Here is a 144179-nt window from a genome sequence, read left to right on the forward strand (position 1 = left end):
TTTACACAAAAATTACACGTTTTATACGTGACATAATACAATATAAAATTTCATTAAAATGTGATAAAGAATACAAGTATTATTTTCAGAGCAATTTGTATAAAAACAAGTCAACAGAGTAGAGATAAACCATTGGGAGCCACCCAGCTAGTGATTGTTCACACGTAGGGAGCCGAACACACAAGTGCCCAAACAGGAGTGCCCAGTGACACAGAGCACCTCAGAAACACCCTGAAAGCATGGAGTGCTGGAGGGGAACAGGTGTTTCAAACCAGAGAACAGAGCTAGTTAAGCAAAGAGCATGCTATAAGTGTATAAATAAATGCATTGTGACAGTTAAACAGTCTCTTCCTCCCATGCAGAGAAGGGCCCCACCTGATCCCAGATTTCTGTCTCTATTTTTATTTTCTTAACCTTCCCCCACCCCCAAAGGGAACGTACCTCTCACGGACACTGACTATAAGGAATCAACAGAGGAATTAAAGAGTAAACTTTCACAAACACATAAATGATAAATAATTCATTTAAAAGAAAGAGATCATCAGTTTGGATTTTAAAAATTTAATATTTACCTTTGTATCAACGAACTATCCACAAAGCAAGTACTTATTACAAAAGGCAGAAAGCTTAAAAGTAAAAAATGCATGAATTCCAAACAATAAATATTATTCAGAAGCAGCTACACTGATTTCAAAGAAACTGGACTTCAAGACATGGCACATGTGGAGAGACAATGGAGAAAAATAAGAACTTTCTTAAATTAACCAGGAAAACCAAATCATCAAACATTCACATTCTCTATTCTCATCAAAAAGAGTTTAACATGAAGAAAGTGTTAAATAATCAGAACTTCTCAACAAATGATTCTGTAAATGCACACTGAGATATTAACACTCATTTTCAGAAACTGATTGAACAACTTAGTCACATAGGTGGAAGTTGCATCACAGAAGGTATGCCATCTAAGGAGCTACTGGGTCCCTTGCTGTCACTTACTGTCTGTTTTATGTCTCTCTGCAACCAAGTGGTGAGCAGGCCTTCTCCAATACACTCACTTGCAGTGGCATACTATGTTACAATAGGGCTAAAGAAATTAGGCCAGACAATCATGGGCTGCTACATTGAAAGCCTGATAAACCTTTCCTCTGATTATCTCAGCTATTTTGTCACAGTTTTAGATCACTAACAAAGAAGATTAGTGCTAATAAATTGGGATTATTGCTGTGACTATACCTATTATGATGTGAAAAAATATTTGCAATCACTTGCAAAAGGAATTTGGAAAACTAATGATACAGGTAAGGGACAAACTAATGATACGGTAAGGGCCAAGATTAGGATGAGAGATATGGACATTAAAAGCTATGCTCATGAGATTTTAATGAGATACAGGATTCCACTAAAAGTTGAACTAGAAGCCAACATTATGACAAATAATATAATATGTTATGTCACTGCTTTGAAACTTTTAATGGAGGCTGAATTTAATGTTACTGCACTATTTTATTGAATGGAAGATTTTTCAGAGCAGTACAATGTATATCTAGCAACATGTATGCTTCTGGCTCTTTTGGCCAGATTTAATGTGAAAATTAACAAAGTAGAAAAAAATTGAAAAAAAATTGCAATTCGGTCAAGAAAAACAACCATAATTTAAAGCACTTCTAACAAAGGTGGAGTTGCTAAATAGGTAGGCACTGTTAAAAAGAAATCATTTCACTAGGACAATCAAAAAGATGCCTTGAGAGCATGACAGGAATCATCAATATCCCATGAATCAAAGGCTCAAAGGTTATATTAGTCTGCTTTTCATCACTGTGGCAAAAATATGTAAGACAATTAAATAATGAGAAAAATTTTATTCTGGCTCATCATTTTAGGAGACTCAGGCCAGGTTATTTAGTACCATTGCTTTCAGACTGTAGGGGCACATTGTGTCTGTGTGGAATCTGTGACAATGTAAGCTGCTTATTTCATAAAGGCTGGAAACCTAAGGATGAAACTGGGTTCCACTTGCCCAGCTGAAGGATGATTTCCAATGACCTTATTTCCTCCCACTTGGCCTTCCCTTCTAAATGTTTTAGAACATCCAGATAACACCACAGGCTGGGTACAAAGCTTCTCACATACTATATTTTGCGGACATTTAAAATTCAAACAGTAACAAAAGAGAACAGGTATAAACTCATCCTAAATATTTTCAGTTTAGAAGAGAACTCCAGCATACCCTGTTACCACTGGACTGCCTTGTGAATTGTCCCTCTAGAATTTCTTTCCCCATGGTCAGCCATCATGGTATTTAGAGTTCAGTGGAGCCCAGGCTGAAGCATCCTCTGTATAGCTCTTGCCAGGGGGCAACCTTGGAATCAACAATATGATGCCATAGGAAGCATATGGAATGTAAAAGTTTTAGGGTCATAGACCTTGAATTTGCCTGAAAGGGAAAATAGTGATAGTGTGTCACACTACAATTAAGGCTAATGTGATGAAATCTAAATCAGAGAATGCTGAGTGTATTCAATGCACTGATCAAATAATATTTCTGGTTAATTTAAAACACATCAGAAAAAGATCTTACTGTTTTACTCCTGACAATTTGGGCATCTTCTTATTTAATCTAATGCCTATCAGTAATTTCAGATTGATATTTGGACAAAAGGAAAAATTTCAGAGTAAGAATGGACTGGATTCTCTAGCCTCTTAACTGTGCAAACTTGTATAAGTTATTTTATGGGTTGTATTTTTAAATTTGTCAATTAAAAACATACTAAAAGTTTTAATATAGTCTTGACAGTAAGAGTATATTAGAGAGGTTAAAATATAATAACACTTATGAATTCCAGGCAGGACCTCAATAATCATATTACGCTGTAAATCCCTTTTAATCATATGATATTTGTTTATTACTTGATCTCAAGGCAAAAGTAAGTCACTTACAAAATGATCTAGGAGTTATAATTATTTTTGAATCTTCAGAAAAATCATGAGTATAGTTTAGGAAACTCATATATGGATATAATATAAATTTAATTGATTATTTTAGCTGCTATTGATTTTATATTTTGAGATATAGATTTTATAAATGAAAATAATCTACTTTTGATGTCTTTTCTCAATTTTCCCCCATGATTTCTATTTCACACTCCCTCACAAACATGTGTTTATAAAAATAGGTATTGATAAGAAATATAATTAATTTATTCTTTGAATGTGACAAAATTCTAATACTTTGATCCTATTTTGTCGTATCTATGCAACACTGAAGAAATTCAATGTGACTAATGAATGTTTTTCCGATGTGATTTTTCTGATCATTTTGTCTTCTTACCAATGCACTTTTTTTGTAACACTTTTCACTTTTTAAAAAATCATTCATCCTTATAAATCAATAGCATTCCTATATATTAACAACAAAATCACAGAGAGGGAAATAAGAGAAACCACACTTTTCACACTAGCAAGCAAAAGAATGAAATATTTAGGAATTAGTCTAATGAAACAAGTGAAAGACCTATATAGGGAAAATTATAATACACTGAAAAAAGAAATTGAAGATGATCTCAGAAAATGGAAACATCCCCTGTTCTTGGATAGGAAGAACAAACATTGAGAAAATGGCCATTCTCCCAAAACTGTTATACAGATTCAGTGCAATCCCAATAAAAATATCATCAACATACCTTATAAATCTAGAAAAATCACTCCTAAAATTTATTTGGAACCAGAAGAGACCTAGAATAGCAAAAGCAATTCTAAGCAGCAAAGGCAAGGCAGGAGGCATCACAATCCCTGACTTGAAGTTATACTACAAAGCAACGGTAGTAAAATCAACATGGTACTGGAATCAAAAGAGAGCCAAAGATCAATGGAATAGATTAGAAGATACAACCACAACTGCAAACTTACTCAGCCACCTTATCTTTGATAAAAGGGCCAAATAGGTTCACTGGAATAAGGACAGTCTGTTTAATAAATGGTGTTGGAAAAACTGGCTCTCCATATGCTGAAAACTAAAACTAGACCCATGCCTATCACCATGTACTAAATTAAAATCTGAAGGATAAAAGATCTGAATATTAAAACAGAGACACTAAATCTACCTGAAGACAAATTGGGTTAAAAAAAAAAAAAAAAAAAAAAACAAAAAAACAAAAAAAAAAACTTTGAAGACATAGGGGTAGGTAGAGAATTCATGAACAGGAATCAAACATCACAGGAACTACTTCCCAGAATTCGTGTCTTATTAAAAAGCTTCTGCACATCAAAAGAAATCTCTAGGATAATGAAAAGAACACCTACAAACTGGGAAACAATCTTAGTGAATTGCCCCTCAGACAAAGGGCTTCTGTCTAAAACATATAAATAATTTTAAAAAAATCAAACCCCAAAATTCAAAGATTCAATCCAAAAATGGGCATCTGAGATGAAAACACAATTCTCAGATGAAGAATTACAAATGGCAAATAAATACATAAAAAAATGTTCATCATCAATAGTTATTAGAGAAATACAAATTAAAACAACACTGATATTCCTTCTCACTCCTTAAAAAATGTCCAGGATCAAGAAAAGTACCAACAACAAATTCTGGAGAGGCTGTGGGGAAAAAGGAACTCTCCTGCACTTTGGTGGGAGTGTAGACTGGTACAACTATTGTGGAGGTCAGTCTGGAGATTTCTCAGAAAGCTGGGATTGGAAGTCCCATTTGTTCTAGCTATTCCACTTCTAGGCATATTCCTAGAAGAACTGAAAACATATCACAGTGATGTATGTGCACCCATGTTTATAGGAGCACAATTTGTAATAGCCAGATCTTGGAAACAACCTAAGTGTCCATAAACTAAGGAATGGATAAAAACGTTGTGATATTTTTATACAATGGAGTACTAATCATCCATGGAATTTAGGATCAGATCTGATTGTTATGTTGATTTTCTGTCAGGTTGTAGGTTACCTATTTAAATTATCTAAGTCTCATGTACCTCATTTGTAAAAAGTTTTAAAAAATAGCACCTTCGTAAGAAAAAGTGAATAAAATAAAACATTATTTGCAAAGACCTAGATTTTTCCTTTTTCCTCAAAAACTTGTGCTTTTAGATATACTCGGCATGAAGTATTGCAAAAATTGTTGATTCACTTTTCTTTTTCCTCATGTTGTCTTTAAGAAGTTGTTTTCTTTTTTACCTTTATTGCTATAAAAATGTCGTCCATGGAATACATCAATGTATGTCCTTGAATAAACGGCATCTATGTGTATTCTGCTGGTCACTTGAAATTCCCAGTATTCTCCTAAGTTAAATTTTTTTTATCACATTTCATCATATCTGAGTTGTGAAACTTTCATGGGTCTAATTTTGAAAAAATGCATTGTGTTAAACACGTAGCTGGGCAGGAGGTGCTATGAAGTTGTACTCATGTCATGGAGTAGAGAGTTCTTCATTCTCCCCTTCTCTTGCAACTTAACTGCACATTTAGAACAAATGTGTTGTTCTAAATGTGTTGTCCAGCTATATGTATTTTTGGAATTGCAGTTAACATCTCCCTGTCTTCTGAATGTGCTCCCTTTATATACCAAGTGCCTTGTACTACATTCAGTATTGCTTTTTAAAATCTTATCCTAATTCGTAGAGATCCATTGTAACTCATTTTCAGTTACACAAATTCACTGAACAGTCTGCTGCAGAGCCTTAAACAACTAAAGACCTTCAAACTCTTCTTTCATATGTAGGATGAGGCTAATAATGATGCGAATGTCATGCATCTTTGTAGATTAAAAATGCTAATTTGTGTAAAGTGTTTGTGATACTAGTTTAACTGGAAGAATTAAGTAACATAGAGCACAGAACAATGACTGATATATATTACCAGTTTACATATTATAAAGAAGGGTTAATGTTATGATCACCAGATTACACATATTTTCTCCTCAGATCTTTTATAGTTTTATCTATCTCTTATCTCAATCTTGTAAATCATATCTTAATAAGTATATCAAACTCCCTAAAGGAAGTATCCACAATTTTTTCCTTTTACTTCCTATTCCTCATAAAATGAAGCATGAGACACAGAAATTTATAAAAAATATCCCTAACTAGTGAATTAAATACTTCTGTAACAAAAAAGCAATGCATGTATTTACTATACTTAATACCATAAAAACAACAATTCCTTTAATTTATCATTCATACTTTTTCAAAAACAATACACAATTTGGAATTAAAACTATGGTTGCAGCCAAGCATACGGACATTAAAGAGAAATTAAATGATTAAGGTGGTTATATTCCTTATACACTTATACAATGTCTGCTATAATGAACTCAGTCTATACAGAAATGAAACCTTACAAACACTGCTTTTTCAATAGCAATATATATATATATATATATATATATATCTTTAATATATGAGTATTTATAGGATTTTTTCTTAACAGTTAAATTTGTTGTTTGTGAAACTTTATTTGAGACTAATTTTTTTAAAATTTTAATATTGTTTTTCTGTTTCTTACAGCCTAAGTAATCTTCAAAACTTCTTAAGATTTTTAGAGTTAATTCATGAAATTACAGCAAATTTATCAAACTGTCTACAGGATAAATACCTTTTCCAAATGCCTATAATGTAAATAAAAACCCTTGGTTTCTAAAAAGTCACTATTCAATCCAGCTATATGTTTTTTTGGAATTGCAGTTAATCTAGACTCTCTGTAGACTATCTTTAGGCTATCTATAAGATATATAGGTTGAAACTTCAGTACGTGTTCTTATAAACTGAAGCTAATACAACCATTCAGTCCTGATGGGAAAACAATGGACTAAGATACATGAAAATAGTACACCACACTTCCTACTGCATGGAAAGCACTAAATACTGGCAATTTAATATCTCTGCCCTCTCATTTAAAGTTCAGTATAAAATTTTAAAAAGTATAATCTTAATTAAAAAAAATGCTTCAATACACCAAAAGATAAAACAGAGATACAAAGAAAGAAAAAAAGAAAAGAAAAACAAAAATCAGAGAACAGACTGCAGACATTTAATATAAAAGAGGATTTAAAGCTGGATAGTGGATAAGGCTAAAAGAATTTTGAATTATCTGAGAAAAACATCCATATTACAAGAAATAGACTTTAAGGGTAATTCTAGTAAAGGTCAATAAGAAAAGAGGAAAACTATGTACAAAGTCTCAGTCATCTCACAGGATACCTGAGGGGTTTTGGACAGAATACTGTTTAAGCATGGATGGTAAAGCTATTCTAATGAAATCTCATACAGAAACAAAGAACTCTCCATTGAAACTTGGACACAAGGGGTCCATTTACTAAAGCTTTACAGAGCTTGAAAGAATTTTGCAGATGATAGTACTTAGAATCTATTAAATAGAATATTTGACAAAAGACATTTATCAACTAAATGTTAAACGTACAAGTTGATTTCTCTTTAATGCTTATGGTAAAATGTGAGACAAGAGAATGATTAATACATAATTTTTAAACATGTAGGAAATGGAAAACTTAAGTATTTAAAATCCTCAATTTATCTGTATTAAAATAATGAAAAAATGTTAAGGGTAGAGTATTTAAGATGTGGTTTCATATTATAAGACAACAGTCTTATAGGAAAATTATGAAGCCATCTAACAAATGATTGCAGAAGACTGACCACAGATATTTTAAAATCATCACCATCGCTCTTCACAGGCCAAGAAGTGTCAGATTCTGGAGGAACAGAGGCCTTTAAAAAAAGAGAAGCTGCGTGTCCTACTGTAGGGTTAGTGCTCATTTCCCTGTGCCTCTGCAACGCCATTATCTCTACATTTTGGCATACATTTCTTGATTGTCTGAGGTTTGGATTTAGTGGACTCATATATGGCCTAGGGCATGCTAGCTGTACCTGTGGAGGGCGTGACTGGTAAACTTTAACATTGTCACTATAATATCATGTCTGCCAGTGTGCAGAGTTCATGGGCCATTGAAGGTACGGCTACTTTTATCTGAATTCAACACTTAGGGTCTCCTGGGCCTTCTGGCATGACTCAGGTAGAGACCCATCGCAATAGTGAAAATGCTCCCTAGGGCAATATCTAGTCAGGGTAGCTATGAGGCTAAGTATTACTGCAAAATGACATCAGTAGATCACCAGCTTGGGAGAGATCCATACACATAGCACCGGTCTGTAACAACTGTGACATGAATTCTGCCAAGAACGTTACACAAGTGTCTTCCCTAAGACTTGTGGGCTCAGTCTTTGCTGCAGTACTATATATTTAAAAGGGGGAACATTGAGCCAAAGTTTGTTTTTGAGTCTTCAGATTTTATGTTGCTTTCTTTGTAAGTTTTAAGTTTACTCAGAATCTGTTAGGCCTTATTTCTTATCACTTCTTTTTAGAGTGTGAATGTTTATCCTCTACCGACTCACTGTTGTGTTTTAGAAGCACATAAGTTATTTGCTGGAGAGTCTCTGCCTTAAGATAAATTATATCCTGAATCTCACTTATACCTAGTTCATATTATATAAGTGAGATAAAGGACTTAGATTTTAAAAGTGATCTAAAATTAGCTAAGTTTTAGGAACAATTAGGATAGAATAAACCCATTTTACATATGGGATAAACAGGGAATTTGGACAGTGAGGGTTAGAATGCTAGGATAGGACTGTTTGTATTCTCCCTAAATTCATATGACAAAAACTACCTTCCACTCCCAAGTATAAGTAGCCACAGCCTTTTGGGAGGCAACTGTCTCATGAGGGGTATTAGTAACTTTATCAGTCAGTGTTTGCTTGAGAAACAGATTCAATGCAAAATATATAAATATATAAGGATTTACAGTATATGCTTGCAGTGGTGGCCCACAGTCAGGTGTGGAAGAGTGCAAAAGGCTTGTCTGAGTGCTGGTGATTGGAAGGATCAGGTCCAAGGTCTAAGCCTGGAACTCATTGTAGAGACCCATGAGAGTCTGTGTCAGGAGGTTGGAGGGTCGGAAATGCAAGGATGAAGAGTCTATGCTGGAAGCCAAAGTGAAGTTGAAGACTGGAGCTTCTCCAAGGAAACAGAAGCCAGCCTTCCTTCTCTGTTTCCCTCTTATTTCATTCAGGCCACAAGCCTAATCTTTGGTGCCACTCATATGAAGGATGGGTCTTCTGTTTGCAATAAATTCCTGCAGTCACACCCAGAACTATGGTAACCCAGTTTAGTTGCATGTATCTTCCTCAAGTTGACACACTCTGTTAACTGCTTCAGTACCCTTAAAAAAGAGACTCCAGAGAATCATGTCTCCTCTTCATCACATATAGACACAGCAAAATGATGGGCAGTGTATGACTCAGATTTCTGGAATTGTAAGAAATGACTAAAATAATCAACTCAAAACAGGAATGATTTGCTTTGGCTCAGTGTTGGAACACTTTTGATCCATGGTCAGTTGGCCCATTGTTTTGGGACTTGTGGTGGGTAAAGCATCATATCATGGTGGAAGCAGTATCATCCTGGAAAGAGAAGAGTGTCCAAGTCCAAGTACCTTCTTCATGGGAACTCCTTGATGACTTAATTTCCTTTCTCTACATCCTCCCTATTAAAACTTCCACCACCACCCCGATTAATCCTTTAATTGGTCAACAAGCCTCCATTACATGGACCTTTCAGGGACAATTATCCAAACCACAGCAGCTGTCTGCATGCAAGCCAGGAGGTGGGTTCAGACCAAGTACTCAATCTGGTAGTTCCTTGATCTCAGATGTCTTAATCTCTGAAGTTGTGAATAATAAATATCTGTTCCTTATAAACTACTTTGCCTAAGACATTTCGCTATGGCAACCTGAAAAGACTCAAGTAATAATAATTATTAGTTTTTATCATAGAATGCATGCTATCCTGCTGTCTAGCAGAAATAGTAGATCAGAAATCAGAAGAACTTGTTTCTATGCATAGGACAGACATTATTTTACAAAGTAAGTATATTGAATTACTATGTGGTCTTCAGTTTCATAATTTACAAAATGTATCTGGAGTTTCTAATCTTATAACATTCCTTTGTCTAATTGTTTATATTTGTCCAATTACATTAAGTGGGTATTTTAGGAAGGGACTAAATGTTTCAAAAGCTTGTTGAATGAGTTTTTTACTGGGATTCAGAACTAGTGGATTTTGGTCGTGGAATGTCTATCAGCTTCCTTAGCACACCTGCTTGATTCTTGTAAACCTAAGATTTTCTCACCTGCAACATTCAAGCATATGAAAACAAAGATTTTTGTCCTATATCTGCTACTCATTTTTCCACCTTGTATCATCTTATAAATTAAAATTTTTTGAAATTACATTATTTCTTTTTAAAAATCAATAATTGTGCATAAATTTTCTTCAATATAGAGCATTAAGAACATATTCTATATCTTAAACTTCAACACTTTATTATATTAAATAATAATAGTTTTCCTATGTTTACAGTAGCAAATATCTCATCAGTTCTTATTTTTATAGACTTTAACTTGTAGAGCAAATTTAGGTTCAGAATAAAATTGAGTAGACCATATGAAAAGTTTTTTATCCTCTGTCCCACACTTGCATACTCTAGCAACCTTCTTTATGAAGATTCATCTGATATAATGAAAGATCATCCACTGTCGCTTCATTATCACCTGAAATTCACAGTTAAGAGTCACATGACTCAGCATGGCTCAATTTTGATTGAGAAAAATATAGGGCAAGAGGAAATTAAAAATTCATAACAGATTCTTTGATTCACAGGGGCCATTTCTGAATGAGATGTTTCCTCCCTTCAATTCTCCCACCATTTCTCAAGCTAAATAATAATGATCTTCATTATAATCAAAGAAAAATTCAGACCAATTTAACAATTTTGGGTATAAGATAAGCATTTTAGAACTGGCATATCGGACCTTAGACAATTCAGAATGCAGCCTTATCACTAACTGTACATGTGTGCATGTTACTTATACATCCAAAACCAAAAAGTAGCATATAGAAGCGATCTGGTTGGAACAAGAACTGATGGGAGAGGTAAGAAATAAAAAGGACTCCAATATGTTATATATCTGTACCATCTTTCCACTCTATATGTATTCATTATGTACTACAAATATACATTAATAAAAAAAAAGAAACAATCTGGTTGGCTGGAGTCAGAGTTTTGCTTTATATAAAAATGGTTTATCCAGTTGGCAGCTTGTTACTGACTGAAGCTCAACTTCTGTGACTGAGACAGTGTTTCTGGATTATATAAGTAGACACTTTAAGTGGAGCTATAATTTATTTACGCATCCTGCTGTGGCACTATGCATTATGAACAAAGACTGTGGGTCAAACTTACTACCCACATGCAGAGCATGGATTGGAAAACACTTCAGCTGGTGTAACACTTCAGAATGGCAATGTAAAAGCATCTGTAAAACCGGCATATGCTCAATTTTGAACATTTACTAAAAATTTCAGGTTGGTTTACTTTACTTTCCAGATAGCAACAGTAAACTAGAAAACTGCTTGCCATATTCCAAAGATTAACGATATTTCCCTCCTAGAAATTTGAACCTCACAGATAAAATGCCCATTAAAATTTCTATAGTGTTATAAAAGTAAAATATACTTGCTCTACTCAAGCAATAATAGAGTTACTTAACTAATGTATTCTTAATTATCACATATGATTGATGAAAATGTTCATATATTTCATAGTAGCCCTCAATTTCCATTTCTTATAGCCCCAAATGCATACAACTGTGTTCGAAACATATTCCTGCAACACCTGGCTTAACACTAAACTGGGTAGAAGGGTTTTGTGTACAGGTTCTTGCTTTATTTTCCTTTAATGGAGAACCAATAGAAAGTAAAAATGTCTTAGGTTCAAGTATATAATAAAAAGTCCAAGGACATAAATTGCTATTGATCTCTATATTATAAAGAACTCAAAGAATTAGGAAAAACTAAAAGTTAAGTGTAGCAGAAGTCAAGAAGAGGTTGATGCCAGTTAAAAGGAGTTATGTCCTGCCAGATCTCTCTCTCTCTCTCTCCCTCTCTCTCTCTCTCTCTCTCTCTCTCTCTCTCTCTCTCTCTCTCCCTCCCTCTTTCTGGTTCTCTCACTCTGTTTCTCTCTCTTTCTCTATGTCTGTCTGTCATTAGCAAATTTGAGTGTTTATTTCAATACATATGAGAAGCAACTTGAGTTTTCTAACTGTTGGGAAAAGCAAAGCACTGACTGTTTAAATCTCAGTAGCAAATATAAAGAAAACCACACTGGGGACATTTCAAGTCAGCAGCCCCAAGAAATTCTGCATTAAGCCTGCAAACTGGCCAGGCCCAAGCTTTAAATATCCATTTTAGAAAGTAACAATAGAATAAAAACAATGAATTAAAACCAGTTATTTCTTTGCATGACTGTTTATGGTGTTTGTAAAAGAAATTTATGAGAGACCCTTTTCCAGTAAAATTTGCTGATTGCTTTACTTTTTGACAAAAGATTTGAACAGAACATTTTGCCGTTGCCTGAAAACGATGCTGGATTTATGGTTTGGTCAGAGTATAAGAATAATTTAACTACCCGGAACACATCAAAGTGACATAGTCAGCAAAACCTCTTTCTAAAGCACAAACAGACCAACAAATGCTGTCTAACTACAGATATCATTGTAAATGATACAGACACTTGCATGCAAAGAAGACGTAAAGCAGTAGAAATTTGTAGATGTAGATGGGCAAAGGAATGGAGTGGGAATTCTGAAATGTGATACCTATATTATACTTGTTAATTGAAAGAGCAAATTCAAGTATGCAATCAAGTTCCAAGCATAGAGTCAAGGTGAAAAGCTACTTACAAAATACCTTGTTATGAGCTGATTGTGTGTCTGCAAAATTCACAAGTTTTAAGGCTCAATACCTACTTTCACAGAATGGACTTGTTGGAAGATAAGGTCATTGTGGTTGTAATTAAGTTGTAATTAAGATCCAAGTGCATTGCAATATGACTGATGAATGCACGCGAAGAAGAATATGAGACACATAAATACAAGAAAGATTGCAATTAGAAACCACAGGATGAGAGAGTGATGTTCTAGGTCAGTCATGGCAAACTTATTGTACATGTGCCACAGGGAGCTGCTTGTATCATTGAAAACTTTAATAAAATGTTAGTCATCACTGCTCTAGGCTAAAAACTGCCAACAAACCACAAGCTGGGTGAAAGCCATGAAGAGATAGTGCTTTTTTTCCACCTCTCTGAAGGACCCAAGCCTGTAGACTCTTGAATTTCATTATCTTGCCTCCAGAAATTTGAGACAACATATTCCTTTTGTTTGAGTCATCTAGTTTGTGATATATTTAAAGAACCTCTATCAAACTGATACATGCCTAGACTCTCTACTCTGGAATACTTGAATGAAGAATACACCAATCAAAATTTTAAAAATAGCCACACCTTGTTTAATTTTAAATTTGACAAGAAAAGTCTATTCGTGAATCTAATATTAAGAATTGTTTGTATTAGGCAGCAGTGGTGGTTTATGTCTGGAGTCATAGTCCTCTGCAAGGCTAAGGCAGGAGGATTGTAAGTTTTAGGCTGGCTTAGAATGTAGCAAGAACCAACCTCACAAATAACAATAACAAAACTATTTTCTCTTATAACATTCTGAGAGCACTGATGTGTGAATTCCATCACATAACTCCATAGCTTTTGATTTTAAGTGCTGTATTGCATTATAGTTGGTTCTCTAATGTCTTGTCTTTCTAAATACACATGAGCCTCTTGAAAATAAAAGGTTTCTCCTTCTTGCATTAAGCAAAGGTCCAAATAGGAAAATATGATTAGTTTGTCAAAAAAAAAATCAAATAGTATATTATATTGTGCTCTGCAGTCAAATAGTATGAGATTAAAATTTTATTCTGGCAGATTCAACATGTAGTATTTGGTCTCAAGATTACTAGGAAGATAGCATGTATTACAGATAAAGTAGTTATTAGTGCCACCATTAAGCAGATATTCAATAAAGGTTAGCCAACTACCTAGTGACAAAATGTAGAGCAAGAGTAATATATTTATGCACAGTAAATACTTCAGTTTCAAATACTTCTGTTCCCAAAAAATTTTGGTCTCAAACAAAAATGTTCAAGAAAAGTTTGGTTTCATTCACAAACTTCTCATTGGGTTACAATCACAAACACAGCCATTGTCTCCACACAAACACAAATGTAGTTACCTTCCTCCAAATCATAAAACAAATGAGTTGATGAACCGAGGTACCTACGTACCAGGCACAGATTCATATTACATCATGCAATCTGATCCTGGAAAATTGCTTCACCACCATGAATCTTATTTCTTCATCTTGGTATGAAGGGTGCTAGTGTGTAATTTGCTTTTTATCTGGTAAGTTTTATAAACTCAACAGCTATACAAACTAATATGGATTACATCTTAGCTTTCTTGACACTGGGGCAAAACACCTGATACCCACAAGTTACAAAGGAGGAAAGGTTTATTTAGTTCACAGTTCCTAGAGGTTCCAGCCCACAGCCATCTGGCTGCAAGGCATAGTTTCGTGGTAGAGGAGAAACAATTTGTAGCGTGGTAAGCAGAAGGTGACCACAATGGCAGCCAGCCAGCCCGCCTTTCTTATATCTCTATACGTTCCATCTAGTCTACAAATCTACCGATTGGTGCCCTTCATACCCAGTGTGGGCCTTTCATTATGCTCACATTCGGAACTATGCTAAATCCATTTAGTTATCACATGCTCTTAATCCTAGTATCACACATCCTAATCCTGCATCACTCACACCCGTGATCCAACTACCTCCCAAAAGCCCCAACTATGAGTTTGTGAGGCTTTGGGAAAACATCTAGATATAAGCCATAACATGGTAGTTCCCCCTCTCTTGATACACAATAATTGGAAACTGCAGAGCTGTATATGACTTTCATACTATTTGCTTCTGACGAGTGCTTTTCTAAAGACTTCCTACCTCACTTCTCAAGTCTTCCTGGGTTTCTAACATAGTTCTGAGGGTAATAATATCTGTAAAGATCTTTTTTTCTTTTTTATTGGTACCGGGGATTAAACTCATGACTGCCAGCTTGCAAGGCAGGTGTTTAAGCCACTGAGCTAAATCCAAAGCCCCTAAAGATCATTTTTTTTTACTGAAGCCTTGAATCCACAAATAGCTAGCCCAAGAGAAAAAGCCTTTGGTATTAATATTTGGCCGTTTTTTGAATCATCAATACCCAGATTATATCATACATATAAATATATTATTTACTTGGCTATGTGGCCAGAACAATCATAGCTCTCAATAACAAAGCTGATGAAGTAAAATGTATTGTTTCTCTCACACTATGTCCTAGCTTAGTTACTTCTCAACAGACACAATTTAAAGGAAGAAAAGATAACCTTGGCCCACAAAATTAAGTTTATAAATTAATTGAGGGGCCTTTATTCAAGGACTGACATGCTCAAATACAGAAACAGCATGGTGCAAGGACCTGCTGTGGAAGAAAAGTGCACACTTTTGATGACCAAGAGTTAGAGAGAGAAATGAGGAAACAGGGAAGGAGAGGCACCTTCACAGAACCCGCTGACAGCGACCTGCTTCTCCTGAAGAATTCCCATCTTCACGCCCACAGTGCTGCTTAGTGGCACAGCACTAGTCTGGCAAGAAACAAAGATCCTGGGTTTGATTCCCAGTACCATAAATAAATAAGTAAAATCCCACTCAGTTCTGACTATAGCACTATCACGGTTCATTCACTTTCCCAAAGCCCTGCATACGATTGTATGAGTCTTGATCAGGGCAATAACAGCCTTATTTTCTGAAACCTACCAGTTTATTTTAAATCAAATATGTGGATGTGTAGACGTAGTTTGGCACACACATTTTTGTCTAAATGTAAATCAAAGTCAGAATTTACTGTACCACTAGGAAACCTTTTGAACTATTTTACTTCCCTTCTGTATGATTTTTATCCTGTACTGTACAGACTGAATTTTCTTTGTTTCATTTTACCCACCCTGTCCACACACAATGCCAAATTATGCTCACACAGAATTGTCAGATCACTTGAAAAGGGAAAAAAAGATCTCATGTAAATGCAGTTCTCAAATTACTAATGAGGTGATTCTAACTGACTGAGTCAGCTTGTAGTATTAGGGTCCTAATTCTATTCCATTTGGCAGAGGATGTATAGAGATTTTCTTGTAAAGAAAAGTTTCCAGTACCACTCAGCCTAGAATATATAAATAGAGTATGGCAGGGTTAAGAAAATTATAAAATAAGGTCTGGGAAGCCAGTCAATCAAAAAGATATCTGATATCCTTAGTGTCTATGTCAAGGACCGTGTCCTTAATATTAAGACAATTGTAGAAAGAGTTACTATGGCAACTCCTCTTTCTCATGAGTACAGTGATTGATTTGTCTCACTTTCCAGTCATCTTGCAACTTCCTTGTCTGTGCTCAGAGCTATGGCTCTCAAATTATGGCTGTTATCTGCTTGGTTGCTAGGTGTCCAAAAGACATCTGAATAGACTGTTGGCATATATTTCTCTATTAAAATTGGCTTCTGAATTTTTTGTTGGGAAGCTCTTATATGCTATTTGACTTGTTAAAATATGCTTTGGACCTCTACGACTCACAGCTGTTGTATTTATTTTCCTTTTAGTGTTGTCTCTCTCTGACATTTTGTGTCTATTTTTCCAATCACAGCATGTCTTACATTATAGTCTACCCTTTGAGATAGTGAAGAATCACTCACATTTTGACAGCTTCTTTTCCTCTGAGTGGCTTGTAGAAGGAGTTTTTTTCTTCCTTGACACAATCTATTGACATTCAAGAAGAAACTTGACTCTCCTATCTCCTGGAACACTCATAGGTTTCAAAGGCTTTCCCATTTGATGAACCAAACTCTTTGCATGCTGACTGAACAACATGAGCTGTTAATCTGCAAACTCAGCTCTGATGCCAGACGGAAAGACAAAGAGCTTTACTGGAGTAATAAATATTCCATACAGCCTTACACTAAATGGAGTTATATCTGCAAAGGATTTATATTTATAGTGAACATAAATTTACTTTCTACAGAAAATGAAAAAACATAGACATCTATGTAATTTACTAGGAGACCACCTTCCCTAGTTTGAAAGTACCGTGAGGTGATTACCAGGAGAGCCCTATTGACAGTAGTTTTGGATTCACAGGGAGGACACAATTACTTCCTACAGAAATGAGTGGATGTATAACAAATATGACCTCAGGAGAAAATACTGCATTGGAGCTATCATATGTTAGGTCATCACAACATAGCTTTACTGAAGTTTGGGAGGAAATTAATCCTTTGTTGTATTTTAGATGAAACTCAGATGTTGAGATATTCCTGTTGAGAAACATGCATTTTATGAGTTAATTGATCAGATGCTTCTGAAAAAATGATGACCTCTAGGAAACACTAATCTTATTGTTATTATCCTGGTCTAAAACCGAAGTATAGATAATTTTACTTGTTTGAGAATCAGAAGAGAATTTCATTAAATATTAAATGTTGCTCTAACGATATAATGTTAAAACTAGTATCAACATTATATATATTTTTGTTTTACCTTCTAATTCAGTAACTCAGAAGTGAAGTCTGCATTTTTAAAATTCTAGAGGCAAACCATGGCCTAATCAAAACTGAAATCTGGGTATCATGACTCTTATTAGAATATTCATTAATTTTCTCATTGTTTAAAGAAAAAAGTCATTAACAATGCTCAGTGAACTTCCTCACAAAAAGTGGTACTCAGTAAATGTTTGTGGGATGAATTTATGAATAACTGAATATTTATGGTCTTTAATAGAAAAGTCAAAGTTCACAAAGGCCCAATATATGATTCTCTCATTTGAGCATTCATAATTTGGTAGATCAATAGAAACCATCTCATTCTGAGCAGTTACTTTTTGTCAAATATTTCAGTCACAATGCATATAATCTATCCTTAGTTCTCAGAATATTCTTGTAATTTCCTACTTTTCAAATAAAAAAGCATCAAGTATGTAGTTCAGTGGCACAAGCACCTGCCTGGAATGTAGAAGGTCTTGAGTTCAATTCCCAGTACAAAAATAAATAAATAAATAAATAAATAAATAAATAAAATAAAAAGGTATATTGCCATAATTATGTAACATGGCAAAACTTCACTTGACACGTGTGTAAAATATTTTAGGATCCATCTCAAATAGCTAGAAGTGTTTTTTATTTTGTTTTGTGTTTTAATCCCGCCATGATTTGTCAAGACCTTTTGAGAAAATGAGGATGGTTTTACTAGAGTTCTAGCTGATCTTGCAATGGCAAACAAACACCAAAACAATACCCAGAATTTGGAGGCAGATTTATTTAACATGGATTTGATGGGGACTGACGAGGAATCAGTTGTTCATCCAAATGTCAGGCCCTAATCTGTGCTAGCCTAGGGACTGTTCAGAAGCAGAATGGCTTGTGAGTTGGGGGCTGATTTATAAAATGTGCATCATCATGATCAGCTATGCATCATAGTGACTGATGACAACAGTTTTAAAGAATAAATGAGTCAAGAAGACAAATTATCCTAAAAGTTGATTGGCTGTGTTCTGTTGTAATATAATCATTATGTTATAGGCCAGAACTTTTCAAATTAAAGATTGCTAAGTATATTCACCTTTCAGATAGAAGTGAGATGTGGTAGCACATATCTATAATCCCAGCACTTGGGCAGCCAAGGCAGGAGGATTACTGTGAGTTTGAGGACAGCATGGGTGACAAAGTGAGTTCAAGGACAGCCTGGATTACACAGTGATATCTTGTTTCAAAAAACCCAAGGTCCAAAGAGATTTTCAGTTAGATGTTACCAGAGAGATAACTTCTCATTTGGGTGATTCAAGAAAAGTTGTGTAGTGATAAAGTTTTATAATTTTACTTAAAAGACAGTAAATGTTCACCATCTACATGTATTGTTATTCTTGATTTTCCTCTGCGTTGGACAGTAAACATAATGACTAGATTTGGAATTGCCATGTTAATTGTGAGTTCAATTGTAAATGAAATTAAGTCATACAGTAAAAATAAATGTGAAAGAACCAGGTTCTATGATAATATTCCCCATATCTTTGGACTACCCATCTTTAGATTCTTACACAAAAAATACATATTTTCCCATTTAAAATATTTTAATAACATACCACTTATTGAAAAGTAAACTATAAAAATACTTTATATTTAGTAATATTTTGAAGTACTACAATGTAATTAAAATTTTAAATGTACCTATAATAAAAATCACTGTACCATGAGGCAGTTATGGTTTGAGTGATGATGGTCTGAATTTAAACCCATGCAGAGTAGTGGGACCATCACCAGGTACATGATACAGAATAGTCCCACAACATCCCAAAGTGTTTTGTGTCATCCCACAGAAATCAAATCATCCTTCCACTCCGAATCCCAGGCAGTCAACAATATCCTCTACACCCTTCCCAAGTTATTTTTTTCCAGATTTTAATATAATTGCGTTATAATAACATAAATTTTAAAGCTGCCTTTTCTCAGTTATTATACTACTTTTGAGATGCTTTTACATGTGTATCAAAAGTTCATTCTTTTTAAATGCTGGGTAGAATTTCATTATATCAAAAAAATTAGATACAGTTTTTCATAGGTATACCAATTATTCCAGAAATTCTTCTTAAGTCTATAATTTTTTTATCTTTTTTTCATTTTTATCGGTAGCAGGGATCGACTCACGATCCCACACTTGCAAAGAAGGCACTTATGCCACTAAGCTAAATCCCCAGCCCCTAGAATTTCTTTATTGAATTGATTTGCAAACATTTTAAAAAGATAATTGACCAGATATGTTTCTATTTCTGTACTGTCACCAAATCAGTTCCATTATTCCATGCATCTTTTCTCACACCATATCACACAGTTACTTTCAGTGAAGTTTTACCCTAGCTTTCAAATCAACAAGTGTGAGTTCAGTTTTGTTAATTTTCAAGATTATGATGACATTTCTATTTTACTTCTCTTTCTATATAAATTTATTTTTTTTCTTTCTTACAGAAATCTTTTGGAATATTTGATGAATAGTTGTTCAGAGCTACAGATTAGTTTGGGGAGAACTGGCTTTCTAATTGTATTTAGTATTCTTATTCAAGAAAAGTATTTTTCAGCTACTCAAACAAAAATAAGACTCCTTATAAATTCACCCTAAGTAGCATATAAAAACTATCCAAATCTTTACGTCACTTCAATCTGTCCACTTTGATTATATGAAATTATATGAATTTCTAGGTTTCTAAATTTCTCTTTTATTTTATTACATGTGAAGTTCTTTTTGCATATTTAAAACTGACTTATCAACCCAGCCATGGTGGTGAGTGACTATAATCTGAGCACTCAGGAGGCTGATGCAGGAAGAGGTCCATGAGTTCAAGGCCAGCCTGGGCTTCATGATGAGACCAAGGTCACCCTGAACTACATAATGAGACCCTGTTTAAAAAAAAAAGTTTTGATTTTCTTTCACTTGTGATTGTATCCCACTTTTATTTCTGAAATATGGTTTAGTCTGGTGGGGGAATTCTATAATTTAATTTTAATACTCCTCTCAAAATATTAAAAAATTACTCATATTTTATAGTGAGCTATATTAATTTTGTTTGGAAATCAATATTTCTTTTCTGTCTATGTAACAAATTATTTTCTTTGGCTGCTTTAAGATTTTTCTTTGTTTTTTGGTACAATGTGTCTACACATTATTCAATGAAATTCATTCTGGTTAAAGTCTGATGTGTTCTTTGAGTTTATAAGATGGTATGGTTCATCACACTTGGGAAAATTTTAGCCACTTTTATTCAAATATTTTGCAAGTGCCTCCCTTTTGTTTCCTTGCTATTTGTGTTTAATGACACAAATGATAGAGAATTCAGTGCATAAAACAGATTTTGGAAATTCTGTTGACTTTTATAAATTATATTTCTTTCTATTCAGAGTTTAGGATTTCTGTTTATATGTCTTCAGGTCCACTGCTCTTTTCCTATACCATCTCTGTTACTGACACTTTCATAATTTTCAAACTTCTATGAGCATTTTAAATGTAAAATTTCTGTTTCTTGAGATTCTATTCCTTTGTCAAATTTTCTGCTAAGCTTCTACTCACTTAAATAATGTTTATGTTCACTTCATGAAGCGTGACTCTAACAGACACTTTAAAGTTATTATGAGACTCTGGGTGCTACTAAATTCTCTTAGAAAACTATCTTACTTTACTTAAATAAATCAATAAAACTGACTTTATTTAGATCACAAATTTTGAATCACCATTTCTGAGCTACAGCTTCAATGACAGCTTAATTTAAAAAAAAAAACTTTAATCTGCGGTTCTAGCCTGTCTGGCATGTGAAATACCCAGGGTTCCCTCCGGACTTGCCAGTGATCTGAACGTTTTTCATTCTTCAAAAATTTATATTGTTAGTTATGAGCGTGATCGATTCAAGATTAGAGGCCCAGACCGAAATATTTTCCAAGTCTTTCTTTTTCCGTGTCCCTGTCCTTTCCATACTGTTGACTTCATTCTGGTTCCCATTCTGTTGTTCATAATAATATGTCGATATTTCAGCATTTCCAATTAATTTAGTTACTTTTATTTTTGCTGAGACAAATCGCCCAGAACCCAAAGTTAAAGGCGTAAAAGAAGATCTTAGCTCACACTTTGCAGAAGCTTCAGTCCATAGGCAGCTGGCTTAAAGTCAGGTTGGCATGGCAGAGAGACGTCTTCAAGGAGAAATAGTCCTTGGCAAGCAGAAGCAACCTACCTCTTCCTTTGATCTCCTCCAAGATACTTCTTTTCTGGGTGGTGCCACCCTCACCCATGCAGGGCCTTCCCATTATCCACACCCAAAACTATGCTATACCAATTAGTGGACTAATTTATTAATCATGCATCCTTAATACTAACATAACCACCTTAAATTCAGCATCACATATCACAAATCCAGCCACCTTCAAAGAGTACCACCTGTGACCTCATAGGCTTTGGGGGACATCTAAATACAAGTCATAACACTATTATATGCAGTGTCAGTGGTGGCATAAAATAACAAGAGAGAGGAACCAGTTCTAGCCATAAACCAGCAATTCCTAATATCATCATCTAAATATTCAGTTTGGTACTGGATTTTTATAGAAGATTTAAACATATATAGTCTTTTTCTAGAAAAAGAGTTTATTTTATTTTATTAGTTCATCTTTATAATATATAACATTTACATTTGGGGGGGGGGAGTTGGCACATGTGTATAATAAATCTTAGTTCCTTTTATCATTCCCTTTCCCTTCCTTTTCTCCCCTTCCATTAATCTCTTGGGCATGTTTGCAGCACATAATCTACATTTTTTGAAATTCTGGTAAATTAGAAGATATGCAAGGAAAAGAAAAAAACAGCCAACAATGGAATCACACAGCCAAACAAAGCAATAGCAACAAACAGAGCAAAAATACAAACAAGGAATTTACCACAAATGTCCTTTACTTTTATTACAGTTTTGATTTCTCTATTGCTTAGAAGTTTTTCACTGCTTAGAGATCCTCCAGCTATTTTATTTTTTTTCCAGAAGTTTTGATAGTAATCAGTGAACAAGATGAGGTGGAGATACATATTTTTTCCAAATGAAGGTGAAAACTTTCTGCATAAATCATTTTTTAAATTTCCCACTCTCCTTAGACTATTACAAATTATACAAAAGACAGGCCCTTAGGAGAAGTGAGACAGGAAAACACCGTTTTCCGCATTTTTGGAATGAATATTGTGCAATCCAATAATTAAGAATTCAAGAGAAAATGGAAACTCGTTTACTTTGAGATAGCACTTGAGCCACCCTTAATATTGAAAGGAAATAGAGAGAGAGAGAGAGAGAGAGGCAGAGAGAGAGAGAGACAGAGACACAGAGACAGAAAGAACGAGAGAAGAAACAGGACACAGAGACAGAGATGGAGACAGAAACAGATAGACAGATAAGGGGTGACAGATAGGGAGAGAGAGGGAGGGTTAGAAGCAAGAAGGGAGACAGAGAGAGAAAATTTTATGTGTGTGTTTGTAGGAGTTCGTCACAGATTGTTTTCAAAATTTTGTTTTCCCCGTTATGGTTTATGTTCGTGCATGCACACGCATGTGTGTGTGTATATCTACAACTATAGAAAAATAAATATGAATTAATTCATCTAAATCAGAAACAAGGAAAGACTCAGAATACAGGCAACAAAACAAAATAAACAAATACTTCAAAAATAAATCAGTTCATGCAAAAAATTTCAAAAAAACAAACCAAACACAAAAGAAATACTTTATGGTTATATTGAATTTCATGACCAACAGTTTCACAGTGAGTTGTATATTTTAATCACAGAGAAAGTCACTTGCACATTCACAAAATATTTCGATATCACTCAGAACTTGTTAGAAATAAACGATTTGGAGATAATATGGATATCTGAATTCTGTATGCAAAAACTGAATTTGAGGAATAAAACACAAAAGAATTAATTGAAATAATGGAATGTTTTCATGACCATCTTAACTCAGCAAACATCTAAATGACAGACAATTTCCACGTGGATGTAAAGATCAAAAAATTGAAAGTTTCAAAACTGGAAGGAAGAGAATACATTAGAAAGCTTGAAAATAATCTTATACCACTGATAATGAATGCGTATAAGTGGAGAAGTTTGTGAAAGACGTTTCTATGATTATGAAATTTGAATAAGATTTGACAAATATTTAGGCATCTTTAAAATGGATAAATGGTTCTTTATTCGAGGGAAGTCAGTGAATACAGAGAAGAAAGAGTTAAGGATGAAGTTAAGACAGTAGCGCGATTAAATGAGAAACTGTGAAACGTGAAAAGAGCAGCATTTTCAAAAGAAGAGACAGTAAATAAGTCAAAAATGTATGAAATAGAGATATTAGGTAAAAGTAAAGAAAATTTGGAAAACCTTAATTGATATTTCCAAATTTGTGCACCACAAATACGTAACTCTAGGAATAGTTTTAATTATGGAGCTAGATCTCTTTACATGAAAAATTGGAAGTATTGTAATGACTCAGGAGTTTAGAATGCAGAATAATTGTATTCTAGCAAAGTGAGTTACCAAAATAAGTCCATCAGATCATGGTGGCATCAACACCATCATTCACCTCGCTGGCTGGAGAAGTTAAGATGAGTAGGCTGGATGATTTTGATACAGGGGAATGAAATTCCCAACTTACTATGTCTGTGAGCTTGTGTTCTGTAAAACTGAAGAATGAATTTTAAGAACAACACAGGTGAAGAGTAGACTATACTAACTGAGAGAAAGAAAGCTTCTGTCTGAAGAGAGACAGAGGGGTTCCAAGGGAGTTACCGGGGACCCTGGTCTTTTCTAGGGAATTTATAGAGTAAAGCCATGGGTTCAAGATGGGATATAACTATAGTTAGCCAATGAGATCAATAGTTCAGGTAAAATTGATTACATTAGGAACAAATGGGGAAGCCAGTCATGCAGAAAGCTGGTATTGTTACAGAGTACTGACTGTTTCCTAGGGGGATGTGAACTACTTAGGGTATCAATTCTCAGGATATGGGTGCTTTTATATGGTCTTTTGTCTTGAGGTCTGGCCCACAGCAGGAGACATCAAGCCCCCCAGGTGTCTCCACTGGCTCCTTTCTCACTGCAAGTGCTAGGGAAATGATGGAGACAGAGTGGGTAGTATGATGATATTAATTATGGTATATTTTTTAATTTTGTTCACAGTGAAGAGAACATTTATCTAAAACAGTTTGAATTATTTCTGGAGATGTATTGTCAGTATTTTAGCACAAACAGCTAAGGGAATTTGCCATTAAAAAGAACCTGAAATACTTTGGTACATACTTTAAAATGCCCTTAAGTGAGGAAAGAAATTTTGTGTTAACCCATAATATGTGATAGGATTATTTCCAAAAGATATTATTTCCAAAAGATATGAAGTATAAAACAAAAGAGGCCTTTATTCTGAGAACACAGAGAGAGATAACGGACATCCACCCCGGCCACTGGAGACCAGTGATCTCTCCAGCAGACACGTTGCATGGGTGGTATATAAGTAGCCTAAGCTTAGGGTAGTACCCTAGGGCCATTAGAGATGCACAGGTATTTCATTGGCACATGTTTGGCGCCAGGGGCAGATTCCAGAGGGTGGGGGGAGATAGAGTTACAGGTAAATCTCTAGGGGCGGGGGAGATAGGAGCTCCTTGGTTCTGGTAGAGGCTTTTTCTGGCTACAGTGTCTGCTCTGGGCCAAAACCCTTTCAATATGGGTTTGACTTTACTTATAACAAGTTAGAAACAATTTCTACCATACTTTAAAATGCCCTTAAATGAGCAAAGAAATGTTGTGTTAACCCATAACATGGGTTTCACTTTATTTATAACAAGTTAGAAACAATTTTTACCATTTTTATAAAAAACTAAATTTGAGCTTGTATCTGAGCAAATAGCATATATACCATTAAAATTTGAAATATGAAGGCATAGTGCATCACCTCTCTACCAAAGATGCTCCTGTTCAATGGAATTTTAGATCTGTATGACATGTTAACTAAATTCCACTTAATCTAATGTAGATTTTCACCAAAAGAAATTTTTATTTCTGAATCAAAATTCTGCTCAATTTTGGAAACAAAATTGTATATAGAATAGAAAAGCATCTACAGATGATCCTATATTTGACATATTCTAATGAAATGATGAAAAGTCTTTCTACTTGAGCTAAAAATAGTGTATCACGCCAATTATTGCTGTTGGGAGACTCTGCCAGCAAAATAACTGAACAGGAATCAATGTGACCATCTCCACTTTAAACTTGAGGACATGATGAGTAATTTAGGGCCTGAGATTATATTATTATCTCTGAATTCCATGATTTTGCACTCTTGGTTTGAAGCACAGAGAGGAAATGTAGAAATAGGCATCAAGAGCTGGGCTTCAGGAGATTGATAATAACAAACTATTTTTAGAAAAAGTGATAAATAGTCCACTTAGAACCTTTTAGCTGAAATTAGGAAGTTAGCAATGTATTTTTAAACTTATATTAAATGCATTTCGCTCAACTGATAAAATGTAATATTATTTACAGTACCTAAATATAAAATCATTAGACATTGATATATGTAGGCAACTGATATTCAAAGATATAGCAATACGTGTTTTAACTGGCTGCATATACTAAAATTCAGGAGCTTGGTATTCAAGTCCTTAGAATATTATGTCACAAAAGTATACTGCAGCTGGTCATAGGACTGGTACTCAGTGGTATGACTAGTTATCTGTTTTTCAGTCTTGAGGATGGAATTCAGTGTCTTTGCACTGAAATACATTCTCCAGCCCTTCCTTCCCTCCCCTCCCTCTATCCCTCCATTCCTTCTTCTCTCCTTCCCTGACCCTCTTACTTTCTTTCTACTTTGAGATAGGGCCTTGCTTATTTGTAAAGTTGTCCAGGCAGGATTCAAATTGCAATCTCCCTGCCTTAGCTACCCAAGCGTTAGTGTGATGAGTATGCTCCATGTTAGCTAGAAGAAATTTCTTGAATACGTTCAACTTTATCAGGACTACATTGACAAAAAAATGTGTGTGAAGTCTTCCCTTAGCTACTTTTGTCCTTGGCCTTGACAAATAAATAGAGTTAAAATAAACACAAACAAATAAACAAAATTCCTTAGGATGGTCTTCTCAATGACAAACATACAAAAAATAGTGTTCTAGATGTTACCTTCATAGATATGTATAAGGTGACGTAGGGACAGAAAATGACTTTTGAAGTATAATAATAACTTCTGCATATGGCTGGCATATCATTTTTTTCACATCAACCAAGATTAGAATGGTGGTTAACAATTAATGCTGTGAATTCTTTTTCTGGAATAAAGTGTGAAACACAACAGAGCTAAAGCTTACGTGATGCAGGGGGAAAATGATGAAAAAAATAAAGAAAACCACTTAGTACGCTTTGGGAGATAGATGTCCTCTATCAGTATGCCTTCAAGTTTTTCAAATACTCACTATTTTGGATATGTTAAGAGATACGGAATAAAAAAGGAAGTGTCACGTCACTTTGAAGGAGCTGATTTTTGAAACTATCTGAAGCATTTTAAAACCTATTACTTGTCCCACACCTGCATCTGGACTTTTCACTTTTTTTGCATCTACTAAAATATGGAAATTACTGCACTATCACAGAAATAAGGAGGATGTGAGTGCACAGCTGGCTAGACATTGTACTTTATGATGCCAAAGTGACTGCAAGAAGGACAGAAAAAGTCCAGGATACGGAGCCGCATACACATTAACACTGACTAACATTTTGAAAATATTCCACTTGTGACCCACTCTTTTCCATTCATTGTTCTCTCATTCTCCTTCTAAAATTCCCAGTTACCTGTGTACAAATTAAAATGGGACTCTTTCTTTTACTGAATGAAATATATTTTCCTCTTTTAACTAATGCCCATTTCCATTTTTCTTTGAAAATCCCATGGTTATAGTTCATTCTGTTCTATCCTATTCTGAGTCTACCAAGGGAAAAATTGCATCAGACTTCTAATTATCCAGCAGTACATTTACCTCCTTCATGAAGGAGTCATTTCAGAATCTTACACCATTATGAAATATTTGAAGCATGGAAAAGTCTGGGCCTATAAAAGAGGACTTGTCTAGCCTAATTTCTATTGAAATGGTATCTTAGCAAATGAAAAGGAAAGAAAAAATGAGATTCCAAGCCTTATATCTTAACAAAAAGCTCAGATAAACTTTATCCAGTCCAAGTGTATTAAGAGAGAGAGTTAGAAAGAACTGATTGAGTCAAAACAGATAAGAATTGTTTTAGTTTTGATTGGAATTAGCCTCCAAAAGTCTCTGCCATTTGACAGGCAATTGGATCATGGAAAGCTATAACCGTAAGAGAATTTTTCTGTTGATGAGATCTACAACTGAATGTGTTTTTAGGCAGCTGGGACAGGTCAGAAAAGGAGGGTCACTAGGGATATGTTCTGAAAGGTTATATTTTTGACCATGGCTCTTTCTTTCTCTATTTTCTGGTTGTCATGGGACAAGTATCTGTTCTCCACCAAACCATTTGACATGTTTCTGATTTGTATCCAACAACAATGAAAAAATACTCTAAAAACCATACCCCTGAATAAACCCCTCATCTCTTAAATTGCTGGTGTAGGGCATTTTGTTCTGTTTATGAGGTCTCTGACCAATAAAGATAGTTGGTACCAGCAGTGAGGTCAATACTGTGACTGATACTGACCATGGGTTTAAGAGACAATGATTACTTTCTGGGAAGTGTTTGAAAAGCTTTAGATGTGCCCTCTAGAGAAGCCCTATAATGATGTAGGGAGTGGTAAATGAGAGACACTGGTCATAGTTTAGAGAAACAGAATGCTGATAGAAATGTGGATATTAAAGGTCAGGTTCATAATATTTCAGATGGGCATGTGGACTATATTATACATTGGAGTACAAGCTTTTCCTCTTTCATTCTGACAAAGAAACTGTCCAATTTTTCTGTAGTCTAAGACTGACTGAGGAGGCATTTAAATGTGGCTAATTGATTTGATTGAGGATATTACAAGGCAGCCCAATTGTTTGAGTTACTTTCCTCAATTCTGAGACAAAATGTCCAACACGTAAATTCAAAGGAGGAAAGGTTTATTTTGTCTCTCAGTTTATAGAAATTTCAGTCCATAATTGGCTGGTTCCAAGGCAGGGTGCACGGCAGAGTAGGAAGGAGGCAGGGGAAGAGAAGCAACAGCATGAAGTCACAGAAGCAGCCTCTTTCTGGCCCTACATTCCACCCAGGGTGTCAGCCCTTTTGGTGAGTAGCACCATCACCTAGGGTAGGGCTCCTTTAATCCCAGTGTCACATGCTTAATCACAGCATTACACCTTCCTCACAGCATCACACCCCCTAGATCCAGCCATCTCTGAGAAACCTCACCTAGACTGCATGAGGCTTTGGGAGGACATCTAAATACAAGCCTTAACACCAATGTTCAAGCTGTGACAAGGGTATGATTGCCTTCTTTTAGGTGGGTCTATAGTAAAAATTAGGGGATTGAATGATTTTTAATGTTTGCAGTTTCACTAGAATGAAAGTACCTATAAAGTAGGAGCCAGAGAGATCATGGTTGCAAAAAAAGATTAGCATAGAAAAAGCACTTTGCATTAGTACAATAGGAAAGATGGCTTGGAAGTATCTCAAAAATTGGCCAGATTTTACTTTTCTTAGCTCAAAAAGAGAACTCCTGTGAAGGACTTCACTTTGAGAAGAGAGCCTGTTATTTCAGGAGTGCCTGATGGAAAGCCTCCCTGAGTTCAGGCAGCCAGGTGCTCAGACACATGGTCCATTGGGCCAGGCTACTATTCAGGCTGGTGGCAGACCTCAATGTCATCTATGTTGTGCTTATTTTTCAGGGATGAAGAGGGCAAAAGTTACTATGCCATGAATGCTGTCTCCCTAATTTTAGAGGAAGGCCTGAGTGTACTGGAAAAATTGTTTGACAGGGTGACAGTCCCTGCAGGAGCCCATGAGAGGGCAATGCAGGAAGCTATGGCAGCAAAGCCAAAGATACAGGAGAGATCCCAGGAAGATGCCGATTCCAAGATTCACCAGGAAAGCCAGGTGAGGAAAACTGCAGGCAGCGAGCGGAGCCAGTCTAAGGCAGAGGTCATCTGGGCTACGGCATATTAAGCATAAGGTGATGGGGTTACACAAGCTTTGCAGGGCTCGCATCTCACAATGTGCCCCCAGAACATGCTGCTATCAGCTTTAATGTTTATTTGTCTGGGCTGTGGTCTTGCTTTGAGCTGATTTTTTTATTCTATCTTCTTGTCTCCTTTTCAGAATGAGAATATTTACTGTATGTTACTGTAGGTTGGACCTATGTAACTTTGTGCTTGATTTTCCAAGGACTTACAGTTTACATTGAATTTCAGAAGAGAATTCAAACTTGGAATTTCCTGAAATTCTAGTACAGTTAAAACTTCATTGAAGCTTAGACATATGCTAATTTCATTTTATTTAAGTATAAGGATGTGAGAATTGTTTGGAGTCCAGGTGCAGAATGATATAGTTTAGATATGAAATGCCATCTAAAAGTTTCAGGTCTTTTGAAGGAATTGGAACATAAAGGCACTGCACTCATCACAGAATTCACCCAGTGATGAGTTCAGTAGCTGAATGTGATGTTAGGACGCGCGGCCTGGTTGGAAGGGGCAGATTACCAGCAGGGCGAGCTATAAAGGAGAATTCTCACCTCTGTCTTGGCTACTGCTTTCTTTTCTGCTACCAGGCTGCTGTGCGGTGATCAGCTTTCCCACAAAATGACTTTGACTATGCCGTGTCTGCCTTGGAGTCACCAACAGTGGAATAAATCATCTAAAAACCAGAAGCCAAAATAAACCTCTCCTCTTCTGAGTGGCTAACATCTTTTATCATAAGGGAAACAAAACACATAAAAAATATGTGGAGAAACATGAAAGATAACAGTTGTGAACAACATTTTCATCTTCAAAGCACTGTGAATAAAGTATAACTCTTGAAAACATAAGTGACTATTGCTAGAATTACATTTCTATCATAGAGAAGATTTTCTCACTTATGTTTTCTGGGCCTGCCATCAAGCCTGTCAAGTATATGATAAATAAACAACTCCCTGTGCATTTTCAAGAAAAGTCATATCAATATTGTTTGCTTATATGGACAGAGGGGCTTATTATGCATTTTATGAAAATTTATATGACATTTATTTTAAGGTAAGGGAGTTGAAATCTCGGCAAACTCACTTATTTGCCTCAACTCATACAGAAACAGTGGGAACAATGGATTAAATAATTACAACTTCAAATCCAGTGATCTTTCTGTTTCTCTGAAATATTTTACTTAATGCACATCTGCTTAGAATCTGCTCTGTGCAAAGTCTTACACAATACAGTAGTGGCAGGAAACTTGTGCTAAAGTTTTGAGCTTCACAGATGGGGGTTAGATACAGCATCTGTGCTACAGAACAAGTTGGCAAAGGAAATGGTAGGGAAGAAAATTAAATCACATATTTCCAAGTTCTTTTAAGGATTCTACTGAAATATCAAATGGTATCAACATCATTTGTATGATTCTTAGATGCTGCAGGGCAGCAGCTCCATTTTGAGAAATACTTTGTTCTGCCTAATTTCTAAACAAAATGCTAACCTTACTTGAGAAATATGAGGTAAGCCATGTAAATTCATTCTTGGTCCATTGATGAAATTAAGGGAACCTGAAATGTATTTCCAATTCAAGAAATATCCAATAAGCATGGAAAGGAAATGCCTATGTGTTTTAGTTTTTCTGAACCCAAACTTCATCAAGGGAAATGCTGATTTATCTTGGCTGAAGATTAAACCTTTACCAAAACACAACCTTTGGAGTTTCAAAATGCTTTTCTCGAAGGTCACGTAATAAGTAGAGGTCTTCAAAAGTGTTTTAAAGCATTCCTCACTGTATAGAATTGATGTAGCTTCCCATGACCTGTCCCTCAGGACTAATTAAAAACTGAAAGCATTCTGCACAAACCACATCTACATGAAAGAATATTTTAAAGGCACACTCTTTAAAAAACCTAAGAAAACCTAAGAAAAGTTCCTCAATTTGTTTTCACATACAATAAACAAAACTAGATTTATGACTTTGTTCTTGTTTGTTTGTTTAATAAATACCTGTTTCTTTCCCCAGCAAAGCTAGCAGGAGCCCAAATAACTCAACAGCAAGAAATATTTCAAAGCTAACAATAAGAAAAAGCCATAAAGAGTCCACCTTAATTTTCTTCACAAATCTAATCTGACTGTTCTCATAATGCTTTCTTCCCTGGGTGCCTTCTTCAGACCTTCTGTGTCATGCAAGGAACAATTAACATAGACTTATCAGTGCAGGTTGTATGTTGGGTCTGAGAATTTCTTATTCTTTCAAGAGCTTGGAAAAAAATTATACATTGAAGTTATGGTTTTCAATAATAACCAGATATTATCACCTGTTATGAGCCAATTTGAAGGCTGATATTTTTCTCTTGAGGTTTTATCAATAAAAATTGAGCAAAGTTCATGACACTGAGGGGAAAACTGAAATGATTTATTTGCAAGTTGACATTCAGGAGTGGCTGAGATGACTGAATTAATTTTAAGGCAAAGAACAGCTTGATAGAAAATAGAGGAAGGAGATTAGATAGGTCTTTTTCAAGGTACTTAGAAATATTTGCTAATTGTGCATCTTGAAGAATGCTAAGCCCTTAAACTGTTGTTTATTTGAAAAACAATAGTGGACTATGTTGAGAAAAATGTTCATGTACCTAAAATGAAAATACTATTTGCAATTCTTTTCCTTTTAAGTAACTGACCATTATCAACTTTCAGGGGAAAAAAAGCATAAAAGTTGACAGTTCTTCAAAATTTAGTTGGTCCCAGAACTTATTTTTGCTAAGCACTTAATAGAGAAGAATTCTTCATTATCAACTCTGGATATGGACACCATTCTGTCCCCAGAATTTGTCATATCATGTAGATGACTCTTGATTGGCTGGTATTTTGCTGGTAAAGGAGAAAGATTGAGGCAAATTATTACAATAACAACTTATTTTTATTTTATTTTTTATTTAAAGAGAAAAAAGAAAGGACATAAAAAAACAAAGCAGTAAAAGGATACAAATAATACAGTATTTCAAGAAAAAAAATATACAGTAAGAAATCACCAGATAATAGGTTATATATTATCTTCCCATGAACAGTTGTCCAAATTACAAAATTAAAGCATATAAAGTGGACATTCATACAGTGAAATTGCAGACAGTTCCATTCAATGATCCAACAAAAGCTCAGTAATATGGTTTTCCATCCTATACACTTGAACGTACCTGTGGTTATATCCCTTAGTCCACCTTCCTTTCCTCTCTTTTTTACAATAACAATTAGACTTTTTGGGTTTTATTATTCCCACAGTTCTTATTGCTTTTTTTTTTTTTTTGAAGAGAATAAAACCAAATGTGATTAAGCAAAACAAAGTCAGTTAGAACAGAAGAGTGGGCATAGCACATGATGCAAAAATAGAATACCAGGTGATCACAAGTGGTTACCATTGTGCCTCTTGCTATTTTTAAACTGAGTTGTCTATATCCTCAGGTATAATAGAACTGAACAAAACAGTACAGAACAAGACCAATAAAACCTACACTGAAGACCTTGCAGGACTTTAAAAAAACAATAATAGTCAAACCATAATGGGCATCATAGTATATCTTATTGCCTTCAAAATGGTTGCCTATACCCTCAAACTTGATACTATCAAACAAAATAGAATACAGAATAATCAGACAGAACAAGATGGGGAGAGAAATACTGGGGTTCAAAACAGGTTAATAGGAGAACCAAGAGTTACTATAATATGTCCCGCTATTTTAATTGAATTTTCCCTTAATTAAAAAAATGAGAGAAAATAGATTAATTTAAAAAAATTTGGGGGGATATTGAGATAAGAGAGGACATTGTAACAGAATAATGCAGGGCAGAACCGAACCATTCAAGCATCATTGTGTTTCACCACCAGATAATCTAACATAATAGTAGTCACCATAGTGCCTCTTTCCATGAATTATTTGAGTGTAAATTCGTATGCTATAATGTCAAGCAAATCAAAACAGTGTGAAGCCATTCAAGAGAATGCAAGTATTACAGGGTATTTACAATCAGCTAATAGAAAGCGAGCAATGGTTTCTTTATTATCTCTTTGCCTATAAACAATTTTGTTTATACTATAGCATATAGTGAAATATAGTAAGATACAACGTGTTAAAAATAGTGGAAACAGATGTACCACAGTTTGATGGGACTTCAAAACAAGATGATATTAAATCAGCACTAGCTTTTATGTTCTGTTGTTATCTTCAAAATAGCTATTTGTGCTATCATAGATACTAAAATCGAACACAGGTTAAAACCATTGCGGTTAATGAGTGAAAACATTATATGGCTTCAAAGCAATATGATTGGGAATCATGTTTACTGCATACTTTTATGTATTCTTATCATTTCTTATACTAGGGAAACTATTCAGTATTTATATATCTGTGTTTGATTTATTTCACTTATAACTATGGTCTCAAGCGGTGTCCATTTATTTATAAATGTCTCAAGGTGATCATTCTTTATAGATGTAGTATTGCATTGTATAACAATACCACAACTTTTTTTATCCATTCTTCAGTTGATGGACACAGGTTGTTTCCAAGATCTGGCTATTACAAATTGTGCTGCTATAAACATGGGTGCACATATATCACTGTGGTATGATGCTTTCAGATCTTCTGGAAATATGCCTAGAAGTGGTATAGCTGGGTCAATTGGGCTTCCAGTCCCAGTTTTCTGAGAAATATTCAGACTGACCTCCACAAAGATTTCACTAGTCTACACTCACACCAACAGTGCAGGAGAGTTCCTTTTTCCCCACAGCCTCTCCACAATTTGTTGTTGGTGGTTTTCTTGATCTTGGCCATTCTTTCAGGAGTGAGATGAAATCTCAGTGTGTTTTTAATTTGCATTTCTCTAATGGCTAATGATGATGAACATTTTTTCATATATTTATTTGCTGTTTGTATTTCTTCATCAGAGAATTGTTTATTCATCTCAGATGCCCACTTTTGGATTGGGTCTTTGAATTTTGGGGGTCTGATTTTTTTAATTCTTTATATGTTTTAGACAGAAGTCCTTTGTCTGAGGGGCAGTTCACTAAGATTTTTTCCCAGTTTATGGGTTTTCTTTTCACTATGCTGGAGATTTCTTATGACATGCAGAAACTTTTTAATAAGAGGTGATCCCAGTTATTGATTCTGGGAAGTATTTCCCATGCAGTTTGAGTCCTAGTCATGAATTCTCTACCTACTCTTATATCTTCAAGGTTTATCCAATAGATTTAGTGTTTCTGTTTTAATATTTAGATATTTGATCCCCTTAGATTTTATTTTAGTACATGGATATAGGCATGGGTCTAGTTTTAGTTTTTGGCATATGGAGAGCCAGTTCTTCCAACACCATTTATTAAAGAGAGTGTTGTTCTCCCAGTGAACATGTTTGGCCCCTTTATCGAAGATAAGGTGGTTGAGTGTGTTTGTAGTTGTGGTTGTAGCTTCCACAGATCTTCAGCTCTGTTTTGGTTCCAGTACCATGTTGATTTTACTATGGTTGCTTTGTAGTATAACTTCAAGTCAGGGATTGTGATACATCCTGCCTTGCCTTTGCTGCTTAGCACTGCCCTTGCTATTCTAAGTCTCTTCTCACTCCAGATGAATTTTAGGAGTGATTTCTCGAGTTCTGTGAAGTATGTTGATGGTATTTTTATCAGGATTGCATTGAATCTGTATAAAATTTTGGGAGAATGATCATTTTCACAATATTTATTCTTCCTATCCATGAGCAAGGGATGCCTTTCCATTTTCTGAGATCATTTTCAATTTAATTTCTCAGTGCATTATAATTTTCCTTTTATAGGTTTTTTACTTCTTTCGTGAGAGTAATTCCTAGATATTTCATTTATTTGGTTGCTAGTGTTAAGGGTGTGGCTTCTCTTATTTCTCTCTCTGTGACTTTGTTGTTAGTGTATAGAAATGCTATTGATTTTTGAGTATTGATTTTATCTCCAACTACATTACTGAATTTATTTATTATATCTAGCAGTGTTTCAATGGAGTTTTAGGGATCTTCTGTATATAGTATCATGTCATCTGCAAATAATGATAGCTTAACTTCTTCTTTTCCTATCTTTACACCTTTTATTTCTCTCTCTTGTCTAATTGCTTTGGCTAGTATTTCTAGAACTATATTAAATAGGAGCAGTGATAAGGAACATCCTTGTCTTGTGCCTGATTTTAAAGTAAAGGCCTTCAATTTTTGAATATTTAGTATATTATTGGCTGTTGGTTTGTCATAGATGGCCTTTATTATATTGAGATACAGAACATGTATTCCAATTTTCTGCAAGGTTCTTATCACAAATGAATGTTGGACCTTTTCAAAAGCTTTTTCTGCATCTATAGAAATGATCATGTGGTTCTTACTTTTGGCTCTATTGATATGGTGCATTACATTTATTGATTTACATACATTTAACCATTCCTGCATGCTTGGGATGAACCACACTTGGTCATGGTGTATGATCTTCTTGATGATTTGATGCATCCTATTTGCCAATATTTTATCGAGGATTTTTGCGTCTGTCTTCATTAGGGAGATTGGTCTGTAGTTCTCTTTTTCAGTTGGGTCCTTTTCAGGTTTTGGTACTAGAGTAATATTTGCTTCTAGGAATGATTTAGGAAGGATTACTTCCCTTTCAATTTCATTGAAGAGTTTGAGGAGTGTTGGCATTAGGTCTTCTTTGTATTTTTTGTAGAATTCTGCATTGAATCCATCTTGGCCTGGGCTCCTCTTTGTAGTTTAGGATTTCATTACGTTTTTGATTTCATTAATAGAAATTGGGTTATTCAGTAGTTTTACATCTTCATGGTGTAGCTTTGTTACTTCATATGCTTCTAGGAATCTGTCCATTTCCTCTGTGTTATCAAACCTTTGAAAGTAGAGGTTTTCGAAATAGGTGTTGATGATTTTCTGTATTTCTGTACAGTCTGTAAGTGATTTCTCCTCTCTCATTCCTTATTGCATGAATTTGAGCTTTTTCTTCCCTTTTTTAAATAAGTTTGGTTAGGGGCTTATCGATTTTATTTATTCTTTCAAAGAACCAGCTTTTTGATTCATTCATTCTTTGGATTGTTTTTATAGTCTCTATTGCATTGATTTCTGCTCTGATTTTTATAATTTCCTCTCTTTTTTTGGCTTTGGGCTTGATTTCTCTTCTTTTTCTAGCTGTTTGAGGTGTAGCATCAGGTTATTTATTTGTACTCGTTCTGTTTTCCTGATGTGGGAACCCAGTGCAATAAATTTTCCTCTGGGGATGGCTTTCATTGCATCCCACAGATTCCAGTAAGTTGTATTTGTGTTTTCATTTCTTTGTAGGTAGTGTTTGATTTCCTCTGTGACCCACTGATTACTCAAGAGTGTGTTATTCAGGTTCCATGTGTTTGTGTGTATTTTGTAGTATCTTTTATCATTAATTTCTAATTTCATAGCACTATGGTCTGAAAGCATGCAAGGGATGATTTCAACCCTTCTGCATTTATTTAGATATGTTTTGTGAATTAATATATGTTCACTTTTAGACAATAACCCATGCACTCTTGAGAAGAATGCGTATTCTGTTGTTGTTGGTTGGAATACTCTGAATACGTCTATTAAGTCTATCTGTTTAGAGGTGCACTTCAGTTCTTTTATTTCTTTGCTGATTTTCTGTCTGGTTGATCTGTCCATTGGTGTCAATAATGTGTTATGATCTCCTGTTTGAATTGTGTCATTCTTAACTTGATTTTTCATTTCTGTTAGTTCTTGTTTTATATAACTGGATGCTCTGGAATTTGGTGCATATATATTTAAGGTAGTTATCTCTTCCTCTTGGAGTTTTCCCCTAACCAGTATGTAGTGATCTTCTTTATACCTTCTGATCATTATTGGCTTGAAGTTCACATTGTCTGCAGAGAGAATAGCCACCCCTGCTTTTGTTTTGGGTTCCTGTTGCATGAAGTATTGTTTTCCATCCTTTCACTTTCAGTCTGTAGGTATCCTTTTGGGTTAGATGGGTTTCTTGTAGACAATATATGGTTGGATTTTGTTTCTTGATCCATTCTGCCAGTCTGTTTCTTTTAATTGGTGCATTGAGACCATTTACATTAATGGATATAACTTATATATTGGTTTATTGTTGACATGTTATCTTTCTGCTGTTGCGTGTTTATCTTTCTGATCTGTTTAATTGTCTGCTTTGTTTAGTGGTTTTTTCCCAAATGTATCTAGGCCGTTTTTTAGAATTCTTTGCAGGGTTGGCTTGGTGATCATGTAGTTTTTCAGCTGTTCTTTGTCATATAAGTATCTTATTTCTCCTTCCATTTTGAAGGACAGTTTTGCAGGGTATATCAGTCTAGATTGGAAATCATTTTCCTTTAGGATCTGAAATACTTCACTCCATGCTCTTCTTGACTTTATTGTTTGTGCTGAGAAGTCTGCTGTGATTCTGATTGGTTTTCCATTATAGGTGATTTGTCTTTTCTCTCTGAGAGCTTTTAATATTCTATTTTTTTGTTCGATTTCTGGGATGGCCATTATTATGTTTATGGGTGTAGTTTTATTTTGTTTATGGCTATTTGGAGTCTATATTTTTCATTGACTTGATATCAGTTTCCAATCTCATGTTTGGGAAATTTTCAGCTATTACTTCTCTATCCTCTTGACATCCTTTATGTTGTTCCCTTCTTTTTCATTTATCCATATTAACCATATTTTGTTCCCCTTTGCATCATCTTGCAGGTGTTGAATTGTTATTTCCTGATTTCTTGTTATTTTTAAAATATCTTTCCTTTCCTGTTCACTGGCTGCAATCTTGTCTTCGAGGTCTGAAATTTTATCTTCACATTCATTGAGGTGGTTTTTTCAGCTTTTGATGGAGATTTTGATTTCCTGTATATCTCTTTGCATTTGCTTTTATATTAGGTTTGTTTCTTGTATTGTTCATCCAGGGACTCTATCTTTTTGTTTATCTCCTCCATTTTTTTTAACTGTGTCTTTTTTAGATATGTTCAGTATCTCTTTCATTTCTTTTATCATTTCTTCTTTTACCTGGGAGATTATTTCGAGTTTGAATTCCTTTAATGCTTCCTAGAGTTGCTTCTTTATTTCAGTTACTATTATTTCAGTTTTGTGGCATGTATTTTCTTCTATGCCCATGGCTCCTAAGCTTTCTTGGGATGGGCTGGATGTTTGAGACTGCATTTTGGTCTTTCATTTTGTCAATATATATATATATATATATATATATATATATATATATATATTTTGTTTGTTTGTACTGGGGATCGAACTCACGACTGCCAGCTTGTGAGGCAGGTGCTTATGCTGTGGAGCTAAATCCTCAGCCCCATTTTTCTATATTTTAAAGCTTCAAGCATTGTTCCAAGTAAGGGAGAGAGGTCAGCCAGGCTGGGACAGAATTCCCTGCCCCCTCCTTTCTCACTGATCTCGACAGGAAGTCTGGGCCTGGTCCCCAGGTGAAGAATAGTGTTCACTGGGCTGGGCCGGAGTCCCTGCCTCCGCTGACCCACTGGTCCATCAAGAAGCCGTGGCCTGTCCCCCAGGTGAAGAAGACAGTTCCAGGCCTCAGCTGGACTCACTTGATTGACAGGAAGCTGGGGCCTGGTCACCAGGTGAAGAGAGTTTGCTCTACAATAACAATTTGTGCTTTCATTTATTGTTTGATTTTTTTGAAATACCTAAATCTGGTAACCTGAACAAATATTTCTAAGATAATAATATGCAGTATATTAACTAGTGCTATGTTATTTCTTTTGAAATTCTGTATCATTTCTACCCTTGATTCTGTTTTGCTTTTTTTTTTTTTTTGTTTTGTTTTGTTTTGTTTAAAAAAGAGATTTGTCAGGATTTTGTCAACCTAGTATTATGGTAGATTTCTGATCTTGCTGTGTATGTATGTGTATCTCACAGGTGCCAGATATTATGCTAAATATTCTGCAAAATATGACAGAAGTCTAATATACCCATATAGTTTAAAAATACATTTACACATCTGGGGGTAAGAAATCAGGGAATTAAATCTAATCCTGGTGTGTGAACCTTTCCACTATTCAACAATGATGTTGGTGTCTATTTGCATAATGTGTATTCCAATCTTATCACAAATTATAATTTCAAATTAATTCCACCAGAGTAAACTGGGTAATCAAACTGTCCACATTTTGTTACCAAGAGTACTGATTCTAATATGGACACTGAAAAGCACTTAAAAAAAAGCACTGATTGCAACCCACTAGCTTCCCTTACATGCTTTAAGAATGTATGAGATATTGAGTAAGAAGAGAATAAATCTTCTTATGCTTGTATAGAAAAATCAGATATACCTCCGTGGAGATTTTTTTTTAGATCTTTTAATCTGAATGCTTAAATAATTTTGAAATCATCATTCCAGTTATTTTTGACCTGTGTTTTAAGAGAGTAGAATGTGCACTTATTGCTATTTTTTTTTCATTTCTTTTCTTTTCTTTCTTTCTTTCTATCTTTTTTTTTTTTTTAAGACAAGGTCTCATTGTGTAGTTCAGTACTTATTGCATAATCCAGGCTGGCTTTGAATTCAAAGCAATCCTGCCTCAGCCTAGGGAGTGCTAATGTTATGGTCATGAACCTCCATACCTGGTGTTGAACTAAAACCTAATTGTATCAATTCAAAGTAAGTGTTCTGTTCTTTCTACACCTCTGTTATAGGCTAGTTCTAACAATTGCGCCTCATTCCTGTTCTGTATGTGCTGCTCGGCCCCCTCCCTCCCTTCCTATCTTTCTAGGTTAAGTTTCTATTTCCTTAGAAAGCTGTAAAAGCCTTAGGTTTCGGTTTACTTGCAACCCCCTCCCTCCCCCTCATCCGGCTATCTGTAATAAAATGTGCTGTTCTTTAAGAAATACACTCCTCTGTAAAAATTGTAAAATCTTACCTAATTGATATGTTAACCATTGTTGCCTTCTATAAATAACAGATGTGGTGCTAAAATAAACTAACAGAGGTTGTTAATTACTGTTAGACTTCTTTATTCTCTGCTGAGGAAAAGAAGATGTTTGCCCAATCTAAACTTGCTTGTATGCAAGGAGACTTGCTTGTTAGCCCAACCCCTATCTGAACTTTGCTCTTCCCAATGTAATCACTGTGTTCCTGTTCTGTAGTGCGCCACACCCCATCCCCCTCCTTGCATTATGTGACCAGCAGCTGTTTGCGATTTACATGATAAAAGCCCTGACTTTTAGCTGTCAGGCATGCAGTCTCCAAATTGCCTCCCAGAGATTGTGTCAACAAGCCTAGCCTAAAATAAATACTGTGCTCCCCAAATTTTAATTTCTTGCTTTCTTGGACTTTATTCCGGGGCCGAGATATCACAACCTCAAATAACTTAGTAAATATTCCAGGAAAAATTGAAAGTTTCAATTTATTTGTCTCTCCACTAAATTTAAAGTTTTGCTCAGATTATTTTTGTTTTAAATCTAGCTCTGAATAGAGAAGACATCATCTCATTTCTATTTTAGTGTTTTATTGTTTAAATGCTTTTTCCTGGTCTTATTTTTATATGTATGTTTAATCAGACTTACACAGACTTCCATGAAAAGTGAGTGCTGGTTTCAGTGCGGAGAACAAGAAAAAAATCTGATAAGGATCCTAAATTACAATATTTTGACCTTAATTGGAAGTAAATAGGCAAGAAGATAAAGGATGGCAATTTGTTTTCTGGAATATAGAATATTTTTCTGGATAAAGTATGCTTTGTTTGTTTGTCTTGACCTGCTTCATGCTTTTTATATAGCAGAAAAGAGACAGTCCTCTAGAAACAGAAAGTTAAGTCTTGGTGCACTGAAATGAAAAAGAATATTCTAAACATCACATCTCTACAAACATAGACATTTTAAATATTGCAATCATTTCACCTAGCAGAACTGAAAAGCCAAACTATTTTTTAAACAAAAATATGACTGGTTTATGAATCCCAAAGTTACAAGTAAGTTCAAATGAAAGTATTGAAAGTTAACAAATGTAGACTTTCCAGTTGCAAAAATATCCCTTTCTTCTTTATCCATTGAATTTAACTGGTGTTTTGATAGTTGTCTTATTCAACAACCCCTCCTCTTTTTTCCAGCTCTTTTATATTTATCTGAGCAAACAAAGAAAGTAACAGAAAGTCTCGGAGGGAAGGTAAAACATTTTTGACTAGACCAAGGAGGAGCCCTACTCTAGGGATAATCTAGTCCTTTTCTGTGAGCATCATCCTGACAGCTCTCTTATTCAGTGTCTTGCAGAGAGACAGATAATATCACAGCATGCCAGAAAGACAAAGGGCTAAAGGGCCAAAGCAAAGCCTTCAGAAAAAGCATTGCGTTATTGATTTTTTTTTCTTAAATCACATTTCTCTGAAAATGGAGAAGTTGATTTTCTAAAAAGTTGAGTTTTAGCTTCATGCCTCATTGATTTCTAATCTTTTGAAAAGAAGTGGATGTACATATGCCACCTAGTAAAAGTAATCCAACAATACTTAAATTTCAAATATTTTAAGTTACATAATTTTCCTTTCTTAATAATACACTATGATTCAAACACTTTATGATAAAATAGTTTTTACAGGTAAAATATTCTTTTTTAGTTATCTAAGACAAAAACGTATGGTGCCTTTTTTTGGGTTTACAGGTATCATCATTGTGATGTCAAGGTTATATACTTTGTCAAATACTGCTCTTTTGGGGGCTGGGGATTTAGCTCAGTGGCATAAGCACCTGCCTTGCAAGTAGGCAGTAGTGAGTTCGATCCCTGGTACCGAAAAAGACAAAAAAAAAAAAAAAAAAAAAAAACCCAAATACTTCTCTTTTTGCATATCACTCTCAGAGGACATCTTCCCTTGGAATAATTTGTAAGAACCATTATGTAATGAAGAGGTAATTGTCAAGGAAGCAGAAGTGTAGGATTTGCCAAACTTTCACTTGTTATTTCTTTGCTAACCAGAGTAGAAACAACTATATCATATTTAAAAGGGCTTGTTCACATAGCCAGAAAAGTAAGTTTGAGATCTTTGCTTACTGTAAGAGATTCTTATTATTTCCAGTTTCAAAATGAAATGCTTTATGAAAAATAGAGTAACTGTCCAATCACAACTTGAAGACAACTTGACATGTATGTGTCTTTTATTTATGCATATATTCAGGGACCAGTTCCCAATAAATAACTTTTCAGAATGAATATGATTCTCAATAGAAAAATAAATGTCATAATTTAAGTTTTTATTTAAAGAAAAATATGATAGTATTCTCTATCTCCTTTAAGAATTATAAATAACTTATCAAATAGGTATTATCACACAGAGTCATATATCATATAGACACAGGTAATGGAGATACACACATACATGTATAGATATATAACAATAGAGTATCCAACATTATCTGAAACAGCACATTAGAAAAAAAACTATAACTACTCCAAACTAAGTTATAGTACATTTGCTTGTTGTGTGCATGCGTGATGTGTATGTGTGTGTTTTGCTGTGCTAGGATGAGTCATTTCTGAAACATACATTTTTTATAGTCTCCAAATAGTGATAAAACATACAAGCTAAGCTGTATATTTTTACTTTAATGAAAAATGTGATTTCATGTCCTGATAAAATTAATAAATGTCCTTCCCATCTTTGCTTCTTACTCACCTCTAGCTTGTTTTTTCATTTGTCATCAAAATTTATTCCCAGCAAAGTGACTATGAGATGAGATTACAATGTTGTTTTATTATGTATACCTTTTATACTACATAAGATATTGTCTAAAAATCTATTTTTAATACACATATAGCAATTGAAAACATAATTGAATTAAACTCATCAGCCTGTAGCTTAGTTGACATATTAGGCTGAATAATTTTCCTTTGAACATATTTATACTCTAATACACAAAATTTTTAATATTTTACTTTATGCAGAAAAACACACTGTGTACATTTGATATAATTGTGTATCTTAGGTAGAGAGGTCATTTTGGGATGTCCATGACTCCTAATATTCTTTCACTGAAGCCCTTGTAACAACACGCAAACTTAAGAGTGTAAGGCAAAGATGCCAGCAAAGGAAAAAAAATTGAGACTCTTCTTAGGCAAAAGGTAACTTGAAATATATTAAAGACTTAATATAAGATTGAAACAGTAAAACTGCTAGAAAAGAATGGAGGAAACTGCTTAATATTGTCAATGATGTTTTGGAGATGGCAAATGTCACAGTAAATGGAATAAAAAGTTGACAGTATCAATCTGAAAAGCTTCTACAAAGCAAAATCGAGAATATTAATTGAAAAGGAAAACAATGGGAAGGACGAAAATTTTTGCATACTATATAGCTTATAGAGCTTTAATATTTTAATATATAATGTACTTACATTGTTGAATATAAATAACAAAAATAAAGTCAAATTACCTCATTAAAATGAGTAAAAAAAACCTGGACAGATATTTTCCAAAGGAAACATAAGAATGGCCAATGTTTTTATGTTTATCCTCATTAGTTGTTGTGCAAGCACATATCAAAAACCATAATGAGGCCAGGGGTACAGCTCATCAGCACAGCACCTGCCTGTCAAGTGTGAGGCCGTGAGTTCAATTCCTGGTACTGAAAAAAAAAAAAGAAAGAAATGTTCCTTCATGCTTCTCAGTATAATCATGAAGATGAAAGATAACATGTCTTGGTGATAATGTGAAAATGTGGAGAAACAAGAACTTTAGGCTGCTGTGAGGAATGTAAATTACCACTAATGTGTAGAAAATAGCATGGAAATTACTCAAAGGAAGGAAAAATCAGTTTCTGAAATCTTATTTCTTGCCATATATCCAAAAGAAATAAAATTAAGATTTCAAAAAGATACCTGCACCCCAATTGCCGGCAGTATAATTTATAATAAACATGATATGGAAATGATTTAGATAGATGGAAAGATGAAGAAAAATTGTACTAGATATAATTTATTGTGTAGATATTAAACTGGAATATTATTCAAACATAAAAGTAGTGTTTTTTTTTTTTTTTTACAACAACATGGATACACTTGAAAGATGTTATGCTAAGTAAAATAATCAGACAGGGAAAAAATACCATATGATACAACTTCTATGTGAAAAAGTCTGAATTATAGCAAGAGAGGAGGACAGTGCTTAGCCAAGATTAGAACAGGAAACATGTTCAATGAATACACATTTTGAGTCTTAGATGAAAAGGCTCTGAGGAATATAGTGCAGTATGGGAGGTGGTGATATATGGCTTCATTTGATTTTGACAATCAACACACAATGTGTGTTTGTGTGTGTGCGCATAATTTTCATATTGTGTGGGTTGAACACTACACACTATTTTGTCTGTCACTAACTATTTTTATGTAAAAAAAAAAAAAAAAAAAAAAAAAATGAAACCCAGTTCCTGGGGTGAGATTGCCAAAAGGAACAGAAGATACAGGAAGATACAAGAAGAAGTCAAAATGATGAGATGATTTATGCACAGCTAGTTTTGAAGGAGGGGAAATATGTTAACAGCAAAGAATATGGGAAGCCTACAGAAGCAGAATGTATTTTCCTCAAATCTCTAAAAGTGCTCTCTTCCTAAAGACCTATTTTAAATACCTGACTTCTGAAAATTTCAAATGATAAAGATACTTGCTTTTAGAACACTAGGGTTGTGTTGATTTGCTGCAACAGTAATAGAAACTAGTACATGAAATAATTTGTCAAAATTGTTAAAATCATAGTTTGAAAGTATGCTTGTGATATCACTGACTAAGAATTCTCTCTTAGGGCTACCTAAAGATTGACTAACAGCACTATGACAGTATCAAATATTTGCATGTCTTTCAATGTTTGTTGTTTTGTTTTGTTGAGACAGCTGTGTAATTCAGCATTGTCTTGAGCTCACTATGAGCCTATGCTGGCCTCTAACTCATGGCAATCCTCATGCTTTAGACTCCCAAGTGCTGGAATTACAGGTTTGTGCCACCGTACTTGGCTTATAAATCCTAATTTTTGTTCAAAAGTTTAACAAAGACAAAGCTGACAAAATCGGTCATTTACATGATTGGCAATGAAAATCTAGGGAGAAAAGTTAGAAGTCATAAGAATAAAAATATCTAAATAGTTAATTACTAAGAAATCTGTAGACTTAACAGAATTGCAAAGTAATCTTTAATTTAGTATAGAAAACACACCTATTTAACTGCTGACTCTCAAATTACTTTCATATTGATAAAAAATGCTCAGGGAGTATCCCAATTCCAAGGCCCAAGCCATGTGAGACGGACGATTTCATGCTAGGTGCCCTGTGTGAGTCTGCCCATAGTCATCTGTAAAGCACTAACATCAAAATAGAGTGAAGAAAATGTAAATAGGTTATGTGTAATGGAGTCTCATCTTTGGGAAAAGGAAAATAAAGATGTGTGCACCTAGAGAACGTGATGAAGAAAAAGTTATTCAAGGAAATTTGTTCTCAGAAGAAAGCACAAAAGGAACAGTGTGATGTGCTAGTTAATGGAGCCTGGCCAAATACCTACTGCTGAAAGATCGCATTCCTGAAAAGTTGTTTTTAATCTCTGTGATGGATTGAATAATTACCTTGACTGGCTTAAGGTTTCATACTTGATTGGAATTTCTTATAAAAATTCATAACTGGCAAGATTGATATTTTAATACATTCTTCAAACTTAAGGTAGGAGGCCAGTGAGTCTTCAAGAAAACAAAACATCCATGAATCTCATTAGTATGAAACAATCAAAAGTTAGAAGTGCATTTGACTTGAGAATTCATTTATCAACTGTATTTCAACTGTGTTTTCAACATTTACAACTTTATTTTAGGACTAATTATTTATTTTGCATATGTCAAATGTGAGTTTAACTGTTGTGAGCAAATTTAAGACAAAACATCCTGCCACTGGCGAATCTAAATTTGGAACACCAATTTGCTAACTATTAGGGCAGCAGCAAAATTTACAAGAGGAATGTGCGTGTGCCGTAGCATAAAAGGGGAATCAAAATAGTGCCTCCCCCGCAAAAAAATCATACTCTTATCAAGAACAGAAGGACCTGGTATTACAAAACAAGTGGAAGATACAAGCATACACTGACAATTTTTGAGGTTTTTGTTTCTGATCTTTGCCCAAAATATCTTAAAAGATCAGAAGACACTGTCCCCTGCTCAGAACTTTGCAAACTCAGGTCATTATTTGAGACAAAAGAGCTGATCCTCTTTATTTATGAATACTATATTTGTGAGTTAATCTATGTGCTTTATTTGTGATCTATAAATCAATACTCAGTGCACATTCCACATTTTGTGGCATGCACAGAGCAATAAACATATTTGAGACATCTCTTTTGCATGTTCCTGGCTAAGGTTTAGTAGGACAGCACTCTCCTATCTTGGTTCATGCATCCTACTGTGAACAAATTCCTTTCCCCGTGGCCTACTTAGTATCACATTTAAGTATTTTTGTGAAATTTGCCAGTGATTTTAATGTTTAAAATATCTGCAAGCATGGTATAGAATAGCTAAGTGTCCCTAAACTTAGGAAGGCTGTGACATGTATTTTACAGAAACTATACAAGTTATATAAATTTCACTCAGGTACAAGTACCAGTGCTGCTGGCCATGAATTTTGTGTTAATGAATCAAAATGATGGATGTCCAGAGCGGGGGGGAAATATTCACCAATTTACTATGTGAGATCTCCCTAGAAATTGCTATAAAATACAATATATGATGAAGCTATGTGAAAGAGAGAAAAGTGAATAAATTTTTGAATTGTTTTGATGACAGATAATAAAGAATGGAAAGAATTACTGTTATGAAGCCTAAAGTCAAAGGAATTCACATTCACATTAGCAAGTGCTGAAAAATAGTGACCTCCTTCTATATTAATGCTGGCTGGCTAGCAGGCATATTCAAAATGTGTCAGGGCAAGAAAGATGTAGAAAATTAAGCAGAAAAATATATATAAGATAGTGATAAGCATTACACAGAAAAGGGTAATGCTGAAAACAATTATTTTGATGCTAATGAGATTGACTGGTTTTCAAAGGCACAGGTAAATGAATCTATACAGTATAATGCAAACAGTGTTTGGGTCATAATTATTATGTGACTAAAGATTGGGAGAAACCCAATAATATTCTTTCTCTAAAAAGACATGAAATGTGTTGGAAAGTAAAGGGTACAACTTTTGCAAATATTTAGGACAATAGATTCTAGGTAGTAAGGAGTTCAATGTAGAAACTGTAGCCCAACACTACTGGTGCACCATTAAGATTACTAGCAATATTTAAAAAGAAACACAAATTTCTGATGTTGATTCAATTAGTTTATCTTTATACAGATGGAGAATAAAGTTGTCCTTGTACAAAACTATATGTACTTGAGTACTCAAGTGATTATTATTATTATGAGGATTACTGTACTGCTGATAAAAGTGCCATATGACCAGGACAGAACTTCACAGTGGTGGGGAAATTGACATTTACTTAATTAGTTACTTTTCATCACTAGAGCAAATGTCAGAGTTAATTAACTTATACAGAGTAAAGTCTTGTTTTGACTCAATTTCATGGATTGAACCCCATGATTGATTAACCCTGTTTCTTTTAGGCCCTTAGCAAAGGCAGCATCATGCAGCAGACCAAAACTATTCATCTCCCGGCAAGCCAGGAAGCAGATGAGAAAGAGGAAAGGACTTAGATCCACAAGTTTTCTTCCAGGACATGGTTCCAAGGCCCCAGAACATGACACTAGGACGTACCTCTTACCAACTTACAGCCTCCCACAGGGACCAGGTGGAGCTTTTAAACATGAATATTACTCAGACATAGTAAATGATCACTATAGCAATGTTCTAGAAAATCTGTTTTATTAAGTTTTCAGCAGTGTCAAATAGTGAGAAAAAGACATGGCAGGTAACACTGATTTAAAATGGAAGATCTGAAAGCAAAAGACCCAGGAGGTACACGGTACCACCAGCAATTACAGTGAATGCTTAAATTAAAAAAATAAAAAAGATATTTCCATCAGCACCCTTCAAAATAATCTCCCTCACTTGGAACACACTGATCCATGATTTTTGTCATTTTCCGCAGCACTTCTGAAAGTCCTTTTTTCTTGAGTGTCTTTAGTTGCACTCTTGAAGCTGCCTCAATGTCCTAAACTGATTCAATATATTTCAACCTTCATAATCATTTTGAATTTTGGTAAAAGCTAGAAAGCACACAATACCAAACCTATACATAAAATGGGTGAGGACAGGCTGTAATTTGTATTTGACAGAAATAATTTTGAACTTTTTGAGTTGGACATTTAGGTATCCACAAAACGACACTGACAAAAAAGAACTTCAAGAAATGCTTCAGAACATGGGAGAAGCAACTTTAAAATGAGGAGGCATACTTTGAGATTGATAGAAATGACATAATACAATTTTAGAAACTTTAAATATTCACTATAACACTCATCATACCTTGTCACGCCGTTTTCCATCAAAATTATAACTATGCAGATTCTGTCATGGAAGATATAGAAGCTGCTATTCACTAAGCACCACAAAGTAAATGCATGTTTACACTAGATATGGTGAAACTAGAAAGAGTGAACATGCTTAGGAAATATTTTGTGGCAAAGCAAATAATTCAATGATTGATAGAATGTAGAGAAACAGCAAAGCTTAGGAAAAATCGACATTACGTGATGGCTTTTATTGTGAACCCAACACATTTGAAGTATTTGTGGTGTCATCCAGGCAGTTTTGGAGGAACAGCTCACAGAAGACTCTACTGAGCAAATGAGCATTAAGTCACAACCTTGGGAAGCACATAACCGTTAGAGATTTATGTGTGATCATACATTATTGTTTCCTTACATCTCTACCTCTAATATTTGGCCCATGTATATCGCTTTATGTGATTTTGAGGGTTCTCAAGATACATAGGGCTATTATTTCACATTTAACATTTGTATTTATAAGCTATTTCACACGTTTATCCATCAGTTATTTGTTTACTATCTCCTCATTGAGACTGAGTTCTAAAAAACTGAAACATTTTTAATTTTGCTCCTATTTATGTCACCTAAATATTGCTTAATGCTTATTACTTACTAGGCTAATGATTAACTTGAAATTTTTTAATATGAATGCAAAATTTATCTAAATAATATTTACTTATAACAATAATAGTGAGAAGAAAATTAAAATTCTTGCTCTCTAATATTTATTTCCCTAGTCATTTTATTTTGTCTTTGCAAAAGTCAAATATCTGGAATTATAGCAGTCTTTTCTGATAATAAATGAGTATAAATTGCTACAGTTCAATTTGTAAAACTACACACTATGAATATAGCTTGTTTTACTGCTATATCTTACTTTAAATTGATACTGCTAATAAATTCAAATTTTCACAAAATACAAACATGTCTCTGAGAAAATCTTAAGAAATACGTTTTAAAAATAATTCCAAACCTTTATGCAAGACACAGAAGCAAATATAAAAGAAAACTCATACTGATGAACATATATGCTACAATGTTCATATTCAGTTCTCTTAGAAAATGAAAGTCCAGTTTTGTAGATTTAAGTGTACTCTCTTCTATGGAACACTGAATTAAAGACCAGATAAAGAATTTTCTGGTAGATTTAACTTAGCTCTGAAAAGCATAGCAAGTATAATAAAATTACATGCTGTATAATTGATATTTTTATTATTTCTTCTCTATGAATCATTTTTTATATACTCACTAAAGCACAATAGAAGATAATTACAGCAAGCATCTCTCATTGGCAGCTCATCTAATGAGAGTGAAAGGGAAAAGAAATAGCATGTTAAGTAAGACTAAGTTCTTGCCTAAATTTTAAGATTTGGATTTCACTTGAATCCGACTTATTCATTCTTAGACCCAAGGAGTTAAAATGTACTCACAATTTTTTTCAGTGTGCTATGATACTAATAGATCTCAAAGATTGCACAAGATAGCTGTATGATACTATGACCATAATATGTGAGAAATGATCACACTTAAGGGTGGTTGCCCTAATGCTTTCCATGTATTTTACAATCATTTCTCTAATGAGAGAAGGGATGTGCCTAGTTGTCTCTCTTATTTACACTTTATTTTTCATTTCCATTCTTAAGAATTCAATAAATTTTAAACTTAAATAACTAATAACTTCATCAAGAGATAGAAATTATAATGCACTGCCATTAGTTACAGAAATATATGCAGTCAATAGGCCAATTCTTTTTTTTTTTTTTTTTCCCTGCATCAGGAATTGAACTCATGGCCTCATATCTACTTGGCAGGTGCTGTGCTGCTGAGTTATATACCTAGCAATAGCCCCATTCTTAATGGATGATAGTAGGGTTTTGCACTACTGAATCCTCAATCATTATTTATAGTAAAGAGAAAAAAAAACAAAACAAAAACCAAACCAAAAAACAAAATACATACAAACAACTACAAGAACACAAAACACAAAACAATAATAATACATGATTTCAAAACAAGATAATAGGAATTTAACAGTGGTTGTAATATTGCATCTTGTTATCTTCAAAAGTTGCTTGATTACCAGATAGACAGAAAAAAATTGATCTTATCATGTGAGTTTTTACTGCTCTTTTCCAAGAATTAGTAGAATTAGCAGTCTAATCATTTAAGTTATATAAATATTTTTTTTATTTCCTTTTTTCTCCTTTCTCCATCCCAGTTATTTTCCCCCCTTCATCAATTTCTTACCCTTTCACAACATCTATTGTAGATTTTGATCTTATTTACTCTTAATTTCTTACAATATGAAAATAATAGTACTTACACATGTGAGCCTGATTAACTTCACTTATGAGCATGGTCTTAAGTTTTATCCATTTACCTATAAAAGCCTTGATATGATCCTTCTTTACAGTTGTATAGTACTCCATTGTGTAAAAATATTATCTTTTTTATCCATTCCTCAATTGATGAGCATTTGGGTTATTTCCAAGATGTAGCTAATAGAAATTTTCCTCCCAAAACCAACTGTGCACATGTATTACTGTGATGTGATGTTTTCACTTCTTTTGGAAAAATGTCCAGAAGCAGGATAACTTTGTCAAATGTGACCTCTAATCCTAGCTGTTTGAGGAACACTTATGCTGACTTCCACAAGTCTATGCTCCCACTAACTGTGGAAAACATTTCCTTTTACTCCACTGCCCTTCCAGCATTTGTTATTGGCTGATTCCTTGACCTCCTGGAGGGAGATGGAATCTTGATGTTAATTCACATTTCTCTAATGACCAATGATGCTGAACACTTTTTAATATATTTATTTGTCATTTATAATTCTTCATCTGAGAAGTTTTCAGTTACATTTATTAATTAATGTGTGTTGAACCATCCCTATATTTCTGAGATGAATCCCATTGGGTCATGGTGTCTTATCTTCTTAATAACTTGCTATGCTCTATTTGCTGGTATTTTATTGAGGATTTTTGCATCTATGTTCATTAGTAGACTGGCCTGTAGTTCTCTTTTTTCGTTGAGTCTTTCTCTGATTTTGGTATTTGTGTAATGCTTCGTCCAGAAATGAGTTAAGGAAATATGTTTCCCTTTCAAAGTCATTGAAGACTTTGAGGAGTGTTGGCATTAAGTCTTTCCTATATCTCTTTTAGAATTTAGCAGTGAATTCATCAGGACCTGGGATTTTCTTTGTTGGCAAGGTTTTACCTATATTTTCAGTTTCGTTAACTGAAATTGGGTTATTTAGCCATTTTACATCTTCTTGATCCAGCTTTGTTAATTCATGTCTCTAAAAATCTGTTCATTTCTTCTGTTATTGAGCATATGAGAATGAACATTTTTGAACTAGGTATTAATGATCTGTATTTTCACAGGTGTTGTAGTTATTTCATCATTTTCATTCCGTATTGCATGAATTTGAGTTTTTTCTTTATTTCAATAAGGCTGCCTAGTGGCTTATTAATTTTATTTATTGTTTCAAAGAAACATCTCTTTAATTCATTTATTCATTGTATTGGTTTCTTAGACTTAATTCCATCAATTTCTGCTCTGATCTTTATAATTTTCTATCTTCTTTGGGTTTGACTCGGTGTTCTTTTTCTAGATATTTGAGCGAATATCTAGAGTGAATATCTAGATATTTCTAAATATTCTCTTTCCAGATATTTCTCTCTGAGAACAGCTTCACTGCATCCCACAGTTTCCAGTAAGTTGTATTTGAATAGTCATTTGCTTGAATATATGGTTTAATTTCTTCCTCAGTTACCTCTGTGACCCATTGATTATACAGGAGGGCATTATTTAGTTTCCATGTGTTTGTGGAGTTTTTGCAAATTATTTTATAATTAATTCCCAGTTTCCTGGCACTATGGTCATAAAATATGCATAGGAAAATTTTGATCTTTTGCATGTTCTGTGGCCTACTATATGATCTGTTTTAGATAATGTCCCATGTGCAGCTGAGAAGAATGTATAGTCTGTTGTTATTGGGTGGAATACTTTACACTCATCTACTAAATCCATTTGTTCACCAGTTTGATTCAGTATTGTTTTTTTTTTTTTTTTTTTTTTGTCGTCTACCTGTCTATTTGCGACAATGGAGAGGTAAGATCCTCTGCTATGATTTTATTATTGCTTATTTGATCATGCATGCATTAATATTTGTCTTACATAGCTGGGTGCTCCCATATTTGCTGCATATACATTTAGGATTATTACCTCCTCTCAAAGTTTTCCTTGCTTTTTTCTGGGTTCCTATCACATTGAGTATTGTTTTCCATTCTTTATTTTCAGTCTATAAATTTCTTTTTGAGTTAAATGTGCTTGTTGTATACTAATATTTTGCTTCTTAATCCACACTGCCAGTATATTTCTTCTCATTGGTAAATTGAGGCCATTTACATTAATGGTTATAACTAATATGCATTGTTTTATCTTTGTCATGTTATCTTCTGTCCTTGGTTCCCTAATTTTACTTTTCTGTTTAATTGCTTTTTTTGTTTGTTGGTTGCTTCTTTTTTTTTTTTTTTCCTGGAACTGTGGTTATTTTTATCCCTTTCTGAATAGCTTTCAGTTCTCTTTGCAGGGTTGGTTGGATTGTCATGAAGGTTGCTCTTTGTCACTGAAGTATCTTATTTTTCCATTGATTTTGAAAGTAGTTTTGCAGGGTACAGCATTCTGAGTTGGAAGTTGACATACTTCACTCCATGTTTTCTTGACTTGATCATTTTTGTTGAGAAGTTTACTGTGATTCTGATAGATTTTTTTTATAAGTGATCTGTTTCTTTTCACTAGTGGCTTTTAATATTCTGCTCTTATGCTGAATTTATGGGATCTAGATTATTATACGTTGAAGTGTAGCTTCATTTTTATTATTGCTTGCCTACGGGTATGTCAGGTTCTTTTCCGATGTTTGGTAAATTTTCTGCAGATAGTCTTTTTTGTGTCATTTGTGCTGTCTCCTTCTTTTTCATTGACACCTACTAGCCTTATATTGTTTCTCTTTGCATTATCTACAGTTGTTGAATTGTTATTTCCTAATTTCTTGTTATTTAAAAAAAACTGTTTTCTTTCATAGACACTAGTCACAATCATGTCTTTGAGGTCTGAGGGTCTATCTTCAGTTTCATTCATGTGGTTTTCTCAGCTTTCAATGGAATTTTTGATTTACTGAATATCTCCTTGAATCTGTTTCTTGTATTCTAATTGTTTACTGCATTGTTCTTTCAAGGTTTCCATCACTTTCTTATACCCTCTATTTTTTTTTAAATATATGTCTCTTTTTGGATATATTCATTGGTTCTTTCATTTTGTTTATCATTTAAATTTTTATTGGAGCAAATTTTTATTTTTGTCTTTTTCAGACAAGTTCTCACTATGCGGTTCAGGCTGGCCTTGGGCTCACTTTGTAGCCCAGGCTGGTCTCAGATTTGCCACAATCCACCTGCCTCAGCCTCCCAAGTGCTGGGATTACAGGCATGTGCCACCATGCCTGGATGAGCAATTATTTTTTATCTGAATTCCATTACAGTTTCCTGGAGCTGTTTGTTTACTTCTGTTGCTATTATTTCAGAGATTAAGGTGTATGAGTTCCAAATTAATCCATGTCTGTCTCCTGGACTTCATCTGGATGGGCTTGGAGTTTGAGGCACATTTTTTTTTCTTTTGTTTTGGCATTTTCTTATGTTCCTCTGAATGAGCCAGATGCCAAGTTTAGTTGTTTCCTGTTTGGTGGGCTGTTTAGCAGCAGGTTTCCCTGAGGGTTGCTTTGGTTCCAGGTCACTGTGCTCAGATACTCAGTCCCTTGCTGGCTTCATTGAGGGTTCCCAGGTGACTGTAGGTTGCTGGTCATAGGTACCTAGTCCCTGAGGGCCTCAGAGATGGTTCCCAGATGTGGATAGAGCATTTGGTGCAGATTCCCATTCTTAGGAGGCCTCACTGAGGGTTCCAAGATGACTATGATTCACTGGGCACAAGCCCCCATTCCTTGCAGGCCTCAGAGATATTCCCCAGATATGTGCTCAGGTTGCTGGGTGCAGATTCCCATCTCAGTGAGCCTCACTTAGGGTTCCTTCCTGTGAGTGGGTTACCGGGTGCAGCTTCACAGTTCTTGTAAGACTCACTGTGGGTTTGCGGATGATTTCAGGTCATTGGGCATAGATTCCCAGCCCCTGTGGGCCTCAGAGATGATATCTGGGTATGTCAAGCTTCTCAGTGCGCCTCCCCGTTCAAAAGATCCTCACCAAGCGTTCTTGGATGATTGAAGTTCTCTGGCAGCAGACTCAAGGACCCCTTACACCTCAGAGATGGTGACCAAGTGTGAGCAGACCTCTGGGTAGAGCTTTCCGGTCCTAAATCCTCAATAATTTATTTCCATGTACATTAAATATTTACTGCATAATAGACATTGTTAATATTTTAACATGTGTAAATTTAAATAAGTAATAACAATAACCACAAAAAAATAAAATATCTTTTTAAAATTGTGGGTTTTTTGGTTCTGCAAGTAAGGAGCCTGGAAATTTTTACTCCATCCTAACAAAAAATAACAAACTAGACAAACATGAAAGTAAGTATATCTTCCTGAATTTGTAAACTAAATTTGAACATGTTTACTTCAAAGTTTGGAGAGTTATGCATCCAAATATGGGAGCCACAACTCATATAAAATGATATTTGGGATCAGATGTCACTGGGACACCAGTTTTAGGATAAGAAAACGTGGATTTTAATCAATAAATTGAGGACACAGCCTGGACAACTGTAAGAGTTAGAAATTATAGTCAGGGGAAAGGACTATGACTTATTTTCATATTGCCGTAGTCTGAGCATTGCTGGGTTTTCAGAGTTAATATCAGTACTTCCTACTGTGCAACAAGCAGGGGAATGAGTAAAGGATCTGTTTTGTTTGTTTGTTTGTTTGTTTGTTTGTTTTTTTAGGACAGAGTACTTTGCTTTTCAGAAAATTTGAAATCAGGAGAAACTAGTAACCAAGCCCACCCCCCTGGCTACTAGTGACCTGGAAGAAGCGGAATGCACCTCTAGTCAGCTCTATCTATTTTGTATAACCAAAGGGAGAAGCACTTGTAAAGTTCACAGACCACAGAGATATAGGCACTAAAAGTCTAAGATTTAATAATCATAGGACTCTTTAATACTTTCCCTCACTTTGCCAATCATCCCCATATTAATACAGGTGAATTATAGTATACATTTTCATTAATACAGGTGATTTGTAGTATACATTTTCATATCAAATAATGGATTTTTGTATCTGGCTATTCAGAAATCAATTATAAGACACATTAAAAGGCAAAAATATTTGAAGATACAGAAACAATGTCTGTCTCAGACATAGAAGGGATTATTAGAATTGTTATGGAAAATTAGAGTAACTAGGATATGTATACTAAGAAGTCTGATAAAGAGGCCACTATTCAAGAATAAATGGGCAATGAAAGCAGAGCTAGAAATCATAAGGCAGAACCAAATGAAATGCTATAGATTGAAAACACTGCGACAGAAATGAAGAATACCATAAATAGATATTATTGTAGACTGTATACAACTGAAAAAAATCTCTGAAACTGAGGCTAAAAGAAACTTCCATAGCTCAAATCAAGGCGATCAAAACTGAAAAAAACTGCACAACAAAATAGTCAAGGGCTATGAGCTAGTTACAAACAATATAGTACATTTGTAATGAGAAAGGGGTAAAAGAGAAAAGTATGGAATACTTAAAATCACATTGCCTGAGAATTACTCTAAATGAATATCACTCAATTTGGTAAGTTCTCAGAAACTAAACCTAACCATATCATTTTGAAACTACAAATGTCAGTGTTATGGTTTGAGAACTAGTGGTCAACTTAATGCCAGCTGGATTACATCAGCATGCATTGAGAGAAAATGCTCCACCTGAGGAGGGTTGCCAAGATAAATAGGTGGAAAAGGGAGGCGTTGAAAGCGTTGAGGCGTTAAGAAGGCATTGTGGGGGCTGGGGATTTAGCTCAGCGTCATAAGCACCTGCCTTGCAAGCAGGCAGTCATGGGTTTGATGCCTGGTACCGATAAAAAGGAAAAAGACAAAAAAAAGCATTGTGGGTTCTCCTACGAGTTGCTGTCTGAGCTGTTGGTTCTCCTGGAGAAGCTTTGGTCTTCACATCGCGCATTGATTCCTGGCTCTGGAGAGGAAGACATGTGCTGCTTGGTCTCCAGGATGAAGTCCTCACACTGCTTCCTGGCACGTACCCGACTGTGCTTGTCGTTGGAGGAGCTTGGGGACTCTGTGTTGCTGAGGACAGCTGTGGTGTCTTCAGGATAGCTCTGGTCTTTGTTGTGAATGTGACTTCTCGGCTCTCACATACCAGTTGAGATAAAAATACAGTGCATTTATGATTAATGGAATTATTAGAGGAAAAGACATATTGTCATTAATCTCCCTTAAATTATTTCTCCTCATTTAGAACACACATATCCAAAATCAATGTGCTCTTCCCTGAATGTCTTTAGCTGTTTGTCAAAGCTGCATTTGTACCCTGAATCGATTAAAACTTTCACATTTCTTGATCTTTCATTTTGGGGAACAGATACAGTCAGATAGTATCAGATTCACCGAATATGAGGTCATACCTTATTATTTTTACCAGTGTGTTTTTCTTGCTTTGCCCCTGGCAGTAGCACTTATATTTTTTATCATATCTTATAAAGACAATCATGAAAGTAGATTTTTAGAACTGCTACAGAAAACTGCAAAAAATAAATGGGGTAAGTATGCTTGAAACAAAGAATATTTTGAGGGAATTAGGGACAATGTGTCTTTTAAAGTAATACTTTTAAAAAAAACTTTTACTGTATAATTCAATCATGCCTCATAAATCAAGAACTCAGAACTAAATCTATACATTTTTTGTGACTGCCTATCAAAAGGGGTTCTTAGGGCATTCATATGATAGGCCATGTAGATAATTACCTACATACAAACCTCTTGATATTAACTCAGAGTGGACCACATCCTCCAAGTAACAAATAAAACTATTACACTCTTAGAAAAAATATAAAGATACATAAGCATGATTTTGCATTTCAGAAAGATTCTTGTCCATGTCATGAAAACATAAAGAAATGAAAGCAAATCTTTTATATATTCATAATAATTAGGACATTGCACATGTTACTACCTAAAATATGAACAATCCAACAAATAAAGAAAATCTTTTAATAAACACTTTATATAGAAAAAACTGTTAAATGGCAAATAAGTAAATGTTTGACAATATTTGTCCTTAGGAAATTACACGCATTCAATGAGTGAATATATAAAACAAAATAAACCAACAAAATCTGACAGTATCAAATACTGACAAGATAAAGGATTAAAAAGAAACAATTGGATGTTCTTGGTAAAACTTCAAAATAAGATAGCTATTTGAATAGCATTTTGTCAGTTGCTTAAAATGTTAAATTATGTTTTCTGTGTCACACAGTGATCCTACTACTTAGCCATTACTCAGACATATAATTTTGTATCACATAAACACGTGTTTTTATGTATAAGTGACATACCTATAGGAATTCTATAAACAGTTTCATTCCTATTAGCCCCAAATTGTTAATAACTCACTTGCTCATCAACTGGTAAATGCACAAGGTTTATGGTACACATAAAGGAGAATTACTTAGCAGTTAATGCAAAGAGAAATGAACTACTTTCAACAACATGAATGAATTTTTAAACACTGTGTCCTAAATGAAAGGGGCCAGGCAGAAAAAATTGCACACTATAATTTGCTTTATGAAAGTCCAGCAACATTGGAAACAGATTAAATTTTGACAAGGACAGAATTCACATTAAATGAGAATTTGGAGAGAATTAATATAACAATTGGTTGGTGGTTAAATGCTGTTCATTTGTTAAAAGTATTTGCGTGTTTAAATCTTGTGTTTTTTTTTTTTATGTGTTCATGATTTAGGTAAAGCTTAGTGATATAAAATAGAGAGATAAAACATATATATCAATTCTGTTATGGTCTCCAATCCATTGTTTCTCCATTTCTTCTCTTCACTGAATAAATTGGAGATGACATGTTCTTTCTTTTATGCCTAGTCACTGCAGAATAGACAGTTGCTACATTTTAGAACAGGCTCCTTCCTTTCGATTCCATAGCAACCTACTAATCTAAGATACCTCTCACAAAACAAGCTAAATGTTTGTTTTGAAAACAGAAAAGATGATTTCATTTTAGAGCATATTATATGATTTTCATATCCATAGTTAAATAAGACCTTAACAAAGTATGATAATTTGCCTGGTTCATCATTTTGGTACAAAACAGAAATGACACTAGGGTTTTGATGGATGTATTACTCCTACCCAGGTAGTGATTTTATATTAAATGCAAGTCATTAAGTTTGTTTACACTTAATGCTTTGAAAACATACCATTCAACAATAGCTGAACGCAATGCCAAATTAATTTTTTTAAATAGAATGTGAAGTTAGACATCATTGATGGAAAGGATCATATTTGGGATGCTAACTCATTTGGAATTATATGAACAGATAGGAGAGATTCATACAAGTAAAAGTTAATAGCACATATAAATTATTTTACGAAAAATATGGAAATCAAATTATGGATTTAAAAATTGCATACCAGATTCCTATCAGGCATATTCATTACTGAATACTAAATGAACTTTGTTGCTAAACTTAAAAAAAGTATTAAGATTTTTTCTTGTTCTGAAATTACAAACTTTGTAAAACCATTTGAGCGTGTTTTGATGGTAAACCTTCTTACCCTGTTACAAATTTATGAACAATATATTGAAAATTGTAGTGAGGACTCCAGGATACAAATGAGGCAAAGACATAAGTTCAAAGTTTGCTTGTGTGGAAAGAAAGGAGCTTCCCATCTCAGAGTTTGTGCATTTTCTGATTGTATAAAGATGAGATGTCAGATAGTCTGTAAGAAACCTCTCCCAGGCCTGACTTACTCTAGCAGGACTGTAGGCGTGGTCCCATGTGCTCAGTCTCTTAGAGACCTCTTCAAATACTTTGTTTAAAAAAATGGCTAGAAAGAGGGAAAAAGCAGAAGCAAAAAAAGATCACGGTATGATATGTGTGTTTACCAATATCCCAGAGTGAATATATTAACTATATATCACAACATATTAATAAAAGAAAGGAAAATAATGACATAAAGAAATAAAATGAATAAACCTATGAGAGTTACAGCTGTTATTATTGCAACATGTGCAGAAAGTATACTTTTATTTACCATTTAAATGTAAATCGTATTTAGTATTTTAGAAAAGTTCACAAACAGTGGAAATCTGCAGAAATTAAATAACTGTCGATATTAAGTTATCCTAAAGGACCAAACGCGAGGGCGCCTCCCTCCATTCCATATACATAGCAATGGCAAGTAGACATAAAAGAAGATTGCGGCAGAAAACAGAGTTCTGATACCCAAAATTGAGTTGTTTTCACGTCCTTAATTTCTATGCCAGAGTTGACAATTCCTGTCTTCAACCTTCTTATATTTTAAAACATGAATTGAAAATAAATGGGCTTTAAAGGAGCTCTCTCCTCTATAGAAGAGAAGAATCTCACTCAGGCTGTTAATTATGATTATTTATCATGGTTTGTTTTGCTTTGTTCTCTCTGTCAGAGAAATGCATCGTACAATGATCTTTATGTTCAGACACTCAAACACAGCTTCCCACTGTGCAGTTCTTAGCTCTTCACCCCACATTGAAACCCAGCCTATGAGAAGCTAAGATATTTCTTTACTATCATACACAATAAGAATTACAATTTGTTTGTCTATGATTAATTACCACTTTTCCTAAGACATGCATGGCTAAGTGTTTTCATATGCTAATATATGCCAAGCTGCCAGTGCTAATTCAACTCTCTAATCCTAAAACTCACCTTAAGTGAAAGAACATCACTGTTTATTGCCAAAGTTGTCATTTCCCCGGAAATGAAATAAATATCTAAGAAGCATTTCAATGATAGAGCTGCCTTTCAGCTGACAAATCATTCCTTGCTATTAAAGGCAAATATATGTCAGCGTGTGCATTACTTAAGGCTCATGAGATAATTGCTTCAATTTGCCTGACAGTCTGATAATGTCATTTGCACAAGTGCAAATGGTGTCAACACTGAATGAATGTTCTTGAATATTGCTGAAGGTATGATCTATACTTGGGGGGAAAAGGGCTTCCACTGAAGTGTCTTCTGCCAGATAAACTATGAAATAGTGTCCTCTCTCTTCAGTTTGTGACCTTGACTCAAATATTTGGATTAACCACAAAAAAGTCAAGACTATACATGGCCTTCTCAATATGCAATTCCTTGATCACTGCTCTAAGTTAAAAATCATTAACTGATATTTTCAAAAAAGGCCATAGAGTAGCTCAGCTGTATTCATAATAAGTTATATGATAGTTGGGGAAGGAAAAACTCCTTAGGATTGGATAGTTCTCATCTCACATTTCCATTAAGTTTCATGATGTGACATGCAATTTGATATTATTTTTAAAAATTTCTCAAACTCTAGTTTTCTCATTTGTCAAAATGAGTATAATACTACCTATTATTAATGAGTTTTATGGAGATTAAATATTATAAATTTAAAAATAATGATTTTCTGGATATTACTCAGGTCAAATAGCTAAGATAGTTTTGTTACTATTAACAACTAAAAGCACATTTAATCAAGTTGTCATTTTTCTAAAACTCAAATTATTTGTCTATCAAATGGTGCCAATAATAAATTGTTTACAAGCCGAATTTTCTTAAAGTGTTGTGATGCTCACATGAAAAACATAAGTAACATATCCACGTGTTAGCATACTCTGGAAAAATAAGTGTGTCTTTATTTTCCATAACCAATATGTAAAATAGAAAAATATTCTATATATGATTTTAATATGAAGGCATTTTTAGAGTTCAAAATTAACTGTAATATACTTCTATTTTATTATTCACCTGAGCTGGTGCTAGCTGCAGATTCTGCCTACAGTAATTGTTCAGACCAGTGGTCTATGGCCAAGGACAGAAGAAATGAGACATTTAAGACTTTTAATTAATACAGAATGGAAATCAGAGAGATATAAGAGTTGAGGCATCTGCTAAACTATAAATCTCTAAACAGAAACGACCCTTTGTTTGAATACAATATTTGAAAATTATAAGATGCAACATGAAGTTTATCTCAAATTAAGAGTTATTTAACTTAGAATGTGAACTTACCATGTATTAATACATATCCAAATGAATTTTATTAATATGAAATAAAAAAGAGGCTCAACATGTTTTACTAAATGCATGCGTTCATTATCCAAATATGTACTAAACTGATAGTACAAGACTTTTTAAAAAAATAATGCTTGAGTACTTGAAAGACGACAAAATATATTTGCACAAAGAAGAGCCAACACATATTTGGACAATTTATGACAGCTATGTTATTGTTAACTTTCTCAACAGAATGCAGAGATTAAAAGTAAAAACGTAGTGGTGTGGGAAGAATAAAAAGTAGTTTCACTCAGGATTATTCCAGTAAAACCTAGAAATTTAAAGCAAGATTATATGATAAATGAATGTACATGAATGATAAAATTCCACGTCTGCTACCCATTCAAGGTGCTTTTCTTCCCAGAAAATAATGAACCCAACAGTATCATGGCATAGGGTGCAATAGATAATTGAAGAATCAGAATCATAAGTACACAGATTTCTTAAGTATTTTTCACTCATTGTGCTATAAAATTTGCATGTTTTTCTGCTCTTTATTTATTTAGTTACTTATTGGGTACTAGGTATCGAACTAAGGACCTTGCGCTTGCCAGAAGGTGATGTGCTTCTGAGTACATCCTGGCCCTCTGTGCCATTTAGAATCTACTATCCTGCCAACCAGACTACGAAGCCCATTTTATCAGTTTGGACGCTCTTTCCTTTTTTACTGAACACTATCTTCCCAAGGAAAATATTTTCTTTCTTTCTTTCTTTCTTTCTTTCTTTCTTTCTTTCTTTCTTTCTTTCTTTCTTTCTTTGCCATCCAGTGAGTTTTATCAGTTGTGACATATGGACATTGAAGTTGGGTTCTCCAGAAGGTACTTAGTAAGTATTAATGGTGAATAGTAACCTAAGTTTCTTCAATCATTTGAAGAGATCTCTGTTACTCCAAAATCAATGGGAACATTAATAGATTTGAAGAAATGAACACAGCCTTTGAAAAGAAAACCGGGAGCTCACATCACTAACAACATATAATATTTTTAGTAAAAAGAAAGGTATTTCAATCAAGAAAAAAATAAAAATAATACATACAAGAAGCCAAACACGAACTCTGAGACATTTAAAATATGATAATAATTTTTAAAAATCAAAATGTTATGCAAGTATTGGATGATGATGTCAAAGAACCACTTAGAAAGTAACACAAAAGTAATCAGGGAAAGTAGTACATCAACAATCGGAATCACATAAGGGTAACACAGGATTATTGCTTGCTTTAACAGTACACCCATTAAGAATCATACACACAGATCTTCCTTGTGATGTGTTTAATTACACTAAATACTAGAAACTGTCCAGGTGACTAAATATACTGTATAGTCACAATCAGAGACACACGCAAAGACAGCCATTATATAAGGCTGACAGTGTACCCAAATAATTTATAAATATGATCTGTTCAGGTTTAAATTCTCATACAGAAGAGTTTCAAATATCTGCAAAGTACAACCCACTATTAACAATGGTTTGCACTGGAGTTTTAGATTATAAGATAACAAATACTATTATTTTTTAATTTTCAACATTTTCTAAACTGTATGTAATTAATAATTAATAATTTACTTTGACTTCTAATATATATAGCATCTCATATGTAAAATGCATATTATATATTAATATACAGATCAAATTTATAGTAACAAAACATAATATAGAAAAGTTGGATATGCAATATATAATTATCCTATATATATATTTAAATTTTTTAAATTAATTTTATTTAAAAGGAAAAAGAGAAAACAAAACAAAACAAAACAAAGTGGTGTAAGGGTACAAGTAACACAGAACTACAAAAAAAAAAAAAGTAACAAATCACCAGTTAATAGATTACACATTATCATCTTAGAGATAGTTGCTCAAGTCACAGTATCAAAGCATACAAAGTGAACATTCAAACCGAGAGACTGCAAACAGTTGTGTTCAATGATCCAACCAAAAACATCATTATGGTCAGCTATTTATAACAATATATACTATTTACAAGAATATACATATGCATATGTATGTAACAATTAGAGATTTAGTTTTACAGTTTTATGTTATTCATGTCCTATGTTGATTTCATTAAATGAATTTCAAATTTTAATTAGAGATTTAGTTTTTCAGTTTTACGCTACTCATGTCCTATACTGATCTCATTAAATGAATTTCACCTTTTTATCTAAAAAGGAAGTTTAACTCTATGATCCAATCTTGTAAACCACAGGTACTGAGAACTTAACTATATTCCAGATTTTGTGCTTTAGCCATTGAGAGAGTACAGTGGTCACAAGGCAAGCATTTCTTTTCTATCACAAAATTTGCAGTCTAGAAGTGGGGCTAAGAACCAACAAGCTCACATGGCTTGCAAAAACTGCCTTAAAGGAAAGTACAGATTGATAATAAAGAATACCTACTGAATAGCTAAGGAATTTCTCAAAAGAAAACTAGACTATTGAATTAAGAAATTAGATTTTAAATCTATATAAAAGAAATGTTAGCAAAGAAAAGGAAAAATGACATCAGACATTAACCTTTAAGGCAGAAGTATGTCAGGATAATCCAGAGCCAACAGGAAGGTAAAAACATAATGAGCAAAGGAAAGAAATGACGTGATAATTGGTGTAAAATCCGAGGAAGTTTGAGAAAGGAACATAATTTTGATCTTGCTCAGTAGGCTATTTTGATTTTAAATCTGGATTGATACCTCCCATTTCGCAAGACTGCTCTGCTGCCTAGAGATGAACAAATGAAAAGATTTTATAATGAAAACAAGAAGCCCTGGGAAGCCCTGCCTTACCCTGGGATGGCGTGATCACCTCCCAGGGTTTCTCACTGTGTGCCTGGGAGTCCCACTTCATCACAAATGGGCAAAACAGAAGGCCACCACAGAGGTCCCTGCTCCAGGTTCTGGTTTGGTTTGGTGACAGTGGAGAGAGCAGGCTACACCACTGCAAGTGACTGTAGATGAAAAGCTCCTGTACTTGAAAACACACCAGTTACTTGTTTTGTGCTAATCTTTATAACTATGTTAAGCTGCACAGCTGTATGGTTCAGAGAAAAGTCTGTGCACAGAGACTATTGTTTGCACTTTGTCATCCAAATCAATCTTTTAATGGTATTAATATTATGATAAACTGTAGCTATTATTTCAGGACATACAAAAGCAAACCAACTTATACACCCGAAAAGCTTCAGAGTTTCTAAAATTGTACAGGCCTTAAAGTGCCATTCTGCAACCTTGGAATCATATTTGCTAGAGCTAACCCTGTGAATGTTGTATTTTAATATCATCACCCACATCCTCCCCAGGAGGTTTGCCATGCGGCAGTGAGAACCACTCTTCCAGGACAGCTAGCAAACTGTTCTCACACAAACAAGTCATGGCCTTTATGGTTTTTTTTTTTTTTTGAAACGTCCCATCATAAAGAGTTACATCAACCAAAGCCCTATTAAGAAGAAAAACAGAATTTTAGACCCTAAATGCTCTATTCTAATCTCTCCTGTGTTTTTGTAAATGTACTTTTTTCAGAATTAATCTAGATAATGATCTAAACTCAGTATAACAGCAAAAAATAGTTAAGGATTTCTTTATCCAAATAATTCAAACTCTTAATTGTAAATGTAATTCCTTTGAAACTTGCCTATCTGATTCTTAAGGAAAATTTAGAGGCTTACTTCAGGTAAATGTTTTATTAAAAAAGGATGGCCTGTAAAAAGGATCAAATGTAATACTCTGGAAGTCAACATAATCTAGGTCATGACACTCTAGAAATCAAATTATTTGTCTTGTGTTTGATATATTGTGCACTCTTTAAAGTGTAAGTAGTAGGAATTTGAACAGATATTCAGCTGCTCAAATAGATAAAGCATGACTTTAATGGGAGCCATTAGAAACTACACAGAGTGATTGCTCCTGGTCCCAGTCATCAAGAGAAAGACTGTACGGGCTGTTAAAGATCATCCCAACCCTAATGTTCTCTGATTCTAACATTATTGGGTCCTGGAAAAATCATATGCTCATTATAGGTCATTTCAACATATAAAACATAAATTAATATATACTGAGCACAATTGTACATTTAGATTAGTCTACATACAAACACTATTCAGTGCTTTCATGTGATATGTCACTAAACTATAAAATTGCAAAACATAGCAACCATTATTCTGGCCATCTTTCACAATAGAAAATTGAACCTTAGTGTGGTTAAATTATTTAGCCAAGGTCACACAGAACAGAGGAAATATGTAACCAGCAGAGGTCACCAGGCTTGTGTAAAGACAATATGGCATAGAATTTATGGTTACTGGGTTCAAGCAAAATGTGCAATAAGACCTTCTGCCAGGAACAAAGAGAAATGTGTCTTTGTATAGCAGTGGGGAGAAGGTAGGGGACATTAGGGAAAAAGATCCTAAAGAACATCTATTTAGTTCAAGTTTTCTGATCATCTAGCATCTCAGTGAGCTGAGTCTTGGAAGTGTCTGTTTTAAATTTTGGGGTTGTTTTCCAGATGTCCTTGGGGCCTGCAAACTTCCTTGTCCTATCTTATCTTCATTCTGTGTTAGCAGAGCACTAAGATGTGTTCCCTGCAGATTGGTGCTTCTGCTGGCAAGCAGGCCAGGGGCTGGGAGAGTCAGGCCAGGTGAGAGACTTGCATTAAATATCAACTTCAGTCTATTTATATAACTCATGCCTTTCTCAGCTTCCAAAATAGATTATTTTAAATTTTCTTTTCTGGCGAATTAGCTAAAAGATTTTGTATTAATCTAATGCTCCTCAGGGACATGGACGGGGCAGTCATGTGTTGTTCATGTTTTCTGCTTTACTGCACTACGGTATTGCTACACACTGCACCACTGCATGGCAGTGTGCAGTTGGATGCATTTCATTGCATTGTCACTGCAATGAAAAGGACCAAGCTTCTGTAAGGAGGATTATAGCTCACATTATAGAATAAGGAATCATGTAATTCCTCATATTAAGATTAATACCTCAAGGGAGAGTAAATACTTTTTAATGCTTGTGGTAACTCTAAATCCATGAATAAAGCCTCCAAGGAGCAATATATTTAGAAAACTGCTCATGAGATTAAGCAGAAAAACATAACAGGATCAATCAATTTCTGAGATCTAAAATGTGAAAGCAATGGCAGTCATGACATTAATTGTGGCAATTCACAGTTCTCACTTCATCTATAATATGATGGCTACTACGTGAATTCCTTCTTTCAGTTTTCCTTTTGGTGCCATTAACATGATGTTGGTATCTACCTCTCAATGTCTTGAGAAAAATTACATTAGTTTTGCCTTAGATACAAACAGCTTATACTTGTGCAAAGTTTCTGCAGAGCTTGGTGGAGAAGATGCTTCTTGTGTCATCTGGTCTACCACAGGCCTGACATAATATACTACCTGCCTCTCCAAATCCAAGTACGTCTTTAAGGAGCACCTATCTGCCCACATCTTCTGAGCTAGACTTTTGTTCCAACATTACTAAATTTTAACTCAATATCTGCCACAGGATCTGTGTCTTTTAGTAATTTATCTTACTTCTGAGAGCCTTAGTTTCCTTCCTCATCTATTAAATATAGTTTGTAATAAAATGTCACACATATTTAAGGGTAGTTGTAAATATATATCCAATCAAATGGCCAACCTTCTGTCTAGATTGTACCTAATGTCTAATAAAATGGGCTATCATAATGAAATGATGAACTTATATATATATATATATATATATATATATATATATAATTTTTAATATCTGAGCATAATTATTTTTACTTTTATCAATGCTATCATCATTATCATTCCTAGTCACAAGCTTTCAAAATATGACCCATAAAAGGAATTTGCTTCTAGCCCACACACTTTTTTCTACTCTAAACTAAAATTCCAGTTTTAGCTTTCAGCAAATATTTTTTAGTGGGTTTAAATTTATATATTATATCATAAGTACTAGCCTATTTTTATGGTCTTAGATCTGGCGTATAAGAACAATCAACTTTCATAAATAAATGAATGAAATAGAACCATTCATCTTCAAAAATCCAATATTCTAATTCTAAAATGTTACCTCTACAATATCTACCTTCCGCATGTACTCCATCAGTTACAGAAATGCTACCTGTTTAGACTGTATTAGTTTCATAGAATCAATCTGTAATAACCTATCAATTATCTTCCTGCTTATTGTTACTCTCTGGCAAAAGCTGTTGTCCATAAAGACAAAAATTCATCAAGTTACTTTTTTCATGCGACAATGTAAGGCTTCTTCTGAATGTTTTTTATGTTGCCAGTTCATAATTTTAATGATGTGTAAACTGAGGTCCTTACACTGGAAGATGGTTGGTTCTGAAAGCAAACAGCAGTGGACTGGTAACACTGAGGGTCACCAACGGAATAGAATCCTCAGGGAGTGGTAGAGAACAACAGCTGGTTTCTGGACTCCACTGGTTCCAGCTGCTAGAGCAACAGGGAGAGTTGGTAACATTGAGAACAGGAAGCCAATGGCAGTTTATTACTCTGAATAGCTAACATTACAGAAGCTGCATTGTGGTTATTTATAGTTCCTATCCCAGTTGAACAAAAGTACCCTCAGCCCACTGGTGACACTTTGCCCTTGTTGTTTTCTACATACTGTGACCTAGTGATATGCAAACAAAATAATAAAATCCCTCCATTCCTTTTCCTAATGTTAACTCTCCAGCTCCTGATAAAAGCATTTGTCTATAAAACTAGCCTTCTTGATCTCTTTTCTGTCTCAGTCTCTGTCTTGATCTCTGTTTCTGGGTCTCCCTCTGTGTTGTTCTCTCTCTCTCTCTCTCTCTCTCTCTCTCTCTCTCTCTCTCACTGTCTCCTCTCTCTCTTTCTCTCTCTCTCTCCTTGTCTCTTTCCCCTCCCTCTCCTCCTCACTACCATTATTGGTCCCATTCCTTGGAAACCCCTCCCATAGGTTTCCTTTGAGAAACACACAGCCCCCTCCACCATTGTAAGCTTTCTGAATAATCTAAACTATTTAACTTCAAATGCTTCTCCAAGTGCAATTTCTACAGTTGCTTCGTAGTGATCACTAAATTCATCATGATGGGGAAGTACTCCACCACCCATAATACGACTTTCAGGAAGTAAAATGTCTACACAGTAAAAGGCATTCATTCTGATCTAAACTACTAGCCAAGGAGGAATCTTGATAGTCATGGTTTTCTTTAGTATATACGTTATCTCTCAGTATTTCTAGAGATGACATATTAATGCCAAAGATCTTGTGACTGCTTCTCTATTCATGTATCTTCTTGCTTGTCTTTTACATTTCTGTTTCAGGAGGAGGGTATTTTCTAAGTGGCTTTCAGATGAAAGAGGTCTTCCTAAACTAGTAATGAATTACTGCATTTATGTCTTTAGAATATCTCAGATTTTTTCTTGATAAAATATACAATTCTCAGATTTTAATATAAAGTAAGATCTGGGAATTTCAATTTACATGAATTAAAATACATTTTGTATTTAAATATATGTCAAAACAATATGGCATATTTTAAAAATGCAATTATTTAAGCAAACAAGTTCTGCATGGTATATACAGATTATGCCAGTTAAATACTGTTTCATAATAGTACATTTTTTGAGGAAATCAAACAATTATTTCCAGATTTCACCTTACATGAGAACTATGGCTGTCTCTCACACTATTCTAAGAGCTCTGATATGTGCCTAGGAAGACTAATTGTGACTGTGATAGATTAAGTAATGGTCAATTTGTAACTCTCAGAAGAACTAAATCAACATGGTTTTGTGTGTGGAAGGCCCATCTGAGGATTGTTGCCAACATCATAAAAGCAGGGTGGAGAAGAAGATAGTGTACTGGTGATTCTCTTGGAAAAGTTTTTCACACTGGTTTTCCTGATAAGAATCCAGCTGTTCTCATCATTGGAAGTCCTCATTTTCATTAAGGATAGCCATAGTTCTTTTCAGGGGGTCCTCTGATCCTTTCCTTGAACATTGTTTCCTTAACCTGCTGGCCATGACTTTCTAGCTTCCACTAGTAAACTTTTGGCCTTCCCAGTGCAGATCCTTGATACAGACTTGCATGAAACATTTTTGTGGGCTTTGTGCCTCGAAGTGGATTCATCTGAACTCATGTAGAATATTGGTATCCAATCCAGGACCTCAGCTATATTTGAGTTTCTAGAGTTTGGACAGATCTGCATTTGGATCTCTCTCTGCTGAAGAGTTTGGACTCTTCAGCATTTGTATCTTTGGGTTAATATCATAAAATAATCTTAGGTGTTATGTGTCCTATATTAAACATATTCCTTTGCAAACTCAGATGACAACAGAAGCTATATGAAAAAATAAACCCAGAAGAAGAGGCGATATCTTAAAACAGAAGACACAAAACTTGAACTAGTAGTTGTTAACCATTATTAGTGCTTCCAGCACTTACACTGCCTCATTTATACCTCATAAGATTTTTTTATTTTTTTTAATTTAGACATCATTTACTCTATAATACATTATTCAAATATGATTTAAATATATTCTATTATGGACTCAGTGTCTGTTTCTCCTCCCAAAATTCATGTGCTGAAATTCTAATAATATGATACGATATTATTTGGAGGTGAGCCTTTGGCAATGATTATATTTTCATAGATGATCTTTTATGAATGAAATACTGCTTTCCTGACAAGTGAGAATATACCAAGAACCAAGAAGTACCTTAACAGATACCTAGACTGTCAGGGCAATACTAATGAGAAATTAATGCATGTTTGCATAATTCTGCTACGTCAACTCAAACTTAATGAAACAATATTGTCTTGGTTATTTTTCTCTCATGGCTGAGGAAAAATACCTGTTGCCTAAAATTAGGGAAGAAAACATTTATTTAGCTTACAGTTTTTGGAGGTTTCAGTCCATACTCAGTTGGCTCCAAGGCAGGGCGGCATGGCTAAGGGAAAATCATTCATGGTGGCCACAAGCAACAAGAACAAAGCGAGCAAAAATTAACAAAGCATTGTGTTAGTTCCCTTCCTTATATAGTATGTTGGTTACCTCTCCCTGGGTAGATTCAACACTCATACTGCCAATCACAGCACTGGAAAATGACCCAGCCACAAATTCTAGACTCAGACACCTTTATGACTGTATAAGGCTTTGGAGAGGGGACACTTGTGCCACCTCTGCCATCCCAAAGACTCATGTACATTCATCCTTTTGGCAAAAGACATTTAGTCAGTCTCCAAGAGTTGCCAAAACAGTCCTACTTCAGAATTACTGAAGAGTCCAAGTCCCAAGTTTTCTCTAAGATCTAAGGCAGATTCTTAGCTATAACCCCCTGTACAGATGAAAACAAATTTAAACATTTCCAACATTTAGTGAAACAAGATAAATGTTACCATTCCAAAGGGTACAAATGGGGATACAGAGGAATGGGACCAAAGAAATCCAAAAATCCAGCACAGCAATCATTAAGTCTTGGAGTTAATATGGCATCTGAAGCAATCTGGTTGTGAGGTCCAAAAGGCTTGAATGACCCTACTCCCATGGCATCTCCAGGGGTTTTAGCTTCCCTGGTTTCTCCCTTTGGCCTACTTTGCTCAGTCCTTGCATCATTCCTTAAATGATCTATGCTCCTGGCTTTTGCAAACTTCTGGGTTCTCCATTGGGCCTTTGGCTTGAACTCACAGTTTCCTACACTGTCCTCTCACTGGTGCACTGCCTAGCATCCCCAGCCCTCTGAAATCTTGGTGAAAGCCTTTTTAAACTCAGAACTAATGCATTCTGCATGGGCTTAAAATCAGTACCATGTGGATGCTGCCAAGGTGCACTGCCAGCTGGAGCCGTAGCTGGGCTTTCCTTTCTCTTGACTGTAGGGTAGAGTGCCTGGATCACTAAGCATTTTGAATATCTATGTTGCTGTCATTCTGGAACCTGGTGTGGCCGCTGCCATTTTGGAACCTTATGTGGCCTCCACCACATTCTGGAAAACGGTTCTCTGTGGCTTTCTCCTCCAAGCAAGGTCTTTCACTTCTGCAGTTTTGAGGCTGCAAAGGATGGAGATCTACTGCCACTTCCTCTGATGCCTGCAGGTCATCTTTTTTTTTTTTTTTTCCTTGTATCTTCTCCGCAATTGAGATCTCAGCTTTAAATAGCTCACAGCTTTCTGGCTAAGCTCACAACATTTTAAATCACCCTGCTGGGCTCCTTGCTCTTGATTCACAACATAAATCTGGTTAAAAGCCCCCAACCATAGCCATACCACTGCCTCACCATTAGACAACCTTGAAATTTCTTCTACCAGATTAATCAGTCTGTTGTCCTTAATCTTAGCCTCAGGAAAAGTCTCTGGACATGAGCAAAATACAGACATACTTTCTTATAGTCATGTTGTCTGGAGGCCAACACCTGATATAGTCCTTTTTCCAAGCAGAAACCTCCCAAGTCTGGTCTTTACTGGCAGGATTTTGATCAGCTTTTCTGAGCTCTGATCAGAATCTCCCACGCAGAAGAGCCTGAGCTGTTCCAGCTCTACTATTTGAGATGACATCTCTGAACTTTTCTAAACTCTTTACACAAGACATTTCCAAACACTCTTGAATCACATAGTCAGGTACTCAGGTACAGTCACAGCAACAACCTCACTTGTTTGGTACAAAATTCTGTCTTGCCTACTTTTCTTTCATTGCTAAGAAAAAATACCTGTTGCTCAAAATTAAGGAAGGAAAAGATTACTTACACTACAGTTTTTTGGAGATTTCAGTCTATACTCAGGTGGCTCCAAGGCAGGGTGACATGGCTAAGGGGCAGCTGTTCATGGTGACCACAAGCAGTAAGAGTGAAAAGGGCAAAAAAAGGGGAACAATGTGCCTCCTTCCCTACCTTATATTGCATGTCTGCACTAGAAAATTTACCAATCACAAATGCTAGAATCAGCCACATTCATGACTGCATGAGGCTTTGAGGGGACACTTTTGAGCTAAGAAAGAATGCTAGGATTATTTTTTGAGATATTTAGTTGCAATCCCTATACTGTATTCTTCCTTCATTACTACATGCCATGTACCTTCAAATCTTTCATCGTTTTAACCTCTGTATTTTATTTTATTTTTATTTTTGGTACCAGCGATCGAACTCACAACTTTGAGCTTGCCAAACAGGGGCTTACGCCACTGAGCTGAACTGCAGTCCCTAAACTTATGAATTTTAAATTCTTTGTTTCATTAGACATTTTCCAGATGTTTATATCTGTGTATTGATGTGGGCTGTGTAGTTTTCATTGCTCATCAAATAAATATAAGAATGCAAACAACAGATTAGCCATGAGGAAAGTAATAACATGGGTCCCTCCATAGTTTTTAGATGGATTTAATTAAAGAAATGTTCTTATTTGTTGAGCACTTACTACAAGTAAAAATAGAAGTTTTCAGTAAGTTAAAAAATGAATACATATGTGCTCATAAGACTCAGAAAAAAGGGAGAGAGACAGACAGTTGTTATATAAAAAGATGAGCAATTGTTCTTGATTAATGCTGACAATTTTAAATTTAAAATCTACACTCTTAGATTAGACAGATCTTTGGTCATCTTGTACAGAACTGCAGCTGTGACAATTACTAAAAAGTAAAGAAGGATGAAGATATAGGTATGCATCATATGGAAATATCTGCTCAGAGTTCTGAAATGTATTCTTTATAGAAAGAACCTGAGATAGTATAAAGAATAAAGAGCTACTAACCAGACACTGATTGAGGAGAGCTGCCCAAAACATTGCAATAGACTTAGAAAAAAAAGTCATGATACGTCAACTTGTTTAGTATATCCCTTCCTCCTTCCCACTCCCAAGTTCCTCGTCTCATTTGAGCATGTTTTCCTGCTTCCACGTGTGTCCAATTTATTTTACTTAAAGTTATGTTCTCAAGTTGCATATATTTATGTAAAAATGTCTCAATTTTACCCTTCTTTATGGCAGAGAAGCATTAAATTACATATAAAAACTCTCGATGATACTTTTCTTAAGAAATACAAAAGAATATGAGAAAATTTGTTGGAGAACATTTTTCTATGGGTCTCTCACATTCTTACCAGTGTTGATATGTGACAGAATTAATGCACTGACCATTGTTTACTGGGCTTCTTCTTGGATTGTGGGTTTTGTTACAGGAGGTAGCTAAGGAATGAGATGACATCTTCGTCAGAGACAAAAGTTTACTAGCTTACTGCTTACTTTAAAACACAAAGTTTCAAGTCAAACTATACAATACAGTCCACTGTATGGGCCAGAATATGGGAATATCCTCTGTATCCATCTAGCGAGCAAGAGGAATTGCTAGTAATGTGCTGGTAATTATTTTGAAATGTATTATGACATTCTTTTTCTCTGATCGAGGCATTTGATGGTTTTTCCTAACAGCTATAAAATTATATCAGGGTTAATTTATTAGGCAATAAATAAAAACAAGTCAACTATCAGTCTGAAAAAATGCTTCACGTGTTATGTTTTACAGAAACATTCCAGGTGATAACACTTAGAATAATATATTCCCATATATTTTCTTAAATATTTATAAAAATTTTTTTATTAATGATGCAAATGAAAAAAGATTTTTAACTTACAAAATACTTTTTGAAGTTTTAAAGTCTGCTTTGATTTGTTCAAAATTCAGTGTAACTACAGAGGATATTATCATTGTCATAATTATACATGGAAATCATTTGCACAGAAAGCTTTTACAATTTTTTCAAAGCAATAAGCTGTTTGTAAAACTATATGCAATACTTAAGTTTGAAGATTGCCTCTTTCTGTTCTTCAAGAAGTCAAGGTAAATGCACAGCTTCAACATTCCTTACTCATGCCTTCATTCACAGTATTTTTCAAAGTGTTGATGAGTATGTAATTTTAAACACCTGTGTTCAGTGTTCACTTGCAAAAGTGCATAGCAGGCATGGTAAAAAAAAGGATTAGAATTCCTGCAACCTTTCATAAAGTCAATGCATCACAGTTGGGTCTTTGTTTTATAGGTCAGTTATGTACATAAAGGCTAATTTGGATAACTTTAATTACACATTTACTGTGTAGGACAGAAAGATGAAAAAGGAAAAGGAAATTCTTCAGAAAAAAGTTGCCTGAAAATTATCAGTATTTATATAGAGACCAAGGTTTTGGAATCTCAACTTGAACCATCCTAGATTCCTATGTTTCTTGGGACAGCAAATCATAAGATTAATTTAAAGTACCTGCATATTTGTATGCATACATAAGAATGCTCTGAATACTGTTTCAAGTTTGTGAGTAAACTGCATTGTCTTCATTGTGAAAGTCTTAGATTCCTTATTGAGATATAATTCAAAACTGTTAATTATTTAACTGTCAATTGTCAAATGAAGGTAATTGAGGGAATAATTTGATAAAACACTCTAGTCAAAACATGAAAATTGGCTCATTTTTCTTTTTTTCCGTGCATCTTTAGTGTGTTAACACAGAGAAGTCGCACAAGTGCACTATACGCACAGACAGACACACACACAAACACATGTACAACACACAGAAACAGAAGAACAATAAAGATTGAATAGAAGGTTTGAATGAAGAAGGCAAGGACATGGTAAGAAAGTTAAAGCAGGCATAAGCCTCAGATAACCTTCAGAAGTATGTCCTCTCATTTAATCAAAGTTGCATCACATCTGTAAAATGTTAACCATGGAGGAATAATAAAATTCTGTGTATTTGTCTGCTGAGAGAGGCAGGAGAAGAAAACAAGCAAATGGACTGAGCTAGGTGGGGAAAATTACAAACAATTAAAAGAGAACCTAATGAAATGTTAAAAAGAACAAATAAGAAAGAGAACCACTTTGACAAAAAAAGCGAATCTGGATGGAAAAAAACAGAAAAATAAGAACATAGAAAAGTCAAACATTTATTGTAGCTCCATTTTTATTCAAATACAATTAGTAAATAAGTCAGAGAGACTGAACCCTGCAACAGGAAAAGAAAGGTACAAATGATTGGTTTTGTGCACTGGCCTTATCCAGGGCTGGCCTTCTCTGGCAGTCCCTGCTTATTCCCCTGACAGCACCTGGAGTGGATACCTGTAGAACACCAAAAGGGTGTGGGAGACTCTGACATGTGACTCTAGGGCAGGATCTGATCCTCGACAAATGAAATCTGTCAGCAGTCTCCTAAAGGCTGCCACTTTCATATCCCTGCTTGGCTTAGCAAGCTTTATAGAGAGACTTATTATATTATTCAGCTGGTTTGATTTTCCTTTGTATGACAACCCTCCCCTGGAGACCATCCATCTCTTTACAATCTGGGAGAATGACTCTAAGTGAATGATATTTCAGTGTAATTTATAACTCTCCACTGCAAACACAAATGTGGGTTGTTTCTCAGGACTGGAAAGAATCCTAAGGGTCAGTCTTGAGTCCTGTTAGTTTGGATGAAATTAGTAACAAAACATGTAAGTGATTTAGATGGGCAAATTTAATGGAGTTGGAAGAAAGGAGAAAAGTAAACAAATATAAATACTACTCAAGAGCAAGAGGCAAGAGGAACTCTCAGCTTTCTGTGGTCATTAGTTAAATTTGTGTTCACAAACTTGCAGGCAGATATGAAGGATGTATACATCATTTTGCAATCAAGACTTATTAGCAATATTGTAGGAAATAGCATGCACAATTTTGTCACCCTAAAGTAAAACTTAAAATATTTCCATTCCATCTGAAAACCCAAACTAGTATCATTTTACTGTTTATCCATTGATTCATAATAGTTTTAATAAAAATAGAAGGGCTTTATTCAATATAGAAATTTGCAAGAAGAGTATTAAGTTTTATGTGAGACTACAAAGGAAAGTTAAGAGGTAACTCTGAAGAAGGAAAAAGTCAAAGGCCAACAATACCTGTTTTTAAGTCCTATTATAGCAACAGTGATTTAGAAAACATGATATCAACTAAGGAACAACCAAATAGACCCAATAAGTTATGGATTAGCACAAAGATAGTCATTTGATTTACAATGCAGCCACCAATGTGAAAGAAAAAAGGCTGAAAGTTCTTTCTAATAAATGGCATAGGAATATTCTTGAATACATAAGTAAAACTAGGTGATAAATTATGTTTAGCTTCAAAAGCTGAGAAAACAAAAAAATTTTTTGTAAAATTATGTGTCAAGAAATCTCGAGATACCTTCCTTATCACAATATTTGGCATTTGATATTGTATTGGCTCATTTTAGCCTTTCTATTTTTGGGGATGAAGTGACTTTACATACCAGTTTGGTACATAATCTCTAATATTAATGGGATTGATTGACTTTTCATGCCATCATTAGCCCTTTGAATTCTGCTCGTGAAAAATGCTTTAAAATGTGCTATGCCTACTTTCTATTGAATTATCTACCTTTTCCCTCTTGATTTGTAGTTCTTTCACCTATTCTGAATATAAGACATGGAGAGTGAATATCTCCCCTCACTCCATTAGATTGCTCACTTTCTTAATGAATCCTTTTAAAAACTGAACTTTTCGAATTTAATATATTCTGATGCCAAATTTCTATTTCTTATGCTTAGCACCTTTATTATACTCTTACGAAAATTTTTGATTTTTTTCAAAGCAATGAGAATGATCTTTTGTGTTTTTTCTAAAGGTCTCATGGTTTTCTCTTTTATATTTAGTTCTGTAATATGCTTGGGATTAATTTTTATGGTACATGACAAGGGCCAAGACATAGCTCTTTTTTCTTTTATGATTGTCCCATTGACCTAAAATCATCTATGGAAAAGGCTTCTTTGATGTCACACTATTATTTTTATAGAACAATAAAGGGATTAGAAGAAAAGATACTGATTTTTCTTTACAGAATTCATACATGGCTTAGAGACATAGCATTAAATAAATGATCTAAAAATTCTCTAAGATATGAACTAAATATTTGTGTACTAATTTTCATGCAACTTGTATTTCAATGTAGAAACAATTTTGTGTATAAAGTTATATTGATCTTTAAAATAGTTTGTGTCATCCAATTTGTGGGGTAAAAAAAGATAAATAAAAACCCACTAACTTTAAAAGTAAGAAGATATGGTCACAGTAATTCTTCAAGACTGACTTGGACTTTTTGTTGCACCTTTCAGACAGTGAGAAAAATGACTTTTTTTGACTGGAATAATATATATGTTTGTAAACCAAATAGATTTAAGTACTTTTTTTCAGCAAACTATAGAAATATGTAATTGACCTATCTGATGAGATACTATCAAAAAAGAGTTTTAATGACCTTGAGATTTTTGAGTTACAACTTGGAAAGGGCTTAAAGACTTGAAATACTTTAGATCAAAATTCTGTTTATTTTCTTTTACTTATTTTTTACATGATATCTGTTATCTCTGCTAAAATTATATAGGACCGGTGTTGGCCTCTGTATCATTCTACACATAAATATCCTATGGATGTGTGAAATACTGATAAAAATTACATTATCAAGAGATAAGTTTAAAATTTATACAGCATTAATAAACAAGACACTAGTATTAATCAAAGTGTAGTTAACAAAACCTATGTACATACTTGGAGGCTTTTTGGACAAGATGCTATACTCTTTAAGTGTATTTATTTGCAAAATATATGAAGACGATATTTTAAAGTCATCATATGGTAAAATATAAAATAACTTCAATGATAAACATTTACATTAAGACAAAGTTTTTGAAGAAGCAAATGAAAATAGGAGCTTAAATTTAAAAATTTACAGTGACATTTAAGTGGAAGAAAATTTCTCAGTGAATATCTGATAGTGGTTATCAGTTTGCTATAGGATTTCACTGGCTATACTTTATTGGAATGATTTAAATGTCCACCTCCAAATGCATTGGGAAATACAACATTTCCAACTATCTTCATTTAAAAATAAATGCCATTTGCCTATTTCAGTTTATAAAAATCAATGTGATTTAAAAAAAAAAAACTTACTGGAAAATACCTCAGCAAAAACATTTGAGGACCATTATCCAAGAACATAAATGTGGTTATCTAGAATGAGGGTGAGCACAGCCTCCCTGACCTTTTAGCAAAGTCCTCCTGGGATTGCCCTGTAATTCTGAGGACAAGAATGATTATATCTGCAGTGTCATTGCTGAGTGTTAATTTTTGTAGTCATGCAGACTAATATACAAAAATAGAACTAAATAATACCTCTTTCAAAGTGCCCTGAATACTATACAGGAAGGCTTTCTATTTTTGCGTTAATTTTTTTTCTGCAAGCCAAATGAACCCATTAGCAACGCCCATTCCTCAAAATTTAGCTAAGCATTGTTTATTGCTCTGGAAGTGTTCCCTGGTGGGACATAAATATTTGTATTTTTGCCAGGGTTACAGTTATTATTTGGCTCAATGTTTAGCTTCAATAATGTCAAGGTCTACTTCATCAAAGTTTGTAGTCTTTATTTTTCTCTTTATCACTTAAAATTTTACACACATTTTTTACTGAATACATAAATAACTACAGAATGAATTAAAGTACAATGTTGAATCTACTTTTGGTTTTCAAACCAGAAGCTGTTTCATTTGAAATAACTGAGAGAGATACAGCTTAGTTTTTCCAAATTCTTTATGTTATTTGAAAAGCAAACTTGTTTCGTTTTCAAAATGTTCAAGGTTTTTTTAGAAATACCAATTAGATGGAATGCCCAAGAGACCATGTTAAACATATAACTTCATAAATACAGCCCCATAGTTTGCTAGTAAATAAATCTTCTAAGGAATCTTCTAAATATTTTGAGATAACTTATGCAAACCTGCTATGGTCTAATGATCAGAAGTCACAATATTGTACTACTTTAAATAAACTCTGTATTTGAAAAAAGCTATGATAGAATGATTTGGCTTATTCATCATATTTAAAAACATTAAGATCATTAAAATCTTTTTTAAGATTTTAAGATCATTAAATTTTAAGATCATTAAAAATGTTTTTTTTTTTTTTTTTTAAGTCCTACCAGGCAATCATCCCTGCAGTGGCTGTCAGAATTTAAGACTGATGATTGACAAACAGCTTGGATGCCTGACTACCAATCTGCTGGGAGCAACTCATTCATTTACTCAATCACTCATGGGATCAAGACTTGAGCCCCGGATGCCTGGTTGGCAGGAAGACTGGCTAGTTAACTTGCTAGCTGACTGGATGACTAGTTGCATGCATGGCTAGCCTACTAGCTAAGTGAAGTGTCTGAGATGACAAGCTGCTCGATGCAATGCCTGTTATGGTTGGCTGATGGTCTGACTGACAGTCAGCTTGACTAAATTAAAAGCCAGCAGGCAAGATCATATATATATTCTAAGGTGTTTTCAACTGCCTATTTAGAGTTGCTCAGAGGCTGCTTGATTATTTAGAAATTTTGGCCACATTTCTGTTGTCTGGAAATGTGTAAAATTCACAATCCCTTTACAGAATACTTACTATCTCTGAGAAATATCATGTTCTAATGCTTAGTATTTCATGGTCAGAGACCACGGGAGAAATAGGGGGCCCATCTATAAACAGTTCCATGTGCCAAGGCCAAAGTAAAAGGAATCTCTCAGGAATAGTTTTTCCATATGGAAGGGCTCAAGCTTAGATGGTCAGGGTATAGACAGTCATTTGTGAACTGCTTTATAGTCACCAGAATTTTCTTTTATCATTCTACATTACATAAATGGGCAATTAATTTCCATGTAATGACATAGATTCATGTAATCTGACCTCGCTGAATCTGGAAGGCAGTGAATCTTATCAACATAAATAGAGACAATTTAGGCAACATTCACCTTTTCATTAGGCAACTGCTACCCCTTCTCCCATTTTGTGATGAATTTATGCACTAAACTGCCTTAGGCACTTAACAGTTGATGGTTCTGTTCCAAGCCCATTTTGCAAAGACTTGGAAGATAGCTCTACTTATATAGATTAGGATATATTTTAGTGAGAGATTCCCTATCTTTAATGATCATTTTAGTATCAAGTTTATGGAAGCTTTCCTAACAGATAAAAGAAGCTTGTCAGTAGAAAATCAAGTAAGTAAAATGAAGAAGAGTGCAGAGTGAGAGAAAAAAAAGTAAGAGATACAAAATGAAGAGAGATGTCCCACTTTTCCAACTTCATTTTTTTTATTTAGACATATACAGACCTGCAATTGGGCTTTCTAATATTGTAGTTAAGTAAATTAACTCTTATGCTAAAGTAGCTTTCTTTTCTTTCACTTGAAATCCAAAAAGTCTCAAAGAGTATTGGAGGCATTTTTGCTAAATTCTGTTAACAGTTAATTGTTTCATCTTTTAAATATATATTTATTAAATACCTAGACGATGCAGAAGTACAATGGATTATATGTTAGATCAATGGGAAGCTATATAAGAAAAGTGAAAGTCTCACTGAATGAAATGTAACAACTAAAGATTTATAACAATCATTGTTGCAAAATGCACACCACTAATAAAGCTTATAAAAATAGAAATGAGATTTCCAAAGGATTTGATAAACACACCTGTGCAATGAGAACTTTTTGGAACAAAATGTGTTGAATAGAGACAATTCTATTTATATTTTGACTGTGTCAGTAAAACTAATGTTTTATTGTTTATAATGTTCTGCCCTGAAATAAATGAAAATATCTAGAATTTAATTCATACAACAGAAAGCTATTAATTTCTTAGATGTACCCTTACTAACAAAGTCCTTTTTTTTTCTCCTTTACCTACTTGGTATGTCTCTTATTCAGCATATGCCTCTTACTAAACTTAACCTAAATATCCCTCTTTTATGATGTTTTATGTCAATATATCTCTGTCCACCCATATTTCAAATTACTGTATGTTCCCTTCACTGTGTTTCTGGATCACCTAGCAATATATGTCAAAGGATAGCCTTATGAGAATACACTTAAGCATCATATTGTAGTACACACCTTCCACATTAATGAAAGAAAAAAGAACGAGTTAGGTTGTCCCTTATGTTTCGAACCACAAGTTCAAGTGACATTATCTCCTTCGTACTTCTGAGTTATGTTTCTTTAGGCACTATGGTGAACTGAAAACTGATGGTCAACTTAAACACCAGCTGAACTGAATCAGTGTGGTGCTGCGTGTAGATGGCCCACCTGAGGATTGTTGCTGATATGAAAGAAGAACTGGAGAGTTAGCACTATGGGTGCCCAGAACATGTGTTTTGGAGCTGTTGGTTCTGCTGGAGATTTACATGCTTCCTTCTCTGATATGAACTTAGCCTTAATCATCAGAGAACTTGGGAGCTTGTGGCTGAGAATGGCTGTGATTCACAATGGAGGAGCTCTGGTCCTTATTCTGAGCATTGCTTCCTTGCTTCAGTACAAAACTGTCAGCCTGCTATGCCAGCCTTCACCATACAAGCAGAAGGATCTTCACTCTGCTTACATAGACTTTCTAGCTTCCACTGCTGATATTTGGGCCTTCTCAGTGCAGATCCCTGAAACAGACTTGCATGAGTCATTGTCATGAGCTCTGTGCCTCCAGCTGGACTTGTGGGACGCATTGTCATGGGCTCCAGCTGGACTCGTGGGAGGCATTGTGATGGGCTCCAGGTCTTCAGATGGACTCACGCACGATATTACCGTGGAATCCAGGCCCTTGACAGGATTCTCTAGGTCTTTAGTTTGTGGACAGATTTCCTCGCCTTCTTGTATTTGACTACTTGGATGAGCATTATAAATAATACTACAAATTATTTCTCATATATTGTCTTATTCTCCTTGCAAACACGTGACTACAACAAAATTGGAACCAGGAGTTTAGGGTTCATTGCTGTAACATTTCCTGGCTTTGTGTCTTAAGAGCCTTAGTACTTAATTTGGAAAGACATTGTGAGCGCTTCATGCTGTTAACTATCTTGGAGACTGAGGTAGGAGCTTGGAAAATCACAGTACTAATTGAAATGCTGCTGGGTATAATGAAGCTCAGCTGGCTTCTACTGAGGACTACATTGATTCCTGGATTCAAGGTTGTCTATTATATTTTGGCTGAAAATTGTCTTGCATTTTGCTTGTGTTTAGAGATATTACCTGGGTGGCAGAAAAGTTTTAGTTCTGTGTACTCTTGGGGTAGTAGCATGGTTACTACTGAGAACTCTCAGCCTGATCTATGTTGGAAATTTAGAGTGAAGAGGCAGTAGACTAATTTGAAGCATTTGGTCAGATGGAACCCTCCAGTACAACTGTGGGTTGCAAGGATAAAACAGAGGATAACACAGTTGTTGAGAAGAACAGGACAATGGAAAATGAATTGAAGTATTTTGTTTGAAGATAAGAATGCATTTGAGTTGCTGAAGGTCCTTGTGTTTTAGTCTTGTCATGCCATGTTAAAAGTTTAATGGGAAGGAAGCACTGTGATTGCAATAGTTCTTTTAATAGGATTTTAGTGCCATTTTTAGATATTTTTTAAATCAGGTTAATCAAAGTACTGTGTTTTAATCCTGAATTTTGATCACCCTTTTGGATACAGGAATGAGAGCAATATGAATAGTATATATGTAATTGTTATAGTAATGTAAATATGGATAGATCAAGACATGTTACCTTTTTCACAAGACTATGATTTAAGGAAATGGTTATCAAGCTGACCAGGGGGTGAATTGTGGTGGATTGCGAATTTATGGTCAATTTAAACACCAGCTGAACTGAATCAGCATGGTGCTGAGTGTAGGTGGCCCACTTGAGGGTTGTCACCAGCATGAAAAGGAGACCTGAAGAGGAAGACTGTTGTTCTTTGGCGCTGTTGGCTCTCCTGGAGGAGTTTTTCAAGCTTCTTTCATGATATGAACTTGGCTGTTCTCATCATCAGAGGAGCTTCGGACCTCATTGTTGCTGAGAATGGCTGTGATTCACTTTGGAGGAGCTGTGGTCCTTACTTGGAGCATCACTTCTTGGCTCTGGAGGCGATGATATTTGCTGTCCAATCTCTAGGAGAAGCTTATCATGCTGGATTTCTGATATGAACTCATCTATTATAAGCAGAAGAGCTAGAGACCTCATTGTTGCTGAGGATAGTTGTGGTAATTTTCAGAGCAGCTCTGTTTCTAACTTTGAGCATTGCTTCATTGCAGAATTCTCAGTCTGTTGACACAGATCCTTCACCCCGCTAGCACAGACTTTCTAGATTCAATTGCTGACCTTTTGCCTTCTTAGGGCAGATCGTGGAAACAGACCTGCAAGAATCATTGTCATGGGCTTTGCGCCTCCAGCTGGACTTGTGGGAGGCATTGACACGGGCACTAGGTCATCAGTGGGACTCATACAGGATATTACCATGGGATTCAGGCCCTTGGCTCCATTCTCTAGATCTTTAATACATGGGTTGATTTCCTGTACTTCTTGTATTCGAATTCTTGGGTGACCATTATAAATAATACTATAAATTATGTGTCCTGTATTGTCTTGTTCTCCTTACAAACCCCTGACTACAACAGGCACCAATGAAGACTTCTTAGAATTAAATGTGTGGCCCTCAGGTAAGGTTAAAATTGTTATATCACCCTGAAAAAATGAGCAGGAATGAATTTCTGATCAAAAGCATAAGAATTCAGAAGACAAAAGGGAAAGCAAACCAAATATTTGAAATAAAAATGACTCAGAAATTTCCAAAACTGATAGTGGTCACCCAACCACAGATCCGGGAAGCTCAGAGATCACAAAGCAAAATTAATACATAAATACAGTGCAACAAATTAAAAAAAAAGATAATTTCATATCTCACACTCAAAATATATATTCCAAGCCCACCGACTCATGTCTCAAGTGACCCTGAGGGAGGTTGAGGCAGGCAGGCCACAAATTTGAATCTTACCTGTGAACTCAGTGAGATTCTGCCTCAAAATTTAAGAAGTAAAAAATGAAAGAAAGAAAGAAAGAAAGAAAAAAAAAAAAACTTGGTATGTGATAGAATAGCTAAGTGATAGAATATTCCCAGGTCAGGTGTCCATAACAGCAAAAATAAAAATGTAGAAAAACAAAAATAGAAAATTCTTAATGAAGCTAGAGCATGACTGGAAAGATACCTACATTCTGAGTACAGGAAAAATAATAATGACAGTGTATTTGTATTCTTATTACAGGCAACAGAGGATGAGTTTAATGAAATATTTACACTATTGATTGAAAATAAAACATTAATGTAGAACTTATATTTAGTGACATTTATCCATCAAAAAAAGAAGTTAGAGAAAAATAAGACCACATCAAGCCAAGCAGGCAAAACCCAAAAACTATAGTTGACAGAATAATAGTACTAGTCAACTTCCTCTAACTGATATTTGCAGAACAATTTCTGCCACTAACCAGAAGCCAAAACAGGAAGTTCACATGGACCACCCAGTGAAGGAGAGTAAAATCTATGCCATATATTTAACTTTATCAAACTTAAAAGCATGTAATTGTACAAAATAATATAAATATATAAGACAAAGTATTAAGTTCCCATTTCCGAAGAGAAACAATAAAGCCAAATTCTCAAAATAATTCTCATAATTACTTTGTCTATTTTGATTTTCTTCTGGATACATATAAATATTAGCACTTTGTAAATTCTTTAAGAATTTTTACAGTTTTATTGGAATTACAATAATCTATATATTTTTGGAAATCTGAAAACTTCGACAATATGCTTTAAGCATATCCAGGAATGAGAAATATATTTCCAATTTTCAAATATCTTCTTTAATCTTATTTTGCATTATATACATTTATTTTATAGATTAATTAATTGATTAAAATAGTAAATTAAATAAATAAATTTAGTCAATGAGTAAATTAATTCCCAGGTATTTAAGATATTTTAAAGATGCCATTAACAGGAGTGCTTTTCTGATTTTGGATTCATTATTGGTGTAAAGGAACATTATTTACTTTTGTAATTGATTTCAAATCCTGCTACTTTGCTGAATTTATTGATCTGGAGCTACGTTTCTCACTATGTTATAACATCGAATAAAAATGAATCACAGATGTAGATATTGAAATAGAAACACTGAATCTGCTGGGCTACAAAATAGGAAAACCTTTTGAAGATATAGGCATAGGTAAGGAATTTCTAAACAGAGCCACAACTGACCAAGAAGTGACACCTGTATCAAATCAGAAAGCTTCTGTACAGCAAAGGAAACAGCCAACAGAGTGTAAAGATAATCTTTAGAGTAGGAAAAGGTTTTGTCAGCTAGCTATTCCTTGGACAGTATCCTAATATCTATAATACATAAATGACTCGAAAAATTATCCTAAATATAAAAGAATTAATCACAAAATGAGAGTTTCAAATTTAGAGACATTTCTCAAAAGAAAAAATACATATAATCAATTGGCACATGAAAATATGTCTTCCCCAATGTCAGATCTTGAAGATCTAAAAAGCCTTCATCATCCTGTAATTATTTGATTAGTTCTATAATACGCAGATGAGGACAACTATTTGGAAGAAACTAGAGACAATTAGATAAACAGTGAAGATCTCCAGTGAACTTGCTTTGAAATGTGTTTCTTTAATTTTTTGAACTGTTTTGTTCTGTTTTGATATGTTTAATCTTACCCTCTTTAAGAAAAAAAAACCAAATGTGTAGGACTGATAACCATATTACTAAGTTTTTGCTAGATCATAGAGCAGAACTGTTGGTAGTGTCACTATTTGAATGTCACTTTACATACTTTAATTTTGTAACCTGAATAACTATTTAAGATGACAATGTGTAACTTATCAACTGGTGATTTCTTACCGTTTTATTTATTTATTTATTTATTTTTGTAATTCTGTATTATTTCTACCCTTTTCTATATCCATGTATTGTTTTTGTTTCTTTCTCTTTAAATTAAAAAAAATTGGCTATTACAGATATAAAAATAAAATTAAAAAAAAAAAAACAGTGAAAGTTGGGGCTGGGGATTTAGCTCAGTGGCATAAGTGCCTGCCTAAAAGCAGGCAATCGTGAGTTTGATCCCTGGTACCGATAAACAAAACAAAACAAAACAAAACAGTGAAAGTCTGCCTTATACTACAAAAAATGGTTGTCCTCAGTTACTGAAAAAGTAAATGTTGGGAAGATTGTGAAAAGAAGTAAAGATGACTATATGGTTGTTGGAAGTGTACTACTATATCTTGTATGAACAATGAGAATATGGATTCCTCAAAAACTAGAAATAGCAACTCCATTTGATTCTGGTATAATTCTTTTGGGCATCTTTCTTAAAGAATTAGACATCGTGTTTATGTGATACATGCATACCCCTGATTCTGGCAGTAAAATTCATATGTTTGGCCATAGGTCTGCAGAGGAGGAGCTGGGCAGATCTGGGGTGCCCTCACTGGCCTCTCTGCGTGTCTGGAGGACTCTGGATTTCTGCACCCAGACTGCTGGAGTTCCCTCAGGCTTCCAGGTACAGTGAAGGAGACAGGTGGGATTGAGGCTTCCACATCAGCCTCCCCATTCCCGGCTTCATTTGGAGACCTGCTGAGCTCCCGATAGGTGGGCTGGCCCACACTACCAGCCTAGCCCAGCCTGTTTAGCTGCCGCGCCTGGCCATAGGTCTGCAGAGGAGGAGCTGGGCAGATCTGGGGTGCCCTCACCGGCCTCTCTGCGTGTCTGGAGGACTCTGGATATCTCTGCAACCAGGGAGGGTCCACAGGTTCCTGAAGCACTGCGGCCTGTGGTGAGTACCCTAACCCGGCTGCGATTGAAGAAATGTGGAGCTTCCAAGGGGCAGGTGGGCGCACAGTGTCCCTGAGGCCCAGCTTGTCTGGAACTGCGGAGTTCTGAGCAAGGCAGAGGAGGGCCACTGGTTCTGTGGGCCTAATGGCTTGGAGTAGCGCGGCGCCAGAGTCTCAGTAGCTCCAAACATAGAAGGGGATTTTCAACAGATCCTGAGGAAGCTTTCAAATAACACTTGAAACACAGAAATATAGGAAAATGACAAAACGAAAGACCAAAGTACAACCTCAAACCTCCAGCCCATCTCAAGAAACCCTAGGAGCGATGTACATAGAAGAAAATATATCCCATCCACCTCATATATCGGACACAATAGCCACTGAAATTGACAAGCAACTCCAGGAAGCTTTAAAGAAATTCAAACTCGAAATAATCTCCCAGATAAAAGAAGAAATGATAAAAGAAATGAAAGAGACTCTAAATATATCTAAAGAAAACACAGATAAAAAATTGGAGGAACTAAACAAAAAGATAGAATCCCTAGACGAGCAATATAAGAAACAAAGAGAATACCTAATGCAGATGCACAGAGATATACAGGAAATAAAAAACTCCACTGAAAGCTGTAAAAACTGCCTTAATGAAAGTGAAGATAGAATTTCAGACCTTGAAGACAGGATTGCAGCTAGTGAACAGGAAAGGAAAGATCTTTTGAAAATAACAAGGAACCAGGAAACAACAATTCAACAACTGCAAGACGATGCAAAGAATAATAACATAAGAATGATAGGGATTAATGAAAGAGAGGGAGACAACATGAAGGATGTCAGGAGGATATTTAGAGAAGTAATAGCTGAAAATTTCCCAAGCATGAGATCAGAAACTGACATCAGGATCAGTGAAGCATATAGAACTCCAAACAGTCATAACCAAAATAAAACTACACCCAGACATATAATAATCACCATCCCAGAAATCCAACACAAGAATAGATTATTAAAAGCTGTCAGAGAGAAAAGACAAATCACTTATAAAGGAAAACCTATCAGAATCACAGCAGACTTCTCAGCACAAACGATAAAGTCAAGAAGAGCATGGAGTGAAGTATTCCAGATCCTAAAGCAAAATGATTTCCAACCAAGACTGATATATCCTGCAAAACTATCATTCAAAATAGATGGTGCAATACGATACTTCCATGACAAAGAACAGCTGAAGAACTTCATGAACACCAAACCAACCCTGCAAAAAATATTGAAAGACAGTTTAGATACACAAAGGAAAAAACCACTAAGCAAAGCAAATAATTAAACAGAACCGAAAGATAAAGATGCAACAGCAGAGAGATAACATTCCTACAATTAACCAGCATTTAACAGTAATAACCATTAATGTAAATGGTCTCAATGCACCAATCAAAAGAAACAGACTAGCAGAATGGATCAAGAAACAAAATCCAACCATATGCTGTTTACAGGAAACCCATCTAACCCAGAAAGATACTCACAGACTGAAAGTCAAAGGATGGAAAACAATTCTTCATGCAGCAGGAATCCAAAAAAAGGCAGGAGTAGCCATTCTGTTTGCAGACAACGTGAACTTTAAACCAACAATGACCATAAAGGACAAAGAAGGTCACTACATACTCGTAAGGGGAAAACTCCAAGAGGAAGAGATAACTATCTTAAATATATACGCACCAAACTCCAGAGCACCCAGTTATATAAAACAATTATTAACAGAAATGAAAACTCAAATTATCAGTAACACAATTGTAACAGAAGACCTTAATACACCACTGACACCAAGGGACAGATCAACCAGACAGAAAAGGAGCAAAGAAATAACAGAACTGAATCACACCTGTGAACAAATGGGTTTGATAGACATATACAGAATGTTCCACCCAACAACATCAGAATACACATTCTTCTCAGCAGTACATGGATCATTTTCTAAAATAGACCATATATTAGCTCACAGAACATATTTAAGCAAATGCAAAAGAGTTGAAATCATCCCTTGCATATTATCGGATCATAGCGCTCTGAAATTAGAAATTAATGACAAAGGATACTGCAAAAATTCCACAAACACATGGAAACTAAATAACACACTCTTGAGTAATCAGTGGGTCACAGAAGAAATTAAAGAAGAAATTAAACAATACCTAAAAGAAAATGAAAATGCAGATACAACTTACCGGAATCTGTGGGATGCAATGAAAGCTGTTCTGAGAGGAAAATTTATTGCACTGAGTTCCCACATCAGGAAAACAGAACGAATACAAATAAATAACTTGATGCTACAACTCAAATAGCTAGAAAAAGAAGAGCAAGTCAAGCCCAAAGCCAAAAGAAGAGAGGAAATTATAAAAATCAGAGCAGAAATCAATGCAATAGAGACTAAGAAAACAATCCAAAGAATCAACGAATCAAAGAGTTGGTTCTTTGAAAGAATAAATAAAATCGATAAGCCCCTAGCCAACCTTATTAAAAAAAGGAAAGAAAAAGCTCAAATTCATGCAATAAGAAATGAAAAAGGAGAAATCACTACAGACCCAATAGAAATACAGAGGATCATCAACACCTATTTCGAAAACCTCTACTCTCAAAAGTTTGATAACACAGAAGAAATAGACAGATTCTTAGAAGCATATGAAGTACCAAAGCTAGATCAAGAGGATATAAAACTGTTGAATAACCCAATCTCTGCTAATGAAATTGAGAATGTAATTGGGTCCTTGCCACCAAGAAGAGCCCAGGCCCAGATGGATTCACCGCAGAATTCTACAAGAAATATAAAGAAGACCTAATGCCGACACTCCTCAAACTATTCAATGAAATTGAAAGGGAAGCAATCCTTCCTAAGTCATTCCTGGAAGCAAATATTATTCTAGTACCAAAACCTGAGAAAGACCCAACTATAAAAGAGAACTATAGACCGATCTCCCTAATGAACACAGATGAAAAAATCCTCAATAAAATATTGGCAAATAGGATCCAGCAAATCATCAAGAAGATTATACACCATGACCAAGTGGGATTCATCCCAGGAATGCAAGGATGGTTCAACATACGCAAATCAATAAATGTAATCCACCATATCAATAAAGCCAAAAATAAGAATCACATGATCATCTCTATAGATGCAGAAAAAGCCTTCAATAAGGTCCAACACTTATTCATGATAAGAACTTTACAGAAAATTGGAATAAATGGTCTTTACCTCAATATAATAAAGGCCATTTATGACAAACCAACAGCCAGCATCATACTAAATGGCCAAAAATTGAAAGCCTTTACTTTAAAATCGGGTACAAGACAAGGATGTCCTTTATCACCACTCCTATTTAATATAGTACAGGAAGTACTAGCCAGAGCAATTAGGCAAGAAAGAGAAATAAAAGGGGTAAAGATAGGAAAAGAAGAAGTTAAATTATCATTGTTTGCAGATGACATGATACTCTACATAGAAGACCCCCTAAACTCCATTGAAATACTCTTAGATACAATAAATAAATTCAGTAATGTGGCTGGATACAAAATCAATACTCAGAAATCAATAGCATTCCTATACACGAACAACAAAATTACAGAGAGGGAAATAAGAGAAACTTGGCTATTCACATTAGCAAGCAAAAAAATGAAATATTTAGGAATTACTCTTACGAAAGAAGTGAAAGACTTATACAGTGAAAATTATAATACACTGAAAAAGGAAATTGAAGATGATCTCAGAAAATGGAAAGACATCCCTTGCTCATGGATAGGAAGAACAAACATTGTGAAAATGGCCATTCTCCCAAAACTGTTATACAGATTCAATGCAATCCCAATAGAAATACCATCAACATACCTTATAGATCTAGAGAAATCACTCCTAAATTTCATCTGGAACCAGAAGAGACCTAGAATCGCAAAGGCAATTCTAAGCAGCAAAGACAAAGCAGGAGGCATCACAATCCCTGACTTGAAGTTATACTACAAAGCAACAGTAGTAAAATCAACATGGTATTGGAATCAAAACAGAGCTGAAGATCAGTGGAATAGATTAGAAGATACAACCACAACTACGAACAAACTCAAACACCTTATTTTTGATAAAGGAGCCAAGCAGGTTCACTGGAAGAACGGCAGTTTCTTTAATAAATGGTGCTGGAAAAACTGGCTCTCCATTTGCCGAAAACTAAAGCTAGACCCATGTCTATCACCATGTACTAAATTAAAATCTAAATGAGTCAAAGATCTGAATATTAAAACAGAAACACTAAATCTATTGGAAGAAAAATTAGGTAGAAACCTTGGAGACATAGGAGTAGGTAAAGAATTCATGAACAGGACTCAAACCGCACAGGAAATACTTCCCAGAATCAATAACTGGGACCACTTCTTATTAAAAAGTTTCTGCATGTCAAAAGAAATCTCCAGCATAGTGAAAAGAAAACCCACAAACTGGGAAAAGATTTTAGTGAGCTCTCTCTCAGACAAGGGCCTCTTGTCTAAAACATATAAAGAATTAAAGAAACTCAGACCTCCGAAATTCAAAGATCCAATCCAAAAATGGGCATCTGAGATGAATATACAATTCTCAGATGAAGAAATGCAAATGGCAAATAAATACATGAAAAAATGCTCATCATCATTGGTCATTAGAGAAATGCAAATTAAAACCACACTGAGATACCATCTCACTCCTGAAAGAATGGCCAGGATCAAGAAAACCGACAACAAATGCTGGAAAGGCTGTGGGGAAAAAGGAACTCTCCTGCACTGCTGGTGGGAGTGTAGACTGGTACAGCCTTTGTGGAGATCTGTCTGGAGATTTCTCAAAAAGTTGGGACTGGAAATCCCATTTATTCCAGCTATTCCACTTCTAGGCATATTCCCAGAAGAACTGAAAGCATCATACCACAGTGATATATGTGCACCTATGTTTATAGCAGCACAATTTGTAATCGCCAGATCTTGGAAACAACCCAAGTGCCCATCAACTGAGGAATGGATAAAAAAGTTGTAGTATTTCTATACAATGGAGTATTATTCAGCTATAAAGAAGGATCACATTGAGATATTTATCAATAAATGGGCGCAGCTTGAGACCATACTCATTAGTGAAATAAATCAATCTCGCATGTGTGAATAACGAATAGTTTCCCTAATGTAAATAATGATTCAAATATATAAAAATATGTGGTAATCATGATTCCCTATTAGGTGGCCTTGAAGCCTTATAAAGTTTTCACTCATTAATTAGAAAGTCTTTATTCTGGGCTTCTTGATATGAAAATATTTGAAGCTAGAGTATATGAAGTTTTACCCAAATATTTCAAGGAAAAAGACACTATGGTAACTACTATTAAGTCAGGTTATAAGGTGGTGAAGTACTAGGTTGTTGAAACAGTCATGCTGTGACCTCTATTGTTATATTGTTATGTCCTGTTTTATCTCAATCTCCCCCTTATTGTTTCAAAAAAAATTAGTTAGTTATTTCTTATGTTTGTCTTAATTAAAGAAAAAATTCAAAAAAATTAGGATATATAAATAGTAACTCTTTTCGATTTCCTATTAACTTGTTTTGAAGTCCTGTAGTACTCCCACGATCTTGTTTTGACTGATTAGACTCTGTTCCATTCTATATGATAGTATCAAGTTTGAAGACATAGGCAACTACTTTGAAGACAATAAGATTCACTAAGATACCCATTCTGGTTTGACTATTGTCTTCTTTGGAAGTCCTGTAATGTTTACAATGCCTAAGTTTTATTGGTCTTGTTCTCTACTGTTTTGTCCAACTTTATAATATCTAATAAGATAGACAATTCTTTTTAAGGAAACAAGGGACAACGTTGATAACCATTGTTGATAAACTTGTACTCTGTTCTACACCATGTGCTATGTTTATCCTTGGTATTGACTGACAGCTTTGTTTTGCCATATTTGACTGTATTCTCCCCCCCCCAAAGAAAGTAATAAGCACTAAGGAGTAATAAAATCCAAGATGTGTAAATTTTGTTGTAAAAAAGAGAGGGAAAAAAAAGAAAAAGAAAAAGAGCTCTAACGGATATAACAGCAAGTGTGTTTGGGGGTGTTAAATAGCTGACTTTATCAATGTTTTTGGAACATTGAAGACAGCTGTTTGCAATCTCCCTGTTTGAATGTCCACCTTGTGTTCTTTGATACTGTGATTTGAGGAACTATTTTCAAGAAAATAGTGTGTAATCTACTAGCAGGTAATTTCTTACTGTTAATGTTTTTTTGTTTTGTTTTGTTTTGTTTTGTTTTGTTTTGTAGTTCTGTATTGCGTGTACCCTTACACCGCTTTGGTTTTTTTCTCTTTTTCCTCTTAAATTAAAAAAAAAAATTTCCCATTAAAGTGGGAAAAAAAATAAAATAAAATTCATAAGTTTAGTCTTCAAACTAGTACATAGGCCTATCAAGAGAAAATATGATATATATACAATACAGATAGGTAGGTAAATAAGGCTGTCAATTACAGAGAATGATAAAATTGAGTCATTTATTAGAAAATAGAGGAGCCTGCATATAATAATGATAAATGAAATATGTAAAAAGCATTTTAAATATCACATGATTCCTCTAATATGAGAAGTCATTTCAAAATACCATTGAAAACCACACTGAAAATAGCAACTAGGTGAGTAAGACAAAAATAGAAAGGATACACGTGTAGACTGAAAAAAATGTGAAATGAAATCTTTTGTGCAAATGACAGGATTGTCAAAGTGTTGAAGGAGACAACTGAAACAAATTTCAATGAAAAAGTTGAAAAAAATTGAGGCACAAAAGAAATAAGGAAGTACTTCATTAAATTTCAAACCATAACATAAAATTTCATATGACCAATATTTCATAAATTTGTTGAATAAATGAGTAGGAATAACAAATATTCTTAGTAAAATGCCAAATAATTAAATGACTATGCATAATTGCAATCATTATGCATAATTGCAATTCATTAGGTAAAATATACATACATGGTGATATTCTGTACACAATACTGTGTAAAAATGGAGAAAATAAGAATGTCTTCATAATGAAACAATAAGGCAAATAATCCCTTAAATCAATAGATCATAGTTACTATACATCGGGATACCTTGTAATGACTGGATTTCCCTGTATATGAGGTGTCATGGTTTATGTCTGTGGCCCCCAGACCTCATGAGTTTGCATTGTGCATTTGTGATGGTTCCTTATCTAGTGCTTGGATTGATGGTGTCAGTGCTACATCTACTTAGGAGTGGAGCAGGATGTGATGTAATGGCAGAAAGAAGGTGTGTCTTGCTCTCTTTTCTGGTTCCTGCTTGCTGTTTGCAGCTGCCATGCTGTATGCGGCCCAGCCAGGCCAGCCTGCCTTGGAGCCAGCTGAATATGGACTGAAACCTCCAAAAACTGTAAGAAATAAACCTTTTCTTTCCCAACTTTGGGCATCAGGTATTTTGTCTCAGCGATGAGTAAAAAGTAACTAAGACAAGAGCTGATATAAGTAATATTTTCTTGCTTATACATTCTTCTTCATCCTACTTAGTCTAATCTGAGAAAATTTTGAGACAAAAATGTCAATGAAGCACTTTCTACAAAATACCTGTCTAATAATCCTGGAAAATGTCTACATTTCCAAATACAAAGGAAATTTAAGAAACCCTCAAAACCAACAAGATGTTCTAGAATGTTTTTACAAATAAAAAGCAAATATTCAGGAAAAACAGGAAATTGAATAGAATATGGTCTTCGTTATTATGACCAATGTAAGATAAGATTTTGAAAATAAGAGAAAATAACTGTAGGATATAACTTTCCAATATACCTTTTAGGGTTGTTTTGTAAATCTAAAATAATTAAAAAATATGAATCTAAGTGTCTATATATTTATAAGCTATTAATTTATTGAACAACCTGTCAAAAAAAGAATGCTGTAAAATAAGATGATGAATGTTTAATTAAAGACCTGGAAATGGAGACTTCAAGTAGAATGTTCAGAAGCATTTTGATGTAAAACTATATCTTATAAACTGAAAAAAAATTGAGAAGCATGGAAAGGAATGCCTGAATAATTATGTGGCAAGGGATATATTTAAAAATGCAAAGTAACATTATTTCATGAAAGACTTTATAATCCCCATTTTAAGGGACTTAGACTTTACATGTAAGGTATGAAAAATCTTCAGTGAGGTGGAAGTACATAAGCAACCTGATCAGAATTTTATATTGCATGGAAAAGTTTCATATAGAAGACCTGAAACAGGTAAATCAGGGTTATATGATAAGTATAATCAATTTTAAAATGTAAAATGACAGTAGGAATGCAAAAGAATGGATATAGGAGGAAAATTGCACATGATGGCTTAAAAAAAACTGAAGATGAAAAGTGAAAAGGCTTGGAGAAATCAAAGGTGATGCTTTCCTGTCTTAAGCAATTAGATTCAAATGTGTGCTTTGGGATCACAAGCTTTGTCACTTATGATGAGTGTGTCTAATCCATATTTCTCTTTATCATCGTTCTACCATAAGCTTTATGTGTGTAGTACGTTCAATGACGGTAAATGAGCAGTGGACTGTGCATTTCTTGTTTTCCAGAATGCATCACTTTTTGTTTCATGACATGAATGCCAAGAAGATTTGAAAGTTCACTGACTCATACACAAGATGCAATGCATCTTCAGTAAAAGATAAGCATTTAAATATATATTTACGTTTATATTTGTAATGAATTTTGTAAGGCAAATGTGAAAATTTCTATTTATAAACAATGTAAACAGGTGAATGGATAAATTGCTAAGAAGTGAAATTATTAATTGTGATCATTTGACATGTCTACTTTACTTAACTATATCATTTTATAAAACATCACATTATTTTTCAGTAATAAAGGCATTCAATTTTGTAATAAGAACAGGAAGTTGAAAGAGAGTGATTTGTAAATTCTTCAACTTTTGAATGAGATACAGTGTTGAGGAAGTTTGAACAAAGACTAGTGAATGAAGTCTTCTTTCTTACATGTGTGTGTTAAGTGGTACTTCCTGAAGTCTTCTCAAAATCTCTGAGTGGTTCTTGGCAGAAGGAATGAAATAGCTGCATGATGATACTGTTTAAGAGCTGCTGTATAAGTCAGGGAGCACGAATGTTCCCATTATCTGGTCATGGGTCCTTGACTGTGAGACTCTTTGCTAAAGGTAAATCAGATGCATCAACATAGGGAGCACTTGCTAAAAGTCAATGCCTGACTGCAATATCTGACAATGGGATGTGTGTGGTGACACAAGACAGATTAGAGTCCTTTTTGCAACATTTATCACTTCAGATATGACTTTGCCGTGCTCTAATATAAAAGGTGACAAAAGGAGAAATGACAAAGGTTGAGATTGAAAGTCCAAATAACATTAGGAAGAATGTTCAGATACTCAAAGGGCAGAAAACATCAGCTCAGATCTCAGGGCCAATGGAATAAAGTACACGAGACCCATGAGACAAATTTAACATATTTGGCTTAGACCATGCAATTAGTCATTTAAATAATGCAAATTAACTTATGTTTTAGAAAATGTATTCATTTATATCAGTAAAATGAGAATATCAAGATGGGATTTACCTTATATATGTTTCAAATTAGTTTAATTAGGATAGGGATAAGAAATATCTTAAAGTAGCAGTATTATCTAAATGTTGATCAGGTACATAGTCATCTAGATTTTGTGACTTTTAGGATTTATCTTTATTAAAAAGCATGCCAGCTTCCTAAAATAGGTACACTTGACATTCCCTTTCAACAGATAAATTGTGAATACCTAATATGCTGTGTGTGTTAAAGCCAGAATAGATTTCAACCAGTATCATCTCAGATATGTAATTAAAATTTGGTGATCACATTCACTGATGTCTTCCTATATGTCAAAGAATAAATATTGTGTTTTCTAATTGAAATTTTTCTTAGTCTCTAAATTTTTGTGCATTTGCATCATAATCTTCTTAATACACATTATGCTTTATAATGCTCTGTGATACAGAGTATTTCTCAAGAAATTCCTAGTAGTGCACATTAGTCGTCAAACTAGTTTTTCATTAGTATCACTACCTCTCAAAACTTATGCTTTTGGATGACTTTACAGTGAATAAAAGTTGCATGTTACCTGCTGGACAAATGATAAAGCATGTTTATACCTTTCTCTCAGTTTGTATATGGACTTTTACAAAAACTGTGAAATACTACATTGTTAAAGTACCTTATTTCTTTTTATTTTGACATATCTGTTGTATATTTGGACACTCAGTATTGATTACAAAAATGGACAGATGTGTAACAGACTTGGAGTAAACACAAGTGATTTATCCCAGAGCTAGTGATATGTTTATTTGTTTAAATTGAGAATTGTATTTAGAAACCAACACATGGACAGAAGTGTGCTTCTGTATCCGTACTTTCTCAGTTCACTAGGCTGAGTCTTATGTTGATGTACAAAAAGTGTGCATTCACAGTTGTTTGTATATAGGTGAGTTTTGCAAAACTAACATTCCTGTTTAAACAAAAGTAAATAGTATATATAATGCATATACATTATATGTATCTTTACATACATGGGACATATAAGTGTGATTATATCTATTTATAGACATACCAAGAATATACATATGTATATGGGTTACAGTGTTTTTTTCCCAAAGATCATATTTTTCTTATAGATCTTTTCCTTAACACTGAACTGTCTGAATGAAAATAAAATAGTCAATGCTTTTATTTATTTATATGATTATTTATTTAAATTTGCATTGCTATATTTACAATAAAACAAAGTGCTTTAATGCTGAAGATTTGCTAACCTTTTGGCTTTGCAAAGATAGTGTGCTTGCACCTAATATATGCAAATTCAATATAAAGCTTTAATGTACACACAATCATTTAGTATTCGATGAATTTCTACAGTTATTAATGATAGAAATCTTGTTTGTTACTGACTGCTTTGTATCAAAAGCACAGTAAGAAGGTAGTTTATTTCAGAAAAGGCATTATAAATATATCAAGTATGTGCAGATTGTATGAAGGCACTATGCCATTTTGCAGAAATATAGAAGTAGAAATTCTAGTTCACATAATTTACAAAAATCTGCCTTTGTGTAATCATTTCACCTGAATGCTTGTGATTTTTCATAACAATATTTTAGAGGGATGATATACACAGGGTTACAAATTTCTTAATCTGAAGTATACATGCACTGATGACCATTACTTCTGGAAATAACCAAACCAATTTGCAATCTGAATAGTATCTTGAGGCTTCTCATTCCCTCCACTTTTCAAGTATTATCTGGATTTCTATTCTCTGAAAAAGACAATGCAGTGTGATTTTCCTTTGTTCTGTAATTTTTTAACTTCTTTGATTGTACTTATTTTTCATATATGTGTCATACATTTATATTCACTTATGTGAATTGTCTATTCATATAATATACCCACTTTTGTTGATTTCCTGTCATTTTCCTTGATTTACAGCAAAACCTTGAAAACTGCAAGTCATTAATCATTTGTGGCTTTAAATTTTTCAAGTAACTTGTCCCAACTTGTCACTTATCTATTACATTTGTCTGCGTTTTCATTTTTTGAACATAAATTCTTAATTTCAATGGAGACTAATCCATCATTAGTTTAGTTTATATAGCTTACATTTTCCAGGAACTGATATAAGAAATTCTAGCTCAGTGAATAATGTTCTTCTATCACTTCCTCTATTACTTAGCAGTTTTATATTTTATATTTAAAAATACAAAACATTAAAGTTTTAGTTTTGCATTTTGAGAACTATTTATGTTCTTATTTTCCATGTAATCAGGGATGTTTCTATGTATCCACAAATGATTCAGGTAGTTCCTATATAAATTCAGATTCTCCAGAAGGATCAGAATCAGTAGAAAATGTATGCGTACTCATGCAAGGGGATTTATTAATCAGGCTTACAGATTTGAAAGCAAAGCTTCTACCAGGGCTATCTGCACGATTAAGGCCAAAAAACCTATAATAACCCTCTAGGCTCTGCAGAGCTAGAAGACACAGTTATAGTAGAAGTTCAAAGCCTTGGAAGCTCGCTATATATTTGAAAGACCTTTTCTTTCTTTCTTTCTTTCTTTCTTTCTTTCTTTCTTTCTTTCTTTCTTTCTTTCTTTCTTTCTTTCTTTCTTTTTTTTCTTGGTTTGGGCTACAAGCCTATTGGTTGGTGCTACCTGCATCTGGCTGGTCTTTTATGCTGGCCTGTATAGTGGTTATCCAAGGCACACAGAACTTTACTGTTGCTATTCAGTTCTTACTCAAGTCAAAATGACATCACAACTAGTGATTGCAGTCCATGTGTGAATTTTGATTTCCAGTAGCTATCATAATCTAAGGGCTCATATATGGAAAGACTCAGTTTTGCTTTCTATTTAAGTTTATTTCCTTCCTAATAAAATAAATTCTTTTTAATATCACTCTAAACTGTACTAAATCTGACAACAAATATTCTCAAAAAGTTCATGATTAACTTGGTATTTCATGAGACATTTCCCTGCACAAAATTTACAGAGAAATATAGTCAAATTTTATTAGACTTTCAAAGATTTATAATTTGAGGAAAAATTGGCAAATTTGTAATATAAAATATTTTTCATTGGAGAAAAGAATATTTTTTATTTAAAATATTAGGGTGTATAAAATGTATTCCTCAAAAAATTGTGTGACTTTGGAAAAGACATTGTAATAACTGTGTATTAATGTTTCTCTGTATTTAATAGATGAAAGAGATACTTGAGAATTTACTGTTAGATTCTGATTAAAATATATGCATGCCCAACATGTAGAAAACTATCACTAATTGCTAGTAACAAATAGTCATGCTAATTATATTATTATTCTCTGTGAAAACTACCATTTAGCTGCAGGCTAAATTTTTCAAATACATTAACATTGGCATGGGTAATATCCTACTTGTATCAATTTATTTTATATTCACTGTGACCTTACAGTTGCTGATTATTTTAAATGGGTACTCATTAGTTATATAATACACTGTACATATAAGAATGGTTAATGCAGTATTTATAAAGAGATTTATTGGTGAAGATTTGTGCTAAATGTGTTATAAAAATAATTGATCAAAATTAACAGACATGCCCAATGTGGTGGAAAGTGCCTGTAATCCCGGTACTCAGAACTCAGCAGATCATTGTGAGTTTGAGATCAGCATGTGATACAAAGTGAGTCCAAGGCCAGCTTTATTTAAACACAATAAACTCTGTCTCAAAAAACAAAAAAAAATGTATAAATAAAGCAAGGCTCTCATGAATTAGGAATGGGTATTGCCACTATTTTATAGGTGATTAAATTGCCCCAGTAATTTTTATTCAGATGCAATCTCAGTTTGTTCTGAGGTTTAAAATCAGTTCTCCCTAAATCCAGAACTTCTATGTTTCAATACTGTGCAAAACTATTAGACAAGACAAAGCAAGAGCATTTTCCTTCTACTATGGTTACAGTAGAAGGAAAATCACTTGTGCAAAATTTTCCACAATTAGGGTGAAAGAAGGAATGTGTTGTTTAATCTCAGGCAGCAGAAAATTATCAAAGAGATTTTCACGTGGACTGTGAGTTCTACTAAATTAAAGGTTTTTCATTCCTTCTTTCTTCTGTTTAAGAGTTTTAGCTTGTTATTACAATTCTATTAGAGACTAATAGGGAAAAAAAAAAAAAAAAAACCAGGCTGGAATGGAATGTGTTTATGGAACCGCAGTCTACGTTGCTGTCAGCTCTGTAGCTTGTGTTGAAGAACTTACTATGTGAGTGAGAATTTAATGCAAACACGTTGGGACTCGTTGGGACCATGGGTTTTTGTCAGGCAAACATATGAAGCCTTTGGGAGAATGCATGAAGTTTAGCAAGAACATTTTAGAGTCATAGTTTGAAACTTTCATAGGTCTGAAAGTGTCTTATTGCCTTTTCCTGTATAACACTGATGGCAGACATAATTCTTTCAAACTCAGTGCAACATTCATTCATGATTTGTGATACATTTAGTCATAAACTTCCTGACATACGTTTTATTAGACTTACTACAAATAGCTCACTAAAGATTACATTCAGATGCAAAACAGTAAGCATATTTTAGTCCAGAAACCCATTTATTCTTTTTGATTTCAGTTCTTGTGTTTAGTATATTATTTTCTACTGCCTTCTTAGAATAGTTTTGCCAGTATTTTTTATGTTATGCCAGATGACTTGCATACCTTGAAGACAAAATCCAGTAAGACGTCAATAGAGAAATAGAAAAAAAAAATCAGTCTTGTGTGCAGGTTACTTGAGATCTAGATTTGACTCAGCTACTAAGAGGTATGGTATAGCGTGAGTGTCATTATTTCTTATATAACTTAGTTATTTCTTCTAACTCCCCTCTCATAAGTGTAATTCAGACACTAGCTGAAGTTGAACTTGTTTTAAAGTTGTAAATAAGTAGTGTTCTTTGGTTCTGTCCAAATACCCATAACATTCAAAGATTCCTGTCTGTTCCCAGAGTTATATTTTGATTAGAAAAGACTTCCTAATGCAACACTTATACTGTTGGGTTTTGTCTTTACTTTCTCCGTGTATCTTTGTTTTGGGCAGTATCACAAAGTAAAATTTACACTCTTTCCTGAATTCTCACAAGAAAGCAGCACAAAAAGACACAACAAAGAAAAAAAATGGCAAAAAGTATAAGATTTTGCTTTGTCCAATTGTTTGTATCAGTAAGCTGAGAAGAATATATAGACTCACATTCTTAAAATCAACAGCATCAAAATCAATATTATGATAAATATTAGGAACTCTTTTGTTAGAAATTTATAGGAACACAGTACATCAACTATTCTACAGTTAGTTGATTGTACTTTGTCCTCTCCCCACCTTAATGAGCTCTGCTCTTTGTCATGTGCCACACCTAAAGGTCTACCATCTTCTAACTCAAGCTCTCTGTGTAACTTTAGCGTCAGCAGACCAAAGTATATGATGTTTGTTCTAAAACTTAATCATTCTTTGACTTGTTATGTGGATTAGTGGCTATTATTTATTCTTTATCTTCCTTAGTGTTTTCATTTAGAACCTGAGATGATGACTTAACACTTGTGTAATTAATAAATGATTGAGAATGCACAGAAAAACTGTACCTGCCATCTGGAGAAGAAAGCATTAAATTTGCTATTAAGATGATATATTTTGATAACAGATAAGATATCCTTCATATCTTCAAACAATATTGAGCATCCTGTTTTATTTCCTGTTCTGTATGAAATGACAACTCTCTATTCAAGTGGCTTCTAAAGCTCCATAAAATTACTCTGGTTTTAATCGGAATTATATTAAATCCATGATGATTTATGAAGAATTAAATTTTTGCTACTAATTAGCCAAAGAATTTAGGAAGGAATACCTTATTTTCTCAATTAGTTAAATCTTTTTAATGGTTTTAAGCAAATTATATATGTCTTTTATATATATTATCCATATTTCTTGTTATTTTGTCTATGTTTACTTTTGGAAGAGTACTTTTATATGATTTCCAAGGCAGATTTTTTAAATGTGTAAGGAAATGATGGCTTTATCCTTAGGTATATATTTCTAAATTTTATAGTATTAATATACCTATTTTCCAGTTTTCAGTCATATCTGTCAAGAATATTTTCCATTACAAACACCAAAATTTGTCTCTTGTCTCCACATCAGTAATTTATTTCTTTGTATTTCCTCATAATAATTTAGAAAGATCAAATAATGTAAATTAAAGTACACAGGAGCCATAATTCATTTTTACCTGATTACAATAAGTTTTCTGCTGTGAATACATTGAATATCATACAGAATAATTTTATCACTTGATATACCTTAGAGATCGTACATTTCTAAAACTGACTTTGTAGATGATAGAACAAAAGTTATAAATTAATGTACACTCTCAAAGCTACCCACTTGGCCTATATAAAAGCTAATTTTCTATATTGAGGTACTATGCATGATGTAAATTCTGAATCAATTCAATAGTTAATGGATATTTGTTCATTTTCCATTCTACTTGCTTAAGTTAGTGTTTAATACACTAATACTAATTCTACTATTCTTTGCAGGAACAGATCTCATTCTACTTTAAAGATCCTAAAATGTACAATGAATAATATTCTACAGGAGTAATGTGTTGAAATATTGTATAAATAGTGAAAGCCATATGAGTTTATGTAGAAAATGCACAGAAATTAATATCCAAGTAACTATAATTCTTTCTCCCTGGAACAAAGAACAAAAAAATGTTACGTGATATCCTGATATCATCTGGGTTAGGACCAGTTAACAGTAAATGACAGCTCATGTTTTATTGTGAGCAATTTGGTGCCCAACTCACTTAAGTAAACTGATTAAGTCATCTACCTAGAGAGCATGACACAAAGGTGAATTCATGGTGTGGAGCATGTCATATAGGTTTTTACCTAGCTACATATGGCATATAAAGACAGTATTAGAGGTTGTCTTCTAGAGCATTGGCACTGATGTCAAAGGATGCCTCCAGGAGAGGTAGAAAAAATACTTTCATTCACTTTGACTATTGAGAAGGTGAGAAGATTTAATTCCAAGGACATTTTTGTTTCAGAACTCAAAGAGCAGACTTAAGAGGAAATGAATTGACTCAGAGATACATAGAGCTCATTGAGACCACTCAGTGCAGTGAGGCTCTAGGGTGTCTCTGCAGGAAATCATATACAAACTATACATGAACTAAAGGAGTTAAAATTTGTAATGTTTTTGTCCAATCAAATTAAAGTTACTGGATTGACCCTGAAGAACATGTAGTTCAGTGGTGGAGCACTTGTCTAGCATGCAGAAGGCCTTGGAGTCAATACTCGACACCACAGATATTTTAAAAATTAACATATAACATTAAATATAAAAATTTTGAAATCCTATAGGCATGAAACTCTTTCTTATCAAATAAAACCAAATTTTTGAAAAAATATGCTTGTGAGCTTTAACACATGCAAAGATTCATGTAGCAAAACCACAATCAGGAGGGTTTTTTGGTCCCTGAAATATGTGTTCATGTACTTTCTAATACCTCATCTGCTGGCAGTCTGGAATTTGTTTTTCTGTTTTTTTCTTCCTATTTGGCTTTCCTAGGTGCTGTTTCAAACATTATGATTCTCTAAAGCATTGAATACCAAAGGGTTACATCAGTTGATTTCCAAGTGTTGTTACAAAACTGACAGCAATATTTTAACTGGAAAATCACTGGAAATTCTGCATTTGTTTCCTACCCCAGACTCACTTTATTGGAACACTGAGGTTAGAGGTCAGCAATTTAAGTTTTAACAGAATTCCTAGGAGATGACAGTGAAAAGAGTTCCTTAAGCTGCTTCAATTTCCTTTGGAGCAAATATGAACTTTCAATGAGGAATCCTAGACAAACATGGACTTTATTCATTCCTGGATAGAATTTGGTGCCTATGCTGGAGCTTTTTGTCATGGTAGCCAAAGAAGATTATTTGATTCAAAACTACTGATACCTTATTAATTTTCCCAAATAAATTAAATGTGATGGAGAAAGAATATCTATTCTGCCTTAGATGTCTAATTTTAAAGTTCTTTTTATTTTTATTATGTCATGACCCATTGCAATACATCAGAGGAGGATGAAATATGGTTGCATAGAAATCTCTGAGCAGTAGAATGGGGTTCTATTTGAGAACTAAATCATTCACTTATTGCTTCTTTTCCTGATTCATTCATTCAATCAATGTCTTGTGTGAGATAATCCATTATGTGCTTGAAACACAAAATGGGCATATTGCCTTTTCACAAGAAAAGTATACACAGTGGTTGACTATCCGCCTATCTAATTTGAATTACTCTTTTAATTTTAATGAAATAATTCACACCTCATTCTGTCTGAGAAATTTGGAGGATCCTTGCTGGGAGTTCATTTTTGAGTGCATGGTCCTGCTAAGACTCCTCCTGAAGTACTTGGAAAACATCATTTTTTGACTCCAGGGCTCTGGTGCATGAAATGGGCAGAGGCTAATTTCTATAGGTATTTGAATGAGCAGAGCTAACAGCAAGTGATAATGATAATGACATCCGTGTTAATTAATGGTATTTCCATGGAGAATATTGTCCCTGTTTACTCTCAGGACTAGGATCTCCAGGAATTAATGAGGGCTGTCTTATTGTGCTTAATTAAAGGCAAGGTCAGAAATGGAGATACTGGGAAGCACTGTGCATCTGCTATCAAAATAATTAATGTCTTTACTTTCCCTGCCCCTCTGATGTGTCCTTACGTGTGCCGATTATACTCAATATGTGCAAACATTATATATCATAGCATAAAGGAAAAATAATATCAATAAGAATGAAAATAGGGAAAGGGGATTTAGAGGAGGAGGGTGAATAGCAATAGAAAGGGGGTTCACGAAGGATCACCTTTTTATGTATATATACCTGCTCCCTACGATGAATGTAAACATCACATACTGCAAACATGTACTAATAAAATAAAAATAAGAATAAAACCTTAACTTGTAGATTTTTTTTTTGTCCCAAGAGGGTAGTAAAGTTTAGCTTGAAAATTCTGGAGTCTTTTTCTCCAACATAAGGTCTGTGATGAGGTTAGACACCATGTTAACAGTTTGGAAAAACAGAGGCACGAGCATTTTTCAGATCAAGTATTAAATGGGAAAACCTTACGCGATTGATGCATCTTCAAAGCAAGCGACTGTTCTTTACTACTATGGTTCTTGGATAGGCAATCATAATGTAGCTTGACAATTAGTAAGATTTGGTGTCAGAATCCATTCTTAACCTTAAGTCATACTTAGGGCTGGGGTGTGGGTTAAGCTAAGAAGATTCAGATAGACAACATGCATGTAAAAGTGCTGTGAAAGTAGACCTTCACAATAATATAATTGTGTTTAAGCAGAGTAAAAAGTAAATGTGTAGAAGAGCTGGAGTTGCAGGTTAGGCATGGGAAAGTGAGACAGCAGTTATGTTATCTGTGAAGCCTGAGGGGCTTCAGAGTCTCAGGAATATATAATAGTCATCCATGGGTATGTCTATTCAGTAGATGAAAAAGTACATCCTAGGTTTCTGATACTGTTTGTTCTAAATAACCATTGTAGCTTTGAACTCAGTGAAGGGGATACAATACATTAATCTAGGCAATTATTTTGTTATCAATGGTTAAGAATAGCTCTTGTTAAAGAAAATACTCTCTGCCATTTTTCTTACCATTTTCTGCTTTATGATGCTGTATATACACTTCTGAGCTCCCAAAGAGAAAGTCACATTGTGTAATTCATAACATGACTCCAACAATGAACTTAAAATTACTCCAGATATTTGTCTGTGACAAAAGGTTCCAGACAGAATGATGTTTAAGTCTTTTTGGTGCATGTGCTTTCTGTCTTCATCTAGTTGAAAATGCTTGCACTTAATGATTATTTGCATATTATAGAGACATTCTCCTTGATATTTTTAATCTTTGACATCTTATATCATTATTAAACCAAGCATCATAACACCTACTTCAAAAAATGGTACATTATATCCCTTGAGTTTATCAATCATGGAACAATCTTAGTCCATCATCACATGAATTATTACAAAACTGTTTGATATGTGTATCGAATAGGGAAAAGTAGTTCCTTGTCTTTGAACTTTTTAAGACAATTGCATTAGAGCTGAACTGTACAGCACTCTTCTGTCAATTATAAAGACATTATTTAATGGCTGTACTCAATCCATTTGACTTACAGTTAACCCCACAACTTTTACTATTAACTTTTCTTTCTACATCTTTTAATATTTGACACTTACATATCCTAAAAGATTGGTAGGATCCTTGGAATGGAATTTGAAATCAACTAGATTAGGGTGACTGAGTGGGGGATGTGAAACTGGTTTGTAAATCAGAAAGATTTTTCAGTAACAGAAGGTGGTCTTAGAGAGTAGGCTGGAAGACAATAATTAACCTTGAATCTCATAGCAAGGAAGTTATTCTCATTTCAACTTGCTTTCATTCTCTCCAGATACATAAAAAAGAATGAATCAGTGTGTTATTAATGTATCTTTAGCACACCTTCAACACTTGTCATTTTAACCATGGTAGACTAGATTTCAGGCATAATCCTTTACTAAAGCAAGTTAAAGTCATATGTCTTGTTCTCTAATTTTAGTATTTTAGATTAAGCAGTGCAACTGCTTTCTATTTATTGTAATGATGTACTGTTAAACAATAATTTGAATCATAATTATTAACAAATAATAGTGAAGGTAGCACATGGAAATAACCAAAAAATGATGAAAGCATAGAATATTTAAAGTTTGAGAAACATTTATGTAGTGTAACACATAGATTACTGTTGAAAGGACTGAAATCCCAACTGAACAAGTTATTAAAGAATAAATTATGCCTCCTATCCTAACACTTTATATTTTGGGCACTAACCCCTAGGAATTAAGAATGCAATGGTATTTGGAAATAGTATTTGAAAAGATAATTAGTATGAAGCGAGGTCATATGGATGGGACCTAACTCACTGACTAGAGTCCTTAGAATAAGAGAAAAAAAAATTTTTTTTACAAAAAAGACATAAAATACAGATACCTGAGGAGAAGAATGATCTTGTGAAGACAACACAAGAATATTATCATCTGCAAACTAAAGACAGTATCCTCAGGGGAAGCCAATCCCACCTTCATTTTTATACCAAACTAATTACAGAATTATAGGAAAATAAATTTATTTCATGTATGACACCCTATTTATGAGATTGTATTTTGGCAGCACAAATCGTTAACGAGTAACAAAGTATTTATCAATGTAGTCAAAGCAGAACAGGAGAATTTCAATTTTAACACTTATCATGTGATGATTTTCTATTCATTCATTGAGAATTTTTCAATATGTTTTTTTGTGTTTTGGATGTTGGAGTGCCTCAGACTCTGGAGAAGCAAATGAAAATAAAGAAGTCTCTGATCTTGAATGTATTTGAAAATAAATTTCTAATAATGAGTAAATAACAATTACAAGCATTGATAACAGACAGATCTATTGGACATGCAATTATCTTTATCAAATTCTTGACTATGGATAGAATGTAATGTCTCAACAATGCAAAATATTGGTTTTTAAATGGAAGTGCTTTTCCTTCAAAGGATCATTTGGCAGACTGTTGATATTTTGGACTTTCACAACTTGGGGTTAAGGGATACCAATAGCATTTAGGAACTGAGATTGTAGAAGCTACTGAACATACTATAGTGGACAGAACCCCCATTCTCCCAAACAAGGGTTTTATTGATCCAGAAGGTCAGCAGTGTTGGAGCTAGGGAAGCTTAATATAAGCTGGGTGTGGCAGTACATGCCTGTACTCTCAGTAACCTGGAGACCAGCCTGGAGGCTAGGACAATCACCACAACATTGGCTATGTAGTGAATTCAGTGTCAGGCTGAATTGTATAGTGAGATCCGGTCTCAAAAAAAGGAAGAAAGGAAGAAAGAAAGAGAGAAAGAAAGAAAGAAAGAAAGAAAGAAAGAAAGAAAGAGAGAGAGAGAGTTTAAAGAAAGAAAGAGTTTAAAGAAAGAAAGAGTTTAATGTAGAGAAATCCAATAGCAGAAAGTAATCAGACTCAAGTCTGTGTGAATTCCACATGTATACTCTGTGACATGTAAAGAAATAGCAATACAGAATTGAATATGTTATGGATACAGTAGTTAGATCAAATTTTGTTAGACCCAAATCTTGCCATTTCCTATGTTTAAATGAGAAAATGACATAAACATATGCTTGGAAAAGAAGTAAATATCTATACTTGTTTTTTGTGTGATGGGGGGTTTGTTATGAGGCCACACATGTAAAAGATGTGTAACCTTATGCACACTAATTATTTCAGATATGTACTTTCAGTTTTTTGGAAGCTAGAAACATCTGTTTGCTCCAAATTCTATACATAAAATAATAATAAATCATAAAACTGATGAGTGAGTAGACTAAGTAGACAAATGAAGTAATACTGACTTAAGCTTCCTAGACTATTTCCTTCCTATGTAGTACCAATACTTAGCATATCCCTTATGAAAGTGATATATGAGAAACATAGTATCTGTCATAAGATAATGAATTACATTAAGTAAAATTGTCATTATTGTTATTATGATAAACACTTTTAGTAACATTTACTTACAATGAAATTGGGCACCGGAACACTTGGTTCTGTAAATAAAATATAAATAACTATTGTATCTCTTTTTTACCTTGATAGTTTTAGAAGATGTTAGACAGTTGGTCAACTTCTATTTTCATTTATCCAGTGTTGTTTCTATATGAACAGATGGTGGATCTGTGATCTCATCTAAGCCACAGTAATGCTCTTCAATTCTGGTTTTTCCACTTGCTCTGTGCCTTTGTGCTTCCTGTGTGTCCCTGTAGTGAACTAAAGAAATACTCTGATAGTTGTTACCCACTTTAAGATTTATTAGCCAGTAATACCCATAAATAACATTTACAAAGAAATGCATCTAAAATAGTTTTAAATGTATGATGTAAATGTTGCTATAATTCAACACAATAGTACATTTTAAATTCTTAATGCATAATTTATATGTATGCACTAACAATATGGATGATGAAAATAAAAATACATGCACATATAAAATTTTGTAAAATTTTAGCCTTTGTTTAACACTTATGTGCCTACTGTAATGAGTATTTTGTTTGCAATATTTCACTGTATTCTCATAACTATCAAGGTACTTATATAATTAATATGCCCATTTTACACTTTAGAAAGAGAATTTTGAATTAAATATGTTGTACACTTATGTGCATATATCAGTAACAAAACTTAGTGTCAAATTCAGAAAAAAATATTTTCATGAAATACAGTAAAAGTTACTAAGATAATGGACAGTATAAAAAGATAATGAAGGAAAATATTAAAAATATACAGACTTTGTTGTTAAAACATATTTTCTGTCATGCAAAGAGATACTATATTCTGTAACATCAGACCCATATTTTTACAGATGTGTTTTCTGAATCTATGTTTTGTTATTTTTGTGTATACTTCTGGGTTTTATTCATTGTATGACAATTGTAATGGGTTAAGCAGTGAGCGCAATAATATTCAAATCTGAGATTACCAAAAAATGAGTACAGAATTATGTACACTTTCATGGATTATCCAAACGTGATTTTAAATATTGAATATGTTGTTTAATATTTCAGTTTCTCTGGACAGCTACTTTAAGTTATATCATATTGGAAGTCTCAAAAGATTACTAACAAAATATTTGGTGACAAATTACTAAACAGATGTTTTCTATATGTGAAGGCAAAACACACAAACATGACAACGTAGTGTCTACACAGAGTGAAAGCAAATACTCTCAAAAAGATCTTGGTTTTCCTTCATCTCATACATCTATTTTTTAGTTGCTTTATAATGCACTTATTGAAGTTGTGCTCATAAGCTTGCCACGATTGACCTTTACAGCAGCAACATTCCAAACATGAAGGTAACAAATCTAAAGATACCATAAACATTGAGCTAAAAATTAACAAAAGTGTTTTATCTTCTATTTTGGAATGGATTTTGAACAGATTTTTGTTGTCCTGAGGGAGATGCATGACATTTAAAAACTTCACCAACATTTACTGGCAATATATTTTCCTTTGCATTATAAATAATGTTTTGCAAATCCACCATAATAATCAAAACATACTTATTTCTTAAAGTGCGTAAAAAGTATATAAATGAATTAAAACTAGATCTTCAGTAAATTGGCTAATTGTATCTAGCAGAGATGTTAGGATTGTTTTTTTATTTCACATATAGATGTGAATAATTCGATAACATAAGATGTAACAATAATTTTAATGATGTTTCACTTGAAGTTACAAAGACAAGAAAATATATTCTTGAGAATAAAGAGCTCCAGGTTTGTATCCAGTACAGTTCACTGAGTGAATTCATTATATTGTTTAGTAACATAAACTCTGAAGTTAGACTGTTTCAAGAAAATACTACATTTTTCAATTCTTTCTATAACCTTGATGGAAATCCCTAAATATATCTGGAGTTACATTCCCCATCTACAAAATGAGGATAGCTGATAATATCTTCCCCATTTTGTGAAATATAAAACTTGCACAATACAATATAGGGTATAAAAGTTTTAGAACAGTTCCAGAAACAATAGGATTGTTCCATGTCTATTAAATAATAAATAAAATAGAAGTTATTATGTTTATTATATCAATGCTACTTTCTTTATACAAAACAGAAAAAACTGGGCTAAAAATTCTATAAGTGATTTCAACTGAAATAGTATGGTGTAAAAATTTTTGGTTTTGATTTTTTAATTTATTTTGTTTATAATAACTATTGGAATTACACAATAATTTCTGTTACTCATGGCTAATTTTCAGTGCTAACAAATGTATCTGTTCATGCATTAAATGAACATTAATTAAGTGAATCCAGCTTCATGGGTTCAAAGTGGATCTAATCAAAGAAAAAGTTTTGAAACTGAGTCATAAGATATTATTTTCTAAACAACATTATAGGCAATGTTAATGAGATAAATCTTTTGCATACATTTAAAAGATGTAGTTTTAGGGGATCAATATGGAGGTGATTACAGAAGTATAAGTAGTAATGTCAAAATGAAACTACTCTGAACTGGGTAATTACTGATAATTACTAAAAAATGACATTAACCTGTATTTTATTAATTGATGGGGAAATGTAAACACTTAAAATTGTAGCTTTGAAATATATGAAAAGAATGGATGGAAACAACTCTTGACTGATCCCAAGCATGTATATATATATATATATATATATATATATATATATATATATATGATATTTAAAAGTTTGCTTCCTCTCCTCTCCTAAGTCTTTGGAATCCAGTGAAGTGACAAAATTATACAATTTGAATTCTGACAAAATAAAGAGAATCCTAGTATAATATTCTGATTCAAGAAACATCTTTAATGATAAACAAAGAAATAATGGTTGCTGAAATCAATCAATTACATAAATGTGAACTCACATGAAAATATTTTATCATAAACTATAGCTAAAGATCTAAGATTGACAAAAGAAAAACAAACAAACAAACAAACAAACAAAAACTTCCAAAGCTCTATCCTGCAGTTCTGGAACCTTACACTCTTCTTTGGCACTTGAACTACAATAGAAAATATAAATTTTTAAGGCATCCCTCTCCACAAACAACTCATTGTTGCCTTTGGGAATCCTTGTGAGGGTTTGATACTCTTCCCAAAATACTGGTGTCTTCTCAGTGTAATCACAGCTGTTTTTATTCTCTATTCTTCAAAATCCACTATTCATCAAAGCAGGTAGGCATGCTGAAGATTATCTATATATCTATAAGAAAATGGACCTGAGAGAAACAGAAAGCTATGTGTGTGGAAAACACCAAAACTCAGGTCAATCTTATCAGGTCCGATTCAAGTACTGTAACAGAAAGGAAGACACCAATAAGAGCAAATGAAGGCATTCAATGGTAAAATTATAGCAGCCCTCAGCAGATCATCAGAATGTTTAAGATCTACACCACAGTGTGGTTGGAATGCCGTCTGGTTGGTATTTGCATCTTGTGTAAAATGTGTGTATGTGATTCATTTGTTTTTTTCTAATCTATTCTAAGAGACATAAGTATATTTGTATTTGTGTTTTCAATATAGTATTTCACAGCTAGTCAAAATGAGAATGTAGAGACTGCTTTAGTCATTAGAATGAAAAGAAACACACACCCATAATGAAAAGCAAAGTGAAGCCCATCAAATAAGGCAAGGAATTGCATAACATAGTGGGTCATTTGGAATATGTGCCTAGTCATTGTTTGCAAATATAATCATTATTTCTGTATAGAGTATTTTTTATTTTTCTAACAGTAATAAATTGATACAAGACTTGACAGAATTTGATCTGTATATACAAGCCACTAAAATTTAAAAAGAGCAACTTTTAGAAATTTTTATATATTTAATGGCAGCAGGAAAAAGTCTGCCTTTGATATCAACCTGCTCAACATATCCAAGTAATTTTGTGCCTTTCTTACAAAAACAAAGTTACAAGCGTGTTATTGGCTAGTTTCACTCTGTGTTTGTACGCGTGCAGGTGACTATGAGACAAGAGTTTGAGGAATAAACAAAGAAAACAATTGTAATTTAGCTGAACATTTTGTATTTGTAATGAGTCTTAAAACTGAACCATATTGGGAAAAGGATACATACTATTTATATTGTTGAAATATTATATGCATGTATTATATGATTATAATACATTACATGTGTGTAACTTTATATGTCTAAACGTATATATTTTCTGGATGGGTTAATGAGATCCCTAGCATCTATCATGAAGAATTATTTTGAATTTATGGTTTTCTCATTCATTTATTTAGCATGTAGAAAAAAAAGTTATGGCATTTCAGTCTTCTCAGTATTCAGAATGATGCAATTAAACAGCTTTGCAAAATCATAGCCTGGGTTGTTATCCATTTTTTCTTAAAATTCAGGACAATGAACATTTGGAAATTCATTTTCTGTTTTTCAGCTATTTTTCCATACATAGGTTGGTCAGATTAAAACTTCATGGCTCTAGAAATGCTTCTTCCCTGATGTGTTCAGTGTTGAGTGCTTTAGTGATTATGTATAGCAAGTCCTGATGCATGTTCAGATTTTGGAGCAAGGAAGAAACCTTCTTGGTGACAAAATTAACATATTAACCAATTTGTCTTTCAGCGGTACATCAATATTTGGGTTCTATTTTTCCCAAGGATAGGGTTTTTTCTTTTAGAATTAAAGTGCATGATAGTAACAGCGTCAATTTGAGTAGGAAATGCCCAGTAGGATCAGCAATGTTCAGGTTGTGATTAAAGAGATTTACTGAAGGTCAGTTGGGAATTACTAGATATGAGTGTCAATAGCCAACATGCTATGAAAAAGGAAAAGCTCTGTTTCTTTAAACAAACTCCAGTGCTCACTCTCAGTTTGGTTGTTGTCTCCTCACAGCAGCACTGACTTTTCAGCCTTCCAGTGCAGACTCTGGTGTCCTGATACAAACCTGAGCAGGACATAACAGTGAGCTCCACCCCTTCAACTGAATCCTTCAGCTCTCTGGCACACAGACCACCATTTTGCGAATTTCCACACCTGATTCTGCAGAAGACCAAAGCAATCTTCTAATTCATATACATTTGTATAAATCGCAATACATTTGTTTTCCTAGTAAATGACTGATACTGATTTTGGTATTAAAAGTTGCTGTAGAGAGGATACTTATAAAAATGCGATGCTTTAATGACTTTAGTGGTTTCCAAAATTGGCTCTCTTGTTTGATTAGACCTGAAGATGCCATAGCATTTCCTTCTGATACTGTGGAGAATATCGCTAGTTCTTGGTATGAACTCCTTAAAATAATATGCTGTGTAGATCCATTTGATTTTTCTGAGTCACAGTTTGTGAGATGTAAGAAATTCAGCAAATCATATATCTAACTTTTGAATATTTTTGACAGAGTGGGAAATATAATGATGGTGGTTGGTTGATGTTAGTATTTCTCGAAAAACTAGTGAAGAAAAGCAATGAGCTTAGAACATCCATAGGAAATCTAAATCTGACTGTGAGGACAAGGTAACAAAGGAAAATAATGAGCTCAAGGATTCAAATTCCAGCTCGAACACACATACAAAATTTAACAGTTTCTAAGTGCATCCTAGAAGAAAACCTCTCTTTTAATTGCAGGGCCAAGATTGCAGGAACCCAAGTACAAGCCCTCGTAATTTGATTGGCTGAAATACAGCATAATTTTAAAAGTCAGTTTCAAAGGATATTAGTTGGAAAGTTAAAGGCACTCATCAGAAAAGAATGGGATCCTGTAACCTGGGAGAGAGACATTTTGAAGCATCCTGACGAGGTTAAGGTTGTTGAGCTCTTAGACTCTAGTGAGATTATTTTTGAATTTCCTAACAAAATGACAGAGGTATTCCCATCCCTAGTCCCTGTGGTGTTAGTCTTTCCTAGGATACTTCAAGAAACTAATTCTATGTGGACCAGACGTGATAATGCTTACACTCCTCAGCATATACCCTCACCACCCACTTGCCACTAGGCCAGTAATCAGGCTCATATTACAGAAGAATCTTAAGGATGTATATATACAGAAACCAATGAGAAGTTTCCTCCCAAAATACTTCTTGAGGCCTACTAAACAAGCACGGCAATGGCTTAAGCAGATGTGGGATAATGGTAATAAAAATATACACCAGACTCAAGCTGAGTTTATGGATATGGTCCCATTAAGTACAAATTCTGAATTTAATGTTGCAATTTGTGAAGTGAAAAATATGTTAAAAGTTTATTTTGTTGATCGGCAGAAATACGGATCAAAAGATGAGCAAGTGCATGATATTTAGTGGTTTAGTGTTAATGAGGAGATACAGAGATTTAGAGAAATAGGAATATAGGAGTGGATTTTATCATGTAAATCTAGCCAACCATACTGGGATGATCCAGAAAATATACCCTTCATTAACAGCTTGAGAAACAGATCTGTGAGGGCAGCACCAACCTCCCTGAAGAACTCTGTCATTTCTTTTCTCTATGCCAGACCTTACATTGGGGACCTTGGTTACTAAATTGGGAAACTTAAGGCAAAATGGTTTAACTGGATCATGGAGTAGCAGGGATCAAGTGGAAGCATGTATTCACCAACACAAGGAGCATACACTTAACTTAATGGACATCAGAAGCCGAAAAATGATCAGAACGGTCTAATATATATAGACCTATTTCACTGGCTGATCAGTCATAGTGTTCACAAAAGTGACAGGAAGCCTACAAGATTTTTACAAGATTGATATATTCCAAAACATTTAAGGATATGTGAATAAAAATCTACGACAATTCATAGTAACAGAAAATCATGAGTCCTCAACCAATCCCCAGTTTACAGATCCAGAACAACTGAATGAAGGCTCTCTTGAGGAACGAGCCTCATAAACCACCCAAATGGTCAACATATTGTCAACATTTCCCCAAAGTGATCTAAACCTTTTACCAGAGTAGTCATATATTTGGGAAAGGGAAATGATCAGATATTTCAGGGAACACTGGTTCTGAACTGATACTGATTCTAGGGGATCCAAAATGTCCTTGTCACCCTCCAGTAAGAGTAGCAGCCTACAGAGATTAGGTGATCAACTCATAGTAGGTCCAGTAGATACTCAAATGCTGCAGTCATTTCCCCTGTAATTGGGATAGACATGCCTAGTATTTGGTGGAATCCTCACATTCACTCCTTAACTTGTAGTGTGAGGATTATTATGGTTGGATAAGCCAAATAGAAGCCATCACAGTTGACTTCACCTGATAAAATGGTAAACCAAAAGTAATATTACATCTCTGTTGGGATTGTAGAAACCAGTGCCACCATCAATGATTTGAACGCCTCAAGGGCAGTGGTTTTCAGGACATCTGATTGTATGCTCCTATTTGGCTTATGCAGAAGATGGTTGGGTCAGGGAGAATGATGGGAGATTACTGTAAACTAATTCAAGTGGTGACTCCAGTTGTATCAGATGTGGTTTCCTTGCTTGAGCAGATTGACACATCTCTTGGTGCTTAATATGCAGCTACTGATTTAACAAATCTCTTCTTTTCTACACCTACCTGTAAAGCCCATCAGAAATGATTTGTTTTCAGAAGGCAAGGTACTGTCCTACCCCAGGTATATATTATTTTTCCAGCCCTGTGTACAATTTAGTTTACTAGGGCCTTGATTATCTTTCTTTTCCACAAGGTACCACACTGACCCATTACATCAATCATATTATGCTGATTGCACCAAATGAACAAGAGGTAGCAACCTCCTAGTCCTGGATTTGTTAGTAAAGCATTTGAGAATGAGAGGATGGGAAATAAATTCAACTAAAATTAAAAGGTTTTGAACCATAGTGATATTTCCAGAAGTCCAGCGATGTGGCACATGTGGAGATATCCCTTCTATGGTAAAAGACAAATTGTTGCTTCTGATTCCCCCTGCAACCAAAAATGAAGCACACTGCCTAGTAGGCCTACTTGAGATTTGGAGGCAAAATATTCTTCACTTACTCTGGCCCATTTACAGAGTGACTTGAAGAGCTGCAATTTTAAAGTGAGACCCAGAACAAGTATGCTGTGAAAGCTATTCTGCCACTGGAACTCTTTAATGTAGCAGATCCAAAGGTACTTGAATTGGCAGTGGCAGGCAGGGATGCTGTTCAGAGTCTAAAAGAGGGCCCTACAGAAAAACTGCAGCAGAGAGAGGCCTTTAGGGTTTTGGAACAAGGCTCTGCTATCATCTACAGACAACTAATCTCTCTTTGAAAAACAGATAAGGTCTGCTACTGCACCTTAGTGGAAACTGAACACTTGCTCATGGCACACCAGGTTAACCTGCAACCCGAGTTTCCTATCATAAGCTGGGTATTGTGTGATCCACTGAGTCATAAGGTTGGACATGCACAGCAACAGATCATTACTAAGCAGAATATACATGGTCAAGTCAGAGCAGGTCCAGAGGGTACAAAGAGGTTACAAGACAAGTTGCCCAGATGCCCATGGGTCATCTACCTGCTACATTGCCTTCTGTTTCCAGCATGCACTTATGGCTTGGGGGGGGTGCACCATATGATCAGCTGTCAGAGGAACAGAAGGCTAGGGTCTGGTTTATAGATGGTTCCGCATGGTACACAGGCACCATCTGCAAGTGGACAGCTGCTGTGTTACAGCCTCCTTCCAGGACATCTGTAAAGGAAAATCTTCACAGTGGACAGAACTAAGTAGTGTATCCAATAGTATATTTTGCTCTGAAGGAAAACTGACCAGATGTGACCATTTACTGATTCATGGGCTGTAACCAATGGTCTAGCTGGATGGTCTAGAATTTTGAGAGACCATGACAAGAAAAGTTTTGACAAAGATATTTGGGGAAGATATATGTGAATAGAGCTAAAAATATTTGTATCTCATGTAAATGCTCACCAAAAGTGATCTCACCAGAAAAGAATTTTAACAATCAAGCGGTAACTATGGCCTGTTAAACTCATAGCAGTCAATGTCTTTCTTCAGCCACCTCTATTCATGCCCAGTGGGATCATGAGCAGTTTGTATATGGTGGCAGGGATGGAGGGTATGAATGGGTTCAACAACCTGGACTCCCACTCACCAACACTTATCTGGCTACAGCCACTGCTGAATGCCCAGTATGTCAGCAGTGTAAACCAACACTGAATTCCCAATATGCCGCTATTCCCCAGCCTGTTATCAGCCTGTAACCTAATGGCAGGTTGATTATATTGGACCACTTCTGCCATGGAAAGGACAGTATTTCATCTTTGTCTTTGTTTTTATTGGCAGAGACACTTATTCTGGATACAGATTTGCCCTCCTTGCATATAACACTTTTGCTGAAACACCATTTATGAACTCACAGAATAATTTACCCACCATCATGGAATTCCACACAGCACTGCTTCTGACCAAGTAACATATTTCAATGCCAAAGATATGATTCAGGGAGCTCAAGTTCATGGAATTCACTGATGTTATCATATTCCTCATTATCCAAAAACAGTTGGATTGATAGGAAAGTGGAACAATCTTTTAAAGACATAGTTGCAGTGTCAGTTTGGCAGCAATAGCATGAAGGACTGAGGCGAGGTAATTTAAAATGTTGTACATGCTTTCAATCAGCATTCCCTACATGGTACTGTTCTTCACCTGGCCAGGATACATGGGGCCAGGAATCAAGGGGTAGAACTGGGAATGGTACTGCTCACTGTTACCTCTAGTGGCACACTAGCAAAATTGTTGCTTCCTGTTCTAACAACTTTATGCCCAGCTGGATTTGAAGGCATAGTTTCAAAGTGGGGAAAGGTTGTGCCATGAAAAAAAAAAAAATGATATCATTTAACTAAGCTAAGATTACCTCTGGTCATTTAATTCTTCTCATGACTGTGAAGACGGAAGCTTAAAAGGGAGATACAATGTTGGCAGAGATTATTGACCCAGACTGCAAGGGGAAGCCGAACTTTTACTCCACAATGAAGGAAAAGAATATGCTTGGAGGGCAGAAGCTCCCTTAGCATACCTCCTAATGCTACTAGGTACTTCCTCATGCTATGTTCTGTTACTAAGACCAATTGGAAACTACACAATTCAAGGAGGATGACAAGTGGTCCACAACCTTCAGGAACGAAGAAAGGGGTCACCTGACAAGGGAAAGAAACCAAGACCTTCTGAGGTATTTGCTGAAGGGTAAGGGACTAAAGAGTGGGTAGAAGAGATAGTTCTAAGTATCAGCTAAGATGCCTGTGAAAACCTACAGAAGTAAAAACTGTAATTGTAAGAGTTCTCTCTTATAGTTGCCAATGTGGTATAATGTCAATAAACTTTATATTGGCTCTCAAGAATTGTTAAACCTATGTTATGATGTTCCAGTTATGAAATGTTAGGCGTTAACATCAGCTAAAAAAATTGGCCTTCTAATCTTGCGGGGTATTAGTGCATTTACATTTGTTTCCAGGATAATTATAACATGTTAGGAACAGTTATGAACTTGTCTTTGTATGTGCAGACTGGTTTAAAGGAATGCATATGGCAGTCAAGTTGACAAAGGGCTAGATTGTGATAGATTGTGTCAATTGGTAAGAAACACCCAACTGAATTGGTTAGCAGAAGGTTACTGAAGATTTTCTGGAATTTACTGGATATGATTGACACCAAAAAATTGACTTGTTCCCTGAGTAGTATAAAAGGGAAATGAAGAAGAAAAGTTCACTGATGGTTATTCAGACGAACTCTGGTCTTTACCTTGAGCTTGGATATCATCTCCTGGCATCCAGTGCACATTCTTTAGCCTCCAGTAAAGACTATCAGCCTTTTGGTGCAGACCCTTTGGCCTGCCTTTACAGGATCACATATGATATTGCACTGAACCTCAGGTCACTGACTGAATCTTTCAGATATATAGTGCCCAGATCTGTAAGAGTTCAAAAGGCTTTTTGACCTCTTCCGCAGCTGACTCTGTAGGTGATCATTGTAAGGCAATCTTGAAAATTCTTATATGTTTGTATATCTTGTATTAAATCTAACTCTCTGGTGTCTTAGGTACTTTTTCCTCATTGCTGAGACATACCTGAAGCCAAAGTTGGGAAAGGAAAGGTTTATTTGTTACAGTGTTTCAGTCCACAGTCGGTTGGCTCCAAGGCAGGCGGGCCACAGTTGATGGCAGCCGCCAACAGCAGGCAGGAACCAGCAAAAACAAGACACACCTTCTTCCTGCCATTACATCACATCCTGGGCCACCCCTATGTGGGTGTAGCACTGACAACATCAATCCAAGCACTAGACAGTGAACAAATCACAAATGCACAATGCAAACTCATGAGGCCTGGGTGCCACAGGCATAAACCATGACACCTGGGAAGCACTGCTCAATACAAGGAGTAACGTTTTCATGAATTACTTTACTCAGATACATATTCATTCAGTACTTAAAGAAGTCTCCCTTCTCTTGGATAAAAATAACACTGTTTGAATGATTGTACAACTGGAATCATAATAATGGTTGGTATTTCTAAAAAGTTTAGGTAAAAGGTAATATAGTAGTTAATATATTGAAATAAATCTGCATGCTCCCCAAGTGCTTGTTTTACAAAAGCAAAAATAATTTCATTTTATTAAATTCTATAGCTAACTGTTAGATATTGACCTTTTGCACATTTATCTAATGAATGCTTAAAGAAGAGTTCTAGAATTGTGAGCTGTTCATTGCCTGCTTTTTGGCAAGGGCTGACATAATTCCAATTGTGGTCTTTAATGATGAATGTTTAGTCCTAATGAGACTTTTCAATTTTCCTTGTTTGATTTGAAAATAAACTATTTGAATCTGGCTAAAAGTGCTTTAAAAGTTGTCATCCCAGGAGCCCCAAGCCCAAGAGAGTAGTACTTTCACTTGAATTTTTCACAGGTATTAACACTTAAGCAAATTAGGCTATTACTCCAACTTCCAAATTAGAGAAGCACATTCCTTTCTAGTCAATAGAATATTCCATGTGTTTGAAATAGCATGGTTAACTCAGTATTAGTAGTTTGGATTTGTGGTGTCTATAGTAGAATGAAGTAATACCAGTACTCATTTATTTTATTCCAAATGCCCACTCTGTAACTACTTTTGTTATTCACATTATTATTTTTTCTATCCTATTACTTTATTTTTGAGAATGTTGTTTTGAGATTCTCTGTTCCTATTTTCTGCTTAAATTTTTGAGCAAATTAAATTGTGCTTCCAAATAGATAAAACAAATAAATGGCTTAGAAGTATCACAATTAAGTATGATAATAGCAAACTGTTATACTTTTAATAAAGATTAAGAATGGTAGTAATGCAAAGCTTTATTTCATAGAACAAAAGCACTTAAGCAGGAGTTTATATTACCATTAAGCTTCAATGCTGATAACATTGGGACTTCAACCTGCATAGCTGCAATGTTAAATTAAGGGCCTTGTTCAGGATGAGTGAGCACCATTATGGTTCTTAAATAGGAAAAGTGGATAATCATTACTGATTATTCCTCAACTCCCAGTCTTACTTGTTAAAAATGAAAGATTATTAAAATAGGTTGTACAATTTCCAAGCTGCTATGATAAGCAGAAATAATAGAATTATATATATATATATATATATATATATATATATATATATATATATTGGATCAGTCAAAGACATTTAACTTGACAGGCAGATTGATCTCTGATGGTCTGAATATAAAATTTATGATTATATAAGTATAAAATTTACCTATAGTATATAATTTAATCATCTTTAAGGAAAAGTAATTTAGAATGATAATATATCCTTTATTTTTATTTCTACAGCAACTGTACTCTCTCTATATATGTACACACACATATATGACATAAAATAATCTTTAAATATCTAATGAAAATAAGATATAGACATGGGCTGTGTTTTCTTAATATTTTTATCAATTTGAAAACATAAGTAAATTATGTAAGGTCAGGGTTTTAATCTTTTTCATATATATATATATATATATGTAACTGAAATTACTTTTCTGATACAAATGTTTTAGAATAAGTTCTATGGTATTTGAAATTGGTTTCCTTCTGTATCTAGGCAACTATTCTGGTAAATCTCTAACTACTTTTACTTATTTAAACATGTGAAGGAAAGGCTTTTGAAAATATTTCAGGACATAAGCTCTCTTTGAGACACTGTGACTGGCATTGTGTACAAATTATACCACTTTAATATTTCAATGGGCCCTGAAGTACTTCTGAGCTGAGATGCCCGGATCCTTTGTCTGTCTCATCCATATCTGTCCTGTAGTATGGTGTATTTTTATTTCAATCACCATGCACTGTCAAAGTTAAATGCAATATGGGGAGCATTACCTTGTATAAATCTGTTTGGATTCTTGTTAGAGTACCTGTTTGAAGATTCCAGTGGGAAGATGTTGACTGCTTTTGTTTTTAAATTTTATCATAATTCTTGTGTTTCAGAAGAGCTTATTTACATATTCTTTTTGCGCAGTGCTTAGAAAATTATCAAAACATTTTGTAGGCGAGGTAATAGATGTTGCAATAAATTCTCCAAAGTTGCACAGTAAATAATCAGAGACACAAGACTCAAGCAGAGGTCATTATCTTAAAGACTAAGAATAATATCTGGCTTTCTTCTATAGCATTTAAAGTGTCGGGGAGGAACTGTTGCTAATTTATTTAAAAAATCATTCTCTATATGGTTCTAAAAATAACAGAACCTGATTGTAAGGCGTGAATATTAAAAGCAACATTTATTATAAAAACAACAAAGGCTGTGAATTTATTTAACTTTAAGAAAATTTAGAGGAATTCTTAGGTCAAAGGCATTCATTTGATAGAATTTGATGTCTTACAATAAAAAAGAATAGGGAGAAGTTGGTCAACATGTAAATGAAACAGGAGGAATGAGATAGTACAGCAAAATGAACATAATTATCAGTAATGCTTCTGCATCTCAAAATAGGCAGAAGAGGAGACTTTGAATATATTTACCATAATGAAACGATGAAAGTTTATGTGGACGGATATTTTGATGACCATGAATACTGACGACTCAATATATACGGGAGTCGACATTGTACTATATTATATAATGTGTACAAATTGAAATACAATGAAAATTACAATATATTTACAGAAGTGTCTCTGGATACACATGGCTACAAAGACTTTAAAGATATAAGTGAATAAAGCAAATCATCTGTTAAAACTAAGAGCATATACTTGCTTGTGTTCTGTATTTTCATGTTTGTGTATATGTGACATTTCTTCTATAACTGTTCACAAATAAAAAGATATTTTTTGTTTGATACCATTATAAAATTAATGGTCACTGGAGTGAGTCCAGGCTGTGAAGTCCAAAATATTAAAGTTAGTTAGATTTCAGCCTGTATTCTCTGTCACTTTAAAATCATGCTCTTGTTCTATTCTTGACACTTATGTTGCAAGCAGTTAACTAAAGAATAAAGATGAGAATGTGTTCTCATTCACTTATAAAAATCCTTCAGGAAATAGACCCTTTTGCTATGCCTCTGTCCACTACACTTTATTTTTCCTCCGTTTGCTACATTCCAAAGTTAACTTTTTCTAAAACCGTAGAACCCTGTAATGAGAGTGTTTTGCCAAGTACAATGCATGGAGGAGAGTTTTGAGAAGTTTGACCTTTGTCTGTCTGGTCTGACACCTAGTCAATGCTTGCTTTTGTATTGCTATTGTGTGTGATACAGTGATGCCTGATCCTCACTGTTTTTCAGATTTGTCTGTGTATCACTGAAGAGCTACTAATGGTTTTGAGAAGTGCCTTAATAATTTAATTTTCTGGATGGAAGGACATTTTGAACTCATGAATTTTTGGGAAACATCTTAAAATTCATTGACTTCTAATTATTCAAATAATTTCAGATTATAATATTCAATCACTTAATTTGACAAATACTAAAAATGAAGTCCAGAGCAGCTAAGTGAATTTTCCAAGTTCACAGAGCAAGTTATTGGAAATCATTGTTACATACACCAGGACATTCTCCTGTTTTGTTAGACAAGATATAATGAATGAAATTTAATCTTCTTGTGATCCTTGGGGCTTTTGCTAGGTCTGCAATCATTATGATAAATACCAGAAATTAGCATATAAGAAAGTAAGTTGAAAGGTGGGTTAATATTTGAAATATTTTCTCTTACTTTTTAAGAGATTGACTAGTTTTTGCCACAGATACATTTCTTGCTACCTTACATTTTCTTCTTAGAGATAAGTAAATAGTTTGGTTTGTATCGAAGAAACTTTAAAGTGAGCCAACTTCTAGAAATTTATATTTCTACATTTTAATTTCAACATCATAACATTTAGAATGATATATAAAAAGAATCTGTAAAAATCACTTTAGTGTCATTAGCCCTCTTTCCATCACATTTCTCTTTATAATTTGTTTTCCAAACAATTAAGTGGTATTTTCCAGGACTAAACCCATTTCAAGTGGTAGTAGTAATTAGGTTGCTAAAGAAGCTCATAGGGTTATTTTCTAACCTTGCATCTCTGCCAGCTCCCCAAAAAATTTTGCATCAGTAAAGTGTGCATTTGAATAGGAAGGCTGATGTCTTAAAGTTTTAGATTTTTCTACCAAATGTAGATGAAAGCTAAAAACCAATTTATCTAAATGTATTTTTGAAAGCAAGTTGATGTTGTCACTGGCACCTTGGTCAATCGATAAGTGTATATCGTATATCAACCTACAAGTGTGTATCATGATAAACAAGTGCACACCATGTAGGTAGACATTGCCAGTTGCAAAAATCAAAGAATCAAGCTTTAAAAAGGCAAGGAATCAGTATTAATATTTGTAACATTTTTAAACATAAATATGATAAAATTATATTGTACTTCCCCAAATTTATTTTCATCAGTGAAATTTTAAATAGTTTTAAATTAGAAGATGATATTAATTTGTTTTTTTATCATTGAATTTAAAGAAAGCAATCCTTTGTTTGTGTGCACGAAGGAAGCTCTCATCTTTCAAATCTCAGATTTCTCAGATGTGTGGTTGACAATCACTCACAAACTGTAGTAATTAGACAGTAGAATCTATAATCATAAATGCAGCTTTTTCTTTCTTTATAGCTTACTTTGAAAATCACTAATTAATCTTCATCTTTATGTCAATATAAATTATGTAACTCTTTTTTTGTTGTTGTCATTTGTTTTGGTACTGGGAATCAAACTCTGGACTTTGTGCTTGCAAGAAAAGCTCTGTGCCACTGAGCTACATACTCAGCCTTAAATGACATAATTCTTATTGTCATAATTTTGTCTGAGGAACACTTTGAGCAAGGTAGTGTGTTACATGCTACATTAGATAGCTTTGAGACATCAAGAAATCACAAGCGTGTGATCACAGCTCTAAAGATGATGGAGTGTGTAAGTGCTGTTTGTGTCAAACTCAGGATAGAAGTAAAAGTAACTAGTTTTCTCTCATGTATCACTCTGTGACTTCTCCCTTTCTGTCTTTTTTGCCTAAGGAAAGGAGATACATATACAATCCAAGATCTAAAAGGAGTTTTAACACTAAAACCTAGCGCACAGATGTACCATAGAATAAAATAACACTTACCATGTCTAAACTATTGCTCATCAACAACTAATGGATGAGAGGCATCTTGAGTATATTAGGAGTGACAGCCCTCATTTATTAATACGTTTTCTACTTAGCCTTTTAGTCTGTCAACTTAGAATCTCTAAATTGCACATTATGGTTTGCATGTGCAGGGTAGTGTTAGAGTAAATTAGATACTTTTACAGTTATGAAAAAGTAATATTTAAACTGCCTTTCAGAATTGGGCATACCTGGAGTTTAGCACAGTTGCCAGTGCAGAATGTCACTTAAAAAATTCCAACAGCTAGTGAACAGGAGATAGTCCTTAGAAGACTGATTAAGCCAGAGTCTTAGAACTAAAAAATATACCTACAAGGAATGGCCTTGGTCTATTTTCTTTTACATCATCAATTTATAAATCACCACATTCTAATCAGTGGAGAAGAATGAGCAATTGTGCCCAGTGTATAGGGGTGATGGGTTGAGCAGTTCTGTGAATGAATAATCAGTGATGCTGCTGAAACCCACAGGGCATGACACAGATAAAGTGTCTAGATCTGAAGTGGGTGATTGCTATGGTGTCCACTGGTCTGAGTACACTCAGGTTGAGAAGTTTCTTCCTCCTTTATATGCTTGCTCATGTACTGACATTTAAATTCATATGTAAACAATTCCATCTTTCAATATTTGATCCAGAAAATGAAGACTGCAAGATATAAGGTAACTCTCATACAAAAGATACCTCTTCACCAAGTTGTTTGAGCTAAATGTTCTATTGTAGTTATGAACTTTGAGAATAGTAGTGCCTAGGAATGCATCTTCCTTTACTTACTAGAAGGAAATAATTTGAGTAATACAGACTGATATGTGGTCACTTTATCTATCACGAGTGATTGTACTTTGGAGCTCACTCTGTGATCCACCTGGACTTAGTCTTTGTAAGAATCCATGTCCTGTCTGAATTTCAGAATAAGATTTCAAGAAACCAAATTTTTCCCTACATCATCAATTCCTAACTTATTAAACCTTCTATGATATTTATACAAATTTTAAGCTAATGTGCATCAATGAATGTAAAAATGAATTCTCTGCTGTGAGTACTCATGTATAGTTCTTCTTTTTCATTTAATTTAAAGAGAATAAAATAGAACTTTTAAACAAGATGATTTTAGGGTAATAAAGGTTAATGTATTGTGTATTGTAATCTCAAAATTAGTTACACAGTCTACAAATTATCTGCATTTAATTGTCTAAAAATTATTAGCACAAAATTTTCTTTTCTATGGACTGAGAAAAACTATTAGTATATCTACTTTAAATAACTTCTATATGTATTTTTCCTTCAGCTTCTCACACTAGGGAGACCATATAATGCATACACAAGTGAGTCTTATTTATTTCATTTATGAATATGCTCTTTAGTTGCATCCATTGGCCCATAAAAGTCTCCAGGTTATCCTTTTAAGAGCTGACTAGTATTCCATTGTATAAAAAGATCTTTTTGTTATCCATTCTTCAATTGATGTGATTTTAGTTTGGCTCAAGATCTAGACATTAAAAACTGTGCTGTTATAAAAATGGATGCTATTATAGTGCTTGGGTACCATGTTTTTATTTCTTCTGGAATATACCCACAAAGAACATAATTGGGGACCTTAAATCCTAGTTTTTTTTTTTTTTTTTTTTTTTAAGATTTCCAGTGATTGCACACATCTACACTCCCACCAAGAGTGGAGAAGGGTTCCTTCTCTTCACAGTGTCTCCAGCTTGTTATTCCTAGGTAATAGCCCATTCTTTTTGGGGTGAGGTGGAATCTCAATGTTTTTTTTTTTAATTTTTAACTCTCAAATGACCAGTGATGTTGAACATTTTTTCATGTATCTGATTGATCTTAGGATTTCTTTATCTGAGAAGAATATGTTCATCTTAGATGCTCATTTTTGGATTGCAACTTTAAATGTGGAGGGTCTGATTTTTTGAGTTCTTTATATGTTCTTGATACTGATCATTTGTCTCAGGAACACCTGGAAAGCATTATTTCTGACATTGTTGGTTATGTCTTCACTCTGCTGATGGTTTCCCTTGCTATGCAAAAGCTTTTTAATAAGATGAGATACCAGTTGTTGATTCATTGTGATAGTTCGTGTGTGACCAGAGATTTTTTTTTTTTTTTTATTTAAGAGGAAAAAGAGAAAAACACAAAACAGAACAAAGCAGTGTAAGGTTACACATAATACATAACTACAAAAAAAAACATAACAGTAAGAAATCACCTGTTAATAGATTACATAATATCATCTTGGAAATAGTTGCTCAAATCACAGTATCAAAAAATACAAAGTAGACATTCAAACGGAGAGACTGCATACAGCTGTGTTCAATGATCCAAAAACATTAATATAGTCAGCTATTTAACATCCCTAAACACACTTGTTGTTATATCCGTTAGAGCTCTTTTTTTTTTCCCCTCCCTCTCTTTTTTATAACAAAATTTATACATTTTGGATTTTATTACTCCTCAGTTCTCATTACTCTCTTGGGGGGGAGAGAATAAAGTCAAATATGGCAAAACAAAGCTGTAAGTCCAAACCAAGGATAGACATAGCACATGATGTAGAACAGAGTACAAGGTCATCAACAATGGTTATCAACATTGTCTCTTGTTTCCTTAAAAGGAATTGTCCATCTCATTAGATATTATAAAGCCGGACAAAACAGTGGAGAACAAGACCAATAAAACTTAGGCATTGTGAACATTACAGGACTTCCAAAGGAGACAATAGTCAAACCAGAATGGGCATCTTTCTGAATCTTATTGCCTTCAAATTAGTTGCCTATACCTTCAAACTTGCTACTATCGCACAGAATGGAACAGAGTCTAATCAGTCAAAACAAGATCTTGGGAGTATTACAGGACTTCAAAACAAGTTAATAGGAGATCAAAAAGAGTTACTACTATATATCCTAATTTTTTAAGTTTTTCCCTTAATTAAAATAAACATAAGAAATAGCTAAATAATTTTTTTTAAAGAATAGTAGTTACCATAGTGTCTGTCTTTTTCCTTAAAATATTTGGATAAAACTTCATATACTATAGCTTCAAATATTTCCATATCAAAAAGCCCAGAGTAAAGCCTTTCTAATTAATAAGTGAAAATTTTATAAGGCTTCAAGGCCACATAATGGGGAATCATGATTATCACATATTTTTATATATTTGAATCATTACTTACATTAGGGAAACTATTCGGTATTCATACATGCGAGATTGATTTATTTCACTTATGAGTATGGTCTCAAGCTGCGCCCATTTATTGATAAATATCTCAATGCGATCCTTCTTTATAGCTGAATAATACTCCATTGTATAGAAATACCACAACTTTTTTATCCATTCCTCAGTTGATGGACACTTGGGTTGTTTCCAAGATCTGGCGATTACAAATTGTGCTGCTATAAACATAGGTGCACATATATCCCTGTGGTATGATGCTTTCAGTTCTTCTGGGAATATGCCTAGAAGTGGAATAGCTGGAATAAATGGGATTTCCAATCCCAACTTTTTGAGAAACCTCCAGACAGATCTCCACAAAGGCTGTACCAGTCTACACTCCCACCAACAGTGCAGGAGAGTTCCTTTTTCCCCACAGCCTCTCCAGCATTTGTTGTTGTTGGTTTTCTTGATCCTGGCCATTCTTTCAGGAGTGAGATGGTATCTCAGTGTGGTTTTAATTTGCATTTCTCTAATGACCAATGATGATGAGCATTTTTTCATGTATTTATTTGCCATTTGCATTTCTTCATCTGAGAATTGCGTATTCATCTCAGATGCCCATTTTTGGATTGGATCTTTGAATTTTGAAGGTCTGAGTTTTTTTAATTCTTTATATGTTTTAGACAAGAGTCCCTTGATTTATAAATTAAGTCTTTGCCTATGCAAGTGGCTTTAAAAATCCTACCTATTCTATCTTACAACAGATTTGATATTTCTGTTTTAATATTTATATCTTTGATCCATTCCATATTTAGTTTATTTCATGGTGAAATATATGGATCTAATTTTAACATTTGGCATTTGCACAGCCAGTTTTTCAGCAGCATTCATTAATGAGACATTTATTATTCCAGTGAATGTTTGGTATCTTTGTCAAACATGGCATGGCTTTGTATGTCTAGAGTTGTTCCTGCATTTTCTAATCTATTCCGATATTTCTGGCAGTACTACACTGTTTTTATCACAGTAGTTTTACAGTATAATTTCAAGTTAGGGATTGTGGTGCTCCATCTTACTTTTGTACTTCAGAATTGGCTTTGCTATTGTAGGTCACTTCTGGTTCCAGATAAATTTTAGGATTATTTTCTTTAGTTATGTGAGATGCACTGTTGGATTTTGATCAGAATTGCATTAAATATGTATAACAAATTTGAAGGTGTGGCCATTTTCACTCTATTGGTTCTTCCCACCTTACACTAAGGTGCATCTTTCCATTTTGTAATATTCTGTTCAATTTTTCAGAGTACTGTAGTTTTCAGTGTAGAGGTCTTTTACATCCTTTGTTAGATTGATTCCGAGGCATATTCTATTTTTTATGCTATTTTGAAAGGAGTTGTTTCTCTGATTTCTCTCTCAGTGAACTCTTTATTCATGTACAGGAAGACATTGATTTTGAGTGCTGACTTTGTATCCAGAGATGCTGATGAATTTTCTTACTAAATTTGCTTACTAAATTATCAATATTTTTAGTGGAACTTTTGGGAACTCTATATAGAGTATGTTATCTGAACGTAAAGGTAATTGAACTTGTATCACTCCTATCTTTATTATTTTATTTATTTTTGTCTAATTGCTCTGGCTATAGTTTCCAAGACCATGTTTAATAAGAGCAGAGACAGTGGACATCCTTGTCTTGTTTCTAATTTTAGAGAATTTTCAGTTTTCTTTCCATTTAATATGATTTGGCTATTGGTTTATCACAGATGACTTTTGTTAGAAACAAATAAAAATGATTTCCTCCAAATTTCTAAATGAATTAATGCTAGGATTTGTCAATAGCTTTTAATGTATATATTGAGATGGTCATACGATTTTTGTCTTGATTTTGTTAATAAGGTGTGTTACATTTACTGATTTACATGTGATGAATCATACCTGCATACCTAGGGTGAATCCCTCTTGGTCATGGTATGTACTCTTCTTGATGATTTGCTGAATGCTGTTTGTCAGGTTGTTGTGGAGAATTTTTGCATAAGTGGTCATTAGGAAAATTATTCTGTATTTTTTTTTTTTTTTTCTTATTTGGGTCCTTTTTCAGTTTTGGCATCAGGCTAATGGTTGCTTCCAGGAAGGAATTTGGGAGTATTGCTTCCCTTTTGATTTCATTAAAGAGTTTGAGAAGTAATGTTGTTAAATCTTCTCTAAATTTCTTGTATAATTCAGTAGTGAATCCATCAGGGCCTGGAATTTTCTTTATTGATGGGTTTTTAATTACATCTTTGCTTTCATTGATTGATATTGTTTTATTGAGAATTTTCATATATTTTTATTCAGCTTTGGTAATTCACATTTATCTAGGAATCTGTACATGTCCTCTACATTTTCCCTCTTATTAGAATCAAATTTTCCAAGATTTTCTGGATTTCTGCAGAGCTCATTGTGATTTCACAATGAGATATGCATTGCATATGCATGAGATAAATATGCATAGCCTTCATTTTGTACACCATCTCTGAAGTTATCTGAGAGATTATTTCTGATTTGATTTTTCCTTTTCATTTCTAATTGTGTGGATTTGAGTATTTTCTTTCTTTCTTTCTTTCTTTCTTTCTTCTTTCTTTATATTTTTATAAAGTTGCATAAGTTTTTAAATTTCATTTAACCTTTCAAGGAATCAACTCTTTAATTCATTGATTTTTTTTTATTTTTGTAATTCTCCAATGTGTTAATATCTGCTCTGCCATTTATAATTTCCTTTCTCATACCAGATTTTGGTTTAGCCTGCTTTTGTGTTTCTAGAATTTTGAGGTTCACCAGTAAGTTCTTTATATGCACTTGCTTCATATGGTTTTTTAGTGCTGTAAGTTTCTCTGTTAGGATTGCTGTCATCATGGCTCACATGTTCCAATATATTGTACTGTCATTATCATTCAGATGTAAAAACTGTCCTGTTTCTTGTTTAATTTCATCTGTGATTTTTTCCTTGCTCAGGAGGGTGTTATGTAATTTCCGTGTGTGTATGAAATTGCTTTGGTTTCTTTTACTATGGATTTGGAATTTCATTGCCCTATGGTCTGATAATATGCATGAGATAATTTCAATTCTTTGCATTTACTTAAATATGTCTTATGAGGCAGTATATGGTCTATTTTGGAGAACCTCCTATTTGGAGCTAAGAATAAAGTGTTCTCTGATGTCACTGTGTGGAACACCGTGTTCATATATATTAATTCCATTTGTTCAAAAGCTTGGTTCAGTTTTAATAATTCATTGTTTATTTTTTGTCTAGTTTGCCTTTTTGTGACAGTGAGGTATTTAAATACCCTAATATAATTGTATTAGTTATTATTTGATTTTCATGCCCATTGGTATTTGTTTTATATAGTTGGGTGCACTGGTATTTGTTGTAAATATATTTATTATTCTTATCTTTTGTTCTTGGATTGTTCCCTTTACAAGGAAGTAATGACCTTTATATCTTTTATCAGTCTTGGCCTTAAATTTGTTTTGTATGCAAATAAAAAGCTACTTTGCTCTTTTTCTGAGTTTCTGTCACATGGAATATTATTTTCCATTCTTTGATTTTTAATCTATGAAGTTTATTTGAATTAAATGTGTTTCCTGTATGCAGGATATTGTTGCATATTGCCTCTGGATCTTTTCTCCCAGTCTGTGTCTTTTGATTGTTGAATTGAGACAATTAACTTGGTCCACTATAACTGATCTGTATTGATTATCTTTATCATGTTAGTTGCCTGTTGTTGATGCCCCTTGTTTTTACTTCCTCCATTTAATTGGATGGCTTTCTTAATGGGTTCCTTTTTGAGGGGATCGTGGAGTTTTCCTTGTTATGTCTTTCTAGAGTGTCCTTCAAAACATTTTGAAATGCTGATTTGTTAGTTATAAATTTCATCAGATTCTATTTGGAATGGAATTATCTTATTTCTTCATCAATTTTGAAAGATAGTTTTGTGAGGTACATCAATCTGTGTTGAAGGTTATTTTCTTTTAGAATTTGAAATATGTCATTCCAAGTTGTTCTTGATTTGAGAAATATGTGCTGTTATTTGAGAAGTCAGCTGTTATTCTGTCAGTTTTTCCTGTAGAGGTGATTTGTTTCTTTTCCCTAACAACTTTTAAGATTCTATTCTTATATTAAATTTCTAGAATCTTGACTATGATATGCCCGGCTATAGATCTTTTTGTTTTGATCATGACTAGCTGGAGTTGTATATACCTCACTTACCTGTCTGTAAACGTTATTTTCTCTACCATGGAAGTTTTCTTTCATGATATCTTTGAGTATTTTTTAAAACATCATTGGTAGTATCTGTTGCTTTTTCATTAACTCCAATCAACTTTGAATTATTCTTCTTTGTCTCATCTAAGAGGTGCTGGATTGATGTGTCATGGTCCCTTGATATTTTTAAGAAATATTTGATTTGATGATTGCCAACTGCAAGCATATCTTCTGTATCTGAGATCCTGTCCATACATTGGATAAATCTGCTGCAAATACTTTTAAGGGAATTTTTATTATCCTGTATATTTGCTTGAATCTGCCTTATGCATTCCATTTCTTATTGATTTCATTTGTTTCCTATTCTTGACTTCCATAATTTTCTTAAATTCTTCCACTTTTTTGGTCCGTATCTTGTCTAGCATCACTAAGCTTAGCCTTCATTTTGTACACCATCTCTGCAGTTATCTGAGAGATTATTTCTGATTTGATTTTTTTGCAGAACCTCATGCACTTGCTTTGTTATTACCACTTCAGAGAGGCCACATGGGTGGTTTTTGGTTTCTTTTACTCTTTGCTCTATGAGGTTGCCTTCCATTAACTGGCTGTTTGGGATGCCTTTTCGTTTTCTTTTTTTTTTTTTTTTTTTTTTTTTTCTTAGTTTAATTCCTGGGCTGATGTTTGTAAATTGCCTATGGTGGGTTGCTACTTTGCTAGTATTTAGGACCTTTAGGTAATAACTACTCCTCTGAGATATCTTAAAGGTATAGCCCATTTGGGGGGTTTTGAGTCAGTTTAAAGACCCTACCTCTTCAATTTGTTGGAGGTGAGAAGCTGTTGCTTCTTTGGTACATTTCCTGGTATTTGGAAACATGTCAGAATATTTCCTGTGACCCTTAGTCAATATCAGTCATACAATATTGGAACTAACCGATGTTTAGAACAATTATGTCACTTTTGGCTATAGTCCTACCAAAAGCATCAAACATAGCCTGGAAATTGATAAACTGATCCAACCATTAATTTGCCACATTTAGACATATAACTAGATTGTTAGCTATATAGTAAAATCTAAAAATACCCAGAAAATTATATGCAGTATATAAACCTTCAATATGTGATTTTTGCCTTCATGGGTTAAAATTTAAATGTGTTAAGGAGAACATAAAGAAGTGGAAGAAAAAGTGATTAGAAGTAAAGTCAGAGGGCAAAGTGGGGTCATACTAACTTTAGGAAACATGTAGAAAACCAGAAAGAAAGAGAAGGAAGTGATAAAAAAAAAAAAAAAAAAAAAAAAAAAAAACTGAATGACAACCATCAAGAAGCTAGAAATCTCATTAACACTCATATAAAAAAAGATCAAAACAAAGAAAAAAATGAAAAGAAAAATCATATCCATCATCAAAACAATAAATGATAGACAAAAAATAAATAAATCCACTTCCAGGTTTGTCTCGGCTTTCAATTGTAGACAACCTTTGTAGACAAAGTCCCTATCCAACCTGTTCTATCCCAGCAAGCCAACAATAGCTTTTTGCCAATGTAGTGGATAATCTCAGCAAACCTGTAGTTTTTGGCCAAGATCAGACTCATTCAACTTACCACTGTTCAAGCACTTTCCATGGGTTTAAGCCCATCTTGGAGTCACTAGATGGAGCCAGCAGTAGTTTTGAGCTCTGTTATCAGCTAAGTGTCTCCAAGATAGCTCCAGGTCAATTGCTCTCTCCCATGGGAGGGCTGAGCCCTCCACACTCACTGTCAACCAGTGCTGTCCTTCACATCTGCTGCTCCCCTCCACTGCATCATTTTTCTGGGAAGACCTCTGATGTCACCAACAGTCAATATGTGTCCGTAGGTCTCAACTGCTCTTCATATTCAGTGAGTCCTGTTTCAGGAAGAACATCCTACTGGCTACCTCCTTCTTCTTCATTAAAGATTATCATTTTACTGTCTCCAAGTACTTATATTTATGCCATATATATATATATATATATATATATATATATATATATTTTTTTTTTTTTTTTTTTTTTTTTTAATCCAGGGGCCCACTACTCTCTTTCTTGACTTCCTTGAGTTGTTATATTCTAGCATCTGGACGTTGACTCTCCAAGAGTCTCTTTCTTTGCTGTTTACTAGTCTGCCATCTTGGTCTCTCCTCCTATAGCATAATTCTTCAGTGGATGAATGAATGATGTGGGCTATGTTCATATTCAACACATTCCTGGTTAGCCTTCCATTGTTCCATTCTTTCAAAGTTCCAAAAGCCAAAAAGATTGATAAAGAGGAGAAATTTAGAAATATAGACTTTAATCTGGCTTCAAGGCACCAGGAAGAAAGGGCCAAGCTTATTTAATTTACTATCTGTATGTTGAAAACATTTCTGCACTCTTATTCTTAACATATTTTGGTGTTAAACTTTGTTATAAAGTTAAGTATTTTTCTAAAATTACCAAGATTATTTTAGGTATCCTGTCTATTCACTTGATTATTATATATCTAACGTTTCATATCTTCCTAGGTTCCATAAAAATGAGAACAAATTCCTGAGTTTACATCAGTGATCATCTATCTCCTGCTTTTCTTTAGCCACCAAACTTATTAAAACTGAGAGTCTTGTAAGCCTTGCTGTGCTGAGCAGCTCCATGTCCCTTTGAGCCCAGTAGCAGCTGCTTCTTCTTCTTCTTTTTTTTTTTTTTAATGTCTTTTTGAGACAGGGTCTCTATGCAATTCAAGCTGGCCTTCACTTTGTAGCCCAGGCTGGTTTTAAACTCACAATGATCCTCCTGCCTCAGCCTCCCGAGTGCTGGGATTACAGGCTTGAGCCAACACGCCAGTAGCTTTTTAAAGCCCTATAAGCTAAAGCTTTGTCTGCTCTCTGAATCTGGGAAATATCCTACTACTTGCTTATGAAGCTGAAATACAACATTAATTATAAACTTGGTCAAGTATTTCGTTATTCTTCTCATTGATTCTAATCAAAAGATAATCAAAAGTTGTCTAATGCTGAGAATATAAATGTGAGTTTTGAAATTACCTTTCTAATTTGCTGAGAGATTTTGAGAAACTTCTGCATACTTCAGAGTCTCAATTTTCAAAACTTTAAAATGGGAATTTGTTTTCATCTACAAGTTGACAAAGCAGTGATATGTAATATAAATAAGACATTTCTCACACAGGAATAGTAAATACATGTTTCTGGCTATTATCATTCTTCTGCTTATTCACCTATCCCCAATCCTCCTGGTAAATTCCTATCCATTCTGGGAAAACAAACATATTTTTTATGTTTATCTGTTTTGGTGAATTGAATCTAAATCATGCCTTTGTCCTCCAAGGCAGTATTATATATATATATATATATATATATATATATATATATATATATATATTCTCATGTCTCCCTTTTGTACTATAGTAATATTTCAGTGTGAGAAATACAATTGATACAATTCTTTCACATGGTAGCATTTTATGATCGTTTTCTTTTCTTATGGTGATAAATCTTGGAGACAGGAACTATTATTTTTCTCTCTTTGGCAAAATCTGTGCCCACTGTGCATATTGAATATATATTTCTTGACTAATAAATGAATTGTAACATTATTTCTCATGAGGTGTACTAATGATATTGGTATTTTGGCTTGCAATTTTAGAGATACAAGAAAGGTAGAGAGTAAATTGTATGTGTAGGTAACTGAGACTTAGCATATTTTTATTTCACCTTTGTTTCTGCAGTCTATATTATGGGACTATGGGCAGCTCACCTAGTTTCTTTGGATCCCAACTAACTAATATAAGAGAATTAGTCTGTCAGAGTCTATTAGCTGATTTTTTCATTATCATAAAAATGTACCTGGAGCTTGATATTTTATAGAGAAAAGAAGCTTAGTTGGTTCACAGCACTGGAAACTTAAGGTCATACACTGGCATTTGCTTAGCTTTGTAGGGACTTATGCCAGGTGCCATTGCAAAAATAATGAAAATTTAGCCATGTTGGACCAAGGAAGAGAGAAGACAGAAAGTGCTTTCCAAGAATCTCCAGAAGAATGCTGTTTCTAGGGGGAACCTATCAAGAAAAAGCTGATTAACCTTTCTGGTAATCCACCCAAGCAAGTCATGCGGGACCCAGGATGAGAAAAGCCAGAAAGCACTTCCTGTGAACCTACTGACCTGCAGATGGAGAAAATCAAGAACAAGAATTCCCCCACACCTGGCAAGCAACCAACTGAATTGGAGGGCAGGATGAGTTCATCACAACTGAGGTACAAAGAGCAATAGAATGTTTGGTTGTATTATTTGGTTGGCTTCGCAGGCCTGGGATTGGTGGTCTGAGCATCTATTGGGAGGATAACAGTATACAGTATGACAAATGTGGGGGATTTTCTTCTATCTTGTTTTTTTAATCCAATATTATTCTCATTGTTTTGCTCTGTTATAATTTATTATTTTGCTTTATTCAATGTTTTGTTTTGATTGGTTTTATTCTGTTTGTTTTGATTTTGTCATGTATGAAGGAATGGACAACTATTATAAATAAAATAAGATATACTATGGTGGCCATTGCTGATTTCTTATTGTCCTGCTTTGAAGTTATGTGCCAATTTCATTGCTTTGTATTGACTGGATTTATTCTGTTTTGTTTTGTTGGGTTTTATTATCTTTACAATAAAAATAATGTGTGACACATATGTTCTAACTCCACACAATAAATCATTAGGCACTGAAAACATGCACTAAATAAGCAAAAGCAGGAACATAAGTAATCTTGTATGACAAGACAGGAACCAGAGAGCAATTTTAGGACATGGCTTCTTTTCCAAAAGCATCCTTGTCATGTGAACTAACGGGGATCCAAGAAGTGCTACACAATCTCATCTGAACGCCCACCCCCAGTGACTTAATGATCTTGCACAAGACTAAACTCTTACAGGTATTATTATCTTTTTTTTAGCATAACCATATTGAATACTAAGCTTCCAATTTTTCGAACTTCAAGGGAAGCATGTAAGTCACAGCTAAAACCTAGTATGCAGTGAGGGATTTGTTGAAAGCATACATGAACATTCATCTGCCTTCACTGATGGATCTGAAGTGGATTTTAATCCCATATAATACAAACTGGGAAAGAGTAACATGAAAAGAAAGATTGGGGTGCGTGTGTGCGCATATGCCACATATTTTTCATTTCTTTGTATTGGTATTTCGGTAGTACTATATTTTTACTGTTAGGCTTTTTCTTTTATAAAGATGGCTAGATTGACAGATAATTATCAAATACTTTAAACCAGATCATAGATGGCATAAGTCTGCAGTATTGTATGTATTGAGTGCAGCATGCAAGGTTTCCAGGTGGAAACAGGTTTTCTTTTTCCCTAACATGGTTAGTTATTTCTGCCTTTCCACTATGCATACCACAACTAAAAGAACATAAACATAATTAGAAATGCTATTAAGAATAACTTAAAACAGGTTCCTAATTTGAAAACAAAGCTAATGAGAAAAGATGAGAAAGGAAAGGTGATTCAATTTGGCCAAATGGATGCACTTAAAAATACAGTTTCCTGTAAATTAACAAGAGGTAGAGATGCAAATTCAGAGATGGTATCTCAGAGGTCTAGTTCCTCATACTTCCTGGGATCTGGAATTTGTGGCTGTTTAGCTGTGAGCCAGGAGCACCATCTAGAGGTGCGGGGCAATCCTGCATATGGAAGAAAAAGAAGGGAGCCCTTCTCTATTACTTTAGCATAGCAAAACATGACTTCATTTTTTTCAGTGTATAACCCTTGCAGAATGTCTCTGAAGGAACTGCTTCCCATGCCCATTAAATGATGACTACAGAGTTCATTCCTGGGAGCATTCAAGGCTGCACTTCAGAAGCTGAAACTTACCTCTGCTACTTCCCCACAGAGAAGAGAGTCACTGCCTTTCAAATCCATTAATTCAATCCACACATTTTCTGGATTCCTGCCATGCCTCCGGCTTTGTGCCAGGTGCTAAGGGACACAGACAAGAATATATTACTGGAAGTCCCTCTATCCACCCGGCCCACATACCCACACATAACCACATGTATAAATTTTCTTCTGTCTTATCCTTTTAAACATTTTCTATGTGGTGAGAACAGAAATATTTCGAAGCAGCCAGTACATTTCAAAACACTTGTTCTATGTAAAACCATCAGGTTAGTTTCAGTGAAATCACGGGTTCAAGTACGTTGAAAGTCATAGAGGGCTTTATAGTCTTAGAACAGTCATTATCAATCTGTAGTGAATATAGGAATGATTCAGTGTTCTTTTTACTGTAATACAGAATCCAAGGCCCAAGCTCCAGATATTGCAGTACTATAAATGTATGTCCTGGCCCAGGATTTTGCAGTGTATTTTAATATGTTTATCTTGCTTTAATGATGGAAATGAGTTAGCAGTTAGGTGGAATGTTCTAATTTTGAGTAAATACGGGATTCCTAGAGCACATGTTAGAAATGTCTGATTTTCAATCATTTCAAAGTCGACTTACTGGTATTTGATTTTTTGACAGTGGTAAGACCCAAGCCTATTCCTCTCTGTATCTCAGGAGCACTGGATGTTTAAAAAGCAATCCTTTGACTAGCATGAAAGAGATTAGATCTAGTTGTTAAAACTTGATCAAGACTGTATGCTTAGGTCAGTGTTCAGGGGAATTTTGTTAAATACAGACTCCTACATTTATGGATATGCACACTGTTTATGTTTTATTTACAGAAAGGTACATGATGTGGGGATGCTCATTTAGTGAGGTCCTTGTTAAATTTAACTGGGAATCTGTTCCATTAGCAAACTCACAACTGTGGGTGCAAAGAAGCTGAAAATTAGAAACTTGAGTGGATTTGAATTCTTAATTCTTCATCAAACATAGGCAAAGCAGAATTGAATAAAATGCTTCCACATTGAAGGCAATTTAGCTCTCATTTTTTTTGCAGCTCTGCTGCCTCTGTATTGAATGATGCCCAGTAATAAATCTAAGAGAGTTTACAAAAAACCAGAGCGATTTCAAGAAACTCTTATAAAATATCCTTGGCAATAAGAACTTTCATATGCACCATCTTTTCCATTATTTTTTTTAATTCTCATAGAAAAGAGACCCATTACACCTCAGTTGGACAATTAAACTAGTGTAGTAATCAGTCACTGTATACTCTCACTTTCCAAACTCAGTAAATTTACTTCTATATCCTGACCAGGGAGGTTTCCCTAAGCCATCCATATGACTGTATCATCTGCATAAAATCTTCTAAAATTGCTGTATTGATGCAGAGTTCAAATTTATAGCAGTCATTGGTGGCTTGGTCTCCTACCCCTTCATGTAACTCACTTAAGCTCTAATTTCTGATGTTCTAATTCTAGTACTCCTTGACTTTCTCCCAACTTTGTCATGATGCTTTCTCCTGCTAGACAGTGATACATTAGCATTACCTGAGAGATTCAGCTTAACCATTACATGCTTGTAGAATGGCATGTAACATCCCAAGCACTCTATAATGTGCCTTTTCTGCTTCTTTTTCCAAGACCTTGTTTACTCTACCATCACAGAATCACAGTATATTAGAAGAAATCTTGTGGTTTATGATTTTGTTAGTGTTATTAAAATGTGAGTTCCTAAGAAATGAATGATACAATTAATTTTATATTGTCTGATTATATCTCTGTAATTATTTGTTAAATGTTTTCATGAATGTTCCCATTTAACTTTGTTTGCCAGAGCACTTAAATACTTCAAATAATTGAAATTAATTTCTAAAGGGAAATAACAGCAAGTCAAATTATTTGAACTATGTGTTTCACTTATAATTATGTTTTAAAAAGTGAATTCCACGAATAGAAGCTTAGGTTAATAAACAAACAAACAAAAAAGACATAAGAAAGAAAGAGGCCAGGACTAGATGTTTTGAACACTGGATCTAGAGGATGAGTAGTTCAAGACTGGCATTAGAAACACGGCAAGACACTTAGAAAAGAAGAAAGAGACTGAGAAAGAAAAACAAAGAAAGAAAGAAGCAGTGGCAAAAGAGAAAAATATCAGAGAATTATTGAAATGAGAATCAATGCATAGTACTTTTGTGTCCCCTACAAAAATTATGAAAATATGGTTTAATTATTCATTGTGTTATTTGTATTTTTTATTTTGAAAATTAAATATAATAAAATGACAGGGTTCCAGTTTAATTTTTATTGGCACAATTTAGGGCTCCAGAGAAGTCAGTGTCTTAATAAATTAATTAATATTCAACTGTTACAATGGATTAATGCCTTCAGCTGCCAAAGCCCCCCTAAGGATTGTTATAATTATTCTGATATATCTGTGATAAAGTACTACTTCATCAGTGATCATCTCTGTTTCAAATGGCGCTTAGTAAGTACACAGGCAAGCTTTGCATCAAAAGACCAGGAAATCCCATCAACCAACACCAATATTAGTACACAATGCCAAACACTTGTTTGCCCTTTTTGTTGGACTGGAATAGAACAAATTTCTGAAAATCTTTTCACGCACATTTTTAAAACTAAGGGCTCAAATTTGAAAGAAGCACACACTTCATATATTCTATATTCTAGTCAGCTGTGCATTTTTTTTTATTTAAAGAGAAAAAGAAAAAAAAAACAGAAAAAAGGTACAAGTTATACAGAATTTAAGAAAAAATAAACAGTAGGGAATCACTATTTAATACATTACATATTGTCACCAGAGACAATATAGTTGGAACAATAGTTGTTCAAGTTATAAAATTAAAACATATAAAGTGGACATTCAAACAGTGAGACTGCAAAAAGTTCTGTTCAATGATCCAACAAAACTCAGTAATATGGTTATCTATCTTATACACTTAAATATACATGCAGTTATATCATTTAGAGTACTTTCGTTTCCTCTCTTTTGTACGATGACAATTGTATATTTTAGGTTTTATTACTCTCACAGTTCTTATTACTTTTTTTGAAGAGAATAAAACCAAATGTGACAAAACAAAACAGAGTTAATCAAATCAAAACAATGGACATAATACATAATGTAAAAACAAAATACAAGGTGATCAACAATGGTTACCGTATGCCACTTGCTATCTTAAAAAGACTTGCCTATATCATCAGTTATAATAAAATTGAACGAAACAGTAAAGAACAAAACCAATAAAACCAAAACATTGGAGACATTACAGGACTTCAAAAGAAGATAACAGTCAAACCAGAATGGGCGTCATAATGAATCTTATAGTCTTCACAGTTGTTGCCTATACTCTCGAACTTGGCATGATCAAGCAAAACAGAATAGAGGAAAATCAGTCAAAACAAATGGTGAGAGCAATACAGGGTTTCAAATCAAGTTAATAGGAAATCAAAGTTGGTTATTATAATGTATCCTGCTATTTTTTTATTTATTTTCCCTTAATTAAAAAGATAAAAATAAAAAAGTAAATAATAAAAAAGGAGATTGAGATAAAAGAGGACATACAAAACAGCACAGGTCAAAACATAAGCATTTAAGCAAAATAATATTTCACCACAAGATATCCTGACATAAAAATAGTTACCATTGTGTCTCTTTCCTTGAAATCTTTGAGTATAACTTCATATACCATACCATCAAACATATCAAGAAAATGTAAAACCATTCAAGAGAATGAC

This window comes from Cavia porcellus, unplaced genomic scaffold, assembly GCF_034190915.1.
Source record: "Cavia porcellus strain 051 isolate PalLab524CR breed Dunkin Hartley unplaced genomic scaffold, mCavPor4.1 scaffold_4, whole genome shotgun sequence".
Taxonomy (NCBI): Eukaryota; Metazoa; Chordata; class Mammalia; order Rodentia; family Caviidae; genus Cavia; species Cavia porcellus.